General features: G+C 40.7%; 1 protein-coding gene across 1 annotated transcript; it reads right to left on the reverse strand.

Annotated features, from left to right (window-relative positions):
• Positions 1 to 27,986: 27,986 nt before the first annotated feature.
• mmp16a (matrix metallopeptidase 16a (membrane-inserted)) lies at positions 27,987 to 116,607 on the reverse strand. The gene is made up of 10 exons (XM_030079823.1): positions 116,482 to 116,607; positions 93,671 to 93,819; positions 90,642 to 90,764; positions 83,313 to 83,617; positions 61,019 to 61,180; positions 54,493 to 54,710; positions 41,921 to 42,059; positions 34,387 to 34,537; positions 32,782 to 32,897; positions 27,987 to 29,814 (listed from the first exon to the last, which is right to left on the reverse strand). The coding sequence occupies exons 1-10, from the start codon at positions 116,605 to 116,607 to the stop codon at positions 29,480 to 29,482; spliced, it is 1,824 nt and encodes a 607-aa protein (XP_029935683.1). The 3' UTR covers positions 27,987 to 29,479.
• Between the last annotated feature and the right edge of the window lie 27,572 nt (positions 116,608 to 144,179).

Consider the following 144,179-nt stretch of genomic DNA (forward strand, 5'->3'; position numbering starts at 1 on the left):
AATTGCCCCAAATGCTTTTTCCCAAGCAGCAGCTGAAACCTGAACCCTCAGACGGAGAGGCATCAACATTCATTTGGTCTCCTTCAGCGGCGTTTTCCACTTTAATTGAAATTTAGATTGTTGTTGACCCCCTGGGTGAGGTTTGGTGGACCGAGGAGAGAGAGGATAGCATGCAGCTCTAATGGGGTGGGTTGGCCTGAGAATGCCATCTATCTATCATCATGTGTGTGTGTGTGTGTGTGTGCTTGTGTGCATGTTTGTTTATGTTTTCATAGAGCGGGAAGTCAGCACCATCTATCTTCGCCTGCACCACAGCCATTTCTGTGTATTTGTGTGTGTTGGGGGATTAGAGGTGAACTGGAAGAAGTTTGCATAGTATCAATTAGCCTGCAGTGGACACTGAGCAGCTCATTGCACAGGAGGGATTAGATGCTTGCATTCACACACACACACACACACACACACACACACACGCACACAAGATGTGTTAAGTCCTAATTTTATGATGGTGTGTTCAATATGTTCTATAATTTTCCTAACCCAGTTTTACAGTAAGAATACACATGCTGCTGTGTGATACATGCACTAGTTTGTTAAGGGCATGTATGTGTGTGTGTGTGTGTGTGTGTGTGTGCGTGTGTGTGCGTGTGTGTTTCCCGCACTTGCTTAACAAGACCTCAGGGATATGAATGGTGTGGTGTGAACAAACACCAGTGGCCGTGATATATCTGCTCCCATTTCATTTTTTCTTCCTTCCGTTTTTTTTTTTTTTTTTTTTTTTTTGCTTCACTCGCGCTGTTCTGAATCTCTGCCTTGCGTGTAAACCAAATTACAACTCATCCATATGCCTTTAAGTAGCGGGTTTTAAGCAGCTTATAGATTTTCAAGTCGGTTGACACAGCAGAAGGCTAAAACTTTCATTGTCGCAGCAATAAAAGTGCTTGAGAGAGACTGAAATAGACTCTACAAGCTCTCTTAGACACCTGAGTTCAGATGCATACAACTCTGTGGACTCAAGACGGAAAATCTCTGTGCGCACAAAAGCTGAAATAATGTGGAATAATGTGAATGTGAAATTAAAACAGTGTCGGGGCGGTTGAGAAGAAATGGGCTATTTCGTTTGGAGGTCTTAACACTGGTATCACCAATAAAATAAACTCTGCAGAGTGGCAAAGAGTGACTGAAGCTGTAAATTAAGTTCATTCCGAGTTCGGGACCCAGGAGGAAGTCAAGAGGAAATGGTGTGTTGACAAGTGTGAGGCAAAGGCGTGCATCAGTGTGCACGGTGCAGGTGTGTGAGCTGCAGGTGGAGGAGAGGGGGCCCACCTTCCCCTTCATTGTATTTTCTGCCACTTCTCCATCAGCTTACAGCCCAAAAACTCAGTGTATTCCCGTCGCATGGTGTGACATGTGTGGAGGCCCCTGGCGTTTGCCTCTGTAAAGGCGCAGGATGTAATCAAAGCAAATAAACTCGAAACAAGCAGCCAATAGTGCAAAAAACCCAGCCAGTCCTGTTACATTGTTGAGCAGTTGCAGGAGATGGCGTGTGTGTGTGGGAATGGTGAACAAAGCTGTGTGCAAACTCCAGCGACTCCGGCCGGAGAGCGTGTGCACATCATGGTGATATGAGCCAATGCGGCACTTTGCTTTGGTTGTGAACCAGCCCTTTTGCTTCAGGGAACATGCACAATTTAGATTTCAACTACACTGCCAGCTCAAGAAAACTGAGCTAAAGCTGCTTCAGCTGTGGAAAGTGAGTGACTTGAGCTGCCTTAGACACCATGACAGATTCAACTTAACCAGTTGAGCTAATGGAGCCACTTATTAATTAATTAGCAAATATTCATGTGTCACTGTAATTGGATTCATGTAACATGGGCGTTACTAATATGAATCTGCATGTTGAAGCGTCGAGGAGTTCTGGTAGTTGGAGGAAAATCAGTTTTTCCTCATTAATATGCAAATATATGTCTTATTGAAACTACCATATCACATGAGTGCATCTTCTTTGTCTGTTAATGATGGAGGGGTACACCTTCATGTATTATGAATGTGTTCTTGATGTGTGTATACGTATGTGTGTGTCTGTCTTATGACTATGACTTAGTTCATTATATTGGTGCAATAAATAGGTTTTCATGGGATGCATTGTTGTCAAAGTGCTATGCTATATTATGCTTTTTTTTTTAATTGTGATGACAATACTAATAATAATATACAAATCATGTATATTTATTTGATATGCTGCCTGGAGGATGCCACCTTTCAAGCACCTTGACGGTTTTTAGGCGGTTCTCCCTCACATTTCCCTGCAAACCAAACCAAACTGAATATAGACCATCACATCTTACACTCTGTGGTGTGAGTATGTTTTCATCATAGTTATTGTGTTCACAAAATTGCGTCTATATATTGATTTATAAATGCCACCATGATCACATGATGTCCTGCATGCCGTGTGCACGACAGGAAACCTTTACTAGCACTTCTATGGTGTGATCAGTCTCTTTAAACAAAACTGAGCTGCTAGAAGTACTTTTTGTATAATAACTCTTATAATTATATTATTATTATAAATTATAGTTTAAGACCAGGTACTGCATGCACAGATATGGGTGATCTAATGGGTCCTGAAACATCAAGAAAGGATCCAAGGTGAAGATTCCTCAGAACTGGCCTTATTTGAACAACGTGTCCCATCTGGAAGCCACTCCAACAGTCTGTGATCGATCAGTAATACGAGAAGAAAACGTAAAAGATCTCTCTTTGTCTCACTCTGACATGAACACACACACACACTCACACACACACACATGCTTCACACATGCACTCAGCGTTCAGGTCCCACTCAGTCGGCCTGTGGTAGTGAAAGCCATAATCTGCTTCAGTGCCACATTGTCAGAAATAGGAGCCCATTTCTGTTGCCCAGGGTACAGTTCACACAAATGGCCCCCCTAGGGCTAATGAGTGGAGCTCAAGGTAATTATGTGAACTTTTTTCAGAGCCAAAAGGGTACATATATGTTCCCAAGCAGTAAAAGGTACACACACAGGCACTGTTTCCTCTAAATGTCAAGGTACAAAATCAGGAGACAGAATTTGTTAGGCCAAATACAACAAATTAATACATAAATAAATTAAGGAATAAATCAATATATAAACAAGTACCTAAATAAATAAATAATGAACTAATTTCAGGTAGATTTTACCTTCAAGGTTATGGTTGCCTTGAATTGAAACAAGTTTTGTAGATTTGTGGATATGAAAAATAGGAAATACAATTCTCCTGTCAATATTGTGGTGATAACATGGGAACAACTCTGCTCTCTATAAGGCACAAACCACAAGGAGACAAATAAGTTCCCAATGTCAGGGTGTGCATAGTGACTGCAAGTTCAAACAATTGATTGATTGATTGATTGATTGATTGATTGATTGATTGATTGATTGATTAAAGTAAAAGGCAAGCCAGTGTACCTGTGTTTGTGGGAATGTGCTCACAAGTATGAAAAAGTGAAATATCCTCATCTGTTGTTCTGTGCTTCCCTGACCTGCTTATCCAGAATAATAGCATGAGAGTACTGTCACAAATAACTGTAATTAATCCACTTTACTTGTTTATGTCTTATTGTAAGTGTTACTTTGGGAGTCAGTCTTTCTGGAGTAATCTTGTTTTTTATATGTTTCAGGTGAACAACCACACATTCATCCACTGCACGGTGATTTTTAGCTGTACATATTCTCCTTTCAGCTACCACTTCCTGTGGAAGAGGACCAACAAGAGCCTTGTAAATGAGAACAGCGTGTCTCATTTATATTGTATTTTGTCACCTAAACAAAACTGCTGAACCTGGACACATAACATTTAAGATTAGTTACCATTTAGCTACAGGGCGGCCACAAGTTCTCATTTTTATCACCATTAAGGGTAGCACTTTACAATAAGATATTACTTTACAATAATTAGGTTATTAATTAGAGAACAAATTCTTGCTGCACTGCATTTTTGCTGTTAAATCTCAGATCTTGCTAGTTGCTGGTGGTCGATATGATCTCAGGCTTTACAGTATAGATAAATGTGGGCTCAGTATTTGGCAAGCAACAGGTCATTAATGATTTATGAAGTATTTACAACCTAATTAATGAACTAATTATAAACCATTCATAAAACCTTTACAAGGGTGGTCTTATTGTAAAGTGATACCCTTTTAAGATAAGCCAGTGTACATGTTGGCATGGAGAGCTGGAGCCAGTGATCTACCAGAGACACGTGGATTATTTTAGTGTCTGTGTCCTCATCACTTATCAGGTGAGTTGGCCAGCAGAGTAATTCAAGAGAATCAGAAGAGAGCCATTAACAGGCACAGGGAGACACTGCAGTTCAAGTGCTGCTTTAAGGCAACTGATGTTCAAAAGCTGTCCAGGACACTACATGCACATGATGGACAGGTTTAATACTCGGACTTTCCCAGGGGACTGCCTTTATAGTGAGAATAAGGCTTCAACCGCAGCACCATTATGTGCTGAAGTGTTACAAAAGAGCCATTTGCAGCGCTTCAATGAGGGAACAAAGACAACTTTTCTCAGACTCAACAAAAATAGCCATCATTCTATGAGTTCTGCGCTGAATGGCATTTAGATCCTGGTTCCTGTGCTATTCATCACACTAATTAAACTGACTGGGGAACAAAAGCCAACTTAGCCCATCCAGTTTCCTTAATTGCTTTTGACGCAATTCACAGATCGGCAAAGATAAGATCCATAGTCAGTGTTAGAATTAGTACAAGTTTTAATTAGCCTCTTTTATAGAAGTAATTTTCACGACGGCATTAAGGGAGAGACAGAGACTTATTGTGACCGGGGAGAGTACATAGCTTCAGGGAACACTCATGTGAAGGAATGACCTAACCATGTTTCAGACAAAGGCAAAACAATATGCTTTCAGTAAAACAGGACATGGTGTGGCCAAAGCACAATATAGATATAGCTATACACCATCATAACAGTTCTGAGTGCTGCCCATGATGCAGGCTAAATCCTTTGCAGTGGCCTTAAAGAGGACCTTTGCAGAGCTCCTGGCACCGGTAGGTCTGACTGCATGGTCCAGCTCCTCTCAGCTTGTGACCTTGAAGATACAGAGGAGCCTCAGCATATTAATTAAGGTGAAAGCCAGATTAGTGATTATTATGTCTTTATCAGCTGTGAGTGCTTTGGCAAGTAATATAAGTATTTTCTATGATTAGTGTCAGGGAGACAGACACTAATCAATGTCCGCCTTTGAGCATCACCTTTGAAAGTGATGACAAATGATTTCAGACTCAGGACTCTACCCTTTCTTTCTACCATTCCTCATCAGCAAATGCTCTTAAAATCCTCAGAATATATATATATATATAATATATTAGACTATCTCAGCTACAACACCTGCTAGAAACAGACTAGTGCCAAGCTACAGTAAAAGAGCCTGCAGTAAGGGAATACACCAGCAGAATAACTGGAGAAATATTTTCTAACTTGTAACTTAACCAGAAACAACAGACAAGTAATGCATGACAGACAGCTGCACAAGCCAAGCATTAAATTGGATAATGACGATGAGGTTTTTGTTTACAAAGCAGGATTCCTTAAGCCCATTTCCTTTGCCTGTATTGATTACAATGATGACAGCAAGGCAGGGATTCAGTGAATGACTCATGGGAAAAATCATGGAAACATCATGTTAACGACAAATGGACTTGTGTTTATTTAGTGTTGTTTAACGATTTTCAGAAGTTTGGAAAAGAAAGCTTGAAGTGGGGAAGTGAGCAACTTTTTACTAAGAGGTGGCAGCTGGGGATGAATTATGTACACGCCAGACGTCCTCGGGGATCAGCAACTTTCTCGAAGGTGTTTCAAGAGTACATAAACTTCGGATGGTGGGAGAAGATCAGCGAGGGTTGATAGGGAAAAAGATGGATATGGACATTTCTGCTCTCTGCCGTGTTGCACTGTAATATTTATACTTTTGCCGTTCGTCATGAGAAACCTCATCCTTCATTCATTCATCATTCATGAGTTTTCATGGTCATTTTCGTGTTCCTCAGCTGAAGAATTAGACTTTTCTCTGGAAGTTGAGGAAATGTGGGATCCTTTTGGCTGCTGAAACTCTTTCAAAACACATTGGATGAGGTGAAAAATACATTGTGGTCATGCTAAAAATAAGAATGCTTTTCTTAGTTCTTAAAAAATTGACATTTTGGAGATTGACTGATGTTTTTCACTGTACTATGTTTAGGCCAAGGGTCAGATATCCCTCATACTCAAGGTGGACAGCACTGACCTGCTGATATCTGATTTTTAATAACAGGCCAATAGGTCCTTGATATATCAGCAAATCAATATGTTAAGCCTACCCTGCTCTATTTCTCAACACATTTAATGACATACAATGTAAAATGATCAGGCTGATACAAGACTCAACTACATGTTCTCACTTGAACCAAAGTCTATCGAGCGAGAAAGCCAAACCACGGCCATCGGCTGCTGTGAGACAGAAAAAAAGAGTGCAGTACAGTCTTTTGGCCACTGGGGGCAGTGCTGAGCTTTGCTAAACAGAGTAGGATATAAGGCAGTCTGTGGGGCTGAATGCTGTAAAATGATGACTAGATTTGATTCCAGATATTTACCAGTAACTGGGCTATTACTGTCACCGTTACATGGCCCAATATTCATAATGAAGACAGAATTATAAGGTTGTAAAATTATGGCAATTTCAAAAGATTTCCATGAGCATTGAGGCTATGTGCTGTTGACTGGTGATATAAGCAGAGTTAACAAAGCATTTTGGTCCTAAATGGTTCCAGAGAATGGTTCCAAAGTCACATGGCTGTTGTTCATTTGACTGGGTTTAGCCTAGTTTTGGAGCTCTTTGTCGCCCCCTGGAGGTTGAAAAAACATATCCTTGTTTGTGGAATATGTCCTTACGTACCGGGGGTGGACAACATGAGACTGTTCGGTCCAGCTCGCAAGACAGTTCATACAAAATAAAGCATACTAGCAACTAAATAAATTAAATAAATAAAAAAAAAATGCTCTAGACAGCAATAATCTTTTTTTCTCTGAGATAAAAGAAAAGAACTTAAAATAGGAAGTAGACTAAAACATCCCTCCACGTGGTCCCTACAGGCTGTAGGTTAAGGTCAGGTCAAACATGCACCTCTATTTACCCAGTTTCCCCTTAGGGATCAGTAAAGTATTTCTGATTCTGATTCTGTGTCATTGTGCACATGCATCATGGCAAACATCATGAAAATTAAAGTAGGTGGGAAAGCATGTTAATTTAACAGTTAAAATCTTATTATTATTATCAAAATATTAATACAATTCTGGTGATACCTTTTAGTTTAATAATTTGTATGGCCCTTGAAGGATGTTCTAAAAATGAAAACGGCCATTGATAGGAAAAAGGTTCCCCACTGCACTGTCTCTGCTCAAACCAACCCGTGTCAGTTTTGCATAATCTTTTTTAAATACGACGGTTGTAGTCCACTTTCTTTACATTATTAAAGTCAGGAGTCCCAGCTGACTGCATAATCATTTCATAAATGCAGAAGGCCAGTGTGTCTGTGTGCTGTGGGATAACGAAAGAGATTAAATCAGATCAGAACCTGAGATGCTGCAAATGGTCAAATCAAACATGGAATAAGGTCGGAGGACGTAGTTTATAGCCCCGGGCTAAGCAAGCTTGCAGAATGCGTCACTTTAAAAAATATATCTTATTTACTGATAAATGCAAGTCTGCGAGTTAAAAATTCAACCGTACAGAGCATTTCAGATTGAGTGCAAATTTATGTTTCATATTTGGAATAAGCTTTGCCCGAGTATTTTAATCCAAACGTTTCAGTCTACATTCCCGAGAGGTTTGGAAATGAGATTCTGCTGTCGTGTATAATCCACTTCCATAATGACTTCCCTGTAAAAAGGATAGATAGTCTGAGCCCACAGGGGTTTGCTAAGTAACTCTGTCAGAGAGACACGGCCACTCACCGCTAACACAGCCTATAAATACACACTGCCTGGCCTGGCTTCTGTCTGCATGTCCTCTCTGTATGGATTTCCCCTCGCATCAGAATAGCACCCTATGTATTTTACATGATGTGTACAGTGAAAGGAACAAGGAAGCTTGTGACTGCATATTCTGCTAAGTACTTCCTCCCAGCTGCTGTCAAACACTCAGTCTGGATGGGCACACTCCACTTTCCTCTGCAAAAACATGCAGGAAATCGTGCTCTTTGTTTGCCCCCCCTGCAGCTGAGTTTCAGCCAGCATGCAGCAGACGCTGTATGAGTCCAACTTTTGCGATACATAACTCCTTTGCAGTATGTAGATCGAGTTCGGATTGATTTGAAACCACATTTGTTAAAGTGCTGCCTGACTAGTTCAGTGTTCTTGGTGAAAGCATCATCATGTGCAATTATGCAGAGCTTTCACCTACATTCCACACCACAATCGGTGTGAAGTGGCCTCAGCGGGCACTGCAAAAGGTCAAAGTCATGATAATTTCTGCTTTGATGTTATAGTGGAGAGAGAAAATGGGGAAACATATGTGAATTGCTTTGATCTTCTCTCCCCCCCCCCAAAAAAATCAAGATTTGGAACAGATTTAGCCCTAATTAGGCCATCTCACACACTTGAACAACATCAGGGTCAGAGGCTCTCAGCAGGCGTTTCTTCCGATGCTCTCTCTGCCCTGATTGTGACGTTTTTTGGCATCGCCACTCAAATAAAGGCTAATCCACTATGAGGTCTTCTTCTGAAAAATAATGACTGACACAGAGGTAAAGAGCTCTGCGAAGGTCATTATTTTTTGATGGAAGCGTCGGTGGTAAAAGCAAAGAAATTACAATCACAACACAAAGCGAGTTCTTCATGCGGTTCAGTGAAAAGTGAAAGCAAACACGGCAATAGATGCAAATTTGCACCGGGCAATGCGAATGATCTGAATTTTCATGTCAGGAAAACACAAAATTCACATATTCACATGAGTTTTTTTCAAGTTGAGTGAAAAATTCACAGGCATTATCATGGGAGTCCTTGATGTGAAAATTCACTTTGCGTTTGCTCTGAGCACACTCAGAGCCCTGTAATTTAGCGGTTAATGTAACATTGTAACCAGGGGCGAAAATCCCATTTCATTATTGGGGGGGACAATAAACAGCAAAATTTCTGAGAGTAACTGTTGGGGGGGGGCATGAAATAATTGCTGTCTGGCATGACTGTACCTCCCTCTTTCTCTCTTACGCTCCTTTGAAACTTGCCATACAGCATTGAGCACTCAGCATGTTCGTATGTTTTAAATAATGCTAATAAAAGCAATAAAAAGCAATAATCTTTCTTTGCTCACTGTTCTATTTCCACTACAGTCCGTCAAGGTAGCTTTACAAGAACTATAAACTCAAAATAAGCTCTAAAACTAGAGGAAATACCTTGAATAATCCAACTACATCAAACTATTATTCAAAAAACATATTTATTGTAGTGTCAACAAAAAAACAAAGCAAGATATGGCATCAAATAGTGACATACAATATATGTTTGAGCTGTACACTGTCCCTTTGAGATCAAATAAGAAAATGAAATGAAACTATGCCACAAAATAATGCAACTTAAAATGCAAAAAAAAAAAAAAAAAAAAAAAACAACAACTCAAAATATCAGTAAAATATGAACTATTTCTATGATTGTAACATCGCTTTGACACCAGGAATCATTAGATAGCAAATACTGAACTGACTTCTCTGCATGTGTAGCTTTCTCTGGTGAAATGCATTGATTTGGTACTGTCATGGAAGTCTACAGCAAAAACGAACAGTCAGATGGTCTTCAGGCCTTTAATGCTGTGACAGCAGGAGAATCATACACACCAAAGCTTGGAGGTAGATTGTCAATGTGACAGAGGTGACAGGACACTTTTAAGGTCTTCTGATTTTACATATACTTTGCATGTATTACATAGTCAATCGGGTAATAAAGCAATAAAAACTTTCCAGAACCAGACCTAGCTAATGAACAGGTCTAGTCATAAATTCCAGAGAAGTAACTGATCACCTATAAATGAGATAAGCTGGTAGAGGGTCTGCTCCATGGCACAAACCACCAGTTTAACTCTGAGGTCATACAAAGGCTAACGCAATACATGATTTTAATGATAAATTCCTTCACAGTACCGTGTTCAGGGCCCAGCTCGACAACAGTCTTGGCAACAGCTGTTTGTTCACAAATACTGCAGGATTTCTTAATTGTCCAGTCAAGCACTCAAAATAGACAGGTAACAATGCCAAATTATTTCACACCTTCAGACCAAGAGCCATGTTTTTTTTTAGGTCTTTTTCAAAGGCTCTGCAGTCTGCACTCATCGGTAAAGGTAAACCCACTCACACTGCTGCGTTCATGGTTAAACGGTGTCTACACAGTTCTTCATGCTCCAGGTCTCCTAAAGCATGGAGGAGACCTGTGTGAGACTGGCTGATGTCTCTCATTGTCAGTGGAGATATGCCTAATCTCGATGTCCACCACCACCCACAGACTTTTGGTGCATGTTCCTCACAGGTCCGTAAGGGCTCAGGGCTGTCCAGCTGTGAAATTGGTGCATGCATGAGGGCTCGCTCATGGAGCCCTTTATGAACACTTGACTCAAGTCCACAGTCCCGCACACTTTGCTTAAGGGAGTTCCCCACAATCCAGCGTGTTCTGATAGTAATCCTGGACGACCGGGAATGGGAAATCCAACCCAGTGTAGGGTGAAATGGATTGAGAAATGTGTGGTATTTCAACCCTAAAATGTTGATGAGAAAACAGGTGGTGCAGCCGTGGTGGTGGTGGTGTGTGGTCTGCGCTCAGCTGCAGGGGAGAGGTGGGTGGGAGTGGCTCACAGGAGCAGCGCCGGGGTGGGTTTAATTGGCACAGGTGTTTCCTGTTGTTTAATTATGCTCTCTCCGTTAGTGCTTAGCACGCTGGAGCCGGGACACACACATGCTGGAGCCGGGACACACACACATGCTGGAGCTGGTGGAGGACGGCTACGCTCCTCATTATTCTGATATACAGGGTGACCCAAAAAAACGGGAATTTTTGAAGTGCGTATTGGCAGACATGAGCAAGTGGCAGGACAATTTTTAAAAAATGAAAATTCCATCATTGTTTCTTAAATGGCATGTTTTCAGGTTTCAATTACTATGAATGAAATATTTTTCTTCCATCACTCTTGGTTTTATTGGATTGTTAAAAAGTTCCCGTTTTTTTGGGTCACCCTGTATAAAACAAAACACTATTTGTATATAATGGCATCCTATTGTTAGCACAAATATAATATTAAAATGGACATTTAATCAGCTCTACACAGATTATTTTAGAAAAAAAAACATTGTTTGAATTTCAGTGCCTATAAAGTATGGAGGACTAAAAGGGACAGAATGAAATAAATAAATACATCTTTAAATAAATACTTAAAAGTGTCATTAATTAATTAAAATGGGAATTAAATAAATAAATGTGTCATTAAATAAATAAATATGTCATTAAATGTGTCATTAATTCATTAAAATACCAGTTCATTTAATGTAAAAACATATATATAATTATTTCATTATTTATTTAATTATTTCATGGACCGGTGTTGCAGTGCTTCATGAATTAATTTTATCTGTCAAACTCACCCATCAAAGTCAGTGGGCGGATCCTAACACCTGATTGGTTACCCGGCACAGCAAGCCAAGACAGATCGACTTCAGATAATCGATTGATGCAGAGCAAGTAAACATATTCTAGAGTGAAAGTTTTTAACTGTTTTGCTTAACCCAGACGCTCAGGTTGCATAACCTACAGCCGAGAGACTTTACTAAACATCAGGTAAAGCACGCTGCAAGAACTGAGGCTCTCTGCTTTGATGTGGACACACTACGCCAGCACGGGATTTTACCTGCGTCTACACCGGCTGTCACCAGGGAGAGGAGGGAGCGCAAGCGGTGCAAACGTAAACAAATGAGGGGGAAGAGAGCCGGGATCCACGCTAGGCTACAGGCTACAGGCTACAGGCTACAGGCTATAGGCTAAAGGCTACAGGCTAAAGGCTATAGGCTACAGGCTAAAGGCTACAGGCTAAAGGCTACAGGCTATAGGCTACAGGCTAGAGGCTACAGGCTAAAGGCTACAGGCTACAGGCTAAAGGCTACAGGCTATAGGCTACAGGCTACAGGCTACAGGCTAAAGGCTAAAGGCTACAGGCTAAAGGCTACAGGCTACAGGCTACAGGCTACAGGCTACAGGCTACAGGCTAAAGGCTAAAGGCTAACCCCTCCAGACCAGCAGGACCGTGGCTCTTGCTCTCTAATGTTCGCTCCCTCGACAACAAGCTGGACGAGCTACGCTTGCTAAGAGACACCCGCAGGAGAGAGACTGCTGTGTGCTGGCTTTTGCGGAGACATGGCTCCATGGAAACATCCCATCCCTGCAGGAGTAGAGCACTGAACGCTGTCAGAGACCCTTCTCACCCGCTCCACAAATACTTTGAGCTGCTGCCATCAGGCAAACGGTGAAAAGCAAAACCGCTAGAATGAGCAACAGCTTCCCCCAGAAAGCTGTTAGACTTTTAAACTGCTGACTTTACCATCAGTCGGGGATCCCAAGTGAAAAACTCAATCTCATTTTGTGTGCACTACTGCTGTATGTGTAGCTTAATGACAATAAAGCTTGATTTGATTTGATTTGATATTCTGACACACTTGGTGGCGCAACCTTTACTCGGTTCAAGCAAATGGGGGATTTGCAGGAGCAAATGTTACTGCGGTGCGCGATGCGTGCTAGATAGGTGCAGCCACAAAATGTCGAGAAGTTGCCCAGAACTACTCAGAGAAGCAGCAACTTTAACTGGAGAGGCTCTCAGCTAAACTCCTCCGGCTCCGGCAGACTTCCAGGCTTCAGACCTAAGCAATCGATTGGGCTAGATTCACGTTAGTCCTGCCCACTGACTTTGATGGGTGACTTTGACAGATAAAATTAATTCATGAAGCACTGCAACACCGGTCCATGAAATAATTAAATAAATAATGAAATAATTATATATATGTTTTTACATTAAATGAACTGGTATTTTAATGAATTAATGACACATTTAATGACACATTTATTTATTTAATGACACATTTATTTATTTAATGACATATTTATTTATTTAATTCCCATTTTAATTAATTAATGACACTTTTAAGTATTTATTTAAAGATGTATTTATTTATTTCATTCTGTCCCTTTTAGTCCTCCATAATAAAGGAGTATCTGGTTGTTTTGCATTTGAAAGACCAGTTTATTGTGACTTTATCAAGCAGATGATAAAGATGATAACCACTTAATCACAACATAATGTTGGTTAGAAGGAATAATTTCAAGGATTTTAACTCTGAAATGTATTTCTAGTAATTGTTTTTGGACCCAGGGTAGCAACAGTTGGTGTCATCGTCAAGGTGATGTGATGTCACAGTGTGCTGTCCCACTTTTGCCTCATTTTTATGCCCCTTTAAGCCCTGAGGCCTCGTTCAGACTGCAGGCAAATCAGATCTTTAAGACAGACTGTCCGCACTGTTATTTTGCAAGTACTCAGGTTGGATTTGTGTGTCTAGACATCACCGGCCTATCTGCATGGGTTGCTGTGGTAAAGTAACTACGTACGCCGGCACAGAAACATGAGAAGTGTTCAGTTTGTTTCAGCGTATGTTGTTCTCTGTGTTGATCTGCTTCTGCTCAGGTGCTCTGCAGAAATCGCATCCGTAGAAATCTGATTGGAATCGCATTTCAAACCACCTCCAAATGTGGCTACAATCTGGATAACAGACATGGGCTGGCAGTCTGAACAAGGCCTTCCACTCTCACACACGTTAAAGCTGATGATGCAGGTGATGTCAGTTACAGTGTGAGGGCTCCAGGCTTTTAACGGACATCAAAATTGGGCAAAAGTGTCTTTTGTTTGCAGTCTGATGAATGTCTTTTTGTAAATCTGGGCCAAAATGTCATGTCCTTTTAATATGTAGCTGATAAAAACCTCTATATTTTTCTAATGTGAGCAAGAGTAGCAGCTTTGTTATCGCTCTGGCTGTATTTTGCTCTTCAAAGTGCATCTTGAAGAAATACTTTGACATGGGGATCACTCACACTCCACATATACCTGGATACCTGGGGCTGGATTCTCCAAAGGTTCTTAAGATTTAATTTCTTCTTAAGTTCCACTTTTTTTCTTAAGTTTGGGTTTAAGAAGAATCTTAAGATATTTTCGAATTCACAAACAAAATATCTTAAGAATCCAAACAAAAGATCTTAAGAATGCAACTTTATTCTTAAGATTTTTCTTAAGAATAAATGGGATTCTTGAAAGAAATTATCTTACTATTTTTCTTAAATAGTATCGTAACTTTAAGACAGGTAAAGGTCGTCTTAAGTAACCACATGCTGTGTGAAGGTAAGCTATTTTTCAAACATCTTTGATTAATTTAGAGCCAAATTTGATTATATAACATAGATTAATGTAGTAGGCTAATACCTTAATAATTTTACATTGTATATGTTAACATAGTGATAATCGTTATCTAAACTGTAATTCAGCCTAATATCTAAACCAGTATTTAGACACATATAGGCACATATATTGTTTCTGAGTGTATATGAGGACATTTTGTTTAGCCACCAGTCACCACTCATGTGTCAATTATATTTAGATTCCATTAACTAATAGGTTAGTAATATCGTCGCTGTCCAATACAAAGTATGTTTCTCAATTTTTGAGAAAACACTTTTATAACATCAAATCAAAGTTGAGACTATAATGGATATTGTTTTGTTGTATTTTAGATGGAGCTGCTGTGGGTTGCAGCTCGAGGCTGTTTGTTTACATAAAGGCAGATAGTTGAGAAGTTCGTAAGTGGAAAAAATTAAGAAGTTCTTAAGATAATGTGTAGTGCTTAAGAAAATAATGGGGAATAGCACTTGAGAACATTCTTATGAACTTCTCATTTTTTCCTCTTATGAAACGTCTTAAGATTATTAGTAAGAACTTTTTGGAGAATCTGGCCCCTGGACTGCAACTGCATGCACATTATCTGCCCAAAATGTTCTCAGATGGACACATCTGAAGGGTCAGCCTGAAAAACATGTTTCCCATGGATATACAGGATATACATCATGTGACCCTCGTAAAGCTCTACAGCACAGTGTCGGACGGTGTCGCTGTTGGTAATATGAGTTGACCTGCTGTCTGTGGACTGACCTGGTTCAGGAGCTCCGGGTCATAAATCATACAGCCTAAAGGCCATGAGAAACCCGCTGTCTGTGCGATGAAATACTCAGTGGAACGCTACATGGAACAAACACACAACTCACACATCAGCGGCCCTCATGAGTCACACTGAATGCACACGCATGGGCAGACATAGGACACAGACATGCTTGTGCATATGCTGTACATGCATAAAACACACACATCTCAGGCTATTCAAGCCACAGGCCATACATCCTGTGAGTGCAGTAGCGTGCCACACTGCCAGGTCCTTTAGTGCCCTCAGCCAGTTCCTTTGTGATGTATATAGAACATGCACTTTGCGGTGCAGGGTCTCCATTTCCTCTGTGAAGAGCCGTTTCCATCAGGCTCGCTCTTTTCTATCATTCGCTGCACATAGCCCGCTGCAGCCCTCTCACTTCCTTTTCTTCTCACACCCCTGAGGGACTCTTCCCCCCGACAAAGTCCGTTCATGAGCTAAAATGTGTTTGTTTGATATTGAATGGTTTTAGATAATGCTGATTTGTCACCCGCTCTGATTGACTAAGAAGAATCAGCTCCCCTAGCTCAGAATTGCTTGAGATTTAATTAGAGCACTGCTTTTCACAGAAAACAAGATTGTCTCTGGGAACAATCATGTCGCAGTACCAAAATAAAGTCCAGGGCATTCCCGTCACGTTATCTTCACATCCAGGCTTGAGACAAAGCAAGGGAAAGTAAATAAGTCCCTGTGCCAGTGGGGAGCCATGCAGCCAGCCTCTCTGGACTTTTTGAAATGCGTAACATTTCCTGAGCCCGGGTTTCCACCGACTGAAAATAATCACTGAAAAGAAAAATGGGGAAAATGTCTGGGGCATGTTGATTTAGCACATTTGCTGCTGAGGTCCTCAAAAATGGCACTGAGTTCAACAAGCAGAGATGGTGTCCTATGTCTCAGTCTTAGAAAACTTTACCATTGTCAAAGTAAAACATGAAATCTAACCTATGATATCCTGGCAAAAATAAACCAGTGTTTTTCCTTTGCAGATGTCCTCACGCTGATAACCCCAATGTACATCTGCACTTCTGTAGAGGTCAGAATGCACAGCTCTGTCCCCGGTCTGACACTGGAGCAGCTGGGGGGGGCATGTCTCCCATCAGTGAGCTACTAGAATGATAGAAATGATCATAAATGACATGCACAAAAAACAAAAACGAATGTTCCAGCTGTGATATCCTCACTAACATTTGTCGTTTCACTGTTTTTGAAGAGAAAAAACAACCCCGATACGGCTTTTGTACAGCAGTTCTTTACGGTTTCATTTTAAAGTTAAGCGCCCCCTAGTGGTCCTGCGCATAACAACGATGTGGTGGAATATTAAGGGAGCAACAACGTCTGGGTGGAGGCTGGTGGGGGAGCAGGTGAGTCAACCAACATGACTTTCACACTGATCTGAGTTCAAATCCAAGCCAGAGCAACAACTCTTCCTTAACTGTGACCAAGTATTTTTAGTGGCAACGAACTGGAAGTACTGAGCATACCTCCACCCCTCTGCTCGGCTTTGTCCTCTCTCCTGCACCAACTCTATGCAACGTGAGGTGAGGACTGGCGAGAGGTCGGAGGTCAGTTGACTGCTGCTCAAGCATGAAGACACATTAGACTGTTTTTTCTATCTGCCCACTATGCAAGTAATTGAAGAGCTTATGTAACACAAGTACGGTGTGATTAATGGAGCTAATTTAGGAGCAGTAACATGTTACTGCGGTACAGATGATACATGATACATGATCTTGGTACATGATATTGGATACAGGTACACATGTCCTTATTTCCTCAGTTGTTCAGGGTTTTGTTTTGTCTTTTGTCTTTTTTCTTTTTCCAAAACCTGAATGATCAGTGACAGCTTTGGTTGTCGTTGTTGTTGTTGTTGATGGAAAGAAGGGCCATGTCGAGTTGACTTGAGATCAACTGGACTTCGCTGTAGATTGCTGAAGACGTTTCATCCAAGAAGCTTCTTCAGTTTGAGAAATGAAGAAACTTCTCGGATAGGAAGTGGAACCAAGAAGCTTCTTTGGTTCTCAAACTCAGGAAACTTCTTGTGAAACATCTTCAAGAATCTGTAAATAAGTCCAGTTGATCTCGATTCAACTGTGCATGACCTGGATGAATGACAACCTACACAGAGATAGAAAGAAGACTTCACCCACAGTGAAATCGTTTGGCTACAAAACACATTGAGGCGTCAGCTGTTTGGAGAAATGCGTATCAGAATGGCGGGGGAGAAACGCTCCAGGTCAGGTTTGATTTTATGTTCTGGAAAACTCTCCCACCTCAGATTCATCAGGCTCTCACTGTTTATTTAAGATAATAGCTGGGACCCATGTAGTGGTATTTGCTGCTCTGTACAAGTGAGACAGATCCTCCATGTTTGGCCCGGCAGCTCAGCCTCCTCCCTGTTGCAAGAGCAGGTTTTCTCCTCTAAAACGACTGAAGTGGATGTGGCCCAGCAAACAACCCAATTTTGAGTGGCGACCCAAAGCTAAACTTTTTTTTTTTTTTTTTTTTTCATCTGATGACTGGTTGAGTTTGATTCTGTTTACAACCACTTTGCAGTTTTCTGTATAGTGTTTCCAAAGCTGAGTAGGGTGTTAATAAAAAATATGACTGCGGTGTGAACACTCTCAGTGGTTTGACAGATAACAGCGGGGGTCTCTTCACTTTGCAGGTATTTGCTTTTGATGGTTGATGCATAGTAATCGCCTCTCCAGCCTCTCCATTTTCAAATCTCATACATTTCTGTGAAAGGTGAACATCAATCAAAGGGAACGCTGTCTCGCTCCCCCTCTGGAATCTGGCCGTTCCAAATGAAAGCAGCTCATAACGCCTGGGTCAAGACGCAGGTATAAACGCTACCTGGGGGAGGAAGGTGGCCCAAACAAAAGTGAGAGTCAAAAGTTTGAGGACAAATCACTGCTGGGGCTCGCTGGCTGGGACTACTTTGAATGAACCCGGGAGAAAGTTTTCAAGCCCAATTCTTCTTAATCTGAAAGGAGACAGGTATTGATTGTCCCTGCTAGAGATTGAAAAACACAAACACTGTGAGAAAAGGGCCTTCGGATAAACAAAGACGTCTCAACAAAGACTATTCCTCCCCGTTCAAAACATATCATTTATACTTAACCATGGAGCTGCGCCAGTCCCCGGCGTATTGAGTTCATATCTTGTGAATAAGCGAGAAAGAGAGCAGGGCAGGGAGGCCACCGAGGAGTGGCGCATTGCATTCTGGGACGGATGCAGCTGACCAATCAATGGCGTGATTAATGGAGCTAATTTTATCTGGACACTGTGGATCATTACTTCATGCTCTCCGTCTCCTCCCTGCTCCTGTCTATATGGAAGTCACCATGGATAATGTGTTTGCTTCACTAATGAGGGGCCCGGAGAGACCCAGAGGACGGTGGAGGGTAAAGCCACCGGCTGCAAGTCAGCTGGGACTGCAGCCCGCCTCGCAACACAGAGATGCTATCTGCCCGAGCCGCTGACAGCATTTCCACGGTTGCACAGTTGTGACCTTTTCCACTGCGTCCACCTCTGACAGAGCGGAGGCTTTAAACGCTGCGCTGCGCGGCTTTCTAAGAACATTATTAGGGTGCGGCAAACAAATGGATGGCGCTGACCCTGGATATCAGCCAGCCGCTGTCATCTACCTCTGAAATGATGGAGTTTTCTCCCTCATCACTGCAGTGGAAATTTTGTCATTAGTGTCTCAGATGTCAAAACCTTCGATGTAAAACCTGCAGTGAAACCCTGCCTTAAAGCCAAATTGAACTTTTGTAGAATGCCGGATTGTAAGGCCACTCGGGTGATGAATCCGAATGGTGGTGAAATCTCCTCATTAGTTGCTCCCCTGAGCTGATAAAGCACAATAGGTTTTTTCTATGGCTCCATTCAACTCTGTAGTGCAGCAAAACAGCTCCTAAAATAACACTATTGGTGCAGAAATGAACACAAATAAAGTGATATATAAATAAAGATTATGCCATACTAGAAGACAAATAGTCCCGGTACCCATTTTTTGATGAAAGTAAACAGCTCTTTTCTTGTTATTTTCCTATGTGAATTGGAAAGTAGATCCAACAGTAGAGTCTGCAGGAAGAAACAAATATGGAATATGGAAGAAACAATTTAATACTTTTACAAAAAATTGTAACTATATGAAAAAAAATGGGTACTGGGAGTTGCTGTTTTATATACTGGCATATTCTGCTTTCATAGTGCTGGTTTGCATTGGTTTGTGTCATTTTGGGAGCTGTTTTGTTTTGTTAAAGTGAATGGAGAGATAGAAATCCAGTATTCTGGATTAGCAGCCCAGGGAGCACAGAGCAACTAGTGAGGATGTTTCACCACCATGTGGACTCATATAACTCAGATAACTATAGGCTACATCCCAGCATTTCACAAGTCCTACTATGTTTTATATAATATACAATTACACCCAGGGCAGTATACAACTCAAAACTCTTGTTTAAAGCACTGCTTCTCTTTGGTTTAGGCTCATGAAACCCTCTCAAAATGCATGGGATGAATTCCAAAATGCATAGTGGTTACGGTAAATTCATCTTAGCTCCTTAAAAATTGATCAGAGATATCAGAGATGGATGGTTTTCAACTATATTGTGATACGCCAAATTCAGTTTGAGGGCGGCTGCTCACAGGGCAGGGGAGGCTCCTGTGTCACACCTCCCTGTGTGTGAACTGAGGTTTGACGGCTGCAGAGGCCACCGGAGACCAGAGGCTGGCCTGCGATAAAGAACAAGGAACCTCAGGAGGCTTGTTTTCTCAGGATGACCCCCACAAAATATGAACTCCTGACCCTCGCAGGGGAGCACAAAAACACGGCTTTCTGGGAACTTACAGCTTGTGCTGTGGATGTGCATGGGCGACAACATGAATAAGCTCTACAACGCCATTAATTATTGAGTTACTGGATTTCCATTTCAAGAGCCATAAAATGGCAGCACTGAATGGAATGTCCACCACACACCGAGAAAAGCCGTTCAGTTTACCGGCATCACATGAGGTGATCTCTGGGTATTTAAATCATCAAAATGTAAACAGTTACCACCCGCTGCTGTTTTCACTTTCTGATGAAGGGAGAGAATCTTCCCCCTGGATTCAGCTCGCAGTCATCACTTTAACTTTGAAACCCAAAGAGGTAAACTCTTCATTTATTTATTTAGATGTGGAAAGGTTTTATTTCACCCACTAAACAAAATTAAATTAATTTATTTTAATTAATTCTATTAAAAAATTTGGGGGGATTTTTTGAGGGGGATTTTCTTGGTAATTTTGTGGTAATTTAATGATAGCAGTCTTAAAATTTTAATTAGTAATTTTAAAATTTAATTGGTCTTTAAATTTTAATTTTTTAATTATAATTATAAATATAATTTTCTAGTATTTTTTGTTACTTTTCTGGCCTTTTTTAAACTTTTTTTTTTTTTTAATTTTCTGTCTTTGTTTTCTCTTTCAGTAATTTTGCGTCAGTTTCACAGCAATTTTACATTTATTTTGAATATTTAATGTTTTTGGAAGAAATCGAGCAAATTTGCTCATGTCTCTAAGGGTTGCGTTGCAATGAGGCAGCATGTGTTTCCAGTGCAATCAAGGTCTTACCAGGAGGGATACCACATAGCTGCAGGGTGCGAGTGAAAGAACAGCTTTATTTCTGTTTCTGCAGAATGTATTGAGGTGTTCTGTATCCCACCGCCACACCTTCCTCACTCCATTTAGCAGCCCCGCCGCCTAGCAGTGAAGCCAATGATCTGAACATAATCCACGCAACACAGACGGCTGCAGCTCCAGGAACTATAGCGAGATCTCAATCAACACATGGCGGGAAGGCTAAACAAACCGTCAGCAATTAGAAAAAGAAAAAAAAAAATAGACTACAATCACAACAGTGCAGAAATACTTTCAACAAAAGCATAATGTGTCTCATTTGCGTGTCTGGAATGTACAGTATGCCCCGGGTGTGTTTTCATATGCATGTAGGTGTTGTTTTAAGCACATTTCAGCGAGTAGGTGCACCCACTTGCTGAAAAAAACCCCATTTGGAACCAGTGATGGAAATGATAGAAATTGGAAACAGATTGGGAGCGCGTCTGCTCGCTCCGAGCCAGCAGACACAGGAGGGACAGGTATTCCTTTGTGGATGTGTGCTCCAACCAGAGTTTTCATTGATTCATTCATTCAATATCATCCCACACGGCTGCTGTGCTGGAAACTTTAGTGCCCCCCCCCATTCTTCTGTCCTCACAGGCCTGCTTTATGGCTGCAGAAATATAAAGATGGTCTATTCTGCGGAGCGGGGAGAATGGACCTGGGGGACACTGGAAGATGGCTTTCATCTGTCACACCGCGCACGGTGACACTAACGTTTCTATTTCTCCATCCTACAAAAAAAAAAAAAAAAAGTTTCAAAAACCATGGCGCAGCTGCCTTTTCATCTCTGTGTGGTGTTACAGAAGATCTCTGAATGAGTGTGGGAGGAATGACATGAAAGGCTGACCTGAGAATAGGGAAGATGAAGGGGAAAAGATGATATATGTAATATCCCAGGTATTGTATTATACCTATAGTGCAGTGGTGTAAAGTAACAAAGTATTTTTAGCCCTATAAAGCTTGAACTATGAAAGAATTGGCAGAAAATTCCAATTTTTTTAAATTAAACCCTTTATTTAGTCCTATAACAAAATATATATATAAAAATAAAACAATATGTTATTACACGACCTTTCTGGTGTATGAAATATGATATGTACTTGAAGTGCCAATGGTATGGTCCAGGGTGAACAGGGGAAGTGTTCAAAGGTATACTACAGTATTTTGGTCAAGTATTGATTAAACTGAAAACAAAAAATGGAATTGAAAATGTGTATCATATATGATATGAATGGCTTTACAGGGTTAAAGGAATTTGTACTTCACTTGATTATTTATATGTTTTCTACAGTGGTGTATTAGTGCCGCTGTAGGGAGAAAAGGGGGGTGACAAACACTCTGCAGACGCTGCTGCTCGCTGTGCATCAGGCCTGCAGCTGATCACCTCATCAGATTCTGGGATTCAGGAACAAGGAAACAAGGAAATCCTGCTGATTTGAGCCCAGAATCACAAGATTGTTTTCTTCTGAATCGCCCCAAGTCACAGCACATGCTGATGATTCTGGGCTAAAATCAGCAGGATTTCCTTCTTACTGAGTCCTGGAGTAGAAAAAAAAAAACAAAAAAAAAAAAAAAAAACTAGTTTTCTGATTTTTTTCTTGTCAATTTGTGATTTTATAATCAGAATTTTAGAGGTTTTTTTTCTTGTAAAACTTTAACCTCAAACTGTTTCTAGTTTTCTTTGTTAGTTTTTTTTTTTTTCCCGCTGTCATAGACTCTGCTTTCACTTCTACCTCACTACATTTTGCTACATTTTGTGGCTCATTACAAAATATATCAAGAAAATAAATGATATGCTTTGTGACCTATCAGATGATTTTACCTAAAATGCTCCAGCCACGCCCCCAAGTGCCACCATAACAAAAGTGAGCAGCTGACATAAGCCACCAAGGCTTTTGTTTTTTCAGTTTTGTCAGCTGATCTTCAGTTTATTGTATATTAATACTGATATTGATTTTATTGTATATTTTCTACAGAGGCTGGTTTTCAACAAGTTTCAATAAATATCTGAAAACAGGCCTTTTATAGTGCAATACAATATACTTCAGGACTAGTAATGGATGACTTTCATTTTTACTTTTGTAGTTTTTGAATATGGTGTACTTTTACTGAAGTATGAAATGTGATGACTTTTTACACCACGGCTACAGAGATATGAATAAGTCCAATGTCCCTTTACTGTCACTTTTCACTTTTCCTTTTGTCAGCCTGTCATGCCGTGACTTGAGTGTGGGTTAGCTGCATGCACGAACAAGACAGGATGCATGGGAGACATCTTTTCAAATGTATTTATTGATCAATCAACAAGAGTGGATCTTCCACAGACAACAGAAGAACAACGCTGAGACACATTCAGTGGATAAAAATGGTATAATAAAAGAAAAAGAAGAATCAAAGCAGTTTACATGACTTTTTTTTTTTCCTGGGTCTCGTCAGTTTAGCTACCGAGAGACCCCCTTTCCAAAATGACATGACTGAACAAAACTGAAAAGGTGTAGAGATGGGACAAACACACACACACATTCACACACACACGGATCGCTCATTAGACACTGGCGATTGGACAAATATGGAACAGAAAATGATGAAAAGTTTGAAGGCAGTGAATCTCTATGTTTACACTTTTTTGTGCGTTCACTTCAGGGTTCCCACTTTGTTAAGGAAATCATTTTCTGGGATTTTTCAAAGACATTATCAGCGACTTATAAAAGTTAGCTGCTGCTCTCGGAGTCCCAGAATGATTCAAAGTGAACAAAGCACTTCAACCAAATAGCTTGAAAACTGCAGAGCACATTTGTGCATTGTACATGATGTTGAAATGTAAAGACAAAAAAAAAAAAAAAAAAAAAAAAAAAAAAAATAATAATAATAATAATAATAACATGTTAACAACACATTAACAATGTACAAATGTGTGAGCAAAGCTGTGTCTTTTTGTTCAACCTGGCTAAAAATATGCAGTACACTGAGGAAAACATTTGAATATGTAATCTCAGCTGGACTTCATATTCTGCCAGGATCTTAATATTTCCAGGACATTTTATGCATTTTTTTTTTTTTTTTTTTAAATTTTCCAGGTGTTTTCCATGATTGGAAAACCAGTCAAATGACATTATCAGGTTCTCCAGGATGCATGGGAAGCCTGCTCTTCCCTTGCCGCCGCAGAATACAAGTAAACAATTATATTCATCTCTTCATCCGGGTCAAGGCGACAGCTTGACCCCCGCTGACCTTCAAGCAAGCCCCTCTCAATTGCCTCGCCGCGCCGCGCTAATAACTGCTGCGGAGACATACGGCCCCTGCCCTCGGAGGGGCCATTAAGCAACGCGCTGTAAGGACTCGGGGTCAAATGAAAATACATCACTCCCGTTCCCGCTGTAATCACTCAGGTTTTAGGCCATCGACAGGAGGAGGCAGGAGGAAGCCGGAGGAGGGAGGCGGAGAAGGGCTGACCGAAATAGCACCATAAAAAAAAAAAAAAAAAAAAAAAAAAAAAAAAAAAGCCTTGCCAGTGTAGGTCAGTTTAGCACCAATGTTTTTTTCGCCTGGTAGTTGGGAGCGTCCACTGGGCCCATGGGGGTTAGTTCAGGCTCTGTTTTTGAGGTTGACACACACACACACACACACACACACACACACACACACACGGCTACAGGCAGACAAAGCAACAGGGAGAGTGTAGGCTGACTCTTTGTACATTAGCTCAATTGTAGTTTCACTCTTGTACATGCATACATCCCTGGGACTTGTGAAGGACAACACAAGTACACACACAGCACACAGGACAAGCCAGCATTGTCACACACACACACACACACACAGTCTGTATTTAACAGGATAGCAAGAAGGGGTAGATGGATCAATAACAAAAGTACTGATACAGCCGATACTGAGTCTTTCAAAATAAAAGACCCTGGTCTCCTGGGTTTCTGAGGGTTAACGTGCATCTGCTTAAGTCGTTAATTGAGAGAAGTAAGCAAAAAAAACTGTTGAATTTTTGTGAATTAATGTGCTGCTAAATGAAGTTGTGTTCAGTGGCCTATTAATGCGTTCACCTCATCAATCATGACACCTTCCTCTCAGCGCTGGTGACTGTGGCCCTGGCTTTGCTCGGTGTGGGAACCCAGACTTTGTGGCATGGCCCACCCCGGGTGGAAGGAGCAGTCGACGAAGAAAAAAGACTTTGGGAAAAAGCAGTGATCTAAACATAGTTGTTCCTCTAATGCCTTTGTCTAAAAGCAGAGAGGCAATTTCACCACTGAACAGTCCTGTGACCGCGACCGATGAAGTGTTATCGCTGAGAATGTCATTTCATCACACACATATGCGCGCACACACACACACACACTTGGTGCCCGCAGTCAGTAAACTGTCTTGACCTCGCCCGCTTTGTTTGTCAGTAACTGTATGTCAAGTGTGTGCCAGCACAGCTAGAATAAACACGCGCTGGCTGTAGACGGCTCATGTTTCACATTCAAGCTGCAATAAATGCCAGCACTGCTCCGCTGGGATCATACATCTAAAACTCTGATTTTTATCAAGCCACCCAAAAATACAGGCGACACACAATACCAGCAGACTGCTGAGCTCTCGGTCCTGGTATTTCCCCCGAATCAACACGTATACACTTTTCTCTGAATCAGATGTTACTTTTTGTTTTTCTTTCCTGGCACTGAACCTCTGGAGTTCAGAGTTCAGTGTCATTTGAGTTGATTTCCTTATTTATGTTGGCCCCCTGTCTGCAAACTGTTTGCTCTAGATGCTAGGGGTACATTTGTTGGGAGCACTGACCGCTGGTTCAAACCTATATCGGGCAAATTTAACCCTTAGTTTGTCATGTAACACTCATGAATTGTAAAATGCACCTCTCTTATTAGGAAAGAAGCTGTAAAGTTGGGCTGCAGCAGAGCGTCCTGTCCTCACTGATTGAATCAAAGTGGATTTGCTCTATTTGCAAAAATTGATTTCTGGTGTCAGGTAAGGTTATTGACTTAAGGTTACTACTGAATGAAGAGCAAAGAACAAAGAGTCTCCGAAAACAGCAGTGAGCAGCTGGACTCACCAGCGTTAGATCTTTGGCTAACCCTAACCCTAACCCTTTTCCCTTTGCTATCCTTCAGTATGAAACATCACACACTGACCGGGTTGGTGGTGCTGTTGGGGCTGTCCATTGAATTCAGAGCTGGAATAAATCTGACTTCCTACATGGAGAAGTGTAAGGGAATGCAGATCAAGTCGGAATTTTGAAGATCTGAAACTTCCAATGTTTCCCAAAATCTGACCTCTCAGCAATAAAAGTCAATGATTCTCTGACTTTTCATTTTATTAGAAATTATGGGATTTTTATTAGAAAACATGTTCAACTTCATAGTCCAGTCATTTTATGAAAAAAAACCTAAGACAAATTGCAAGAGAAGCAAACTCAACTGATTTTGTATCCTCAGTTTGTCCTGAGTGAGGGAAAAAAAGTCCCAAGAAATCCCATTGGTGGAAAGTTTTGAAAATCACCCATTTATGACCACATATTACCAAAAAACACTGTTTTTAACACACAGGGGAAAGGGGTTCAAAATTTTACCTTCAGATATCACTATAAAAATTCACAAGATGATTACACACACAAAGACAAGAAAAAAAGTCAATTCAACCTTGAATTAAAAGGTTACTATATATGTAGTGACCTTGTAATTCACTGTTTAAATGTCTCTTCTGGCATTTATTCCTTATATTCCTTAGCGCATATCAAATCAGATAATGTGTGATATGCATGTGTAAACAGAATAATTCAAAGAACTTGTAATTGACAAACTGAGGATACAAAATCAGTTGAGTTTGCTTCTCTTGCAATTTGTCCTAGGTTGACCCCAATTTTGGCCTAAAATTACTGGACTATCAGTCTAAAAGTTTTTCTGTCTTCTTGCGGGCGTCTATGCAGTGGAATGCATTCAACGCCAACAGAAAGCTCCATGTGTGCAGTTTACTGATGTCTCCCTACAGGATTTTTGAGTGTTGAAGTCCTTAAATTTCAAACAGTTACCATTTGCTGCCGTTTGGGGACAACATGAAAAGCGTCTAATGTAGCTTTTTTGTTCTAACTATGAGACAGTTATAGCAACGGTTGCAGGGTGCACGAAAATGGAAAGCTAGTGACTGTGAAAGGCCAAAAGCTCGCAGATATATATAAACGAAGCAAAGAGCAAAGCAGATGGCAGCTGACACGTTGAGTACCAAAGGCAAAGACCTGGACTGAACACACATTATAAATACGAGTTTGAAGGCAAGACTTCATCATATACTGATCAATTTATTCATTCTGTCAGGACGTTTCTCCGTTGTCCCAAAGTCTTACACAAAGAAGTCATTGTGAGATGTCCAATTTGTTTTTTTTTTTTACCAGAAAACAGGAAAGAAAGAAAAGAACAGTATGCGATCGATGAAAACAGACACACATTCAATGACTGCTCACCTTGAAAGCGAAGACACTACATGTTCGCTAGCAGTTGAAACTGGTGACCAAAATTGCTTTGAGTTTTTCAGGCCAATCTGAATTACTAAAAAAAAAAAAACAATACGATATAATTACAATTTAAATTCCAGCTCAGCTTGAAGCAGCTAAGGTATCCCAAATGTACCACTTGTATCTTTTAAGACTGCAGAATTTTTTTTTTTTTCTTCTTTTTAGGTTTCATTGTACCTGGAGGTCAGGGGGATACAATGGATTGTACAAAAATAAATGCAAACATGGTATTTCCCAGAGTTTGAGAATCTTCCTCCTCAGGTTTTGAAGGGACCAAAGCCACATTTGAGCAGAACCAGTTGGATATAAATGCTTGCATGCACTTTGACACAGGCACTGATCTTGACTTGGTGTCTCGCTTTATTGGTCCTTGGCCAGGAGACAAAAGCATTCTGGGAATCGTAGGCGTCTGTGACTTCAATGGGCTCTCTCAAACAAGGCAGTCAAGATTTTTTTTTTTTTCTTCTTAAATGGGCTGTCCATTCACATATACCATACAGAATGACCATTTTGGATGCACACTTTAACTATTGTTCAAACTAGGGGGGTTATGGGCCAAGGACAAGTAAATAACAATGAACAAATCCACTTAACAAGACTCTCAAGCTCGTTACAAGCCTGACCTCCGTCCTATGGAAGTGATAAAAGCAAGTTAGACAGTAACAAATATCTTAACACACAAAAATAGTGGCTTTTCTCCAGAACCTTCTACCCACTCTGACTGAGCATCTTTTACAATACAATACATTACTCTCAATACAGGCTGACTCTCTTTTGTGTCCTGATTGGCTCAGCAAACCAGTGCCGAGAATTCTGGATAATGTAGGAAATCCAGAAACACCAATCACGAGAAGCTTGTTAGCTTCGTTAATAAACAAAACAAACAAAAACAAAAGTAGTATACAAATTAAAAAATAAACAACAGCAACAACAGCAAAAACCAAGCACAAGCAGAATATGATTTATAATTAAGGCGAGTTAAAATATTGCAGAATAATTTGGCCCCTGTGTCTCAGACAGACTGCCACAACAGTCAGAGAGCTCCCCAACTCTTAATCACTGGAAAAGGATCCAGAGAAGGGAAGGAAAAAAAAGACAAAAAAAAAAAAGTGAGCAAAAAGAAAGAAAGAAAGAAAGAAAGAAAGAAAAAAACTGTGATCCTCTTTGGAGAGAAAGTCATTTTATTTGGTTTGGGTTGTTCTCTTCTTCAGGAGCATGTTAAAGGGAACGATCAGGACCTCCTTTCTCCAAGAAAAAAATAAAATAAATTAGAACAAAAATCAAAAATGAAAAACAAGCAGAGAAAGGAGGAGGAGATTGGTCAGATGTTTAACGTGTTTATCTGGGACTGTTTATCTTTTGAGCGCGATGTAAAGGGGACGCCGAGATCAGAAAATACAAAAGAACAAACTGACTTTGTTGTTTTTCTACAACCTGATATGACGGATGACAACGCAGTGCACCGAGGGAAGAGTCTGTGTTCCCCTGAAAAGTTTTTTTTCTCCGATTAAGAGCAAGTTGGGCAAAGAGAAAGCGAGGGAGGGGATAGGACCCGAAGTGTCTGAGATACAAAGTGACGTTGACCCTCCTCGTTTGGACTGGGACTAAAGGTCATTTAGGCAAAGATCCCCCTCAAAGTGTCTGCTCCCTCTGCTCCTCTGCTCCCCTTAGATAAAAAGGCTGGGGGTTAGCAAAGTCAACTTAAAAGTCCTGGGAATCATGTCTTAAGTGTGAGGGGCCACTGGCAGACCGTCTGGCTGTTTCCCTGGGTCTCAATGAAGGGATCAGATCACCCGAGATGGGGAGGCATGGCCATATGTTTTCCCGACAGACGTCCGAAGTCCACCGAGCCACTTCCACCTCCTCGAAAGTGGGGGCTGACATTCCGTTTTTGCCAAGCCCTAACATACATCATCCCTCCTCCCGTGCCATGTCCCGCCTTCCCATCTCTTTCCCGTCTCTCAGACCCATTCCTGCATGGACCGTTTGCAGTACAGTATGTGGCGTGGCGTCCCCTTCCTCTTGAACTGCACCACCGTGTAGACCAGCACCAGCAGGCACAGGGCCAGCACGCAGGGGATGACGATGGCGATGGCCTTCACCGTGTTGGCCTCGTTGTCGAGCTCGATCACCACGTCCGTGTTGCCGTCCTCGGCCGGCGGACGCTCAGGGTCCACGGGCGTCAAATCGCAGCCCATGAAGTCCTTGAGGATGGATCTCGGGTAGCCCGGCTCCACGCGGAGGAACTGGTTGTTGAACTTCCAGTACTCCTTCCCCTTGTAGAAGTAGGTGAAACCTAAGGTGAGAAAAAAAGAGGAAAGGAGTGTAAGTTCATGTTTTTCCGTTGTTCTTGTCTCCACCTCCTGATTGCAACGGGAAAGATTAAAACAAAGCAGTGTAAAATGAATGTGAGCTTAAGTATATAGTTTGGCGACACTTTATTTGGATGGTCCAGTGTTCTAGAACAACTAAAACCCACATCCAAAGCTCTATGAAACCTGACCTATGAAGCCTGGGCTTTGGTGGCAGGTGACGTCACCACCCATCGAGTAAAACAGGTGGTGACATCACCTGCCACCAAAAACCAGGCACCCTGCTTTTCAACATTAGTGGTCAAGCTTCACAAGGATCTGGGTCTAGAATTTAATTACTCTTTAAAATGACCATCAACTTTGTGTCACCACTGCATCAATGCAGATACTTGACTGGGCTTTAAAACACTTTATTTATCATTTAGATAGATAGATAGATTGATAGATTGATACTTTATTCATTCCGAAGGAAATTCACATTTTCCAGCAGTATCCACAGATTTTAAAAAATGACATCAGAGGACTAAGTATACAACATCAGAGGACTAAGTATACAACTTGAGTTGATTAAGGAGAATGTTAGCTGCAGAATGTTAGCTGCAGGGAAGTCCACTTCAATGGCAGGAGGCAAAGAGTTAGAATTTGAAGCATCCAGCCAGTATCCAGTAACTGGGACAAACACTGATTGATTTGAAAGTGCAGTGATCGTACCCTTCTGGTAAGGTGAATCAAGTTCAAATATTTGAAACTGAATGAAAACTCTTTCCTTCAGATTTGGCCATTGTTTCAGCTTCAGCTCTGCTGTTCAACTGAAGTGTTTTTGACTGTCCCTCAGGACTAATTATAGCTGTTCATAGAGAGAAAACACACACATCCAGACGCCAAACCCCACGGCTCGTATCACACCACAGAACAACATATGTCACATTGAAACAAAAAGGTGTTGAGGTGCTTTTCAACTCACAATGGTGTGATTAGGTTTTTATAGGAGTGTGTGTGAGAGCCAGGGAAGGCAACTCTCTTGGTGTCACACTAATTAAGTTTATAAGTTTATGTAGCTGTTCATTTCAATGCCTCCCCCTGGAAAAAATCATCGATTTCACCCCACTTGGGAACACTTTTCCCGGGGTATTTGATTGTAAATGGAGGAAACTGGTACATAGAGGAAGCCTTTCTTTTCTTCTCTCTCAAGCACATACGACCAACTCAGATATTTTATTTTATTTTTGATAGCTGACTAAAATTGGAGGGTTTTGTCAATGATTTTCACCAAAACGTCTAAGCTAATGTTAGGTGTGTGTCTGGTAACAGTGTGTCTAGTAAGTTGGTTCCATTTACCTCGACATAATCTGGAGGATAGATTATGCAAGTTTCACACCCTGTAGTCTAAGTAATGTCTTGTCTTGATTTGAAAGGTTGCATTACAACAGAGGGAGGGAATTTTATGAACTTATTAGACTATTTTGGTTGTCTCTACCTGCTTGGTCATTGTATTCGCATTACTAATGACTATTTTTAAATATCTAGTCAAAGCACCAACAGTCATCCCTACAACGCTGCCATAATATCCATATTGAGGTAATTTGTTTAAGATACCACAATGTTTGATTTTGTCCATATCACCGGCCCTGTATGGAACACCTTTGCTGCGAGCTCAGCTCAGTATTGTGCTTATGCTCTCTGGAATTTTTTCCTTTCCAACTCAGCAACAGCTTCAGCCAGACTTTTTTTCTCTCCTGCGCTGAAACAAAGTGAAATGAAGTGGGGTAAAAAAAAAAAAAAAAAAAAAAAAAAGTGTCTGGCTACGGGACACTTGGTGACAGACAGACCCAGACAAAGCAACAAATAGATGGCGATGCAGAACAGACATGAAGTATTGTGATGAGCATGAATAATAAGCAACAGAAAGAGGGAGAGGAGGGAGGATGGGAGGTGAGATAGGCTGAGTTATTGTGGGTTAGAGCCAGGTCAACATCGCCCCGGGGTCCCTGCTCTGAAACGTGTTGCCTCACACACACTATCATCAGCAGCAGCAGCATACTCAATTATGCCTGGTTATCTGGGTCAATGTTATGGGCGCGCCGCTTGACACACTGTCTCTGCACACAGCCAGTCAGCCAAATAAACGCCAGCTAACACACACTCACACTTGTGAGCATGTGCTCAAACGTAGATGCGCGCACATGCAGTGACACATACACACACGCATAACTGTTCCCTGGGATATCGATCCACCCTTCATGCTCCGATTGATGCCCGGTCCACCTGGCATCACCGGCAGACAAGCCCGGCTACAGAGCTGGCAGAGGATCCGTGGCGCAGATGGTGTGAGCATTCATCACCACCTGCCCTGCTTTTTCCAACCCAGGAGCTGCCAAGACCAGACCTGAACCCACCTGGCATAATGCATCCAATAGGGAAAGAGTTTTTTTTCTCTTCACAACATCTGATTGGCCAATGGGTTGAGCCATTTGAGTCATGACAGGGGCATTCAGCCCGCCTCCCCACCCTCGGCGAGGGCCAGCTGGCTCAAACCGGAATGAGTGCCCAGCGGTGGTCTTGTCCTTTCTGCTTTCCACAACCCTGCTCCAACTGGGTCTTATGGCACATGGAGCTGGACGGACTGGAACATTTTGCTTGTGAAACAGTTCAAAAACAAACAAAAAAAAAAAACAAAAAAACAAAAAACAAAATAAAAAGACTAACGGTCCTTTTACTTGAGTTGACCTCTTTTGAGCTGGCATTGGCAATATGCAAACAGCTAAGCCCCTTCCTGTCAGTCTAATTCTTATTATGTTTCATATATCACCTAAACAAGCAGTGCAAGAATAGGGGCAAATGTCAATCAATATTAGCCTGTAATATATACCCAACAGTGTGTGCCAGTGACCAGCTGACATCAATACTGCCTGGCAAGTGTTACTGGCTGTATTGGGCGGGAGTAATCGTACCATTGGCTTTGTCGACGAAGGCCCCCTGCGGTGACTCAGGCACACCCCTCCATACTGTGATGGGTTTAGGATAGCCAGGGTCCATGGTTCTCATGTCCTCATTGTACCGCCAATACCTACACAGGGACAGAACACAAACCATAGCTGATATGATAAAACATATCTGGTTGTAATGCTTTCCGCATACTTAATGTACACATGGAGAAAGTCTGTAAAGTTGGTATGTAAAACTATGTCAAATAAATACATCAAAATAGATGAAAGACAACGTTTTATGCCGACCATTTTCATTCATGTATTTATCTGTGCACGCTTTTCATAAACTTTTACACATGAGTTGGCTGACTGAAATTCATTATATGCATTATTTATTCATTATAGTTACAGTAAACAACCACAGTTTTGCGTGCTGCCTGCTGGCCTCTTACTAAATATTTCAGGACTAGAGACTTCAGATCAATAAATTGTTTTCATATGTCTACTCTAGCTCTTAAATGTAAATGAAATATGAAAAAAAGCTTTGATAGACAAAAAAGACGTTTGGTTTTTACATGTAAAGACATAATTTTATTGATTTTTTTTTTTTTTTTTTTTTTTTTACATGCAATCACTCCAAATGCATGATATCTATCATTTTAAAGGAAAGGGGCAAGACTATTGCCAATATCTGTCCTTTTTCTATACTGGTTTATTCCTAAAATTGGTTGTGACTGGGGTTAGAGTCTATTAGAAACACCCTGGACAGGTTGCCAGTCCATCACAGGCCTAACACACACTCAGAAAGGCATACACACTCACACATAGGGGCACTTTAGAGTCTTCGGTGCACCTGACCTGGATTGTGTCCTGATCAGAAACCCACACAGACATGTGGAGAACATGCAAACTCCACATATAAAGGACGAGGGCTGGGACTCAAACCTACCCTTTGAGATGACAAAACCATCCACTGAGCAACCATGCCCTGTTCTATTGTACATAGAACTTTGGACTCTGAAAACCACCGTGTAATTTTTTTCTCTACAAATTTTTGGGGAAATTTTCTTGTAATTTAATTTGAAATATACATTGAGAGTGATTGTAAATAGCTGTCTTGTAATTCTTTTTACTAACTTTTCGCTAGTTTTCCCACTTATTTTTTACTAATTCTCTGGTCAGTTTCTTTTTTTTTTTTTACTAATCTCTTGTGAATTTTCAGGTCATACCTTGCAGATTGACTCATTACATCCATATTTTTTAAATAAGTCAAGTGAATTTGGTTTCAAAGGGGTTAATCTTGGTGATTCAGTAGATAAAAATGTTTTTTTTTTTTTTTTTTTTTTTCTTCCAAAAAATGTTTGGAGCAACATCTATGATGTTGACAACAAAATTTTGGATCAACAGAAATAAATATATAAGATGATAGTCCAGCAATTAAAGGATGATGAAGGAATTATACTTGTGTACGACCTGGTGTCTATGTCAGCCCCACAAAATGCAAGATCATACATGCAATAAAGAAAAGGTCTCAGCTTTTAAGAATCTGGAACTTTTGAAAGTTAGAGGAGGCAAACACTGACTTGAAAGAAAGTTATTTTTTCTGTTGCTGACACTTTGCTCACTCACCTGTCCCCTTTAAAGAAGTAGGTCTTGGCCACGTCCTCCCACCACACGGCAGTCTCGATGCTCTGGGCCGGCATACCGTGGCCGAACTTGGAGATGTCCTGGGGGTATCCTGACTGCAGCACAGTGTCCTTAAACACCCAGAACTGCTTTCCTAGACGTGAAGAAAGACCGGGAAAAAATATTAGAAGAGAGAGGACAAGTAACATCAGGGGTTTACCTCCAGGAGACACATGGAGAAAGAGGACAGATATACAAGCTACAGGTATACAAGCTTTGTAACAAATGGCAAGCAATAACCTGTTGCCTTGTATCGCAGTATTTGGTGTTGATGTTGCTTTAATTTAAAGTAGGACACAGACGTGATGATAAGTCGCTCTTGCTCTAAGGAGCTCTCTACTTTGGGAACTTTCAGCACTGAACCAGCACCAGCTGAGATTCAGCTAAGATAAGTTGAAACTGGGTACCAAAAATGTCAAGAGTTAAGTATTTTTCTTGATTTTTCTAGGTCTTGGATACAGTGCCACAGACCCCGAGGGAAGAATTTGTTGGTATAAACTGCATGTTTGGGAGGGGTGTGACATGGATGTGTCTTTGCTTTTACACATGGGACCAATAATTTATTTTGTGAGAAATTGCTCGTTGAAGCATTACAAAAATGAGTCTGTAGTGTGCGATTCGTGACAGATTTTTTTTCACAAGTTTCCTGTGCCTCTCCCTCTCTCCACCTTATTTCTACACTACTTATTCCCATTTTCCTGTGGAATAATTAGTTTAAACAGCACGTTTTTAACCCCCGCCGACCCCAGGAAGTGGTTTTCTTCCTCGCTGGTGTAGGTCTGGGGAGGGTCAGCAGGAAGGAGCGTGGGGGATGTGGGGGGGGGTACATATTAACAAAGCAAAGAAGGACAAGGAAACAGGAGGGGAGTCACCCTGGGAAGAGGAGGAGGGGATAAAGATAAGACAGTGACTTAGAAAGAAGGGGAATGAAAGACGAAAAGAGGGAGATATCCAATATTTCAGCTTATTAAATATCTCGGGATGCTGACTCACGTCATGCACACAGACACAAACTGATATTTTATTTCCCCTCCCCAGGTAATATCATTTGATTAATCATTACAATATATTTCATGTGGTAAAAAACATTCATCACAAGGATTATGAATATATGATAGTATTTGTAAATCAGAAATACTATTTATACTCCCTTTCAGCAATGTCAGATTCCACAAAAATTATTTTGACTCATTATGATCCGAAACCTTCAAGGTGAAAACTACTCAGGGGCTGGAGATGAAAGCTAAGAGTGAGAACATGAGAAGAAACAACAGGGATCGTGTGTGACTTTTGCAAGAAGAAAAGGTGCATGGAGACAGTCAAGGACAGGACTGCATTAGTCCACCTCTGTCCAACATGCCACGCTGATGCATATCTGAGCGGCTTTTGATCAAACCAGGCTGGATATTTGGCTTTTCTGTTTTATGTTGCAAAAGTCAATGTAATACTCGGAAAATCAACTCCCACACAGAATGCACAAATGCTGCTCTCATGTTCTTTGACAGATCAATCGATATTCCTAAACATGAACAACTTTTTCCCAAGGCCAAACCCAGAAAATATAGTTTCTGATGTGAGTGGTGTTTTGAGGAATAGCTGAATTTGTACTGCTTGCTGATTAAAATCATCACTGTCTTGCTGGCATTAAACAGCCTTTAAGATCAAACTGCGGGACATATATATATATATATATGTATATATATATATATATATATATATATATATATATATATATATATATATGCAAGGTTATTTGAACAGATCTGAAATTTGTCTTTACCAGTGGTTTTGAATGTTTGGCCCATTTATTACTTTACTAAAAAAAAACTCGAAAAAAGAAAAAGAAAAAGAAAAAAACAGCCACCTTATGATGTTCTGCTTCTGTGGCTAACAAAGCTGTAAACATTCATAAACCACAGAACTGATAATTGGCTGTGGAAAGCAAATGTTTCCCTGGGGACTATTTTCAGGGCGAGGGAGCGTTTCACTCAATTTCAACTTCTTCACTGGTGTAGAGAAAGTCTGATGTCTCTCAAAGTTCTTTTTCATATCCTAGTGGGATGGATGGAAAATGATACTGGAGTTCTAAAATATGACTGCTTGCTTTGGGAGAAGATTAGCAGAAACATGAAGTATATACATTTTTGTAGATATTATGCTTACCATACAGAATCACTGGTATGGTCCTTTAAGAAAAGTAGGATATGTGACTAAGAAGTGTTTGTGAATAAATCTTAAAGAGGGAGTTTTAACCAGTATAGAGTGCTAGATAGATGAGATTTGCAATATCATGAGAAATCAGGAGTAAGACAAGTCAGATCATTGACTTTCAAATACTTTTCTTTGGTTTTCTACACTTTCTTGCACTGACTGCATTATGTGGTCAGGATCTCACTCGGCAAATTCCACCCATCTGGCACTTTGGAAGCTAAAACAAACCTTACAGAAGTGTATATTCTATTTGGCTGTGGTGAATGGAAGTCGATGGATGGATGGATGGATGGATAGAGGGAGTAAGGAAGTGGAGGTGTGGGTGGGTGGAAGCGCAGGAGGATAGGGTGTTGGTTGACTGTAACTGGGAAGGAGAGGCCTGCAGTGGCCTCTTCTTGGAAAGGAAATTCCTGTCATTTTACCTTGGTCTTTCTCTTACAGCACTCCAGTCAGCAGGGTCACACTTCCCCTGGCCCTGACACACACACACACACACACACACACACACACACACACACACACACACACACACACACACATACACACACTCACACATACACACCACCCAGGCCTTATCTGAGCCTCCCTCCCACAAAAATGAATTAGTTAGGCTCAATTCAGCAAAAAGAGAGCTCTGAAAGTACCACTCTCTCTATCCTGGGATTCTCCTTTCATTCTTTCTTCTTCTTCTTTTTTTTTTTTTTTATAAAAAAAATCTGAATCTAGTTGCATAACCCTCAAAATACAAAGTCTGGCAAAGTCTAGCCTCATCTTCAGAGCTCTGAGGGCTCCTTTGATGTCATGGAGGCGCCGGCATCTGCTGCAGTATAAGGACTAATCCCCTGCTTGCTCTGAACAACGTATGACGAGTGTTATATAGGAGGGACACGGCTCCCAACAGAGACCCCTCCCTCCTCCTCCTCCTCAGATGGGCCACACACACAGCCATGTGGACAAATGACGCACACATGGATATGTACACAAACCTGGACGATCATACACAGCAGAGTTCCATGACCCCGAAGTATACTGCCATGACCTGTCCATGACTTTCCATAACTGTGATGAATTGGTACTATCCTACAGCTATTATTCTTTCCTAGTTAGTTTTTTTGATTTTGCTAAAGAGGTTATCAATCTGGTGTCCATTATAATTGGGCTGAAAGCCATTTAATGAAATAAACATGTGAAACAAGTTGTACAACACATGCTAGTCAAGTGAACAATCAGGAAAGTCTGACATTCCCTGTTCTTCCCTTTTTGTACTACACCGGAAAAAAATTCCATCATATTCTAGAAATTCCTTGACCACACACACACACACGCACGCACACACACACACACACACACACACACACACACACACACACACACACACACACACACACACACACACACACGATCAAAGATAACACACTCCAAGACAGGTTTGCAGGTAACAGTGAGGTGAATGAAGTGAACAGCTCTGTCTGTCCTGTGACAAAGAATCCAACCAATCAAGGAGAAACAGAATCCAGCACTGATTGGCTCTCCCTCCCTGAAGGAAAGACCAGCCTGATACACAGAACAGATCTTGCTACAAATGTGGTATCACTGTGTGACTGTGTGGGTTGGGCTGGTGTACGCGTGTGTGTGTGTGTGTGTGTGTGAATCAGAGGGAGCGGTTTGTGTGAGGGATTTGTGTCTCAACAGATTTGGGTGGGATGGGGTGAGATTGAGGTTGAAGTGGAGAGCATACACAAAACATACTGGGGCAAACTGAATGCTAGTAAACACACAAATGAGTGAGGTGTATTTTTTTAAAATTGTCTATGCCTGTGCAAGATTTGTTTCTCTATGGGGGTTATGATCAACTGGCCTAATTATAGCTGCGCAAGACAATTTCACACTGTGGCAGACCAAAGTGGCAGCAAGAATAAAGCCATTTTGACACTAAGCAGGGTACATTTGAAAATTATCTGATGTTTTGGTGTTCCATCCACATTACAGCACACTACCAAAAGCCTGCTGTCCACACTGAAATGCCCCAAAAATGTAAAGTCCCCATACAGCCTAGACTACAAGACTAGACTATACAAGACTACAGCCTAGGTCAGGGGTGTCCAATCATGTGTCATGGAGGGCCGAGAGGCTGCAGGTTTTCATTCCAATCAAGACCTCCACCAGGTGACTTCACTGATTAGTTCCTCCTTTCTGATTCAAGGTGAGGTGATCAGTGAAGTCACCTGGTGGAGGTCTTGGTTGGAATGAGAACCTGCAGCCTCTTGGCCCTCCATGGCACATGATTGGACACCTCTGGCCTAGGTCATGTGACAATCCTATGTCAGCATTTTCAAAAAGCACTGTTTTACCCCTCCATACTACAGCATCAGTGTGGACGGAAGACTAAAACAGAGACATTTTCAAATTTACCCAGCTTACTGTGGACATGGCCTAAGATTTGGTTGTTCTCAATCAACTCATCATGGACCCCTGTCCTTTAAGTTTTTTGTTCCAGCTCTACTCTTGTACACCTGATTCAATCAAGGGCTTAATGCTGATTGGTTGAAATACCTGAACAGGCCCAGATTTGACCAGGTGTGCAAGAGTAAAGCTGGAACAAAAACTTGCGGGACGAGTGGTCCTTAAAGACTGATTTGAAAACCACTGGCCAAGGTCTGAAGGACTTTGTTACCCACAACTCAGTAAACTACAGCCAATTCCACACATCTAGAGAACTCTAAAAATGCTGTGTGAGTGTGATAGTGTTTTTCATCCACACAAGCATGTTCACAAAGTTTTTGAAAAGTTGGCCATCCACAAAACACCAAAAAAACAAAAAAAAAAAACAAAAAAAAAAACCTTAACGCACACCTGCAGCTCAACACTTGTATTAGTTCATTCAACAAGTTGATTCCAGCCAGGATCACATAACAATCAAACAAATTATATGCCATAAACCATGAAATGCTCTGTATTTCTCATTTTCACTAAACCAATGCTTTCAAAAGCAGTTTTTGGTGGACAGAAATGCTGGAAGGGCAAAATGGAGAAATACAGGTGCACTTTCAGATTTCTCCAGATTAGTGAAGCCTGAAATGTCTTATTTTGAATGTGCAGAGGAGGTGGTGAAAAGTTGTTGAGAGCAGGTTTCCCTGGACAGATTGCTTACTCACTGCTGTTCAAAAGACAATTTGAAAATTTGCCCTTCACTGTTTTTGACTGTACACCTCCTGTGGAAGACAAACTGCCTGACCAGACATGATATCAAAATTTAATTTGGGTAAACAGGGTGAATCTACAGTGTCTCATTTAGAAGTGAAGCAAAAAACTGTTATTTAGGCTGGTGTATTTTCGATAAAATCTTGCCTGGTGTAGCCTTAAATGTTAGACTTCATCAGGCAGCAGCAGGTCTCCAGAACGCAGTCATCATGGACCCTACCAGCTGAGCCGGGATTGACACTTGTGACACTTGTGTTAGCACATTAATTCTGATTAGCGGGGCTGACTACAGGCTTTTATTCAATTGCTACATATTTCCCCGAATGGTGGAGTGACTACACTCTCTTGACTTGCATATCCAATGTGTCAGTGGAATAGAAAAACAGAAACACTACGACTTGGAAGTAGTGCCAAAATTTGGCACCAGGTAGCAGTATAGGAATGAACTGAATCTACTTCTATTGTATAGTGGTGACATCTTCCTCTTGGCATGGTATGACATGTGATTACAGCACTAAGCTAATCAGTGTCTCGGCCTCGACTGTTGCCCACTCTAGAGTGTGAGGCCTGCATGTGTGCATTGATTTTATATAGCAAGAATGCTTTGCTTGTTCCTATGTCTGTCATCACACGGTGTAGGACAGGAGAACTCATTGTCAGACAAGGAGCTGTTTGAGGATATTCAAAAAGGCTGAAGAGACAAGGACCTAGAATACTGCTCTTCATTTTATGACCGAGTTTCCTACTAATTTCTCATTCCAAATGGAGACAAACAAAGTAAGGCCTTCTGGGAAATCAGCTATGCGTATTCAGATGAAAAATGACATTCTGTTAGTATGAATTTTCTAAATTGGTGTGCAATGCCATTGCTAAAATCTACCCAGCCCTGGAAAAGAAAAAAAAGGGGGAAAAAAAGCACAGAAATCAAACTTCCAGAGCTTGTGGTGCACATGGGACCAGTAGTCTGCATTTCCAGGAACTGTTTGGTGTCGAAAATAGAAATGGATTTGAGTGAGTCTGAAAGATTTGTAGTTTTTATCCCAGCAGACTTAGGGCTTCATGGCTTACCTATCCTTTCATCAACACCCCCTCTCTGTCTGTCTGTCTCTCTTCCTCACTGAAGTGTATGCAAATATGAGTTTACAAGACTGCTATGTTTATTTGCCTTTCCATTTATGTGGTTTGTGAGCTTTAAACATAATTAGCTTTAAATCGCTATAATCTTGGCTTGCTAACTCTAGATTTGGGTACACAGACAAATCTCTTAAAAAACAAGTGGAATGGGAGTCTTGACTGAAATCAATCAACACTTTCTGCTCTATTGACAGTGAAATGAGAAACAGCTTGAAGGACACAGTGGCAGTGATTTTGTCATGGGTGCATATTCTGCTGCTGAACTGTTCAGTGTTGGTGTCTCCGGGGATAGTAGCCGGGAGGAAGTCCCCCTCAATGGTTAACATGTGGAGCATCCAGCCAGTATCCAGCACTCAGTAACAATGAGAGGAAGATAGCACCACTGCTGTCCTACATAGCAGCTTCTGAGTGTGAGTGAAATATTATCTATTTTAATAGTGAACAATCGCTTTAAAGGTGCAGTTTTAAAAAAATGCATTTTCATGTTCAGCATCTTCTATACAGCTGCTCAAGTGAGAGCCCTTTAGACTCAACTGACAAAAAGTTAGAATAAGTACGTAATTTGATAGCTGAGGTATGTGATTCCCCCATGCTTATTCCGAGTTTTTGTCAGTTCAATCTCACTTCAGTCAACCAACTTAGTTTTTCATAGTGCAACTTAAATGGATATGCAGCACCTAGATAAGCTCTAGGAATACTGCAGTTGAGCATAGTTACAACAAATGCACCACTTATTACTGATAAAAATACACTATATATGTTCCCGAGTATTGAAACATGTATTAGACAGTACAGAGTATTTTGAAAGAGACATAATCATACAGTATACACATATACACTAATTTTACAATGTGGCTCTTGATGCCGAAGTGAAAAAGTGCCTTAGACAGTGAAATAATGATGATAATGGTGTGCTGGAGTGTGTGTCTACCTTTGAAGAAGACGAACTTGCCCTCGCTGTTCTCATAGACGGCGTCTATCTTGGGTGGCAGGCCCCTCCAGAAAACGTTGATGAGCATGGGGTAGCCCGGCATCACCGAATTATCTCTCACTCGCCAAAACCAGTGGTCCTGCGGGAGAGGAGATCAGAGGAGATCTTGATGAAACTGAATGAAATCAGATCACAAACTTGTCTGTTTATATGTTGTTATAGGTGTGGGTATCTCTGTGGCTCTGTGTAGCTCGATGTACAACACAGAATCTACTATCCTTTTAATATGTAATACAGCCTTTATAAGAAGACAACTTAATACACAGACATAGGCTTTCTCTGTTCTGTGCATTGAAGTGGTACTGCAGTGCTGCTGGGAAGGCTGCACCCTTCGAAGTTTCCCTACAGGGATCATTAAAGTAGGATTTTGTTACATTTTTTTCCTGGCAACATTTCTGGTGTTAAGTGGTCATTGCTATGTTTTTGCACTGCACTTTCCCATGAGATGGAGTACTGGCAAGTGAGACAGTGCTGTATTTCACAGTACAGTGGCCCACCATTTCTCCTTTGAATTTTCTGCTGATAAAGTTTCAGTTTATGTATTTCCGGCTCATGCTAACTCTCCAGTTCATCTTCCGTTTATTCTAAACAAACGGGGAAATGTAAATCGCATCACTTGCTGGGTGCCAGAGGATTTTTCCCAAGAAAGACCGACCAGACAGAACAGCAAATGTATTTTTTTTAATGAATTAGATATATCGGTTAAATCAATATGATGTTATATCAATCGGCAATAACCAGACGTATGTTTATATGAAAGTTTCACAGATTATTACTTTAAAGTTTCATCTTACATCAAACCACATACAGCCGTGATTCAAGTTCTGCAAAACACAGTGGGTGGTAAATTGTAATATACTAGAGTGTGCTGTGATCCGGGTCAGGCTGGGCCAAGTGCTTGCTTTGCTGCTCGTACAACAAAGCCTGACGAATGCTGGCGAAGATGAATTCCGCCTGCCAGTTTGACAGCTGTGAAGCCTCGGAGATCCACATATACTCCCTGCGATTGCCTGAAAAGCCACTGCGACCGGCGCTACGCACGCAGAACTTCAAGAACCCACTGCAAAAACCATCAGGTGCCGGGGTCAAAGTGCTAGCGAGGGGCTTTGTGAGAAGCCAAGAGTTTCTGATTTCCTCCGGGGAAACGTGAGCGCAGCCAAGTGGAAGGTGTGTCTTTTTGATGTTGGATGAAACCTGACGACGGAGGGAGCAGAGGGGAGACCCAGCTGTGAAAGCCATTAGAACTAGCGAGACGTCCCACCCTTTGGCAATGAATGGCCAATTTCTCCCGCTGAACACACTGAGCGTTTGGGCCAAAAACCCTGACCTGTGAGGGAGAGAGAGCGGGACAGAGAGCGCAAGTAGACAACACATCATCACACCCTGCCTCATTCACAGTGAAAGCTAAATACACACCCCATTTATCAAACACTCTCTTCCTCTCTATATCGCTGTCTTTCTCTCTCTGTCTAATCCAATTGTTTCTTTGGGAGTCCCCACTCTCCCCAGACTCTTCTTTCTCTTTTTCTTCATTTCCCCTTGTTTCTCCTTCCAATTCATCCTCTCTTCCGCTCACTCTCTGTCTCTCCCTGCTGCCCTGATTGATTTCAATTGTTCAGCGTTTTCTTCTGTACGCGGCCCGGCCCAGTAATTGAAAACAGATCAAACTGTGAAATCGAAACCATTTGAATCTTTTTGACTCTATGAAAGAGAAAATGTTCTTTCTCTGGCCCTACCTTCCTGCTCCCATTCGGAAAATAAGGCCTAGGCGAGCGGACCTGAGCTGTAGAAAATTTCAGCTGGCACTTTGCAATTACAGGACTGTCTGTAATAATCAAAACAAGCTCAGCTCTCGGCGAAGTGTTTGAAAATGACGCCCTAAAATTTTCATGTTCTCCGTTTTGAGAAAGAAAAGGCTATGCAGGTCTTGTCACACACACACACTGTCTCACGGTGCGTGATAATGCATTCAGAGCAACTAGCCTGAATTATCATACACTCTCTATAGGAATATGAATTCTGAATGCTCGACATCGTTTAAAAACTGTCGCTGCCGATGAGTTTTTGCCAGTGTGAAGGAAAGTTAGTGAAGTGAAAAAACAAACTGCACCAACTGCAGAAATTGCCCTGCCAACAAATGCACTGAGGGGTTTGTGAGCAAAACCATGTATTGCTCACAATACATGGCGTCACAATAACGCCTATACTTTGCTAGTCTGCTGAGTCGACATAGCAACAACTTTCAATTTCTCTTGAATAAACGAATGAATGATGAGGAATATATGAGGAAAGAAATGTAAAAGGACAGGGAAAGAAATGAGACTGTTGGCATTTTACAAACACTTAAAGGACCATAGCAGTGATTTTGAATGTGTGGCCCGTTTACGACAATTTACCCACATTTTACATTACAATGAACTAGTTTGCAAATCATGTGGGGGTACTAAAGATATAATCAATAATCAATCAATCAATGTAACAAATGTGAAAATCCCTCGACTTTCAAATTTGAAGTTTTGGTTGAAACAGCCACCTTATAAAGTCATTGCCATTCAACGACAGAAATGGTAATTGGCTGTGTGAAGCAAACGTTTCCCTGGAGACTATTTTCCCTGGAGGAAGGAATGTTTTGCTCAGTCCAATTTCAAGTCATCAGAACACAACAGTGCTGCTACTTTTAGGAAATCCAATGCAGACGACTTTGTTACAGTGATGGAATGCCGGTGTGAAGAAGGTCTGAAGTCTCTGAAAGTTCATTTTCATATCATAGTGGAATGAATGGAAACCAACGGCTGGATAAAAGGCAGGAAAAATGAAATTGTTCTGAAACACAACCTTAGGGTTTAGATTAGCAGAAATATGAAGTATATTCATTTTTTTGTAGATATCACGCTCAACATGCAGAACTACTGGCATGTTCCTTTTAAGTTATTTGTTTTCTTGTATTACCTATAGACTTAATACAATAAATAAATAAATAAATAACTACAATTTAAAAATCAAATATGATTATCTCAATAAAACTGATGGAGCCAGGTTTATTTTTTGGAACTATTTCAGGTGAGCAATGATGTATTTATCTACCAAACAGTGATTTTAGCTGCACACAGTCCCTTCACTTCTTATGGAAACGACATTAGTCCCTGCTTGACAGTCCAGAGTTGTTTTCTGCCACATAAATCCTGCCCATCTCCTTCATAAAACTAAAAGAAAGGCATGTTTTGAAAATCACTTATCATGTTTTTTCACTTTTGAGATGATGCTACAATTGCCAGCTATTTGATATGACAAGTATATGACCGAGGAGGCAGTCTCCCAAACACTTGTTTTGCTCAGCAGGGCGAGGCCCATCTGTAACACTAAGGTTTACTAAAGCCTCAGCATCACTGGCATCCGGGTCAATCCTGGGTAAACATCTGCTGCTGTGCCGTGCGTGCTTGTGTGCTTGTGTGAGCCTGTGTGTGTGTGTGTGTGTGTGTGTGTGTGTGTGTGTGTGTGTGTGTGTGTGTGTGCATGTCCAGAGATGAGAATATGACAGACAGTGGTGTTAACATGACAGTGTTTTGACCTCTCACTCAGTGGATGTGACACACACACACACACACACATACACACACATATGCACACACGCAAAGACAAACACACTGGCTTGAGTGAGAGCAGAGTGCTGGGGTAAATAGTTCAGAGGGATGGGAATGGCAAGGAGAGAGGAGATGAAAGCTCTGTCCACAGAGAAGAGATACCCCACCACCACCACCACCACCACAAACTCCCTTATTTCACACTCACAGAAGCAGGTGTGTGTGTGTGTGTGTGTGTGTGTGCGCGCGCACGTGACAGTACAGACACCCCTCTCCAGGTCCCATTTTCTAGTGCACTGTGTGAAGTGTGACTAGTCACTGGCGCACTGGTATTTCAGTGAGGCACAGTGGGCACGTCTGTTATTTTGGTGAGACACTGTGCCGAGGTGGGAGGAAAGGCACAGTAGTGTGTGTGTTGTTTCAAAAAGTGGTGCACTGCAATGTTTGTGCTATGTATGACCATGATTTGCACCCACCAGTGCCTGCTCGCACCGACCAGCTCAATGGTGCAGCACATGGTTAGATTGTGTTATTTTCAGCTTCACTTTCCACAATAAGAAATGTAGATATCACTATGGACCAGGATCTAATTCTGGGCCAACATGTTTTTTTCCAACTGAGAATTATTGCAAAGCTCAGGTCTACTATGTCTAAAGTGGACATAGATAAGTTAACCCATGCTTTTATGTCACCCCATCTTGACTAATGTAACCTGTCTCAGCAAAACAGCCCTGAGTCATTTACAAGTGGTTCAAAATGCTGCCGCTTAACTCCTAACCAGATCCTCCAAAAGGTCAATGGCCCTGCATTGGCTCCCCATCCATTTCAGAATCTGATTCAAAATTTTTGTGACCACTAAGGTCATCTGATGAGGGCTTGCTGGTTGTAGACTTAAACTGAAAAGAAACTGCCTTTGAGGTTCTGGCTCCTAAACTTTGGAACTCTCTCCCAATGAGTTAAGATTCGTGGAAACTGTGAACGCTTTTAAAAAGTAGCTTAAGACCCATTTGTTTAGACTTGCCTTGAGTAATTTATATTTATTTCTGTTTTATCATGTTTTAATTCTGTTTTTAATTCTGTTTATTACCTTTCATGTCTGTATGCATGTTGTTAATGCATTCTAATGCACATGTGGCGGTGGTTAAATGACCATATGAACAGAACTGCTGTGCGTCATGGCATACCGCCGATTATCAAATCATAGACACAAATTTGTCCTTACTAAGGAGCTCAGAGATGGGCGGACTACACCATGTACATCATGGCGAATAAATTTAATTTGGAATTGTTGGAGAAATGCATAGGACGAAGAAATTCTGAATGCATTTCCTGCAATTCTACAGGTCTTGAACAAAATAACGGTAAATAGCCTAATTAATATTATAACTGGGGTTGACAGAAACAGAAACATCACTGATCTATGATATAGTTTATGTCATGACTATTTTAAAGCAAAGTCATGGCCTGGAAATCAGTAATTAGCAAATATGTTGTTTATTCTAATTAGATGAGAGGGAAAACTGAGCACAATGGGCATAATGAGGATGATGGAATTCATTTGTTATATTCATTTACAGAGGAAATGGAAAAGAAACGGAGGTGAATATGTTTGCAAAATTACTTTATGTATGCATTGTTACCTTATACCAAAAGCACACCATCACACCCCTTGCACCCTGCACTCTGGGCATTTAACCATGCTTTGCACTGTGGACTATGGCACATGAAATATAGGGGCCTCAGTGTGTTATGTTCATCCCCAGGTTTTCAGTCTCTGATGTGCCTGACACATAATCAAACATTCATCTCATTCAAACATTGATCTTAAAAAATAAAAGTCTGAAAAAATCTTAATTACCAGTTCTAAATTTATGGTCTTCATGCAGTAATTAGAGGTTGTTAATTTTTCACCATGTTATGCATTTTATTTTCAGCTTCATTTTGATGTGACTGTAAAACAAGACAAATTAATCAGTGGTGGCAGAGTTGGAATGTAAAGCAAACAGAATAAGGCAAATGCCATGAATTATGTAATTTCAGCCAGAGACGAGAGTGGGACCAGCGCTAATGTCACTTTTATTTTGTCACACTGCATTACAGCACTTTCACTTTGAGTGGTGACCAGTCGCATGCATGTCCACTCTTAGAATACTGGTGAACAGGATTAATACAATGTGTCAAATTGTTAGCTTTCTGTTCACATCACATCTGCTCTAATACACACAGATGTGCATCATGTCCCCAGACAATTAGGGATGTCATTGTTTATTGTGGCATAGCATAAAACTATTTAGTATGTAATATGTAAATCCCAGAAAATGTTTAGATTCAGATTGACTCTTTCTGATGATTTGGTTCATATAAAATAAATGATATGTCTATCCATATTAATACCAAGCACAATATACATCTAATGTTTTCAGTTTACTAAGTAACAAAACGTTAAATAGCCTGTGGCCCCAGATTGTGATGATTTACATTACATGCATTAAAACAATATTACTTGGGCATAATGAGCCATGAATAGCCAATGACATCAGGGCAATGAATAATCAGAACACTATGAAGTTGGCCGCTGTATGTGTATCATAACGTCACAGCAACACTGTAGAGTAGCTTCCCCAATTATACTGCTTACTTACATTTTCAGAAATTTTATCAGCTATATTCAATCAGAAATAGACTGATTTTGCCAGCTAATTTTGGTTTAAATTGGTCTTAAATTGGTATTACAAAGTGAGCACTTTTTATGAGCATACTTTTACGAGCACTCCAGTATTGAGAGTAAATGAACGCCATACAAACATCACAAGCCAAGAGGCTGAACCACAGGGGACCCTCTGGCATCCCCAAATCCCATGCTCTAAATCTGCCCACATCAAGGAATGAAGCATCTCTCAGTAAGTCAAGAGTCCCTTGTGAATGAAAGTGGAGAGGAGGAGGAAGGACCATGAAGAAAGGAGAAGGGACTGCGGAGGGTGGCAGTTTCCTTTTTATATAGACTGTCTTAGGATAAGAGCTGGTGGGGAGATTTGACTTAAAAAAGAGAAAACCAAGCAGTTTGTCCTCATATGGAAAGAGTCCTCAGAGGAAATCTCAATTCACAATAGTGTCAGTCTTTAATTTACAGGGTGTTCACCCTGCAAGCAATTTCACTGATGAGCCACTATAGTGGCAGACAAGGACAAAAAGTGGCCCTGGACTTTGACCCAGACAAGCTCACAGCTCATGCTCCACAGCCCCCAACCTGACCACTGTCACACAAACATGTACACCGAAGCCAATGATACACGCTGTCTGCATCACAGCAAATGTACAAACATGCTGAATCATGCTGACTCAGACAGTGGGGCCTACTATTTTTTAAAGTAAAACAGAAGATGCAAATGAACACATCATTTTCCCTACTGAACAGTGCTGCATCTGCATATGCATTCATATGAACAGCCCAGTCTGTGATCCAAAGCAAAGAAATGGGTAGCCTGACTAACACTAACAACAATCATGAATTTAGACATATTTTAATTATTCATTTTCATAGTTGATTGACTCCAAGGGATAAGTTACCAGCATATGAAAAGAAAAACTTAAACTGTATTTGCTGTATTTTAGGGCAGGGTTGTCATTTCTGTAAACACCAGAGTAAAACAGACCTATGTTTCCATTTATGATTTATATGGGAAAAAACATCACACTAAAACTCACACATTATTGATTTTGCATTGAAAACCCCTCTTGTTAGTGTTTTATTAGATTTTCACAATTTTTAGAAGTGTTTCAAGACAAATTGCAAATGAACAATTTCAAGACAAAAGCTGTGGTGTTGTAGCTAATTCCAAATCCAAAGAATCAATGGACTTCTGTGGACTTGTTTCTGTTGCTGGCAGTCTAAGTGAAGGCTTGCTGTTACAGTTCAGTGCATTTTCAGTACAGCAGGGGAGAAGTGACTGCTAGTTGCATTCATTCCTTAGAAAACCACCATTCATTTTCCCCATTTGGAAATGCACAATAGTATGTGTGTGCATGTCTGTGTGTGCCCCAATGGAATACCAGATGGTTTGTGGTTCAAGGTAGCTTGAGGTGACTAGAGTCATGGAAAGGCTAGATTTGTAATTTTAGTGGACATGTACTGGTGAAACTGCACATGGCTGTATACAGGTATCTGTGAAACCTGAATGACCCCCTCACCTCACTGGAACAAAAAATTATCATCTGTCAGCCTCAAGAAGCATGACTCCTAATCTGCCTTTGTAGTAATTGTTATCATGAACAGTGTTGGGCGATTGTGTCCTCTCTTAACTTCAAAAGTCATAAGAACTCAGTTCCTTCTTCTCTGAATGGTCCAACCAAAATTATTTATGTCTAATGGTCTTTTTTGCTTTGCATGTAAGCTATTGAGAGGATGATGAAAAATTATGAGAATAATGAAAAGGCTCTTGGGGGGATAAAGTTTGTGGATAATTCAACTTCAATCTGATGCATAGAGAAGCCGATAACAAGAGCAATTACTTGTTCTTTTCGCAGAAACTAATGTTATCACTGAAACTGAAACAGTAATTTGTTACACCACTTGTAGCTGTGAAGCAAATATACCACCCAACACTAATCGTAAAGCACTTCTACATACTGCTGCAGTTTCAGACAAATCTCTCTTGCTTGTTTCCTAGGCGAGTTCAATTGTATATGAATTTATATGCTTTCCTAGTATTTCTTTGAGGAAGTATTTTGATGATTTTGAAAGCAGAAACAATAACCTCTGTCTCTATGGGGCAGCGTGACATGCCTTGTTACACCATGTTCCGGCTGCTGAAAAGCAGTGCAGAGCACAGGGAAATCCCTATGGATGAAGCCGACTGTTCTAGTTTGCATCATTAACATTACCACCAACAATCGAGAAAAGGCACCGCAGTTGTAGAGAGTCCAATTTCCTCCGGTTATCCGGCAAAACCCCCATTCAGCCAACATGCGTTATTTACATGTAAATGGTTGCAGGACAATCTACAAACCCGTAGGCTCCAATACATTTCCAAGAAGCAAACAAGCAAGGATAATCACATACAAAGTTTTGACAAGCGTAGTCTTCATGAATGTGCCCTGAATGAATGTTGGTTGTCCTCTCAGCTGTCTCCTCAATAAACATTCAACTGTAATTGAGCATAATAACCATCACTCTGCATGATTTTTTTTTCCTTTTGGAGCCCAATTGGTTCCATTCAAATGGAGGCCAAAGCTTTTGAATTGTGTAGAAATGCTGACAGTGTGGATCTACATTCTTCCTGTTCTTGTATTATACAAGTTGTCAGTAAGCTAAATAAGACTTGTACAGGATTTCACAGGTCAGATGAAAGTGGATACATACTTGGTTGTTGTGAATAAGAGTTTTTAAAAAAAAAAAAAAAAAAAAAAAAAAGAACATCAAGAATGCATTTGAGTGTATGAGTACTGATTTCCATGGTATGCATGCAGCTTTTGCTATATCCAAAACCTCAAAGATTCCACTGAGTGGAACCACTCATTGACTCCAGTATATTTCACCAGCTAGTGAAGTCTCCTGTCCAAAGCCCACTATTTTACATTACTGGACCACCTGTGGACTTTGGGGGCTGAGAGACTGCTGAGATCTCAGTTGTAATGGCTTGGCATGCACCCGACTCAGCCGTTCCAAAACAATCAAGTGGGAACGTTGAGTAGAGCCAAACCATGCAGGCCAAATGGACCAACAGCACGAAATAACTGAGCGGACAATCAGTCGAATGATCAAGCAAACAATGAAGAATTCACCGTTATAAATGACAGTAACAAGTGAACAAATTCACTTGAAACTTAGAAATAATATACAAAGAACTATGGATCTCGAGTGTAAGCACCTCATTCGTGAACTTTCTTTCTGTCAGCTATCAATCTAACCAGTTTTCAGTCTTCCACCTTGACTTTGGCATGCTCTAAAGGCAAATACATCAAGCTGTGGAGGAATACAAACATCACTAATTATGATCCCAGATCGACTGTGTTATAGTTGGGCTGGTTCACCGACTTAGGGAAATGATGAATAAAAGAAAACGTTAACACGATATCTCAGTTACTGAAATGAAAATCAGCACAACATACACTAAGCATCAAGAAATATTAGGACCACCTGCTCCTCCCTTGAAACAGACTTACAGAGTGAATCCAAAAGAAGTCTGTGATCCCTTATTAAACACACTTCACCCATGAAAGATGTTGATTGAAAGGCGACATGTAGAGAGAGTTGTTTAAGCCTTGAGACATCAGAGACATGGGGTGCAGTTCATCATTAGTTCCAATATTCTTGGTGGTCCTGATGTTTTGAACATAGTGGATTTAAAACTCCACTTACTGTATATGCATTCTGCTTCTGAAAATGCAACCTCTTACTTACCTTTTGCTTTAACCCTCTCTCCTACACCCTAAGGAAAGAAATATTATCTGGTACTACTTCTTAAGGCTGACAATTTGAGAAAAACATTCATCAGGGGTTTCAAAATGATGAAAGAAGCAAGTGTGCCTTTCACATCAGTGGTGGTGCCAACTTTAGTCGAGAAATTACAGATATTGAATCATCATTGCGCTGTAACAACAGCAAATGGATTATTTAGTTTATTGTCCTGCACTTTTGTGTCCATGAGGGGTTTTGTTTGTTTTAAAACTGTACAAAAATTACACAGTCAAGTCCTGGTAGAACATGTTTCCTTGTTCTAAGGAAGAACAGGGAAACCCACTGGTATAATGTAACAAAAAAGACCTCTTCAAACAATAATTAATGAAAAAAGGAAACTGCATGAATCAACTGATGAATAAAATAGGTCACAGCTATGTCCAAATCACTACAGTTGGCATTTTGTTGTTAAGAGTTAAAAATGAAATTTATGTTTACAGTTTTACCCTTAACTTCTAAACATCAAATATTTCTCAAAGTATTGTCAGGTCATTTCTTAATGGCGCAAGGATACTGATACTATCCAAAACTTTCCTCCAACCAGTATCTGATGGTTCTACTTCCCAATTCATATAGGATGATAACAAGAAAAAAAAGCTTTTTAATTTCCTCAAAAAAGAAAAGAAAAAATGGTACTGGAAGTTGTTTTTTGCATTGGCATAATTTGCATTGTTGCGTTTGATTATGTGCTGAAAGTGTAAATTTGGGAGCTGTTTTGCCACACGATGGAAGTGAATGGAGAGGTAGATATGCAGTATTGCAGATTAGTAGCCCAGGGGAACACAGAGCAACTAATGAGCTGAAGTAACTACACAACTCTGTACTTGACCAAAGCCGAATTTTGTTTTAAGAAAGGGGTTTGATTTTAGTAAATTAAAAAACAACTTGGAGGTAAACAACATCAAACTGATGTTTGATTTGCTAGAGCAGAATAGATAAGAAGAGAGGGGTCGCTAAGCTCACTACAGAAATTACTTAAAAAAAAAAAAAAAAAAAAAAGTTGTACCAAAATAATTATTTGAGGGCACAACAGTCCACCCAAATTTAATTTCCAGGTCTCACAATTCCAGTGGTTGCATTTTATAGCCCCAATTCCCATGTCTACCTCACTTCATAATAATCACCAAAAAGCTTTAGTGATTTTTGAACTTCCTTTGTGTCCCAACGACAGCACTGAACTTTGCAGAAATCTCATGATCCTCATTACTTCATCCAGATCAGACTGTTGCCCTGAGGACAATGAATGGCAATGGGAGGAAGAGACCATGTGAAAGAGAGACAGTTGTTATATTTACAATATTGCAAAAAGTGGGTATTGTATTATCCTTAGTGGAAGACAGAGACAGCATAGACTTTGAATCTTATTTGGTTCATAACCTCCCCAGGTGGCTGATCTGGTTAGAGGCCAGATCTATTAGCACTCCTATAAGTATCTCTCTTCACCTAGAGCTCTCTTCCTATGTGAAGAAAAATACTTTTTTTTCCATGGTAAAAACCCATAGGAAAAAGGGACAGACAGACAGAAAGGGTTTTCCCCCCGGATTTACAAGCCTCTTATTTAACCAATGAATACTACCTATTTATATCCCTAGCAAAATAGTCACACACACATAAAGCAGCACAGGCACTCTTTCTTAGCTCAGAGAACACAGGACAGCTTTGTGTTGCCCCAAGGTTTTCCTCTGTCCCTGACTGCATGTTGCCAAGGTCTTGTGCTTGTACGCTTAGACCAAGGATAAAGATGCATTAACAGGCACGTGTATTTTCCCTCTTGAATTGAAATGAAAACCACGCTGAGTTTGTTGTGAGAGAGGAGAATGGTATTCATCTTTCTGTTTTGGTTTAACAAGCTTTTTCACTGAAGCACTGGTCACAGTCTTGGCAAACAAATTTGAGCAAATTCCACTTGCTCAACAGACCCCACATAAAGAGTCTCCCTAGAATCTGGAAGCAGTACCTTTTAGATGTAATATACATTTTAATTATGCAATAAAACATAAATGTAGCAGTATTTTTGACAATACAGTAGAGAGCACTATATTTCAGCAAGCTATAACCAGAGGATAATATTATCTGCTTTAAGGTCTTTCTTAAAAAATTGCAATGGTAATGCACCCAGTGACCTTTTGTACTTGTAGCTGAGCACTGCAGACAAATAATCAATTCTCCCTAGATGCGCCAATTGGTGCACACTTAACATAAGAAAGAAAACCACTCAGTTTTGTATGTCTAGGGAAACCTCAAGTAAACAGCCAAGCAATCCACACCATCCACATCATTTCCAGCTCTCTCCACATTTTCAAACCCATAGTCTATTTGCTATGATCCAAGCGACTGCTGTGTGCTCACATGTGCTCACACCAAACAAGCCAGGCTATTGGGGAAACCTCTCCAGGGTTTAAAATAACCATTGTAGACAAACTAGGTGAGCAAATGCCATGGATTCCCTTTGGTACCATCGACCTCCTGCTTACCTTGAAGACGAACATCTCTCGCCTTAGTATGGCCAGGGTGTTGAAGCCTCCATCACAAATGTTTGGTTTGGCGTTGGGGTGCGATGGCCTGTCCCCTGGGGGCAGCCTCGGGGGTCTTGTCTGCCTGTCTGGCTTACGGGGGTCTGACGGAGGGTGAGAGCGAGGTGGGGGTGCTGTTGGCAAAGGCTTGGTGGGCTGGGGAATCTTGTCTGGCGGCCCTGGAGAAGGACACAGGTGATGGTCAAAACTGCATCAAAGTACTATTATTTGTCTATTTGAAGCGGTCAAATGAAGAAATACAAGTCTTAAAGTATAAGTCTTAAAGTTGAAACTCTGGAAAAGTTGCTGCATGTAATACCGACTGGTGCTAGAACTTTCAAACTTCCACCTGATAACCAATGACCGATAAGATTTCATTATTTGGACATATGTCCCTTTTCAGCTACTGAGTGTAACCTGGGCATTCCGTAACAAGGGACTTGCCAGAATCTGTGAAGTTAAGGGACTTCAGGGACTTGTTTCCACTGTATGAAGAACCAACCATGAAGGGTAGGACATGCCCCATAAAAAAATAGTTTTAATCTTTTTGTAGTCTTGCTTCAATTTCTCCCCACTGTTTGGCCGTGCAACACCCAGTCCTCTTGAACTCTGAGAAATTGTACAATACACGTTTTCATTTTACCAGCTGAGTCAATCTCCTACTGAATTTTTTTAATCCCCTACTTTTTGACAGAATATCAGCCTCCGACATTTTTTACAGGAGTGCTGTAAAACACTTGGGTCACCAATGCTTAACACATGATGTTATGTTAAGATGAAGAAGGAAAGTGGGAAGAAGCACAAGAATAAGAGCAACAGATGCATGATCGGCTTAGCAGGATTATGTTATAAAAAAAAAAAAAAAAAAAAAAAAAAGCATTTCTGAATCACAGAGAGGGTGCAAGAGCATTGTGTGAATGAATAACTGAGCACACAATGATGCCTGAATAACGTACTGCATAACTGTGAAAATGAGGATATAAGTTGCCATGTGTTGACTGAGGCCAGCAGATGCAGGAATAGATGATTAAAATCTGAAAGACGCAAATGTGACAAGCAATAACACAGCCATATAGAGTACCAAAGCATAATGGCCGCTTTCATAAATAATGATCTAGCAAGCAATTGACTAAATAAATGATTTTAATAATTAGACAATGAAACGAGGTTTTAAGAATTAAATGAAGAAATGAATGAGAAACCTACCCTCTAACAATTTACTGACTGAAAGAATGATGGGCTGTATGAACAATAAAACTATTAAATCAACAAATGAGTAATCAAACATAAAATGAAAGTTAAAGAATCAAACAGCTGACCGACAAACTGATCACAGAGGGATAGTTAGTCGGATAGTCATGCCTCCCCACCCACAAAACTGATCAGCAGTCTACAGCGAAAGATACACAGACTGAATTAAATCTCCTCAAATACACACAGATTAGCAGAGCCAAAGCGCTCTGTAGTTACATAATCATGGGAAGACTCACAGACAGGACGCACAGACAAACATGAAAATGCATAACCATTAACACTCACAACAATTAGGTAACCCAAACTATAAAACCATGGGATTAGACAGATTTTAGGCCCCAATGTAATACACTCGTAGTGTGTATGTCATTTTTATCCTCCACAGATTTAGATGCCATCCATGGAATTGATAAAAAAAAAAAATGAGTAGGGTCTGGGCTGAAAACATCCATATTCTTGGATCTCCATGGAACATAGACACAGAATGCCAGTAAGGCCTGCCCAACATTCCATCTCTAGCCATTAATTGTGCAAAAGTGTCTCCTTGTGACTTTGGTTTCTTAACAAGCTAGAAAAAAATACTCAAAGGTGGTGTTCGGTAGAATGCACTAAAAACAAGGTCAATTTTCCAGAGACAAGTTTTTATAAGACTCCAAACAGAAAAACCCAGCCTTTAGGAAAAGAAAAGTGGCTACAGACAATGAGATATGAAATGCCGGGGGAAATCGTCAATATGTTTGTGAGGGTGGCAAGTACTCTGTCACTGGTAAGATAGGCTCTGTTCCCACATGCTGTTAAAATATGTCTTTGGCAATCCAAATACAAGTGGACAGCTGTCAGTCCGTCCGTACACACCTGGCATTGACAGGTATCTCAACATGTGTCACACCCGCCCATTTGTGACTGGACCTCACTTTACCGCTCTATATGCAAATAAAGACATATTTCAGAGAGAGAGGGAGAGATAGAGAGAGTGTAAAATGAAATTCTTACTTTGCTAGTCCTCCTTCCATGCAAAAAATTAAACGGCATTTAACAGGCAACAGTTATTTAACAAAAGGAGACATCCTGGCTCACTCCAGCCTCATTCAAATGCGCTGTCAATCACTGAAGATGCATTTCACAGGTGTTACATGCACAGCCGGGTCTGAGAGGGTTCTCTGCACAGGTGGATGAATCAACCTGTAATATTTATGTGGTATTCCTGTAGTGACTGCAACATGCATATAAGCACAGCCGCCTATAATATTTCTGTAGTTTTCCTATGGTAACTCTATCACGTCTAGGGTTAGAGAGAATGTGTTTAATTGTGCCACAGCACAAAATTTAAGGGCGGCCGCCACCTCCAAATTTTACATGGAAGAAAAAACCCTGCATACTTTCAATACATATTTTAGAGAAATTTCTCAAATCATGTTTTTAGAGGTGCTCATGTCTTATTAAGGGGAGCTGAGCTCCTCCTGGCTCACCTGTATAGTTCCCATCCTGCAGGTAGGCAGTTTGTATTTTTATTCATTAACCAGCTGCTTTATAGTTGACCTGCACTTCAGTTTGCATTTGGTCCATCAGCTGACAGTTCAGCTGCTGGCCAGAGTGAGGGAAGATATTTTCTCTGGTGGAAAAGTGATGGTCTGGCCAGTGTTGGGCTGGGCAAGGCAGATGACATCAGGTTAGTAGGTGGTCCATCGATATATCCTGAGACATGTGTGTTTACACCTCTACGGTGATGTGGACACAAGCGTCCCAGGCCACCTCTGAATACGTCCTGAGATCCGATCACTCAGGAGGCATTGCTGCTGGTTAGACCTGTACTTAGAGGTGCCAGCTTGGATTTGGATTTCTCCGGACGGATGTTAATACCACGTGGGAACAAGGCCTATGATACCCAATTGTCAGATTTAGCTACGATAGCACTGCTGTAAACGACATATTTTTTAGAATATAAAACCTGTGCTGTAATAAATCTATTTTAACAAGTTAGCTTGCATACACACTGCACAGTGTTAGCTTGTAACACCTAGCTAACTCGCTCCAAGTTGTCAGCTAATTAACATTGGTGGCAGCACACTGACTGTACGTAACTCTGTCTCTCTGTGCTCTGTCTGCAACCCTGGAGAAGTTTGTAAAAAAGTGGAATTTAAACTTTAAGCTTTAATTAGCTTTAACCTTAATTTAAGCTTTATCATTTCAGTTAAGGTTTCCTTTCTTTCATTTGGCATGGGACCAAAAATCTCTTCCTCTTTGGTGGAGATAGAATGCCAAAATAATCCACATGCTGAAACAACCTAGCCACAGGTATTTTGCTAGCTGTTTCACATTTGGTTAGTCTGTCTTGACACAAAACTAAAAGTGATTTTTCTATTACAGCTCCAATAATGTGCTCTCTGAGGTACGTTGGCTACCTAATTCGAGAACACAGTGATACACTGTGTTCTTAAAACACATTTTAGACTAGCTTTTATGTAACCTATGTCTGTTATGTTTTTTTTTCCCTTGGACTTTCAGTGTAATCATGGCTTGTAATCTAAATACCTGCAGCTTTAGGTGGCAACACTGTCATGTAAAGTGGCTGTCGCACTCTGAATGGACAGGAATGCACACCATTAATCTCTATACAAGGTGGCCTGGAAATTCTTGTCACTAAAATAGAGTAAAGTAAAGTAAAGCTACTTATTAGCTGCTAATTTAAGTCCTTGTAAAAGGGAAAATAAATGGAAATAAATGGAAAATAAAATGCTGCAGAGGATCAATGCTATCCTCAACATCGAGCTCATCCTGCCACTGTCAGACCTCTTCTTCCCACAATTCTCTGTGTGATTTGAGCCTGGCCAGGTCAACAGTTCCAGCAGAATGAAAATCAAAGACGTCAGTTAAGATATCTAAATTCTACATCTCCCCCACTCCCATTTCCACTTTTGACCCCTCCTCCACCTTTCCGCTTATCTAAATCTCTTACTTTTTGGCTTGGCTGACTTTTACACTCCAGCCACCATTCTCTCTACAATTAAACAAAGCTTTCTACTTTATGTAAACTCATCCACACCTCTTGCTATTCAACCAGAACTCCCACACCTTCTAATTGATCTAAACTCTGCACCTCCCACCTTTGTTCTTATCCTGCTTCTTTTTCTAACATCACTGTTGCCAAGAGGAGGAAAAGGAGGGGGAGAAAGAGGCTGAAAGAGGAATTACCATCAGTTGTTGTACCCTTGAACTCTTCATAGCACAGAGCATGAAGGGGGAACAGTAGTGAGGAGTAAAACAAGACAGGGATGAGGTGAGATTTGATCGCCTGCTCAGGTCTGTCACTCCCAGAGGGACATGCCCTGACCGAGTAGGCAGATGGCAGCTTCTTGTGTGTGTGTGTGTGTGTGTGTGTGTGTGTGCCTGCACACATCTCTTCACCTAACAGACCAGAGTCATTTCAGCAAAATGTGACAGGTTTATAGGCTCAACAGCTGATCCTCAGAGTGTGCTGTCACTTCCCGAAAAGTAGGCCCTAACTTACACATCAAACTGAGGTTGAGAAGGCTGCAACTTGCAGATTCAACTAATGAATCACAACATTATGGATCTTTCAGTGTCTGCTACCCACAAACCCAAATGTGATGTCTTTTTCTATCACCCTAAAACTGAGGCTCTTTACAGTAAAACATATTCATACTCTTTGTTTCTGATTCAGACATTTGTTGTTAAATTGTACATATGTACGCTGCTTTGACAAAACCATGCGGACTGCCTGCTGATTTGGGAGGTAACTAGCTTGCATAGAACCTTTCTAACCCCATTTTACAAACTGTTTCCAAATGAGAACAAAGAAAGACACAAGCAAAAAAAAATGGTTATACAAGAAAAGAGGATGTCAGTGCCACAAAACAAAGACACAGCCACAGGGGTGAGCTGAGACATAAACCTTGCTTCGAGTACGGGGCGGTAGGGTAGGCATGAGGTTATATAAAAACTAGAAATACTGCTTCACAGTTGTATGCCTCCACCAAACAGTCAAGTTGCAGTTTGTATCCATGTCTGTCCAGACTCATATAATATTTGTAGTGAAGGAATTTGAAGGAATTTAATAAAAGGTATTAAATGTATTTTTTGGTGAATGAAAGTTATCCCTATATTGATACAATATCAGCAAAACCAAAGAGCTTGTGGTGGGCTACCAGAGGAAACATGACACCCCTGTCCGGATTGCCATCCAGGAAGCGGAAGTCAAGTGAAAAAGCTGAGTTATGGGGTAGAATAATAGCCAGGAACAGATATTTTTGTGGAACATTATGATGTCAAAATGATGTTGACCTTTGTCATAATTTGTGTATGAATTGTATGGCCAAAAACATGTTTTGTGAGCTTGCAGTCACCTTGAACTTTCATCACCAAATTCAAATAAATTCATTGTTGAGTCCAAGTGGACCTTTGTGCCAGATGTAGAGAAAGTCTCTCCAGGCATTCCCGAGATTTTTTGCTCCCAAGAGTGGGATGGACATGAGGTCACAGTGACCTTGACCTTTTTCTTTTGACCACTAAAATCTAATCAGTCCGTCCTTGAGTCCAAGTGGACGTTTGTACCAAATTTAAAGATATCTCTTCAAGGTGTTCTTCAAGGTGTTCCTGAGATGTCCATCCCATTCCCACGGAATGGGATGGACATACGGGCAGACATACGAACATACAGACAGACAACCCCAGACAACCCAACCCTCCGTGACAGAAATATCAACACAGTGGAACTACAGCACAAAGAGAAACATCATCATCATATCTAATATAAAAGAACATCTGGAGAAATAAGGCCTAAGAAGTAATTACTGAGAAAACACTGATTTAGACTGTCTGCTTTGCTCAGTAAGGGCCTTCAAAAGGATATATTGCAAAATTGTCTGCAAAACTCAACTATGCCAGTGTTAACTAAGTCCATACCAATCAGTGTTAACGCTTTTGATAGTTTTGAACACCGACCCTAGAGCCATATCACATCTCTGGTTGGACAAACAGCTTTCTAATCAACAGATGTCAATCAAAATAATGGTCAGTGAAAAATCAACACTTAATCAACATGGGAAAATTTTACGCATGCTCTGATGATGATGGTAATCTTGTTTTGGGCTGAAGCATATTAGCACCATAGATTGAGAGTATCCCATTACACCACTCACTACTTTGTAGCGAGTGGTGTGAGAGAAGCTCGTTCATAGACATTAGAGAGAAGCTACCAAAGAGAAGACCTTACCATAAATCTTCTGGATGCCCAGGAGGTCGTCCAGGGGCAGTTTAAAGTTGTCAGTGTCCATGTACTGGTAGAAAGGAGCCATGATGGCTGTGGGGTCATTGGAGTGTTCAAGGCCCAGTGCATGGCCAAGCTCATGGACTGCTACCAGGAACAAATCATTACCTAGAAATAGAAAGAGGGAGGAGGGAGAGAGGGAAAGTAAGAGAAAAGAGAGACAAAGAAATGTTGTCAACTCTACGGTAAAAAATGGATGTGAGCTACACATTGCATTTTGTGTGTCTCAAAATGAAAACCATAGTTAAAGCAGAATAACCGCTACAGTTACTACAACTGTAACCTATATCATGTTAAGATGCTAACCTTTTCATAGTTTGTTTGACACAAACTACCCTCAGTGAGGTGTGATGGACTATCCTGCTTACTTTAGAGTTTTATTTTTATCCACCTCAGACTGGTCAGACATCACATTTCCAAAATTGCGACTGTTAATGGTGGGACTAGCACGCAGAGCAGGTCGGAGTAAGGAAGCAAACAAGTGTGTGAGTGTGCTCCTCCGACACTGCATAAACCGTGTGTTTTTCTCATTACAATGTGGCTAGCTACAAAAGTAGGCTTCATGGAAGATTTTAGTGAATGGAATAGAAGTCCGAGTAGCCCAGAAGGAAAATAGCCTCTTGGTAACATTCCAGGTATGGTAACATTACATTAAAGCTATGCAGCTACTATGAAAGTTATGCATAGTAGCTATGCAGCTATGCAGTTAACAATAAAGAATATTTCTTGGCAAATCCAACCAAGTGGCTGATAGTGAAGACTAGGGTAGTGAAGGCTGCCAATCCTCTTGTCAATAGTCTTGACTGTTGTGGTAATTACGCTAATGTCTCAAATTTAATATAGTAATGATTTATTGATGTTAAAATGCAGTGTTTCCCCTATCATTCTATTGGCGGGGTGCAGTGCCTCGCCAACGGAGCCTCCCACCTTGCCTGAAAGTCATGCTAAATTAATTTAATTTAATTAATTTTCAAATTAAAAAATAAATAAAATCACAACAGAAATTATTTAATGTCACGTTTCTATAGAATATGTCTAGACCGCATTTTTATCAAATACTAAATTACATTCTAAATACGTTCAGGTTGGTTATTAATCAAATTTATATAATTTCAGTATAGGGTCTATCTGGTCAGAATGCGCTCTGCTGTCTTGTGACAAGGCAGGGCGGGACTCCGCTCTAACCTGCGCACCCATCCACAAGCAGACAGAGAGAGGAGGAGAACAGAGGACAATCAAACCCGTACCCCCGTAAGTGAAATAAATAATTCATGTCATGTCGGCTCCAGCCGCCTGAAAAACAGGCGAAAATATCAGTGTTTTTTAAACGCACGGTATGACAGCCTGAGTCGAGCACCAGTGGCGTGGATGAGTGCGTTTGCCCTCTTCCAGTCCCCGGTCCAAGTCAAATGGACACCCACACAGGTGTTTCAAGCACTGCAGCTGTGGGTCGACTCCTTAGTTTGTTAAATTTTCTATTAATATAGTTGAGTCAGCATGTACAAATCTGAAGAATATTGAGCAACTTATTAATATTGTCCCCACCCTCCAAAATGTTTGCATACCCCCAAAATTTTTTGGCCGTGCGCTAGCGAAGCACGCATCCCCCCTCACCAAAGCCAGAATCCTAGGGGAAACACTGAAATGCATCACATAGCACCTTTCAGTAAATGTTCTAACAAGCATAGAAAGATAAGGAAAATCCTCTGTGAGCCCTCATGTTATTCTGCTGCTCCTCATTTCTGCAAGGGGACAAATTCTAGGGTTACAACTTGGGTTTGTGATTGAAATATAAGTACAGATTAGGTTTTAGTTAGGCTAAATTTAAGGTTAGCTTAGGGTCAGAGAACGAATGAACTCAACAGACAGTCCTCAAAAGTGTACTTATCCAAATGTGTGTCTTTGTGGTTTGTGAGTATGTGTGTGTGTGTGTGTGTGAGCATGGGTAATCCACCACTTATACACCTAATGAGTGGATTATCTAGCAAGACCACAGCAACTGATGGGACCCATTACGCAGACACACATGCACATAATGCCCCCATACACATACAAACACACACACACACACACTCCCCTTCAGAGAGCACAGAAAACCCTGTGCTCTGTAATTAGTCTCTAGCCGTGGTAAGCCGATGACTACACTGAGCTGACCTTTTGACTCAGAAACCCTGTGTGGCTGACGGCCAAACCCCAACCATTGCCCAACAGTATCCTAACCCTATTCAGTGTACATATTTGGGGTTTAAACCTGCCATTGCTAACCATGTCCCATCTAAGCATCTCAATCTACGTCATACGTCACATCTTCAAAAAAAAACAAAAACAAAAAAACATCCCATATCCCACAGTCTAAACTCATCTCATTTGCTTCCCAACATGCTGAGTCCAACCCATAAATAAACTCCCAGCCACAAGAAACTCACAGGGATATAATTAGGGTTAGACTGATACATCAGACCGATATTGGCTTTTTATTAAAAACACATCATCTAGTCAGTGCTGTCCATGTCAGACATGATGGATATGATTCACTGTGTTACATTACATTTTTGTATAATTTAGCAATGCTACAGTGGTTATCTATGGGAAGCTCTTAATCTGAAATGATTCGATGGGGACATTTTGATCGGATTATACAAAAGTATGCTTCAGTATGATAAATACTATCCTGGGTTTAGAGGGATTTGGTGTCAAAGGCTTTTCTACCCTACCAAGAGTAGAAATATGTAAGAAACTGAATGTTTTTAATGTTATGGTGTATGAAAACGGTCACGTTTGAAGACACACTGAATACCAACACAAATTATGACCTGGTGGCACATTTATGCAAAATTGCAGAGGGTCGATTTATATGAGGATGTTTAGACCCAACTGATGAAAAAACATGGAATAAGCATGCAATCTGATGGTTCTTTACATTATTCTCATCTTTGGCCCATTTCGCTCATAAATTACATGCTCATTCCAAGTTTTTTTTGCCAGTTGAACCAAAACAATGTTCACTTCAATCAAACCTTGGCAATTTTATATAGTGCACCTTTAATAAAAAAATGATCAGAATTAGTATCAGCTGAGTCCTAGATGTAATAGGATTTCAGGAACCACAATACACTTCCAGTACAACAGAAAGCTACATTCAGTGACAAAAATTACAATTTAGTCTTTTTTTCATTAGTCCTCTGCTCTGCACTCTTGAGGCTGTCCCTCCAACCCTCTGCTACCTCCAATTCGTTTTACCTCTCTATTGCTTTCTTATCACATCAAGTGTCTCAACAGGAATAAAAAAAAGTCCATCACTTATTCATTGCGGTCCCCACTAAATTGAGGCACTTATCTGCTGCAAATCCGTCACATGAATAACGCAATGGCTGATACAGATGTTGATTCTGAGTGCTGTTAAACAGGTACAGTGCACTACTAGTGAATTTAGGGACCAGACAACCACCAAGAAATAGCTTAATTGGAACTTAGCGAGGAATATTTGACTGCATAAATGTCAGTGAGACACTTTATAGGGCTGATATAAAAGCTTCCGCCGCACAGTATGAAGAGGCATGTAGATTGCATTATAATCCCAGGGTTTCAATGAAAATGCTCTACATTTCAGCCAAAGTCTTCGAATGAAAATAGATGGCTTGTAAAAGCAAGGGAAATAGTGGAAATTGAAGAGAAATTTACACAAGCTTGTAAAATGGAACAAGTGGCTGGAGATACAGATTATAATGAATAAAGAGCAAGGCAGAGGGAGAGATGAGAAAGGAGATGGAGAGAAAAGAGAGAGCAAGTTCAGTGATTTAGGAATCCCTTATGGAAGAAAATTGGGGCACCCTGCAAAGCAAATAAAACTCCTCTCAGTTTTATTTCCCATGATGGCACTGAAGCAGGGGAGGACAGATTAAAGATTTTACTGTGTATGTAGCATTACCATTAAAAGATCATTATCATGGTAATCATGATACCTTGTGTGATTACCATAAACAAATATGGCAATGGTTGAGACAACTGGTAGCTTGTATCTCATGCCAGTGTGGTCATTTAAGCCTACGTTTCTCAAGAAGAGTCCAACAGCAGAGAATACCTCAAACATCTCAGGGAACACCCTGGCCTCATGGAACATCCCCTACTCCTGACCCTAACCTTAAGCACACCAAACTGTTCTAACCTTAATGATTTCTAATCTGTGCCAAACTCAATGCCTAAACTTGTCCATTCTGAGGAGATTGAGGTGGGAGTTCCATGAGATGGAAGTTTTCCTATTTACATTTTTCAATCTCTCATACACTTTGCTGCTTCCTGTCACAGCACTGCCATCTACAATTAAGGCAATCAATGAAAGGTTTGGCAATTAGCTCCATTTGTGATGGAAAAACAGTTCCTTTCTATTGTTTTGTGCTGTGAAGCAATGTCCTCGTGCTGAAAAAAACAACCCATCAGATGTGTCAACACAATACAAAGCATCTTTGAAGGAGGGAAAGTGAGAAGAGAAGACAGGTCCCATCCACCTTTCTTCTCCCCATTGGACCTCTGTGACTGACCTCCAAAATGAAAGAGTGGCATTTGTCTTGACAATCCCTCAAGGTTTCTCTTTTAGAGAAGAGCTCCTATGAGAATGCACTTGGTGCTTATCTTGATTCTCCAGATGGTATTGATAAGCCTCGAGTCAAGCCAAATGTATGGGTAAAGCAAGGGCAGGACTGTGTCTGTCCTCTTCTGTCTGTCTTTCTTGGATACCTCCATCTTGAGTCAGCCTTTCTACATGGTGGGACCATTTGAGGACAGTGTCATCACTTTGTTTTGGTTGCTTACGTAAGGATAGCCATGGAAGGCAGAGGCGTCCTGTAGGTCCCGGGGCCACAGACAAAGCCAAAGCAGTTTCTACTGCTTGGCTAATTATCAGCTGGAAGGTACAGAGGCTACACAAGAAATGGCAGAGCATGGAAAAAGATAGAGAAAGTAAGGCAGAGAGAGCAAAGCAGCTGCAAAGAACAGCATCAAAGAGGCAAAGATGTATCGCAAAGGATGGTGCACTAGAGGAGAAGAAGTAAAAATGAAGGGACAGAAAAGTGAAGGGAGGCAGGAAAAGCAGGAAACAAACAAGCAAAAGGGGAGATAAATAAAAATAAGAAAAAGGGAGAGATAAACTGAGGAAGATAAAAAAAAAAAAAAAAACTTGAAATGATAGCCGCACAATCAAAAGGCATAAAACACAGGATGATGAAGAGAAAGGGAAAAACTGAGAGGAAAAATATGAGAAAAGACCACAACCCCACCCACACAGAGAGAGAGAGAGAGAGGGGAGGGGATTACGAGACAATTGCAACCCATTCAGGTAATGGAATGCATTACAATGTTCTACAGGTCTGTATGCCCACTGAGGGTAACAATTTATTATTTGAAAAAAGTAAGCCACAGATCTGTTATACTTCATCAGATGACAAATATATCAAACCACTGCACAGACACACAAGCTGACCACTAGGTCAGGCAAGAATTCTCTGTGAAAATGACCTGTCTGAAACAACTATTTCAAAGGTAAAAGCAACACTTGAGGTAAAACAAAATTTCAGCTCTCTTAAATGACTGAGAGGACAGTTTTTCCATACTAAGTGTGCAGTGATCACAACATCAGTCTGCGGTGGCAGGCTGCCTGCTGGCCGACAGTCTCCTCAGGATAGGTCAAGGTTGCAGCTAATGAGATAGTGTGGCCGAGGAGAGAAAACGAGAAAGAATGAAGGGAAGACAGAGAGGGAAAGGTGGAGGAGGAGAAGTTGCTGGAGATTTATGATCAGGTGTATCTCTCTCTCTCCCCACAGGGTTGCAATAAAGTAAACAGGGGTTGTGATTAGAAACCAGAGTCTCTACGTTATACCTGCTCTTTCTCAATAATTTACTGGCTCCCTGCACATGCCACTGCTGCTCACAGTCCATCTGCTATGTAGGGGCACACGTGACATAGACTCTGGGTTTCATGCACACACACACACGTTGGCCCACAAATCAGATATGGGGCCCTGGACTCCACTGTTCAATTGCGGTAATAGCTCAGGTTGTCACCACTGGCCTCCAGGGGCCTGTAACCCTCGCTGCTCCATGCTGTTTAACTAAGCACCTGTGGTTCACCCAATACACGACATTTGATGGAAGCTACAAGCACGGGTGAATGGTAGAGCGCTCACATTTTGGCTTTCCTATTCTTCATCTCCTACATAGGAAGGAGTGCAACCTTGAATTTCCTTCAGCTTTCGGATGTTCATTTCCTCCGCCAACAGAGCTGGATGGAGGTTACGTTTTCATGCTATTATGCCCGTTTCCTTGTTAGCAGGATATCATAAAGTTAGAAATGGATTACCACAAAATTGTGTGGAAAGGTTAGTCATGGGCCAAGGGATAATTATGCTGACTGGCCAAAATGGGGCATGGCAGTGGGCATGGCCTATCATAACAAGGTGCATAACTTCAAAATGGATTCAAGTAACATTGAAAGATTCTGTGGAAAGGTTGGTCATGAGCAACAGAAGAGCAGATTAACTTCTCACGACGACTGGGCAAAATGGGGCGTGGCAGCAGGTGTGACCTATCATGAAAAGGTGCATATCTTCCACGATTCACGAAACATGGCAAAACTTTGTAGAAAGTTTAGTGATGGGGCAAAGGGGGACTGATAAACTCCAGCAACAGAAATGCTCCCTAAATCAAACACATACACACCTAACTCTTTAATGTATTGTGAAGCAAAAACATTACCTTCAGTTAAAAGAACAAAAAGTAAAAATTGACAAAAGCATAATTTGGTTACCTATGTGACATGGAAATGGCAGATCTGGAGAACTGTACAGCATTTCCACAGGTATGCACTCTACTAAGTGCCATCTCTCTAGTTACCACTGCTGCCTCTTTTTGGCAACTCTTCTTTTTTCTCCTCTGTCACCACTATCAAACGACCTGTTTTGTCTATACAGTCAGGAAAGAACTCTGAAGCACTACATCCCCTGCCACGTTAACATCATATCAACAACTTGAACTGGCAACAGCCATGAACAATACTATTATCACCCTCACTCCTCCCACTCTGCCAAAGGAGATGCCCAGCGGAGAGCTCAACAATTTCTAGCTCTTGCACCCTTTCTTTGGAGACTAAAACTTCTTTCAGCGAACACAGCTGTGATTGTTCCTGCTGTTATCTCATCGTTGTTTTGCAGTCTTGAGTCTCAGCAAGCGTAAGCACTCTCTTTGTCCCAAAGGACCTCAAAATGTTTCCCATTGTTCAGATCCTAGAATTCCCAGAGCGGCTGACTTTGCAGTTTCAGCAGCAAGGGTCTTGTAAGAAACTTCAGCTGCACGGTTAACTCACCCTAAAGAGGTGTTCATTGTGATTTCATGAATATTTCTGGGGGTTCAGAGCATGTAGGTCTCCCCTCAAATGTCCTCCCTGACCACACTGGCTGTAGGCTATTGCTAGCCTATATGCACAGGGAAGTCCAGGATTCTCTGTGGTACACAGAATAAAGACCTTATTTTACAGTGCTTCATAGCACTTTCCAATAAGGTGTTTCATCTTTCATGTCTCCCAAAGTAGCATCTAGGAGATGCTAAGATGTGGAGTGATCCAGGTATGAAAGACTTGAGGCAGCGTCCTAAGGTGTTTTTTTTCTCCCTTGACATTAGCTGAGCACATAACTCCTGCAAGGACAAATGGACAAACAGCAAAGCAAGAAAAAGAAAAAGGCAGGAAATTGACTGCAAGACCAACCAAGGCAAAATTCACAACACTGACACCAGTTGTTGTTTCTCTGAACCGATATGTCATCAGAACAACTTTGACCCTGAAGGTGTACAAGCTGCAGACAGATGAAATGAGAGGGAAGAGCAAAGTCCAGAGAGAGAACAAAGTGTGAAATAGAGTGTGAGTAAACGAGAGCACTGGTTGTCCAGGAGTGCTGTGCTGCTGCTGACAAGTTGCCAGAGGATCTCAGCCCAGTGCTTCAGTGCCTGGCTCAGTGGGCTCTGGGCACAGAGAACTTTGCTGGCTATCAAACCATGACTTTGTGCCTGGCTTGACAGGGTGGCCATTGTGAAGACTACAGCCAATCTTCAATGAATGCCTTCTTCTTGGTATGCATTCACAATGTCTGCTTCCAAAATCTCTGAACAGGGCATGGCACTAACACACAGAATGGCATTTGTTGTATAATTTTGCCACAAGTGCATACATCACCTCCATCAGTGTTCTCAAAGTGGGCCTCATAAAAATTCAATGACTTTTGTATGACTTCCTATAATCAAGTAAGAGCAATTCCTTGACTTTAAAATGTTATTATTTCCTGGTTTGTTAAAGCTGCACTAAGCAATTTTCTTAACACTTGAGGGTGTTGAGAGCACAAACTCCATTTGTAGACACACAAATCCTTTTCCGTCCTGGTTGGTAGAAACCGAAAGTAAGGAAAACATTTTTGTTTTTCTTTTACTGAAATAACGGACATGTTTTACTGTCAGCTACATGGTAAGCTACCAATAAACTTTTTTCTGTCACTACATTGCTGATTTATGAGGCACTTGGCAACTGATCTGAAATTTGCACAATATGCAAGTTTCACTGACTCTTTGAATGAAGTTAAAGTGGCAAGCAGGTGAAGAGGAGAGCAGGGCAGGAGCTTATTATTGGACTGATACAGAAATTTAGAAAATTCTAACCAGGATATAACAACAGGCTGGCTATGAATTGTATGGTGGAAAGAGACCTACACAGTGCAAGGGGGTAATTTTACTGCAAAAAAGCATGTGATATTGCTTAATGTAACTTTAAAGTTGTTTTTCTAAAGGAATAGCCCATCTGTACTCTGCTCTAGTTGGACAGGAAACCACCAACTAATGCTATGAATGTGTGAAACAAGTTGTAAAGTACATTATACAGTTTTCCTACATGGTGATCCATTTGTAAAATTCCAGGATTTTTAGGACTTCTCCAGAGGGGGTATTTAATTCCCTGTCTTTCCTTGTATGGAATACTCCTTGACATTTCAGATATAGCCTGACCAGTGGGATACACTTTTGGCATGCCCCCCTTGGGGATCAAACCCCTAACCTTGGCAGCGTTAGTGCCATGTAGTGCCTTTACACTACCCAAGCCTTATACAGGGGAACAAAGTCTGTAGTTCACTTGCTCTCATTCCTCACCTCTTCACTGTGTCTCTACTCCATCTCTCTCTCTCTCTCTCCACTTCTCTCTCTCATTCTTGCTCTGTTCCTCTTGCTCTGGGCTGTTGACATTGGTTGAGGAAGACTGGTGCTGTTGAATCTATTACACTTAATTCTCATAAGCTTGTCACAGAACAAAACCCAGACTGCTGGGAGTAACATATGTACACTGGAGTAATTATTTATTTACAGAAACTGCTACAGACTGAAATTTTGTGTGGAACATTGCCAGGGATCCAAATATTGTCCGTTCCTGTGGACTGGAGGTAAATAAACCAGTAAAAAACAGGAGGAAAAAATACTGCCAAGGAAAGGACATCCTTAATTCCTGTCACGTTTATCTCTGTGCAGCACCTGGGAGCAGGAGGAGAATGTGTATACCTTTTCATTGTAATCATTAATCATTAATAATGCAGTCGCAAGCAATGGTGCATGTGTGTAAGTGCGTGTGTGTGTGTTTGCAAGTACAGTACCTGCACAGTTCTGCGGCTGTGTCTACAGACACTCAGCAGACTTCACTACACAAAGCTGGATAAAAACCTCTGAACACAACCTGCACCAGCAACCTTTAGATAACGGTAAAACAATTTTGAAGTAAACTACAAAACCCAAAATGCTGGACACATGCACAGTCAAGTTGATATGCAGCCTTTCCCCAATAAACCTGATCTAAGACGCTAAAGCATCACGTGAGACCTTTCCTGACTTTCCTTAAATCATTCGGATCCACTACAAAGTTCATATGATAAGAACCAATTCAACAATTCACCATACCTCTCACCATCTAATATCAAAGGTAAATCAAACATGCACATATTAAGTGTAACCATTTCATAGATACCTGAATTTCAAATCATGAAATCATCCTTATGTGTAATGTACTGTTTTAGACTGTAAACTCTTAATAGCCTTTTATGTATTGTATATTATGTAAATGTTATCTGTGTATATTGCACATTCTGTCACCGGCCCACGGACCGGGGAGGAAAATTAGCTCTGTCGAGCTATTGTATCATGCAAAATGCATCATACTTCTTGAAAGTTTATTTTTAATTATATGTGGTCTCTGATAAATAAATTAAATAAATCTAAAATACTTCAGTGCATTCTCAACTTTTGTAAATATGAGGCCTCTTATTTTTCTATCTTTAAACTGAAAGAAAAAGTCACTTTAACCCCTTATTTCGGTCAACAAGGTAGTAAGGTGAAATTTTCTTCAAATATTTAATTTGTAACTTTAAGCAAAAGTCACCTGACAAATGCTGTGTTTGTGGATCTGTTTCTCAAAGAGGCCTCCGCGATTTAACTGGCCTTGATGTGGGCGGTTTACTCATGGCCACGTGGGTTTTCAAGAGAGCATACAGCCATAATAGTCGAGATTTTATTGAAATACAAGCAGCTTGGCTTTCACTTACAAATGGAAATATAAAGCTCTGGAGTGATGCTCCAAAAAATATGTGATATTTGCTGGTAAAAACAGACCACATTTCAAGAGAACTAGTATGGTATGTTAGTGTCGTGGTTTGTGTGGTAGCTTAATACTAGAGAAATCATCACAGGACACGGCTAAATCCAGCTTTAAATACAACAAATTAATACATATTAAACATGGCAAAAGGCAAGAGTTAGGCCTATACATTTTTGAATGCACTAATGTATGGATCTATGGATATGGACGTGTTTGTTCTCAGACAGAGTAGTACATTGTACAAGGTTGTTTACAGTCTTTGTTTGCTCAGAATTATGGGTAAGAGGTTATGAGAGCATCTGACTGACCAACAGGAGGGCAAGCCTCCCTGAGTGCTTGATTGGTGTGTGTGTGTGTGTGAGTGTGCATGTGTGTGGGGGGTGGTGGGGGTACGCAAGTGTGTGGGCGGAAGAGCCTACTGCTTCCCACATGGAAGTTGATGTTCCTGTCTATGGGTGGCCGTCTATTTCTAGTGTCAGCCTGGTTGGCAGAAACAATGATAGTTCTCCTTTCTTTTTCTTGCCTCTCTACTCTCTTTTTCCCTTGTGTTATGATAAATTGTGATGTAGATCCCCTATCCTTCTCACGACTGCTATAATTAGGAATTCAAGAGATAAGTTGATTGTTGTCTGATCACAAACAATATTTCCACGTAAAAGTGCACAATAAAAACTTGATGGTGTTATGAGTAGTATTATCAACTGTCACTATGTCACTGTAAAATTAACACTGATGCTTTGGCAATATTACTGTTAACAAATGAAGTGATGTTAAAAGAGTATCTTATGCAGTGGTACTGTCAAAGCTTATGTCTATCAAAATTAATCTCTTCAACTCGGCCACCACTATGGTAGGGGGTTCACCAATGCTGCATGGCCACACTTTGTTCAAACCCACAGAACTTTTATTGAAAATTAAAGTGGACATCCCAAGGTTTCCAAAGATACCAAATATGTCCCACTGAATTACAGGGAAATGTTTGTAATGAAGGCAAGAAAAGACATCCAGATGTTTTCTATTTGATGTGATGTTGCAGCCATTAAACAATAGTTTCTTGGGTTAGAGTATTTCACTCATTGTAAGTGTGATGTAGCTTCAATGCAACCAGCAGATACATTATGTTCACAATATGTTCTAGAGACACTCAAATAGAAATTTAAAACAAAATCAGAGTTCAAGGAGTTGGGACCACATTTCCTATGAATCCTGTTGCTTCCTGTGATAAGAGGAAGCTGCTGCCAGCCCCCTTCCACCTCCTTGCTCTCTTGAAGAGGGCATACATGTTAGAAGTGAAGTGTCTATCAGCCTTTCACAACTTGCCACTGCCTGCTCTAAAACGTTTGCACCCTCTTGTACCTTCTTTTGTACCCTCTTATGTACCCCCTTGCCATGTTGTAGCATAAAGCAATGTCCCTTTATGCTGCAAAGCAATCCAGCAGTTTTCCCATCAAATAAAGCAGTGTGCCACACAAGGTGAAATGCAGTGTAGAGGCTGGTGCAAGATGCTTAAGTGGCATCATTTGTTTATGGTACTAATGTCTCACATAAATGTGGTAATGATTGATTAAAATGAAAATGCTACTCTTTTACATTTAAACAGTATGATTTTCACTGTTGTATGTGTTGTGGCAAGCTGTATTGCATCATAAGGCAATCATATCATGTTCCACTGGATTGGATAATTTGATTTATTATATCACACCCTGTAGTGATGTATTATGTCACCATGCCTTCTAGTGTTGCATCATATAATGTAAAATGAACACACGGTGTCACTGAGGAGAAGCATCACTCTGTATTTACATCTGCATTGAGGTGCAACATTTCCATTTTAATTACAGCAAGTGAATGCTCCAGGGACCACCAACCTCTGATGCTGGCATCTGCAGGACATGCAGTGTAAGGCAGATTATGGAGCACTAAGTCCCACTGGAAGTTCCAGTGCATTTTCTGCATAACAAAAACATGAAAACCAAAATAAAATGCAGTCTTTCTGTTTTTTTATGGCAAATTGAGGCACACCTCCAGTAAGCACTGACTAGTGATGTTGGCATCTGTAGAGATTCATGCACTAGGTAGCAGACTGACAAGCACGAAGCTCCACTGGAAGTTCCAGTGTGGCACAATTCACAATTAAAATGTTGTCAACCAAATGAGCAGGGACATTAATAAGTAACTGATTTATGCGTGTGTGCATGTGTATATTTCTCTGTTGTTCTTCCATTATATTATTTTACTGCCCATGTCCATCCATAAAATATTCTGCTTACAGTAACCCAACCATTAATACAGTTGCTGTCTGCCTAAATGTAGCCATGCTGGACATCCTCACTCACACACACACAAACACACACTCTTCAAGTAAAAGATAGGGATCTGCCTGAGTGCAAAGAAAAGGCTTGTGAATTGCCTCCATTCATTTTCGTTCGAATGCCGGGCGATGGAGAAACAGGGAAAGAGAGATAGAGGAAGTAAGGGACACAGCGAGAGAGGGAGAGACACAGATAAAAAGAGAGAGCAAGTCTGCCACTTCCTCTTCATCACCCAGTAGGAACAGCAACCTAAAAATAAACCTGCAAGGACACCATATGTTCTTCTCCTCCACAACTTCTCTCCTCTTTTCTCCTCACCTCCTTGTTTTCCCTCTCTTCTATTCTTCCTTCGTCTTTTCTCCTCTCCTTACTCTCCTTTAGCTGTGCTCCAAGTGCAATGCCCTCACTCTCCAAAGGCTGCTCCGTATGACAATGACCGTATTGCCCATTGTTAAGAAGCCGTCAATTGATCTCCTTGGTTTGTCCGTGGGAGAGGAAAAAATACAGAAAATGATGGCCGCTTTGAATGTACAAGTTACAAGATTGAACGGCGATGATAAACTGGCCTGCCAATCGATGCCACAGACCCAAGCCTTCTGCTTTTCAGAGCCGCGATCATCAATCCATCCACTGATCAATGTCTAGCCCCTCCTTACATTGCCTCTCTAAGGCAATCATTACCCTGTCATTAAACACATCACCTACCCAGCCACAATCTAAGGCCCATACCTGGAAACATAAATTCTTGGCATATTTTCCCTCCCGGCAGTGGTGTGTTTTTCCTTACGTCTTTCATTCGCTTGGGGGCAAGGGTGCAGAAAATAATAAGGCCCTGGAATCTCTCATTTCCTGTGTGTAGGTCTAGCTTACATGCTGTGTTATGTTACATAGTTTTCACTGAAGCCAGCTGATACTACTGAAAGCTAGGCATACCAGGCCTTATAAGTCACCCCGGCCAAGAATGTGTGTGTATGTGTGTGTGTGTGTGTGTGTGTGTGTGCAAATCTGCTCTGAATGGATTTAAGGTATATGGCAGCTGTGTTGAAAGGTTTTCGTGAGTCTGGTGCCAAGATGTAAAATCCAATCAGCCTCCATGTGACTGTGAGTCAAAATGGAATCTGTCTTATCTATTCCTACATACATCCTTTTGATTTTCACAGAGAAAACACAGTGGCCTCAGCCCACAAAGATGACCTTGTGATAAAGCAGAGATGAGCATCCTTTGTTGTGCAGACACAGAAAATTGTCAAACACCGCGCCTTTGATATTTCTGCAAATGCGCTCCCTTTTCAAAGTGGTTGTGGCATATTGAGATATGATGAAAAGACAATCAAATCATCTCCATCTACCAGTTTCATTTTTTTTCCTCCTTCAGTGTTCACTCTAAATCCCTTCCCATTCCTCTCCATTGTGCCCTCCAGCACTCTGCCTCCGCCTCTGAATTCCCATTTTCCTTTGTTGGAACATTTCTATGTTGTTTTATCTAATCTTATTTCATCTTCTTTCTCTCCCTGCATGTGCTTCCTTTCCAGACTCAACCCTCCCCCTCTCTGCCTACTGTCTCCTTTATGTACAACCACCCATGCATCTCTCTGTCCCTCCATACACTGATCTATCAATGCACCCCCACAACCATTCATCCATCCATCACTTTCTTAAGCCTTGTCCAATCCACCAGTAGTAGTAGTGTAGACCTCCAGGGGTCCAGGCTCGGCACCATGCCCAGATCTACCTCCATGCATGTCCCACTCTCACTGATCTGGGCTGATCACTTGGTTTGTAGCTGGGCCACTGGGCTTAGTCCATGTCGACTGATGTGTGCAAATGTGTTTCAACAGCTTAGTTTTTGGCTACGGTGTTGACTAATTACAAACCATCAACAGCATGAGTCCTTGTTATCTGTTGTCAGGCTGGATATAGCCACCTCTTCAAAGTCAAGTGCAACCTCACAATTTGCAACTACCAGGATGTAGGTTATATATTAGGGCTGGGAAATATGGACAAAATCAAATGTCATCTTTTACTGAGTACCTCTCTTAATATTGTGATAATATTGAGACAAATAAGTTCAGAAAACTGCCTTTAGTGTAGAACTGAAACAAAAAGTCAATTCAAATTTCAGGTGTAAGTTTATTTAGACCCCAAACTCACTGGTCATGCTCTCATGGCCTCATGACTTTACAGACCCATAATCTTGCAGACAAAACAGGACACCCTGACTTGAGCTGTCACTGTGGACAAGAAAAAAAACAAAGTTCAGATTTAAAAAAATCCAACAGATTAAATGGATTAATAGAATAAATCCACAGAAAATTAACCTGTTATCATTTTGACAATCGATTAATTGTACTTATGCCATATCACAATGTTACAATGTCCAGTAGGCTATCCCAAATGATATCCTTCAGCCCTTGTATATGCTACTGATCTTTGGTGTCTTATGTGAATTCTCACTAAAATGAAATGACCCCATTGACAAGGGCTGAGCAAAAAATTGATTAAATTGATTAATTTGAGTTTTTGTTGAGATTGAGATTTTGTCTGTAAAACAAGCCCCAATTCACTCATCAGCAGAACCTGCATGCCCAAAATGCATGTGCAAGTCACATGATCATGCCCACCAAGACTGTCATCAGCTAGTAGTAGTAAGTGAAAAACAAGAAAAATCTAGAATAAAATCGTACATTGTAAAAAGTTTGAAAAAAAGAGATTTTGTTTTTTGGCCATGTTGCCCAGCCCTACTCTTGACATGAATGAAATTTATACTTATAACAATTACAATACAACACCGAATGGTTTCACCTGCAACCCATAAACACCCTTTATGAGACAGACATGATGTTCTAATCCACAGATACCAATGAAAGCACTGCTTAAACCTAACTTCACTACCCTTATGTCACCCCATTCTTTGAAAATGTCACACAAGACTGATCCACGTTATATGAGGACAAAGACTGAGGGACAGAAACCAAGGTGGGAGAAGAGTGGTAAGCCCCTATCTTATTGGCCATAATGGAGGATTTAAGCTTTCTCCAAATCTCAGTGTCAAACACACTTCACTCAGTGATGCTCTGACCCACTTTCAGACATGATGTACTCTTCATACAAGGCTGCAGGGCAAAACATATTCATGTAGCTGAGTTGGTTGCTACAACGTTCAGAAAGACCTTCCCAGTACACATTTCTCAGCACCTCAAATGTTTTGTCCTTTTTTGTTGTTGTTGTTGTTGTTGTTGTTGTTGTTTTTGGCAGATGTGAGATAAACAGGTGATGGAAAGTGGATGGGTGTCGGTCCAATTCAAAAGTTTTGCCTACAACAGCCAGCTGCAGAATGGGTAAATTTACATGTTCACAGTAGTCTGTTTACGAAAAATAATCACACTGCAGCAATAGTTGGATGAAAGACTTTAGAATTAATGCAGTTACCCTGGGTTTACATGGATTTATTTGTTTACTTGGAGAAGGATGAGAGATTGAAAGACTGGCCAAAGACTAAGGAGAGATCTACGTGCGTTAGCTGGGTTATGCTTATATTGATTCTGACCATATTCTGATTAAGATAATCAGACTAAGGCATTTATGGGGGATTATTAGCTGTTTAAGTATTGCTTTGATGCATGTGATTAAGCGGTAAGCTGTGAGAAGCTGCACTTTGCAGCTCAAAGAGGAGCAAAGCAAAAAGGAAAAAGGAAAATAGCAGGGAATGGCAACAGCATATTGTAATAAAAAGAAAACAAAATGTTTTTTGAGAGAATCAATATATAATTCTAAATTAGAAAATACTGTGAACTACTTCTTCTCTTAATATTGTTCAGATCCATTTTCCTCAGTTTTGTTCTTTTCCTCACATTACTGGCTTTACAAATAATGAACAGCATAATACTGGAATAGTAGTAACCAATGAACACAAATTACAAATGACTACTTTTGGAAAATTAAACTGAAGCAAAATCTATCTATCTATCTATCTAGATAGATAGATAGATAGATAGATAGATGGATAGATTATGCCAATATCAGGTTCTTTCTTCTTGGCAAAAGGTTAAGATGCACAAGTTTCCTGCAGATGCTGCTGGATCTACTTTCCAATTCAGATAGGAAAATAACAAGAAAACAGCTGTTCAATTTCCTCAAAAAATGGGTACCGGGACTTGTTGTTTTTTGTATGGGCATGTTTGTGTTCATTTACGCACTAAAATGGTTATTTTGAGACCTGTTTTTCTGCGCCATGGAAGTGATTGGAAAGAGAGAAATTGAATATTGTGGATTAGCAGCCAAGGGGAGCACAGAGCATCTAATGAGGATATTTCACCACCATGTGGACTCATGTAACTACCAAGTTTGGTTTTGCTTTAAAATCTTGTATCTCTCAAAAGAAAAGAAAAATGTCTGCCAGCTGATTTACATTGTTTGCAATGTAAATCAGCTTGTTGGAATTTCCTTGAGTCAAATGCCAATTTCTTAATACTAGTGGGACACTCCTAAATCCCTGGAACAAGTGGAAATGCAGTGGAATCAAGTGGAAGTATCTCACTGAATTTGAATCTGAGATTATTAGAATGACTTAGTAAGTTGGCCATTATTTTGCAGTTGTTGTGTGTTGTGATTGATTTTGCAGGCATCACAGTGTCTTGTACATGATAACAGTATCAAATCATATTTAGACAACAGCTGCCATATAACCCAACTACTATAAGCGGATCCTCAAAAGCACAATATTCTGCTGTGTGTGCTAAAAATGGCTATTCCTGTGAATGTCTATGTAACTTCTGAGTAATCCTCTATCCTCAAATGCCTGAGTTGCAGTGTGAGCAAAGATGCAGACAAACTAGTGTATGGGCATGTGTGTGTGTGTGTGTGGTAAAGTGTGTGTGTGAGTTCTTATGCTTGTGTATGCAAGTGTTTATCTCCATGCAGACAGGGATTAATCCTTCAGAGTGCATCAGTGACGTCAGCATCCGAAAACAACAATAACAACTATGGTGCGATGGTGGCAAGGATGCTGGCAACAGTCGCCGTGACTACTGATCGTCCCCGGCAACAGTGTAAAGGATTAGGTATGACAGGCACGGGCAGCTTACTGGACAGGAGCTCATCTCCTATTTCGATGTGTGTGTGTGTGTGTGTGTAGATGGGTAACAGCCAAAACAGAATAATAGGAGAGAAAGGAGAATAAAATGAGAGAGAGAGAGAAAGTGAGAAAGATAAGAGAGAGAGATTATTGAGGGAATGGAAGAGAAAGATGGGAGGAAGGGAACTAAAACCTTATGAGACAGATAGAGAGACAGAAAGAGAGAAAAAACAAGCCAGACACACACACACACACACACACACACACACACACACACACACACACACACACACACACACACACACATCATGCACTGTTCTGAGCTAAATTTGCATCATTCCCAGCTGTTCTCTGCAAAGCACAGACACAGGCAGATAAACAGACAGACAGATGGATGCGTCCATGTCTTCCCTCTCTCATATGAAAAAAAGTTATTCTGTAGCGCTTTTTTAAAATATGGTTTGACAATATGTCTTTTTATTTAGCATTTGCAATATTGTCCTTTTTCATTTTGTCTGTTCTAACATTATATTAAAATAGCTTTACTCTAGTGAGTTTTCTTGTTTTGTTTTGTTTTTTTTGCATCGTAATTTTCAAATTTAACTGCAGCTCCAGTTAAATGCAGAATGAGGATTTTCCTAAAAATCAATGCATAGACTCATAAGAAATAATCCCTCTCAGTCATCAGACACTAGAAGTGTGTGTTGGTGTGTGTTTACAGAGACTCTGCCTGGATTTTCTTGTTTTGCTGAGATCAGGACTCTTCTGGGCATCTGCCTTTGGCCAGTGGGTGTGGAGCTCCAAGCCAATAACAGTGTGCAGTGCCAGATTGATGGCATGACATCTAATAAGAAGGTACAAAAATTGTGAAAGTTGAAAGAAAGAAAAATGCAGTGAAGTGAAACACCAAGTGGGCAAAGCTCGTTCCACAAGGAGAGTGAATCTGGAGTAGGTTTTTACCCACTGGCGAGCACTGAAGGAGAAGATGAGAATGAAGAGCAATGTGGTACTGGCCTGCTCTCTGTTGGACAGGTAGGTGCTGGCAGGCCAATTTTTTTCTAAGACTGCAACGGAAAACATTCTGCCATCGTCCTAAGAAACTGCTCCCTGCAGTTAGCTTAGTCAGGAAGGAGCGGTAAACTCTGAATGTTGTGTAACTGACAAATCCCACTCATTCTGCCTTTAACCATCTAAAACCTAAAAGAATTGTGGGTGTGCAATATTCCCCTTATTTCTTTGAAAAAATATTTCGAAAATGGATACTATGGCTTTGGAAAATGCATTTGTTGTTGAAAAGCACTGATTCATATTTTAAAATGTTGAAAATATTTGAAAAATTGTAACTGAAAGACTTATTTACAATGCAAAGATAGATAAAGTCAAAGAAAACTGTAAAATATGTAAAACATATAATACATTTTAAAAAATGAAAAAAATAATTTTTACTTACAAAATAGAAAAACACTTAAAACAAACAAAAGCAAAACAAAATAAAGCATCTTCACAGGCCAAAGTAATGGTTTTTAAATATTCTTGAAAGAGGTAAAGGGAAATTTATTTGGGCTTCAGGGGGTTAAAAAAAATCGAAATCAGTGGCTGTCTTAAAACACCCATATTGGTCAAACCATAATGCATAGACTAATGCTTGGCCTTTTTGTAATTCATTGGAATAGAAATGCTCAAATTTAAAAATATTCAATATCAGGACAAAATATCAGGTATTAGCAAGCTCTGCGTCGGTCTTCGAAAACTAAGTAGAGTCTAGTCATCATGCAGGAATGAGAGCACCCCCTGCGATGGCTCACCATCTGGATTCAGCCATTGCATGTTCGTATTCAGCTAGAAAATCAGCTGGAGAGTGCGTAATAGCACTGCATGCATAATGGGATGTTTTCATAGCTGTAGCAGGGCTATATTAATATTGCATTGGGGGGTAGAGAGAGAGAGTTTCTGTGTATGTGTGTATTTGTGTGTGAGTGTGTGTGTGTGTGTGTGTGTGTGTTGAAGGAGGGTGAATCATTGCCTTCAATGACAGCTGCTTCTCCTTCCTCTTAGCCTTGACAGCAAGGCAGAAGACATATGTGTGGACAGGTTCATTCAGAAATGTATCGTCTGCATATACGCGCATTTGTTTGTGTAAGTACGTTTGTGCATGAGTGTATATATGGGCGCCAGGCCCCAAATGTGTGTGCTAATGTGTCATGTGCTTTAGCTCTCGAAAAAGTAGCAGAAACAGTTCAGTTAAGGTTATTGTTATTACTACATCGTGCAATTCACCCTGCAGAAGTGACTCTTGTCAGTTTGATCAGACAGTGCTCCCTCAAAAGCCTTAAATATAGGCGTTCATAACGTACGAGTTATCTAAGCCTCCAAAAGCCCCTTCACTCCTACTTTAAATTCAGTCTTCGACAGCACAGTTCCTCACTTCTATTTCTGAAGCATAGTGCTCAACAGTTCTGTTCTCTCCCACTCATCTCCTCTGCTCTCCTCTCTCTCTCTCCTCTCCTCTTCAAATGTTTTCTTTACTTCTCGGTATGCTGCTTTTTCAGTCTTTCCCTCTCCCTCTGTCTCTCTTGTGAGCTCTTGAACCTCCAATATTTGTCTAGAGATACTCTGCCATTCTCTCTTATCCTCTCTCGCTGTGTTCACTCCCTGTTATCTCTGTTGCCTTACTGCCAGTAACTCCGCTCTTTCACTACCCCCTTTCCTCTCATTTGTGCCCTTATTTCTGAAGAGTCGCCTCTTGATCAGTCATCTCTGTCATCGTTCCTCTTTATCATGACTCAGTTGCTGTCTTTATCGTGACTCTTCTTCTTCTTCAGTCATCTCCACAGACCTTAGGGCAAGCTTGCCCCCTTAGCTTCAACAAGGAAATCAGTGGGGACTGACTGATTTCAATGACAAGGAAAGAGGAAGAATGGATGTGAGAAAGGGACAAGACAAGAGGTAAAAAAAGACAAATTAAGATAGCGGGGTTACTAATATCATCTGTGTGTGCTGGCCGCTAGCTCTGCCCTTTGATTTCAGCAAGAAATGTTAACAACACTTTGGAGAAGCTTTAAAGAAACTGAATTCAAACGTTTTGCCTTTCTGTGACAAGTGGCGGGTCAAGAAAGTGAACCAAGTATCCATTTAACTGACACCCTCTTCTCTCTTTTTCCATCTTTGAATGAGCCTTTCATTCTCTGAATGTCTCTTTCTGCCTGACTCTTTTTCTCCCTCTCCTTTTCTGTCTCTTTCTCATCTCCTCTCTCTCTCTCTCTCTCTCTCTCTCTCTGTTGTTACCAGGCTGTTTCATCACAGATGACAACGTCGAAGGCAGCAGAGTTCACAGGTCGACCTGGGAGCTTAGCCGACTGGCTGCTGGCTGCCAGTGACTCACACGCAGAGACACATACATACACAGACAGAAAACACACAAGCAAATAGAGATCTCTTGGCTACCCCACAACACTAAACACCAACACAGCTGCTTAACATGCAACACGCACAATAGGATGACATACGACCCCTGCTAAAGGCTTACATACAACCTGACAAGCTGTCAAGCCCAGAGGGCAATTGCGCAGCAAGGTTACGGGGTTAGGGATGTTGAAGTGATTACGATAGTTCATCAGGACTGCATGCCTGGATGTTTTCCAAGGGAGGGACTTGCAACACCACACAAGACCAGAAATGTACCATAAGCAACATAGCCATATGCAGCAAGCATCAAAATCTGTTTTGAATTGTTTTGCGTCTTCTACCATTTCCTGATAGAAGTTTCTCTACTAAAGCTTGTTCAGTTAGTGAGAAGATGTGGCAGGCAGGGGCCCTAGTTCCTTCAGTTCTGCTAAAATGTGCTACTTGCAGGTTCCAACTGTGGAAAACTATAAAATGCAAATGTAAAAACTGACTTCTCCATTACTTTCTGTAATGCTTCCATAATCTAAAAATGTATTCCTTCCTGGTTTGTTTGTGCTGTTTTTCTTAAGCAATAAACAATCTGGTTTCCACTGTAGCCGGCCTTGATGCGGATAAATAAAACCACCATCTAATAAAAGTGTGACATAAATTGTGAAATATATTTGCAGTGTTCCTGTTAAGTGACCAGTTTATGTCCCCTGACTTCAGAAAAAGAATCAAATCTCCTGACTTTTTCCTTGTCTGGAGGACACCTCTAAAACAAATGTATTGGGCCATACTTACCATCATGATTGGGGTTGCCCAGCGTCCATGGTTCATCTGAGTCAAAGTGTGTGTCACCTCCAATCCCTGGACCTGGGAAATAGGCATGGGCCAAGAAGCCACCTTCACCATCGAAGGGCGAGCTGTCACCATGGAAACCTGAGGCGAAGATGATGGTGATGTCCACGTCCTTCTTGGTTCTCTCCAGCTCGCTGTAGGGCACAGCCTCAAAGCGCAGTGGCGTCACATTTTGCCAGACGTCAAAGGCCCGCCGGATGGCATCATGAGTCTCCTCGGCGCCCACCTTGGGCGTCACGTTCTTTATGCTGTAGATGTCAGAGAAAAGGAGAAGAGTTAGGCTACGTGGGGACACAACAGCTTTTAAAACAATGTGCGTCACGTAAACTTTCACAGATCTTTTTTTCCCTCTCAGTCATAAAGATGCTCACATTCGGTGATTATGTAAGGACAAGGTATCACATACTTTGCTTAAGTTGTCCTGCAGACTTCTGATTAGAGTCCAACCCATCTGCTGGCTGGCTGTTATTACCAGCCGATATCATCACAAATGGTGATGTGCAGAGGACATTATTAATAAATACTTTGTCCCGCACTTTCCATTGTTCACAATACTTAGTACAGTATGTGAGTTGGCAGAGCAGTATCACAGTTGGGTAAATGGTGGTGTGGGCTGCGCTATTACGTTTATTCTTCAACTTTAAAATATCAAGTTTCTAGGACCTATCTTTCAGGATTCCTTGCTACAAGAACATCTTTTAATGTATAAAAAGCATTAAAATTCAGTATCTGTCAGGTAATGCTTCTGCAGTGTTTCTGATATGTATTCTATGTAGTCTATATTTTAACAAATGTATGGTATCATTTTCTTGACAAAATTTATTTATGTGTTATGACAGAAACAGCACGCCTTTTTCCAGTTGGCTGTGATGTGTGGACATTTGTAAAAAAATTCAAATTCTGCCAAAGGCCGAGCAAAATCTCTTTAACTCTAATTTCTTCATCATACAACTACGGAAAGTGGGTTGCAATTGTGAAATTCATTTGCAACAGAATAAACACAACTTAAATTTCCTAACTTAACGTGCAGTTTTCCTCAGTTTTGAGCGCTTATGCTTAGAAATGCTTAAAAATTCCTACAGTGCCTTCAACTGCTCATAGCTCATCTTTGTACATTTTTATGCAAAGCAGGGAAATGGTTACATAGACAACCAGTTTACTATTAGTAGCACAGAACTGAAAACACCAGATTATAGCAGTTCAGATGCAATATTAAACTGACAGAGTGCCTACCAACTCCACTGGAGTGTATCTCAGACCTGTGAAAAATATTTGCTCTCCAGACCCTTAACAATGCAGACCCTTCAGCCAAACACCAATTGAATTAACAGACTGCACCTAATATAACCTCAGTGTAAACTTTTCCTCATTTCTCTCATTGGCTATTGGTGGTGCACACCCATGGAATGTATCTGCCATCCTGAGACAACACAGGACTTGTTCAGGACCCTGTAGATGCTGGGGCAAGAAATATAGCACAGTCTAAATCACCCTGATAATCCTGTAATGTGCCCCCAGCCATGGGTAAAACGAAGGCACCTAAGAGTAGCACTATTCTGATGGATGTCCACAAGGAGGGAAAGTGAAAGCGGAGATTCCAATCAGGCAAAGTAAGTGGCCTTTATCTGCTCTGAAGCAACATATGAAGGCATAGCAAACCACACAGCCAAAAAGACACAGCTTAGTATGACTCCTGTCAACACAAGAGCACGAAAGAATGTTGAAAGAGAACACTGCAGCACTTCAATCGGGTGATCATCGCGCTATGCCAAAAAAATTCCTCACTATCATTGTATTCCCTGAACGCTGCCATTTCACGCTTATCCTGTTCACCAACAGAGAGCTAAATGGAGCAATTTGTGAAAGAAAACAGCTGAGTCCTCCCCTGCCGGCTTTGAGTTGCTGCAGGTGTGGAGAGGATGGGACAAATTTCCTGCCTCTAGAATTTATTTTCTAATTAAGGATTATCAACAGCCCACTGCTTGCCGAGAACCCCGGTCTGGCTTGGGCAATCAGGAAAAATCTCTGAGCTTTATTCACTCAGAAAATATCTGTGCTGCACTCCAACAAAATTTGGTTACCCTTCCGGGATTGACTGATAAGTATAGTTTGCATCATCTAACTCGGATGCTTGAATATTGTACATGTTGTGATGCTAGCAGTGTCTCAGCGGGACAGAGAGCTGCTTGTCTGATGCTCTATGAGCACAGTATGTAAATGAAGCACACAACAAAAATGCACCTAAATGCAGTTTCGCTTATCATCTTTCACAGTTGATGCTTTCACCTTTGAATAACTCCAGCATGTGGGAGTTCATCTTCCTCAGGTGCGTTTAAAGTTGTCATTTTTCTCTCCTCAGCTACCCTGATTCTTTTGCCCACTTTCTCTTTTACCTACTTTCCTTTGTTCACTCATTCACTTTTGTAACTTCAGAGTCGCCACCCCCTCACACCCCCCCACCCAGCCCCCCTCTCTCTCTCTCTCACTGTCAGTCTGTCATCCCCCATAATGGGAAAAACTATCATCACAGTGTCTTTTGTCTTAGACTATTGCTAATTTCCCTCTTCTTCCACATGGAGTATAGGGCTCAACACATATACAGTATATACTGCATTTTTGTGGATGGAGGGTCAGATTCTTTCACTGTTGAACGTAAGTCACTGAGGGGGGCAACTTTACTGTTAAAGGCTAGCAATAAAACACAATAAAGTGCTCATGGTTTTTCTGAACAGCCGATTACCATTATAACAGAGGGGTGGATTTGTTTTGATTGAGCTCCCACTGTCTCCCATCCAATAATCCTCTCTCACTGAAACCTTCATTACAGGGACCAGAAACACTAAACAGTACAGTATTTTGAGATGTTAACTGATACTTGGGTGTTGTTCGAGACAGAAGACATTAATACTAGGCGTTACCTCCACCATCTTTTAGGCCCTAAATCAACAGCTCTCCAGGGTTAAAAATCAAATGTAATGGTTTGGAGTGCACATCAGTCAGAATAATTTAAAAGCAGCTCTTCCCAAACACCCAGAATGTCTGATTTTGAATAACATATTGCTTTAAATTCTGTATTGTTTTTCTAGGGAGTCATCCAGCCTGGCTGTATGAAATGTCATGAAACTTTCATGAAGATTTTCCTAAGAGAATAGTACATAGAGGTGAAAGGGTGGATGTATCTTCCTTGAACCCAGAAACCCTGGTTCCCTGGGTCAGTTCATGCAAATTTTATCTATTAATGAACTTCTATTTTTCAGTGCAAGATGTTTTTTTTTTTGTTTTTGTTTTTGTTTTTTTTTTGTTTTTTGTTTTTTTTGTATTAACCATTACCAACACCTTACATTAAGCTTAATAAAAGTTGTGGTAATTGCCTAACCTTAACCCTAGCCTTAACTTAAGCTGTTAACTGTTAACCTTCTAACCTGATGCACACTTGAATGGTGTTTCAAATTAGAGAATTTCCTCTTTCCACAAAACTTTTTGGGACTGTGTTGTGTTATCAGCAGAATATTTGAACCATTTTCCTTAGTTTAGATCCTGTTGTAGTTAGTAGACCATCAGCTTGCTAATAAGTCTTTTATCCCGCTATCTCTAAGTGTGAGATGGGCACAAAGTTTATAAGGCTGGCAATAATATTCGACCCCCTTTGCAAAGCCAAAATCATCTAATCATAGCTTGCCCAAAATAAAACGTCACACCAGGGAATTTTTATTTATTTATTTATTTATTTTTTGGAATCCTATCATACTTGAGTTGGGGACAATGACAAGCACATTTTGAAGGCTTGTTGTTGTGTATGATTAGATTGTTGTAAGTGCAATGAATTTTGATGAATAACAACTCAAAGACTCTCAGTGTCCTCAACTGTCATGAGTGCAAGTAAAAAATGTTAGCAACATCTCCAAAACTGTCAGTACCCTTAAATTACAGCCACAATCTTGAATATCAATTCAAGTGGTGTTGGTGTGAGTAAGATGGCTGGCTGTTAAATAAGTGAACTCTCTTTCTGTCTGAGGCCACTTACAGAGACGACACAACATAACGCTTTTGTTTCTTGGAGTGCTTATACAGAGCACATACAGATGCACAAAGACCAAGTGTGACAAACACAAGCAAGTGCAGTTAATAATACTTATTTTAAATCAATATCAGCTGACCTAGAGAGGGTCTGTGAAAGTACATTTTCTCTGAGATTAAAAAGGTGCAGAAAAACCGTAGCACCTCCAATGTTATCCTTGAATACGTGTCCTTGTTCTCCCCTTTCTGAGGTTACAATGAATAGCCTTACCAACAGCTGTGACCACTTGAGGAATAAGAGGAACAAACAAGATAGCTTGGTTTGAAAGGTGCTCTCTCTTTATTCCTTTACCCAAGTCATTTTGTGTGTCCTATTTTAAGAACAAGACAGATTTAGAGAGAAACATATGCAGGGAGGAGATGCAAAGAGACAAATGAATAAATCGCAGATTTCTCCAAGGCCATTTTGGATATTAAACTGCATGTTGTGCGGTGATAATGATTCCGGATGCAACTCATGCTATAATATTACCTCCATGTAGAGAGAACAGTAGGGACAACCAAACTAATTAGTGCCTCCCTACAGCTAGCATGAGGCTACATGGAAACTAGTATATGCCTAGGGGGGTATACGTTTGTTTTACATTCCAAATGCCAACATCCTTTCTTAAAAGATTTTTTGGCCACGGTCTCCATTATTAGATAATTGAAGGCAGACTGACAAAAAAGCTTTTGGGGGAGAGAGACAAAGACCCTAAGCTGGATGCAAATTCCCTTGTGCATTAGTTTGCCTTGAAGAGAAAGAAACAGTATAAGAGCCAATAACAGCCATAATGCACTTGACACGGTTAGGCAATGTCAAATTGGGAAAACAGAACTAGAATTGAGTAGTTCAGCATTTACAAAGTAAAATGGTTTCTATTTTGTGCTGTAAAACAATCTCTCTTTGTGCTGTAAAGCAATGCAGCAGATATTCTGCTAGGTCCAAACCAGCGGCACAAAATATAAAATGTGGCGCAAACAGACACAGAAAGAGGCTGTCAATCCTCCTGGCGATGGCCTCATTTGATTTTCTGTAATTATAATAATGTCTCAAAACTAATATGGTAATGATGTACTGATGTGAAAATGCTACACATATAACCTTTAAGAAGATTATGAATGTCTTTAGACTACAGTATAAGTATTATTTTTCAAACTGCCTCCACTGCACTGATCTGTGATAAAAGGAGCAGCTGCAGGCACATCTGACTACTGACTACAGGCCTGGCACCCATGCACATATGAACACAAACACACACACACACACTCATATGCACACTCTCAAAATGCTCCCATCCTATTACATAACCTTAATCTGTCAGAGAGTACCCTCTGCTTTCCACTGGGGTTTCCTCCTCTCCTCCCCTCTCATCTCTTTCTCTCCGCAGCTGCTTCTCCTCCACCACCTTCTCTCTGCTCCCCACTTCCCTCCCGCCTCCTTTTCACCCATCCACTTCTCCTCGCCTCTCTTCATCAAGCCTGCTCATTTTCGTCTTTTCGCATTCATTGTGCCCGTGGAAGCGCCTGATACAAGTACTGCATTTTTACTCAGCATGAAGGTTTGCACAGGTCGTTGTCGGTTTGCCAAGTTTCATGAAACTCATGAAACAGACCTGGGATGCTATTTTAAAAAGAAAAATACATGAGTGTGAATCTGAACAGCCTACTGGTCCTAATTTCTGAACTTTCTGGAGATGAGGTTTTTCAGCTGGCATTGGTAATATACAGCTCCAGTTCAGCGTTCGGTCACTGATCCACCAGATTATATTCAGCTCCTCTGTAATACCGCTTATACATTTATCCTCAAGGCAGAATAAAAAAAAAAACACAAGCCCTGTTCTTAAGGATTATCCCATGAAACATGGGACTGGGGGCAAGCGACAGTATAGCATGTATAAAATATTATAGAATCTGGGCCAGTAACCTCACTTAATCAACAGAGAAATATTGTGTAACCGCAGCACTATATATTATTACTTATGTAGCTGCATGTCAGAGGAAGCACTTGTGAATTATGAAGTTGTGGATGGGATCTCTGGTGTATAAGGAGCTTGTACACTCGTTCCCCATTTTTGTGGCATGTTCCATTGGGATAAAGCTGTTGCCCCTCACCCCGTCTGTTCGGGGTTAGAAGAACATTATGTCTCTGGATCTTTTTTAATTTATTTTATTCCTTTTTTTAGCTATGCATTGTGTGGCTTGGTTGTTACTTGACTTAAACTTATTTCCATGGACTAAGGACAGACAGATTCAAACTGGTGGACACATGAAGGGAAGATGATGGAAAATGTGATAAAGAAATGGAGAGAAGGAGCACAAGAAAAAAAAATGCGAGATGTAGCTAGAGAAGATGATGTCAGGCTTTTCTTTCTATTTCTGTCTGTGAAGAATCCTCAATGAATTAATCACTGCATGTGTGTGTGTGTGTGTGTGTGTGTGTGTGTGCAGATGTCAGATATATTTCGTACTGGGCAGCAGAAGACGTTCTCATTCAGATGCATGTGCTGGGATTCAGTGTACAACAAGTTAATCTGGCTCACATGATGTTTTTGCAACTTGACAAAAGCCCCTTTGATGGCGATGGTCAGTGTTTGCAGCTGGCATTTTCTATGTATGTAAGTAAGGATGAATGTGCATTGTGGAATAGTAGTAAAAAGATGCATTATTACAAAACGATATGCAAAATTAAAGCTGCATTAGGTGATATTACGTGCACTGTTTGCAGTAAAATGACCCCTTACAATGTGAGAGTCATCAGTGTAGGTGTCTTTCCACTGTACAGTTTACAGCCAGCCCAACAGTAAGCTCCTCCTCTGCCCTCCTCTTCCCCCCCTCGCCGTTTCAACTTCATTCAAACCTTTTCTTAAACACATTCTACAGAGATAAACATATTCAAGTTTCAGATGCCTCAAGTGCCTCATAAATCAGCAGTGCAGCAACAGAAAAAGTTTACTCAAAGTTTACCTTGTTGCTAAATTGTGCAGTTTCATCACATTTTCATCATGGTTAGAGACAAGGTTAGAGATAATCAAAGTAGTAAAAAAAAACATTTTTTCTTTACTTTCAGTTTCTACAAGCTTTGAACACCCTCTGAACACCCTCTAGTGATCAGAAACCACTTAGTGCAGCTTTAACAAAACTGACAGAAAACTAGGATATAGGTCAACCTAGTGGGAAAAATGTATTCAGACACTCTTTTACCATGCCACCCACCTGTATGTGATATGTTTGTGTTGCCACTTCTGTCCCGTGAGGGCGTACCGCCGCTTCCTGACGCTGAATCTGGATGCCCCCCCTAACTGGTCAGGAACCCCACATCTGGGCTTCTTCATCCAGCTAAAGGACAGAGGGGAGAAAGGTACTGGTCAACACACTGAACAGGACACGCACACAGTGATGACATCATTGTCTTTGCAGAACAGCTGATCTGTGATGGAATGGTTTCTACGATATTGATTTTGCTTGCTTTGCAGTCATAAGAAAGTTCACGGTACTGTCTGACTATCATTTACCAAGAAGACATTTTGTTGACATTTATATCTGAATTTAGAGCAGCTATATAGGTCAAAATGTGAAGAATAAAATGCTTGTGGCTGAATGCAATGCAGTGACAATGCAGGATAGATGCAGTATTGTGTATTCTTTGTGTAATCTTAATGGCTAAGCCAGGCCATTGGTTCGAGGTTAAATGTATTAGATTTAGAGCCAGGAGGATAAGTAAAGTAAACTTTCCACTCTGCCTGATTAAGCCCACTTGCAGGGTTGTTTGATACTAGAATGCAGCCAGGGAACATCCATTATTCTGCTACAGCTATCATCAGTAGCATATTATTCATAAAGTGATGTACACTGATAGCATGATGAATATAAACCAGTTCTGATATGCAGTGTAGCTCTTCCCTTTTATCAATGGTAGCAAACTTCACCGGTGTGTGCAGAATAATTCAGATCAGGCATTTTTTATTTATTAGCTACTCTTATGGGGGAGAAAAGGGGCAAGAGATGGCAAAGACACAAAGACAACACAACACAGTACAAGTGTAGGCATGAGGCTAATTCAGGCACTCATAACTTCCACATACACACGATCCACAAACAAGACACACTGTATAAGACGTAACCTCACCTTATTGTGTTATCGCTACATCAACAACAGAAGCAGAGGAAAGAAATAGAGAGAAAAGGCACACTGTTAGCTGATCACATTTCTTTCTGCCTCAGCATTTGGTTAGTCAACTGTTACTGTGTTCACACTGCTGGCCACCACGCTGCCATGTTATAGTCTGATGGCCAATTTGCGCTGTTTGCTCACTGTTCCTCTGAAGGTGTTGCAGTGTTACTGGGAACACGTCGTGTTGCAGGCATGTGACAGGCAAGTTCAACTACAGCCACAGTTTTTACACCGACAAGTGGGAAACCAAAGCAGCCGTGGTCCACATAGGCAGATTTTCCGTAGTTGTGCATTGTGTGTGAAAAATAAATAGATTTGGTGACTATTTGAAAGCAGGGTTAGCATGCACAGTGATATCATGGCAAATAAATGAATTCTCAAATCTGACATCTAGACAATGATCATCATGAGAAAAATAATCTGAAAAAAAAATCAGTTATATTTTCAGAATGGTTTTGATCACCCTATGTTAAAGGACCATACTAGTAATTTTGAATGTTTGGCCCGTTTACTAAAATGTGGCCACATTTTACATTTCAACAACTCAAGGCACTCCTGAAATATTACATTTATGAGAATTGGACAGACGTAAGTCCCCAGTGACCTTGACCTTTGACCACAAAAATCTAATCAGCTCCCTCTTGAATCCAAGTGTACGTTTGTGCCAAATTTGAAGAAATTACCTCAAGGTGTTCCAGGCTCTCGCATTTACAAGAATGGGACAGATCATGGGACCCAAAAACCCCAAAACATAATGCATCGGCCATGGCTGTCACCAGCGCCGAGGCATACACAGGTAGGAGAAATGATATTGGAGTTCTAAAATAAAACTGCTTGCTGTGAGAAAAGATTAGCAGAAATGTAATGTATATACATTTTATAGCTATTGGGCTAAACATGCAGAATCACTGGTATAGTCCTTTCACATAATCTACATCCCTTTGATATAATTTACTATGATGTACACTATGAATTTACCCCATAAAGCCTGATTGGTTTACCTTTATCCTCCACTACATCCCTGACAAAATGTTATTTTACATCAGAAGAAAAGTATTATCCTCATACCAACTAAATCCACAAGGTATCCTGGTGCCCTAAATTTTGAGTGATTGAAGGAGCAGACAAACGATGTCCCTGTTCTTCCCTCTCCTCTGCCGATAACTGAATACTGTGGCATTTTCCAGCCTTTGATCTGACAACGGAGGTGTACTGTCTGTAAAAGGCCCCTTTGATCAAATTAAAATGCTCCACTTAATCCATGTCAGGGCAACTTTGTGTCTGGCAAAATTACTCAGCTCACCTGCAGAATGCCAAACAGGGAACAAATGGGAGAGACTCGTCCACACTTTGTCATCTATTTTGTAAGTGTCTCCACCTTTTTCTCAGCCCTCACAAAGGAGAACAATGAAACGCTGGGTTCAAAACAATACCACCTATTTTCTCCTTTCTTTCCCTGTTAACTGCATATTTTACCTCTGTGGTTTTGTTCATTCTTCCTGTAAATGGCCAGGGAAAGGTAGCTTACTCAAAATGCATCTGAGGTGTAGCCTGACATATTTTTCTCTTAGGGACATCAGTTGGATATGGCACGCACTTAGCCCACATAAGGTTTTTTTTGTTTTTGTTTTTTGTTTTTTCTGTTTTGCTGTTTTGATTACATCAGGGCAGTTTCACCTCTAAACTAATATTTTGGTGATTTATCTTCAACAATTTATGACTCTGACCAATTAATAATAGCCTATTTTATGATTCACTGGTCTTTGCTCCAAACCACATAGCCTATATTGAATCAATATGATAGAGCTGGGTATAGATAGAGATAGAGATGACCTAGCTCCCTAAGCATTTAGCACACAAGCAAACATACCAAAAATTATATTTATTCCAGTCAGTTAAAACATGCGTGCTAAAAACATCTGGTTGACTACAATGATATTTCAGCACTGCTCCTTTGCACTTCTAGCACAGTTCCCTCCTGCTGCTGATATATCCTCATTATGTAAAGAAACTTATGAACTGAGGTCATATTCCCATATCATGGTTTCTTTAATGAAAAAGTGTGACTCACTCTATAGTGTTGCGGTCCAGGGTGCCGGTGACATTGAGGCCATAGCGGCGCTGCATAGCAGCGATAGCGGACTGCATGACCCGGGTTGAACGCAGCACCGACATTCTGGGGTCTGTAGGAGGGAGGTAGCCATACCTCTGGAGCCATGCCTGCAGACACAGACAAGGAGAGAGAGAGTCAAGTGTTAGACATCAAATGAAATGAGTCAAACAGTGAAAGAAAGCTCTGTCCTCCCCCAGCACCTACTGCTGTTTTGCCCTAGAGCAAGACACTTAAAGGATTGGTTGGGTATTTTTCTACTCAGGCATATTCAAATGCTGATAGTTATTTGGCTGCACTGTGAGTAACCCATTTTCAAAAAGAATTTTTAAATTGTTTTTTGATGCTGTCACAAAGTGGCAAATTGCTCGTCACCAAAGCTAGGGCTGTGCTATGGACAATTATAAATGACGGGTATCAAGTTTTAATACAGCCTGGGCTGAAAAATACTGAACCTGTCCTTTAATCCACATCTGCTCCAGGTGTGGGTTAAAGAAAGTTCTCTCTGCTATATGAGTTCAGACTGCATTTTTACACCTGATTCCAAACAAACCACAGCCATGTTAAGTACTACTGCTCAAAGAAATAAGGAACTCGCTCTGTTTTTGTCCAATTGCAAAGTGGATTTTAAGCAAGCTGCTGTAATGTCCCTAAAAACAGTTTGCTAATTAGATATGTTCCATCAGCTGAATGGATATGTTTCCTGTCCATAGAATGTAGAAAACACATCCACATGAAAAATGCTGTTATATGGTACATTAATTTATTCAACATGAGTTTGTTATTAACTGCATATTTTGACAAAAAAAAAAAAAAAAAAAAAAGCATAAAGGCAAGACTAGGAGGAATTTCATCAGAATGTGCTGTTTCTATTCAGCCTTTGAGATTCAATACAGGCTGTCACAATTTGCATATAAACACCTAGAATCAAGGTTAGGGCTATTATATGATATATTGTTTCAGCGTCGACATTACAATGTGCGTACATGCAGAAGTCGCAGTGCACACGTCAGGTTAGGCAAATTAACCCTAAAAGGTCATGCTACAACTTTTTGTGCTGCTTGATACAAAGAAAAATTTGCAAGCATCTCATTTTCCATGACTAACCTGCAAGAAAACTCCATCTGATAGAACATAATTTAGTCTGGTTTAAGGGAACGTGGTTACACAGCCCCACTAGCTGCCGACCACAACCTGAAAATGTGTGCTGCCTGTTTTGGTTGTTTGATAATATGGTGCCGCCCTAATCCAGCTACTGGGGAGGAAACCGTGCTGCTTGAGAGTGTGAGCAGTATCGATACTACAGGAAAAAGAGGTACTTTGATTATATAAAAAGGTAAGAAAAAATGCTTCTTGCACATTCCAAGCCTCCTTTTAGCTGTGGAAAGAGAGAACTCTCTACACTATTTTATATAACACAGAATGTCATCTGTTATCATGTCATTTGGCTTGTCAGGGAAGCACTCTGGTGTAATAGAGCTTTCAACGTCCCTATAAAATCCTGCCAGAGGGAATCACGGCTCAGATCTTTGGACCAGACAGGAGAGGGGGATCGGTTGGGCTTTCCCGGAGAGGAGGCTTTAGGGATTTGGAATGTCCCTGTCGCTCTATATTCTCTCAATCCTCATCATAAAAATGGTAAAAAGAGATGCCAACCGCTGTGTTCACCGATTTAACCAACCACTAAAAAGAGCTAAAAAGAGACCTAGACTGTATTGTTTGAACTCAAGAGAAAATCAAACCATTGCACAGAAAACTACTAGCATAGAGTCTTAAAGAACCAATGAACTGATTTGTTGGGCTGTGTGTTCCCTACCTCACACCTTTTTACATTCCATTCAGCAGTGCTGTGCTGGGAGACCTAAATGTTATTCTAGTATGAAATACCGTGAGCTGTTACAATCATTATGAGGGCCTGCTGTTCAGGCTAGCATACACACTGAGAATTAAGTTCACTTAACAGGAAGGGGAAGGATGATGGGACCACCTGAAAATGGAACCAATGTGAACGTAGCCTATTGCTTGCGTTACAATGAGTGAGCCTTGTGTCACGCATCAAGCAGCTGCATAGAGCTGTTTAGAAACACTTTAATGTAGCCTTTTCTAGACATATAAAAAGTGTTAGAAAGTGGGACAAAACAGTGTGTAAAAGAAGAGAAGGCTGTTGACTCAGAGTGGTGGTAAGTTAAAAGTTAAATTAAGCGTCGGGCTTTTAAGATCACCCTTTTGACTCCCCTGACCACATGAGTGAGGAAAATGAATGCTTGACGCTCTCTCCTCCCTTGAAGACAATCACAGAGATGCCCTTAAGTAAGGCACAACTCCCCACCCCCCCCACCCCCGCCACCACCACCTCTTAACCAATGGTTACGCTAGGAAGCTCACATGTGTAAATGGAGGGAACTATGAAAATGTCAGGCATGGTGGTGCTGAAAAAGAGCATGTGACGAACAGAAAGAATCCAAAATACACACTCATATGTAGGTCAAAAGTCTCACAGGATACGATGTGAAGAGATAAACCCAGGGGAACCTATCCAAGCACTGTATTGTGTGCACAACCACAGCTTTCTCTCTGGGCTTTATCAGTGCAGTGATTGGCAGAGAAAGCTACTCAGACTGACAAATCCCTGATACTCTGCCTGCCTACTTCCTGTTCCCAGAGGACTATAGGTAACAAACACACTCTGCAGCGACAATTTGTCACTTCCAACTATCTTCAACATGGCAGATGTCAAAATGTTATGCGTGTTATAATTTGCATCTCACCCTTGTCTATACCCAGGATTCCTCCTCTTCTTTCCCCCTGCCTAACCCTCGCTCTTTTCTCCGCATCTTGCTCCTCTGGGTTCTGTTGGACTATTTCAGGGTTTATGCAGGTTTTAGCACTTTCAGTTTGAAGACATTTTATTAGCTTTTTCAATTCCACTTCAAGTGAATTTTTAGATCATTTTCACAATAAAACAAATCACAAAAAGTCACTAGGGTTGGGCAATGTCTACTGAATTGGCATTTGATGATATCGACAGCAAAACATTGCAATATAAGATGGTATCATCCTAATCAAATGATTAGGAAATAAATGATTGTATTTTAATTTAAGTATCTGCTTTGATTAAAAACAATTCTCGGTGTTAGTACTTTTTCATTACATATTATGAGCTATTGGTTAAAATTACTGTCTGGCACAGTGCCTCCGTTACTCTTACTTACGTTACTCTCTCTTAAATACTGCAACAGGTATTATTGGAGGTGTGACCTGGGCAATGGTCACAGAGTCATTGTATTTTTTCAAGGTGTCATACCTCATTCAATTAAAGGGACAGCCAGTGACTACTAACAGTAACAGCAAAAGAAGAGATGCTTGGTTGTAGCAAACCACTGTAGTGAAAACAGTGGTTGTAGCAGCTATAGGTACACAGTCGATCCAGTTTTCCTGCATAGAGAACTCAGAGGCGGCCACATGATTAAACACAGGGTGCCTTTTGTTGAAAATTGTGATTATACACAAGTGGAACCGAGATTTGACTACTGAAATTTTAGACTTGGAAATATTTTTTAAAGCAAAACGGAACATTGGTAGAGTGTTGGGTTGTACAGTTATCTGGGTCTTTTATGAGTCCTCATATTATAATGAGTTAATCTGTGCTGCCCAGGACTGCTAATCCACAATACTTTATTTGGATCTCACTATTTACCTCCACATAAAACGTTTAGCTGATAAACCAATGTGAACAAAGTGGATTAAACAAACTACAGTTATTACAATTACTTGTTTAAGTACTACCAGTTTGTTCCTTCTTGGCATTGGGACATTAGATTTATTCAGAAAATGGGTACTACGACTTAGATAAAATTAAAAAGTAAAAAGAAAAATTGGCATGATCTGCTTTGTTTGTGTTTGTTTATGTGCTACGTGTTATTGTGGGAGTTGTTTTGCTGCATATGGAAGTGAATGGGGAAACACAGTTACAGAATTCTGGATTATATATTAACCCTGGGAAGCACAGTGCAGGTAATGAGGATATTTCACCACCATCTGGACTCAGATACTGCCCAAGAAACAATACAGCCCAACACTGTTAAAGTTAGATTTTGATTTAAGGCTGTCATTTTGGCAAAATTGCTGACACTTTTTAGGGACCCATGGAAACCCTGTCATTGTTTTCCTAGGGCATCCCTATTTCCATCAAGAATTCTGTAAAATATATATAATTCCATGTAATCTAATTCTGTAATCCAGAATTCTGTAAGTGTTTCCCCAGGTGCATGGCTGTGGTTTCCATTTCAACAAGTCATGTACTGAAACTAGAGCTCCACAATCACACACAAACACATGCACAAGGTTTGACACACACGCTGAGATAAATAAACGAGTGCACATGTACATGTACATTCACTGCCATGTTTAGAGGCATGTGCTCACATCAATACTAAGAAACTCACACACACACACATTATAAGTCCACCGTCAGAGAGCTCAGCCATGTTTGCATCTAACATGAAAAAAATCGGGCAGATGACAGGTCATACTGGCCCAGGCTTTTAACTGGAGAAATCACAAGAGAATACTACACAAGCCACACAGTCTCACTCAATATCCTCTTTCTCCCTCCCCCACTAACACACATACACACACACATACAACATAATCAACAAGCCACAGCCAAGAAGACACTCATATGTTCCATTTTAATCGGGCATGGTTTAGGACAGCCGCAACATTCAGATTATATATTAAGAGTATTCTATAGGCATAGTACGAGACATGACCTCCCCAGAAAACATGTTTTGAATTATTATTATTTTTTTGGGACAGTGGGTGGGGTCTTTTTGGAGGTTTTTCCTCTATATAGGAAGTTTTCTTATTTGACTGCACTAACGGCAGAGTCCACTGTGGTACTATACTGCAAACAACACAATGTGCCCAGAAAGGCGCTACCAAAGGAGAAAAAGAGCTCTGGGTATGTGTATACTAACTAGGCTAACTCAGACAGGCCAAAAGTGCATGACATTAGTCGTCTCATTTCGCCTCGTTAACTTCCTCTCAGCCCTTGGTAACACGTAACGACAGAGAGGCCACTTGGAGATCAGAGGGGAGGTGAGCAGGAGAAGAGCGCACACACCCTTGTATGCAGTCAGCAGCCTTTTGTTGTTTTTAGTGGTAGAAACACCTGCTGACTTAAGGAGGCCACATCGTTACATTTTCTACGGATGACTATGATGCATATGTAATAGGACTGCATGTTTGAATTTCCATAGGATTACTATAATTATTTGGATATTGGTTTTCTTTACTTACACTTGTATTATTTGACGCTGCACTAGGAAACAGTAGATAACTGCAATGCATTGTGGTTAATATAGAACTCTGGAGTGACCGTGGTTCACTTGCACCCTCAGCCCAGCCTCAGGGTCGACCTCACCAAGTTCACTTGAGTTTCTCAGACAAATGGAAGGACATTTATGATGATGACGGGGATTCCCCCAAGGGCGAGTGCTGAGGGGAAGTCAACGAGGGCGAGTTCAACCACTAATGAAACACAGCGTGAGTGCCTGCACGCTGCAGTCAAACAACCAGTCAGTGGTTGGAGGACTGTTCATCATTCAGTAGAATTGCTTTTTTTTTTTTTGCACCAAAGCAACTTAATAACTTTGTTGCCTAAATTACATGACACCATCAAGTTCCCAATCTTATACCCACTCAGTTTCCAAGTCACATTGAAGGCTGTTTCAGCTTTGCAAATACTGATTTCTTGCAAGAGAGTTGGTGAGAAAGAAGAGGACAGATGAAACACGGCAGAACATGTTGTAGGCTACTAACTGAAATGTCAGCTCCCACTCCTGATTCACAGTTCATATTATAATGTAAGGTAGTAAGCTGCAAACCCCTTGTTTGTTCTGCCTGTGTTGAACTCTTCATCCCTCCGTTTCCCACATCTTTCTTCTGCCATGCCAATCTCCACTGCCATTTTTTCCTTCTAATGTCTACTTTCCCTTTTCTAGTCCTATAATCATGTCTATCCCTTCTGAATCCTTCCATCACATCTTCTGTCTGACGTGGGAGGATATTATTGCGGCTGGGTTTGGCTCAGTCCTAACCACTGCCCCGGTGAATTCCCTGGTGCCTTTGTGGATGAGGGAAAAAACAGAGATACTGATGAAAAAGTACACAGTTTAGACGTGGCATTGCCTATTTACCAAACAATGTCAAGCAATGTGAAGTTGTTTTTCCCCTGCAGTGTTTAAGGAACAGGTTTGTACTGGGCTGGGCCACACTACATCTGAGTATGGGCTTTCCAAAAAAGAATCACCAGATTTTCCTGAGATGTGTAGACTACTTTATTCTGTCCCACTCCACCATGTGGAAAAAAAAGAATACATTCCATGTATAGAGCTAAAACCAAAAAAGTCCTTTCATTCTTTATAAGATTTATCACATTTATAATGGATATTAATTTACAGTGTCCAAAATATAGTTTGAATGAATGCCATTTTTGCATGCATTTACCATACCTTGCTGTAAATATATGCTTAATTCCAGTATATGTGAAATGCAGCCTTCTTTTTTGTAGTACGACCTGGAAGAGTATTATGCAAATGAAAAAGCAGCAGGAAAAGCATTTTGTTGTTGTTGTTGTTTTTTGTTAAGGTGGGGGCGGCAGTAATAAGTGAAGCAGTGTGATGTTTTTGTGCTTTAAGACAATGCTGTGATGAACTTCTCAGCCAGCAATTGTCCACAGCACAAACAGTATTATAAAAGAGGAGAGGAACAAGTAGAAAAGTTGAGACTGCTGGTGGATATTTGCAGGATCTCTGTGACTCAAACATTCATGGAGACTTGGATTGTGTGTGTGACCAGACACAGAGGCTGTGACTGTCAGCCAGTCAAGTAAATGGCAGCCAGTAGTTTCAATGAAGCTGTTTGTGCACTGACAGCAAACGCAGTGAGCCGAGCCATATTCTAGCCTCAAAAATTAGCTGCCTTGTCCCTATTTCAGTGGTGTTCTGCAGATGAACGCTGTCTCAAAACTGTGGCTGCTGGTATTTGCACTGTGGCTGCTGGATTTGAACTTCCTATGTTTTGTTAAAACAGGTAGAAATGTTTTGAGAAAGCCAGATTTTTAATTTACATATGTAGATCTTATCAATCAAATGATGCATCATGTAATATCGCACTGAAGTGAGGACATACACAAAAAGACACAAAAAATGTGGAATAAGCACGAAATTTGATGGGTGACCTTACATGGTTCTCATCGGCCTGACTCACTAAAAACATGCATGTTTATTCAACGTTTTTTGTCAGCTGAGTTGAAATGGTTCTTACCTCAATCAACTATAAATTTTGCATACTGCACCTTTAAGCTGTTAAAGCTACAGTTAATTTAGCTATACCTAATTTTGAGAAAGCAGCTAAGTGCTGTGACAGCATAGTTCATAAACATTATCAGTTACAATGAAAGCTAACTGGCTCCCACTTGTGTTTCCCAGGGCAACAGTATTCAAATGATGTCAAGATGTCTTCCACATAGCAGTGCATTGTGAATCAATGTCAGTCGGTTCTGTAGTATAGTTCATGGACATTACAGCTAACGATTCACCAGTGTCACATGAAAAACCTACGAAAAAAGCACACCCAATCTTTATTTAAATGTTTCTTGTCTGATGAAAAATCACAAACGTAATAGTTGACATTCAGCTGCTCCGTGGAGTTAATTTAGTAACCTGTAAGATTCCAAAGAAAGCCAGTCGCACAAGGAGCATCTACATCAATATTACAGTGACTTCAGGTAATCAAAAGTCTTTCATCTTTGATTCAATCTTGCAAGTTTGCTCTCCCATGTTCTACAGTGCAAGAAGTTTACAGATTATGTTGTAGGACTGCCTAGGCTCATGCATTATTAGAATTCCACAGCTTCTTTTAGAAGGAGACACAAAAAGAGAACAAGAGGGAAATAGAGCGAGAAGATGTGAAAGAATATGCGCGCTTTGCTGAATCAGGACCGAGGTGCTCGCTTCTTCTCCCTCCGCTCTACTCTCACTCTGTCCTTATCACTTTATCTTTTTTTCCCCCTGCGCTCCCCTGGCTGCCCTCTTCTCCTTCTCATTGATTCTCTCTTTCTACTCATGATCTATGATTCCCACTGTTCTGCCGATGTCAGGATTACTGAGTGCACGAGGTTCTGGCAAGAGAGCCTCCCTATTCAATAAGACAGAATTGCCTCCCTGTCCTCTCACTGCAAATGGATAATGAGGGAGCTTGTAAGCGTAGATGCTGCAGTTCAATAGAGATGCAATTTGGACTCCTTGTTGGTGTAATAACAGTGACATAGAATGGTAACTATGCATCGTAATAACACTCCGCTACAAGCATGCTGGTGGTACTGTGCAAAATATTTACAGGATTGACAATCATGTGGGGAAACTGTATTGTTACTGACAAAACTAAACTTTGATATTGGGTTAGTGATCTGATAAGAAAGCAGACTAGGCCAATATTAAAAACAAATCCCAGTACCCATATTTTGAAGAAGTTCTTTTCTTGTTTGTTTTTCCATATTTGAATGGCTAAGTACATCAGGCAGTTGGTGTCTACAGGTAAAAGTAGGCTTGTTTAGGAGGCGGGGAGATAAACATGAAAAAGGTGGGGAAAAAAGCCACCATTTTTGATCGCGAGGCTGGGCTTTCCCAGAAATCAAGGAGTTCTAGCAGGAAAAAGGAAGGATGAAGTGTCCACTGGCATACCCTGATGAACACCAAGACATGTGAAATGCATGGGTGGCTCCAGTATTTTCATTCCTCCACATTCAGTGTTACTCTCTTTTACAGACACCTCTCATCCTCTCCATACAAGAGATGATTGATTGATTTCTGGGAGAGCAAAGCAGCTTTAATTTCAACCTCTGTGATACTTAAAAAGAACTTCACTCTATTTATTTACTCAGAGCAACTTCAGAAATAAATAAGTGGGGATTCTCTGCTTTGTTCAACAGTTAAGCAGGACCAATGGTTGTTCCTGGGATGGAACCTCTCTGTTACGCTAAAGACAAGAAACAAACTGAGCATGGGCATCTCGGATGAATTCTGCCCATAATTCCACAATGCAGTCACTCCACGCTGTTCCCAGCAGGACAATAAGACAAGAGTCACACAGAGAGAGAAAGGACAAAGGTCTGGAGTGACTCAGGGGCCTTGTCCTCATCACATTCCCTCACATGAGCAGTGAACTGATGTGAACCTCAAGTTCCTGGTGCATGAATGTCCTCGGACTACCTCTCCACCCCACTGGCTTGGCCCACTACCTGATGAGCAGAAGGAGGGCTAATTAGCCAATGGGTGACATCAAAAGGCCAACCTCTAAGGCAATGGAATTACTTTATTATAGATGAGTCCTGCCTTGAGAAGCCTTGTTGGTATGGCAACCCGCTGACAGCATGCGGTGGTTGCTGGTGCGGGCGTCGGTGATTGAACAGCTGATAGGAGCTTCACCCCTCAGGTTACACCGACAAACTGGTGCAGATCATGGGGGCATCCACTAGGTATGGTAAGGCATGGCACCAATATTTGCTTTAGCCCCAGTTTGTGTAGTTCTGGTCCTTGTAATGACAAAACCACAAGCAAAAACTGATGAGAAGCTGAGATTTTAAAAAAGATACATCTATGTCCCCTCATAGTTAAGTGACCCATGTCTAAAAAAAAACTGCATTGTCCCATATATGTATCAGTCGTTGCAGATCTTGCCCTGACAATTTTTGATGATGATCACTTTGTCAAAACTTTTTGGTGGCAAATGATATTACAAACAGGGATTTTACAATACTTTTAAGCAAAATTTATTTGGTTGTAATTTGGGTTGCGGTTGGGCATTATTCGAGTCCACATGGTGGTGAAATATCCTCACAAACTTTTCTGTGCTCCCCTGGGCTGACTTGATTTGCATCCTTCTTTTTACTTTCATAGCACAGCAAAACAGCTCCAAAAATAACAGTTTAAACACATAAAACCTATGTGAACCAAGCAGATTATGCCAATACAAAAAGTCCTAGTACCCATTTTTTGAGGAAATTATACAGCTCTTTTCTTGGTGGATCTACTTTCCAATTAAAATTGGAAAGTAGATCCAGCTGGTAGGGTCTGCAGGAAAATTCCACATAGTAACCTTTCTCAAATAACAGTATTACATGAAAAAGAAATTGCATACGAGGACTAATTGTTTTTATATTGGCATAATTTGCTTTGCTCACATTTGTTTCTGTGCTAACAGTGTTATTTTGGGAGCTGTTTTGCTGTAGAGGTGAATGAAGAGATAGAAATACAGAATTCTGAATAAGCAGCCCAGGGGAGCACAGAGCAACTAATGAGAATATTTCACCACCATGTGGACTCAAAACACCCAGGGAACTATACAACCCAACACTCTACCAGAGTTCAATTTTGCTTTTAAGTTTAGTGAAATGATGCCCCTTCAGGATCATACTGTTTTTATTCATTCCTATTGTATGTTCACACAGCAATTTCACTGGCACAACCACACAGCACTGACATTTTTCTTTGCACAATATTTTCCTGCCAATCACATTCACCAACAACACAACAATTTGGTTTCTCCATTTGTACATGAATCACAGCAGGTTGCTGTGCTGCATTGCAACAATGGGAGCAATGACACAAAGAATTAGGCTTAGAGTGTTTTTGCAAAACCTGGGAATGCTTGTGATCACAGCTGCTTTGTCATAAAGTGTTAAGAAAAGAGCAGAATTTGTCTATACTCTGAAGGGGCTGCAATGTACCCTGCGTAATTGAGGGTGTGGTTATAGCCTTATGTATGTCCATATGTACATACACATATGCATCGGCAACTTTAGCACCTACTTTAGCATCTAGCCTGAATTAGCAGTACAGCAGGTGTTGTGGCCCTTTCATGAATGTTGTCAAGGATTGTATAAACCTACTGATACTAATATTGGGCCTGTTACACAAAAACTATGTGATACATTACACATTATTTGTTATTCTGATATAATTTTATTATTTATCACTTTCCTCTTGCTGAATTATCCTCTAAAATTGTGTAGCAGTATGTTCTTCCTTACTTGGTGTTATCGGTGCTCCAACATTTGTTAAAACAATCATAGTTCAACTATCAGCTTATACTGTTATCTGTGATTTCTTGTATAGTTCAGAGGAAAGGTCTTGAGTGATAAGTGAAAATGCAGGATAATGTTTCACATTGATTTATAGAGCATATGGTGTTTAAATTATGAGCCATCTGCCATCCTTTGTCCTTTCAGAGAGTGATATACGAGTGTCATGATGATATATGCTGGAAGGACACATGTTTCAAAAACCATAATGTAAAACAGCTTGTAGACTACAGAAGACCGACAGATTCCCCTGCTCTAGGCCAGTTGTTTTTTGTTTTTTTTCGTCCTGATCATCAGGAATCTACTACACTCCTGGTTTCAATTCTAGCCCTGTAATCAGGTACCGATTTACACTTCAGGATGCCAAGTGAATGCAATTAACTCCCTGCTAGGATAGAAAACCAGCAGCACCTTCTTGTGTGCAACATATAATGGACTTACCAATTATGACACACTCAGTGGAAGTGTATTGAGATCAAATGATATATTGTTTGGATGACTCAAATTCTAGTATTTGTGAGGAATGATAAAAATTCAGTAATAATGTTGCAGGGTAACTGTTCTGATTCTCACATTTAAGATGTTGTCTCCGCTTGCAATATTGATGGCTGCTGTAAAAAATGGCTTTATGTATCAAGTTCCACAGAACTGAGAAAAGCATACAGGCACCTGGAAGTAGCCAGGCCCTACTGTACAGGTGACCTGTGGGAACATGACTCTGGCCTCTTGGGACATCCTGACACCTCTGACTGGTATGAATTATTCACCAGGAGCCAGAGCCACCAGCAAGTGTGCCAGGGTCGTCAAGGCAACCACAGCCTTCCCGCCCACAGCAGCTACCATAAACCCACACACACACACATTTTAATTGCATTTACTAAAAAAAAAAAAAAAAAAACAATAAAATTTCCATTGACATGAGATTCAAATGTTATGGAGGTTCGACATAAGAAAAATATTGACTGTGCCACTTAGCCTGGCTGAACAGAATGTTGCTATTTGTTTGGACCACACACACACACACACACAGGCTTCATGTGCATTGTGTTCAGCATCTCAGTGGCCCCATTAGGAAAAAATGTCAGACAAATGTCACCAAAAAATGTCACAGTCTGATCATACATACTGATCACAACAGCACCTTATGGGTAAGGAATGTTTGGGGACTGGTTTAGAGGAGGAATTACTTTGGAATTTGGACAAAAGAGGAAAAATGTGTAAGGAGCATGACAGCTATAATGAACTGATGCTTTATATTCACATTTTGTTATCTTAAAAGATAAAAAAAAAAAAAAAAAAAAAAAAACTCCATAAAGTTGTCACATATTCAGGCTCACAGTTATTACAATGTTTTGGATGCATAACAGTCACATACTGGAACATGTTGGTGTGTGGGCGTGTTATTGTGCAAGGTATCAGACTGCAACAGTTGCCTTCACTTGGAAACAAGATCCCTTCTGTCCATGGTTCTGTCCATGGATTAAAAAAAATAAATAATAAATAATATTTTTTTTGAAAAGCAAAGAATGACAAGGAAATGACCAGAAATCCACCATAAAATCACCAAAAATGACACATTTCTAAATGAGAGGAAAACCTTATATTTATTAAAATTATACATTGTTTATCATATCAGTGATGCTGGATCGACATTAAATTTATTGTGTTAAAATGACATCTGAATGCAGCCTCGGACTCCTTTCACAGCCAAAAATTTAGTTCACAGAAAATGACTAGAAAAAAAAATAGAAAATTAGCAGAGTACCAAAAGATTTGAAAAACATTATCAGAAAATGTGTAAAATTAATAGCAAAAACAGGAGAAACCACAAGACAATAACCCCCCCCCCATATAATTTTATTTTTATTTTTAAAAACTAAAAAAATTAATTAATGATGATGATAATTATTATCAGCAGCAGCAGCAGCATCCAGCAGTTTTTAAGATGTCAACAGCTGAAAAGTTAAGGGAAGTTGTGCATAAATTTAGATATTGTGAGGTGCATTGTCTAATTTCTATTTAATTTTCAAAAGAACAGACTTTTTTCACAGCAGTCACTTTGACATAAAGATAGCAGAGTAATACAGGTGTTACTAATGTTATTCATTAAGGTTCTGTTCCATTTGAGTGCAGCAGTGTTTCCAGAGAGCCAGCATGAACGACAGCAGGACCCTGACTCTGGTAGACCTAACTGGAACACAACCTTTATTAATGTCATTAGTAACACCTGTGTTTACCTCGAAATGGCTGTGAAAAAAGTCTGTTAAGGGGTTCAATCTTGAGCTCATCGAGGAATGTGGTGTGTGTTCAGGGAAAATGTAAGGTAACACTGAGCACATGTTAGGGTTTTGTGTCTCACAAAAAGGTTTTCATGTCTCACAAAGACGCACAATGTAGAAATACACAAATATGGACACATGCAGCACCACGCACACACACACACACACACGCACACACACAACTCACACATGCATACACACACACACACACACACACGGCAAAGCGTTCCTGTCAACAACTTAATTGACAGCCCTACATGTGATGCCCCACTGGCATATTCTTATTTTGCACTTGTCAGTCACATTAAAGATTTAACAGCTCACTAAGCTGTGACCAAAGATGCTTCCAGAGACAGGCAGGGAGAGAAAGAAGAACAGTAAAGACGGGGAAAATGACTATTGACATATAAAAAAAAAAAAAAAGAAGATGTGGAACAACACCTGACAATAGCAACAAGTGGTGTGTTAAAGGCTGGTGGAGAGAATGAGGCATGTGTGTTTGTGCACACACGTGTTTGATTATGAATCATTTAGGCTGGTACAGGTGTTGTGTATTTTTCTAGGATTGGGTAAACAGACTGACACAGACACCCTGGTGGCTCAGAAATCTGTTCTCTCGCTGAAGCCAAATGACGTCAAGAGTGCTGCAAGTGTGTGTGTGCGTGCACAATTATGCGTTGTGTGTGTGAGCAATCCATAATTGCACAGTGAAAAATTATGAAGCCCACAAATACAAATACACCCACGAATGTGCTTGGATGCACATACACTACATCCACTCAGCTCATTCATATATACAGAAATAAGCCGTTCCATTTCAACACGTTAGCATCGATTCGACATCTACTTTGCTACTGACCTACATATTTTACACACTTGGAAAAAGACATATGAGGAATATTTGATTTTCTTATCTTGCAAGTGGTGTATATATTACTAAGCTTGTTTTAGTGCCTGGGAAAGAATAATCTACACCCCCCGCAGTTCAAAATATTGGACTGTCATTGCTTCTCTCTTCCATCTTTCCTCTCTCTCTCTCTCCACTGTGCCCTGTTTAACAACACAGAGTAATAATCCATGACATTTTTATTCAAATAAATGTCCATTTTGCTAGTCTCGCTTGCTATAACACAACAATGATTCATCCTATATTCAATTCACAGCCTTGTTTTTAATTTGCAGTTCAAAACACCTGATGTCTGGTAGCTCTTCCCTGGGAAAAATCCTCCACTGCACAGGAAGTGATGGGTGTTGTGCTTCTAGTTTGCTGGGAATAAACAGAGGAAGAAGAACTGTGTAGTTAGCATGAGCAGTGATGGCCACCATGTCTGAACAAAGAAAAGAGATACTCAAACTCCAACAGAAACTCCAAGGAGACAGACATCACAGTACTGCCCATACTTTTGGACTGACAGGTGATCTGTGGGACGAGCAACACAGATACCCCACAACAATGGAGATCATTTCAAAACTCCACTAAGACAGAGACAACAACAACATAAAGATTATCACTGATTACCACTGCAGTGAAGCCACTGCCGCCTGTAAACAAGACTATGAGGAAAGACACAAAACACACACACGCATACACATGCTCCCCTCAGGCCCAGTGAACCCTCATGGCCAGGTGAGCACAAACATGCACGTGTCTGACTGCAAATCAACACAGGCACAGACACACAGAAATGAGAGCACATTACACCTGGGCACGCACACATACAGAGCACTGACTTTCTATTATTCAGATGCCACCCGGAGGCCAGGCGTGCCAACTGGTAACATGATCTGCGAGTGGAATGAAGCTCTACCGTTACACACGGTGACAACAGCACTGAGGAGTGAGTGCTGGACAATGTTGTGCTTGTCATGAGCACACTGTTGAAGACACTGTAGTTACACTGGCAAACCAAGAATAGACACTGTTTCTTTCCTGCACCAGTGATCCAATGAACATCTCAAGTGTTTGGTTCCACATATCCATCATCTGAGAAATGACAATGAAACTTTACAAAATAACATAAATTATGGGTATACAATGTAACTTTAAAGTGACAGTTCACATTCATGTCCATATTGTGGTATTTGCTACTCCATATGAATGTAATACATTTGCCAATTTTGTCCCGCCAGCTCTTTCCCTGTTCCAAGAACAAGTGCTGTTCTTCTCCAAGATGAATGAAGTGTAACTGGCAAAGCAAATAACACAATTTTGGGTGATGACCCAAAGTTGAAAAAAAGTTGTGAATGATGCAGTGCTGATGGGAGCTGTTGCGTAGTGATACAGAAACAAAGTCCACCAGTTAGCAGGGAAAAGAGCAAACAAAAAATGAACAAAAAGCTGTAAACATTTTTTCAGCTTTGGATCACCACTCAAAATCATGTTGTTTTCTGAGCAAGATCCACATCATTGAAACACTGATGGAAGCGCTGGTGAATTGCTCATTTTTACAACAAGGAAAGAGTTCACAGGTCAAACTCGGAGCCCAATATGAAGCCCCAAATACCACTATTTAGGTAAAAGCCCAACTATGTGTTCAAGTACTGTGATTAACAAAAAAAATAATTAAGATTTAAAGAACCTCAATCACTCTCTCAATCTCCTGGTCCTCTCTATATTTTACAGATATGAATAATTACTTCAGGTAATGATGTGGTGCCAAAATGGTTTTGTACCTTTTCCAATTCCTCTTAGGGGTGGATCATCACTGGGAGCGAGCATGTGACAGTGTGTCTTCTATCAAATCTACATCTGTAATTATAGTAATTGTTCTGTCAAACTGCCTGTGAGCTGCCTCCCTCCCTCCTGCTAACGAGGGGAAAGACCAGGTACAACCACAGGTGAGACCAATCTCCCAATTAACATCCAGCCTGACTCAGTCTAAGCTGAGCAGTCCAGTCAGTGTGGAGAGACAACAGTAGTGTTCGTTCACCTCACAGCTTCAACACAAAGGAAAGTTTTCCTCTCAACTGACTGACTGAACTGTAGTGGGGCTCTTTGCAACACTGGATGGACATCTAGTAAGCACCTAACACACACAGCTTTGCTGTTTGCTGGATGTATTCAAGAGCGCCTGGGAGATTTGAACTGTAACATGAAGATTAAGTTTAATGTACTTTTCCTTTGTAAATGAGTTGCAAAGTTTGTTTATTGTTTAAACCAGTTAAGAAGTAGATAGTGATTTATTTATTTTGATGGATGTATTTAATTTAAAGGTTTGCTAAAAATGGGTTTTTCAACAAACACTGTTAACTAGTTAAAACGAATTGTTTGGTATGAAATATAAATTAGTTAAAATATAAACAATTAAGGTGCAATGGTTAAATTAATTCATGTACTGGATATTGTTTAAAAATACCTTAGTTTAAAATGTACTTACTAGTGAAGTGTGTACTCATTAAAAACTGATCTGTTAGTTAAAAAACATTTGATTGGTTAAAAAATTAACAAGATAAATGCAACTCTGATTAATTTCTAGGAAAAGTCATTTGTTACATTTAAAATGTACATATCTCTTGTAAAAGGTTTAAAAGGCTGTTTAGAGAAATGTTTATTTGGTTGACTGATTGTCTTTATTTTTTTTCTTTCTTCTGTGAGGTTTTTCACCTAGAGAGACTAAAGACAGTAAAGATTGCTAAAGATGTGAAATCCACCTGCAATTTCAATAAAAAGCAAAAGGACTATTAAAATTACTGGTTCTTTGAGTGAAGTCCAGGAGAAAACATCCAGTAAAGAGCAGTTCTTTTCAAGTCGAGAACACCACAAAATTAGAAAAGACTTGACAGTAATTAACAATAATGCATCCCTGACTGGTGTCTGACTGACTATCTTTGTTGGTGATGCTCCAATCCTTAAATTTGCATTGTTAATTTGCTGGCTGGTCCATAGGAAATGAGCACAAATGCTACTTTTCTATCTATACCACTAAAATACAACAATAGTAACCAAAACTCCAAAGCTGAACAATTTTCCAACTTGCTGATGTATTCAAAGACATCATTCTTGTCACTTAAACTGAATTTGATTCCTTGACCCCGCCAAAGGATTCAGAATGACGTCTTTAACTCTACTGGTTTCATAGTTGGGGATAAGAACAATAACTGTCTAATGGCAGAAATCCCAAGTCCACATCACCACCAAAATATAATAAGTGGTTCCTTGGCCCATGACCTATATGAACATCAAATTTCATGGAAATCAGTTCAAACATTTTTGAGATATCCCACTTACAGTCAGACAAACAAAGAAACTAACAGGGACAAAAGCATAACCTGCTTGGCGGACATAATAACTGCAACTGACAAGTAGCAGACTCGAGCCAAACTGGCTGTTATTAATTCATTCATCCATCTGAGGCAGGATGTTTAAACAGATGGGAGTACACCGGTGCAACTTTGTGCTCTCTTTGTTGTACGGCAGATTACCTCTGACTAAGCAACATCACTTTGTCTCTGGTGAGCGTAGTGGCTTGATTCAAACATTTAATGTGACTCACTGTGAAACACTGCACCTGATGCTCCTCTGTGAAAAAAAGAGTGTTACCAAGGTAATTACAACGCTCACAGGGCTTTTGCACTTCCACAATGTGGTTCTGTTCCCAGACAAAGCTACTGTTGTGAGAAAAATCACCCATCAGTCAATACACTGCATATTTCATCTGCGTCTTTGAGTACTTAGAAAAGCACTATATACATTTGATTCAATATCATTATTATTATTATTATTATTATTATTATTATTATTTCAACAGAGTGAATAGCAAGAAGGTACAGTACACAACACCGAATAGCTGTTAAAGCTACAAGAGTCTGATTTGTAGAGGGAAAATAAGCATTTTAGATAAACACAGCTGAAATTTACAAATGATTCAAATGTGCCTTTTACAGCCTTAAACGCCTGTAAGACTCCTGTCAAACACAGCACTTCCATCAAAAGGAAAGCCCTTTCAAAGGTAGTTTCAATCCAATAAATCATTAAAAGATATAAATATTGTACATGAGTGTCACATCCATATTGTGTATCTGCTGACTGCAATGTCTTTTTTTCCCCTTAATTCAAGCAGCAAATATTTGGGATCTTTGGAAGCCTTGGGATCTCAACTAGAATTACAAATAAAGCTCTGTGGGTTTGAACAAAGCCCGGCAGCACAACAATGACGAAGCCACCAATGGGACTGGCAAAGTTGAAGAGATTAAAACCCTGGCTCGACCAGAAAAACTAAATAAACCAAAAGAGCTTAAAAAATCAAAAGGCAATTAAAACAAGAAGTAGAAAGAATTATTCTGTTCTTGATCTTCTTGTCATCGACCAAAAATACCTTCAACAGAATGAAAAGTTGTATGACATTTGCTGAAAAATAGTCAGGATGCCTGCACGTTTGCAAAGTGCCGTGGCATTGAAATAACTGTAATGCACTGTTGAGTAAAAATTCCTCCCAATTGTCTGACAGAGTCGGACACAGACAGGACAGAGAGATTACAAATCCATTATCTCTCTTTTAATTACTTTGTGTTATATAAGAAAAAAATAAGGATAAAAATAATACATGATCGCTCTACTTCCCAGCATAGCCCACGTGTCTGGCCTTACTGGCAAAGCATTCACAATGAATTCTTTAGTCTGTCGCACTGAATCATTATTTTTCACACCAAAAAAAAAAAAAAAAATCAGTACAAAGTTACACAGAAAAACCTCACAAGGACATAAATGAAATTAACTCATGGCTGTGCTGTTGTGAATGACTTGGACTAATTGGCAGAGAATATTACTTCTTCGGGGAAAACAATGGGATAAACAAAAGCTGAAAAGTTTTCAGAAATGATCTATTCACCGCAGCACGAAGAAGTGTCACATGTCAGCAGCAAAAGTTGGTCCCTGGTAATTACTGTTTTATCACTCAATGGCAGGGTGCACTTTCAGAAGAAGATGATCCAAAGTAAAGAAACAATTCATTAAGCAAAAGCAAAACTAGATGTTTCGGTAACAATGGCAGTCCAGTAAATTCAACCATGAAGTCAAATCCAGGAAATGAGCACAACAACATTAAAGCAGCCATCCAACAGGGGGTAAGCCTTTCTGCTGACCACAGACTGACCACCAATTACAGGGCAGGTTTAGGATGACCTCCCGCCTCAAACCACACCTGGTATTTAGCAAAGATACTCACTCATCTCTCTTTTCTTTATTGCCCTGGATAACCTGTGGTGTGTGTGCGTGTGTGCGAGAGAGAGAGGGAGAGAGGGAGATAGAGAGAGAGAGTGAGAGAGAGACATACACACCAACACATAACGACTACAGTAAGTGGCTGCTGCAATCTCCGCGGTGAGCAAGCCAGCCAGTTCGGTCTCTACAGGCTTTCCAAACCAGCAGCCGTTTATAGCATCCCAGACATACAGAGGGACATCAATCACTCTTCCTATTGGCTGTCCAGCTGCGGCACAACTCCACTGGACTGGGAATTTTAGAAGCCGGACAAACACATGGCTGGTCATACAGCACTCACTGACATATGTGAGTAAAAGTGAGTTACATTTTTAAGTGTCGTAATGGTTGTGCACAGCTTCAAATGCCACACAAAATTGTAATATTTGACATTATTTGACTTCCTCTCTAGCTGTTGAGACCCTTGGTTTTAAGACTGTGAGCTGGTGGGAAGTCTACCTCAATGGCAGAGGCTAACAATTAGCATTTGGAGCATCCAGCCAGAATCCAGCACTCAGTAACAATCTACTGTGCTACAGAACAGCTACAGGGAAAGTCAAATAATATTGTTGTTTTTCAAAATGGGTTAACTATCCCTTTAATTCCTCTTTATCCAGGTTAAGTCCACAAATTATGCACGCTGTGCCCTGTGTGGAGACTTTCCACTGAGGCAAGAGATACTGATGTCAAACTAGGAGGCTCATCATTATCCGCTTGGTATTGGACTCATAATACCATCTCGGCATGTGCTTGCTAAGGAAAGTGTGTGGTCAAGTCTCAAGTTGCTATGAATACAAAATGAAAGCAAAGTTCTTGTGATTCCCATGTTTTCCCTTTAGCTCTAAGAAAATGTCATACTTACGCGTGAAAGGGTTGAAAACTGCTAATTACATGAAACACAAACTCTCCCTGTTGTTTCAACAGGCAAAAGCTTGAATGTTTTGCGCTCACTTTGGAAGACTTAGCAGACAGCTGTTGATGGTGCTGTGGCCACTATGGACAAAAATGTCCTGTGTATCAAACAGAGGTAATGCAATAACTCTCCCATGCTCAGGAATAATGATAAAAGGAATAATGAAACACAATTGCAGTCCTGTAGGAGATGACATGACAAAGTTATTTAGTTTAAGAATACATTTCACTCTTATTAGGTCTTAAGAGTGACACCCTTATCCATAAAGGTCAGTCACAGTCAAGCTCACACTGTTCATGTGACCTTAATCATATATGATACAGAAAAGCTAGGGAAAGAAACAAAAAAGAGCTGAAGACAGAACGGGGGAGGAGATGTGAAGTAAACTTAGGGATCTGAAAGGAAGTTCCACAGTAAAAACTAAATAAATACATAAATAAATGAGACATTCCTGAGAAAATTACAGAAAAGTGAGGAATTGCTTTTATTTTATCATCCTAGTAAGATTGTTAAAGTGCTATTAATCTGTCACAGTGACCCACAAGTCCAACAAATCCTAAGCAGCACTCGGCTCAAAGAGCCACCTGTTATATCCCAGCTATCATCTCTCATATTTACATTATAGATTTTCTTCTGCAACAGAAACCAAGGACAGGCATTACTGATTCCTATCATATAATGTGAAACGGGCGAGAGAGAATCGTCCCGGTGTCTGGAGTGGGATGAAAAGTTCATTCCCCTCAGCTGATGAGGAAAAAAGTGGGGAGAACAGGCAATCATGTCATCCCATCAAGCATCACACCGAAAGTTTATGCGGCTTTATCTGTTTAGTCTGCATCCCTCTCCAAATCTGTGTCAAATTCAAACTTTGCCACTGAATGAAAGCAAAAAAAAAAAAAAAAAAAGCTGAATATGCTATTCGCCTAACAACTGAGTGTAACAGGCTCATGACATCTGTACATGTCTGCATGTTATTCCACTCTCTGTCTCTGTCATGTGAGCTTGGACATTTTAAGTGAATAACCTGCGGTAGCCGGACTGAATCTGTTGTCTGGCTCTCCATAGGGGACCGTGTGACATGCCAAAGCTCACAAATCATGTGGGATATGTGCATGTAGAGCTTGAATTACTGTCAATGACCATGCCAGGATGTGTGTGTGTGTGTGTGTGTGTGTGTGTGTGTGTGTGTGTGTGTGTGTGTGTGTGAGAGAGAGAGAGAGAGAGAGAGAGAGAGAGAGAGAGAGATAGAGGGGGACAGAGAGAGAAAGCCAGGGTAGTGGGGTTTGGTGTAATGCATTAGAGTGGCTAAATACAAGTGATTTGCTCAGAAAGTCAATGAGGCATTTGAGATAAACTAATGCGCCCTTAATAAAACCTGAATTTCACTTCTTTCCTATGGGAGGGAAGCCTGTTTCAACTCTTTGAAACAAACAAAGACAGAAATCAGAGTCGTTTAAAAGGCTGTTATGCTTTATTGCTGTAACACCTTGCAGCCTAAAGGTTTGTGACAGACCATTAAGTTTGGATATGAGATCAGAATAAAGGCTCTGATTGGTTAAAACTTCTTCTACCAGCCCAGAATCCTGCCTGTGGCCCCACAGATGGGGTCCATTTTTTGCACAAATTAGCCTCTCAGCATGTAGTGCCTTCATTACTGTGTCATAATGACATTAACGACACCACTTCAGTGCTCCAAGGCAGGGATTCTCATAGGGTCATATCTCCTGATTTCACAGTCCTCAAATAGAAACGCATTACACCACGCAGCCCTCATTTCATAAGATTTTGTCCCACTGACCTCTTTGGGCGAGATTCTGCTTGTTTTTGATGATGAAGTGTTGAATAGTATGAGTGTCTACTGTTTGCCTGAGGAGATAACTGTGGCGAGAGACCTAGTGTTAGTCATACATTCTCTAATTGGTGTACTTTCTAATTAATTGGAATGCAACTTTTGAGAAAATATTATAGGTCCTTTTCTATGGAGGTCCAAAGCTTTGAGAGAGAAGAAACTAATAGATTGGGTGCAAAAAAAAAACCTTACAAAGAGCCTCTTGTGGTCGAAAAATCAACACAAACACATGGGCAAACAATAGTTAAATATGCCATTAATAGGCTAGCCCTCGCATTCCTATTCAAATTACGCATGAAAAACGGTGGAAACTGAGAGAGGAGCGCTGTTCTTCTTTGTTTATCCAAACCTTTCTCACGTCAACACAGAGCAGTCCCACTTCTTACCTCTACGTTGAACGGCTGCTCCTCTCCGTTCACGGCACATAAAATCCACAGCAACAACTGCAAGCATAACGTCCCTATCCAGCAGCTATCAAGACATCTCCTGGTGCGGAACGCCAATAAAACCATAGTGAAGCCCGCTGTTGGTGGTTATCGTCTCTGCTTAGTCTTATTTACAGTCAATAAAATCAAAAAAAGAACAACGGGGATAAATCCTAGACGTTCGGCAGGAACATTGCTGGTGTCTCGGTGTCTCTCTTGCGATGCCCGGAGGAGAGGAAAAGGGAAAGGGAGAAGGAGAGGATTCGTCGAGCGCTTTCGCTGCCGCGTTCGCCGTGCTCTCAGGAGGAAGTTATCCCGGAGAAACAATCACTCGTCGCGGCTGTCAGTCGGCTCCCGGTCCCGCAGTCCCCGGGTCAGTCCTCCGGTACACCGACCGTTCTTCCTAACGGACACGTTCAGCTCGATTCCTGCGCCGCGCGGCATAGCTGCCCGTTTTCAACCGTATTTCCCAGCGATTGCGCATGTGCGGATAGGCTCGAGCGCCCCCCCCCCCGCCCTCCTCCATCCCTCCTCCGCCCCCCCTCCCGCTCCTCATCCCCATCCATCGCCGCCGCTGGAAGGAAAAACCTCTTATCTCCAAATATGTCAACTTATCAGTGATAATAATGGCAGATAATAAATACAAAAATACATATTTCAGCGCTGCTACCTTGAATACCACTGCATTTTGTAACTGTGCTAATGCGTACTGAAAAGGGTTTCATAACCTTAACTGTTCAACTTTTTAACCCATAATCCTTTATCGAAGTTAAAGCAACAACATAACCAAAACCGGAGTAATGAGGTTCCCAGATGACGACGGCGAAATGATATCACTATCGTTGGAGGCATGTCAAAATTACCAGATTGATAATAAAGCACTACTTCCGGTAGCCATTTCAAAATAAAACCCAAATGATACGTTCTATTATTTAAAAAAAAAAAAAAAAAAAACACTGTTGGCGCTTTTTTACTTTTATCATTGGTAATTCAGCAGAAGACATTTTGGAAAGGTGTTGAAACTAGCTTCTTTATGGACAGAGTTGAGGAACCTAACTTTTTTTTTTTTTTTTAACCTGGGCTCAAAAATGTAGAAATCATCAGCAGGAAAAGTTTGTATCCTTGTTACTCTATGTTCAACATGGAGAAAGCAGCAGTGGTTAAGATAGTAGTTTTAAGCTCATCCATTGTCAGTAGTAGGGCTACAGATGATAGTGTTTCTACTTTTCTTATGCAGAATCACCCCGGCAGCTGGCTGTTATTACTTGAGTGCTGCACACAGTAATGTTTACTCATAATCAACTTCTGTATTAAAATTTGTTAATGATTGATGTCCCTCTTGAAAAATAATGTGGACAGACCGCCACCCGAATTTATCTGCACAAACAGGGGCAGTGGCTTTTATATAAACAAGCGTCTCTATCAACTAACCTTCAGCGATTTTTTATGAGACTTTCATTTTGAAGATTAAAAGACTTCCGCTATCAACCTGGCTCTATGTGGTTAACTTGACACACCTAAAGCGTTAGTCTCCCTCAGTATTGTCATTGTTTCATGAATGAACATGTTACATATCGTCAGCACTGTCGGAAAACCATATAAGCCGCATCCTTCTGTGACAGAGGAGAGTACAGTTTACCATTCTGATTAGGCTGACATAAGTCCTAATGACACAAAGTTATAGAATATATAAAGTAATGTAAATTAAAGTGGAATTACAATTGGTTTTCTGAAAGGACGATGGACTGTTGTTAACACTTAATTAGTTCTTTTTTGCGTCATATAATGACAATTATGGCACATGCAGTTTAACATGGAGCATATGATAGCCTAAATACACTTAATTTTTCAACACACACTATATGTTACATTCCATCTAAAAACATCTTATTAACTTCATTAGAATCTGATGCTTTATGCGCCTTTACACACACGCGCGCACGCACGCACGCACGCACACGCACACGCACACACACACACACACACACACACACACACACACACACACACACACACACACACACACACACACACACATACCCTTGTAGACCACAAGGGGGCGATGACAGGGCTCAGAGTGGGTGACTAACACTTGGTACCCAGAAGTCTCAGCATTGTTTCCCTGCAGATCATAGTGATGATGCCATCACGCTGTCATTATTGTTACCGTAGGTTCACTGACTGATGTTTTCAAGACCCTACAGCTGCAGGAAAGTGTCCATCAAGGGCACATTATCTTCAAAGTCAATTCAAAGAAAGTTCATACTGTTTAAATTTTATGGCTCTAATATTGACAATATGTCACAGTTAAAGAAACACAATATTACATATGCTGTTGCGTGGAAAAGGGAATATAAAATGAATCACGCCTCCTCTGTAATACTCAAACAAAACCAGGTCTAATGAAAAAGCCTTTTCTTTAATAATCTCCTCAGATAAGGGTCAGATGTAATGAGCCAGATCAATGATTTTCCACTTAGACTAACACCAAGGGACAAGGACTGTGTGCATGCGGATGTGTGTGTGTGTGTGTGTGTGTGTGTGTGTGTGTGTGTGTGTGTGTGTGTGTGTGTGTGTGTGTGTGCTTAGACACACATACACATCAGGGCCAAGGTAGGCCAGCTGCATCATTAGCCCACTGATGAGGTTTCATTTTGCACCCCAGCCCCTCTGAGGAATTCTTACTAACACATTAAATGGAAAACCCCATTTAAAGTTCAGAGAGACACTAGAAACAATACTTGGAGCCCTTATGACAATTGTCTTTTTGTCCCCAGTGTGACCCACAATGACAATAAAGTCGAGTTTAGACATTGAATTATTGTGATTAACACTTTCACTCACAGTAGGCCACACATTTTAAAGGGATAGTTCACACATTTTGAAAATAAATGGCATTATTTCACCTACGCACTAGCTGTTATTTAGGACAGTAGTGCTGCTTTCTCCTCATTATTGAGTGCTAGATACTCTCTGGATGCACCAGAATCTTAAAAAATAAACACCTTTAAGTTTGTGTAGGTGACTTTTTAGAGTGGGTGAACTTTCATCGCAAATTTGAGCTCAAATAGCACCCACATGAGATTCACTGTCTTGTCAAAGTAGCTCCGACCCACATCCAGTCTTGTGTGCATGGCCACGATGCCAATACATTGAGGAAGATGGAATAACAAGTCACATCTACAGTAAACTAAGCTAAATTACAGTATGGTAGGCTAGGCAGAGTTTTCTTGGGAGGGGAAACGAGCATGCATGGCAGCAACGCACATGCATGTGCACAAGATGTGATTGGATTGAGACGGCAACAGTTCCTTTTAACAAATGAGATTACAGCTCCAGGAGCAGCCTGGAACACCAGACTTTTTTCCTAGTGCAGCAGGCTAGGATTGGACTGCCTGAGTATAATGGTGATTTGTCAAAATTATGAAGTAAAAATGTACCTTCACATGCTTTTACTCAAAGAAGGTTTAACATCATTTTCAGAACTATTAAATGCACATATGGCTACCGGGTGCATATGAAATGACTGTTTATTACTGTCTTTCTTGTCGTTATCAACATCCAGAAAGATGCAGTAACTTCTGAACTTCCTGTATCACTTCACACCAGAGGAGCAGTAGCCACCACAGAGACAGAAGTAGACTGCCTGAGTTTGCTCTCATTTGTTTTCCTCATTGTGTTCATTTGGCCATTATTTCTGACATTTAACCTCCATTAACATGAACTTGGACTTGGAAATGTACAGGGTATAAATAGATTAATTGTGGGAGTTTTTATGACCACTCGCTGCTGAAGTAGAAGTACTGTTACCCTGTTGGTATTTGACTACAGCAGAAGTAGAATTTGTGCTGTAAAAATCTACTGCAGTGAAAGTCACAAGTGTAACAGTAACCGTGTTAGCTGTGAGAACATGCTGCAAACTACATGCTTTTAAAGGGGCATTACACTAAACTGAAGTGAGGACCCTGTAGACTCAACCGACAGATGTGGAATAAACCTAATTATGATGGTCGAGTCTACATGGTTCTCATTGCCCGGACAACTCACTCAGCTTTTTTTTTTTTTCACATTTATTCCACATTTGTCACCAGCTGAGTCTAAACGGTCCTCACTGCAATTTTTCATGGTGCGGCTTTTATTGTGAAATTTGGAAATGGGAAAAAAGTAGAACTAACAACATAGAATCAGGTTCCTCTTCTCATCTTTGCTGACTGAGATTTTATTATGAAAGTTTCCACAATCTGTTACTGATCATTTGTTCTCTGTAATGGATGTGATTTAAAATGTCGTGAAGTACAACACTCAAGGACAGTAAAAGTAAAATCGCTTTAAAATTTACTCAAAATAATACAAATTCACCAAAAAGCAACTCCATTACACTAACATGAGTAAAGGTAATTAGTTACTTCCACCTCTGTCATTTAGGGGCAAAAATGGGAGTGGATACATGCACATTCTGATTTCTCCATCATGCAGTGATTCCTGATGAGGAACAGGTGTGCCATACATTTCTTTTCACACATCTGACGGTTTCCATCCCGTCTTCTGGGCACCTGCACCTCAACACAATCCCTGCTCTCTCTATCACTCCTCACTCAGTTCATTTCACTGGGCTTAACTGGGATAGATGCTGACAACTATATTGCTAAACCACAAAAAAGAGAAAGTTTGTTTCCCCTCCTCGCTCCATCTTCATTCAGGCGTTTGTCAGCTGGTTTGGCCTTCTTCCTGCCCTGCACTACCTCTCTCCCGCTTTCTCAGCCCTTAATGTCTCTTCCTGTCCTCTTCTTAATGATTTCCTCTTCCACTCTATAGTCCTAAACACTCTTTTTCAAAAGTTCAGAGCCTCTCCTCCTTTCCAACTGGTCCTCCCACTAGCGCAGAGCTTTGCCAGTATCCTCCGAGCCTCGCTTTCTAAACATGACTCTGTCTCATAACTGCTGCATCTGCTTTCAGTCAGACCTCCTGGATCTCCTGGCAGCATGAATCCAAAGCCTCCCGTCTGTCTCCTCTTCTCTCCTGGCCGAGGTATCAAGTAAGAGGGAAGGATGAAGGGAGGCCAGCGATCTGTGCAGTTCAGCCTTAACTGGAGCGCTGGTTGGTAATTTAAAAGAAGAGAGAGCCCATTTTGGGGGGTTTCAAAGCCATAGTCCACTTGGTTTGTTGAAAATCAGCATTTTAGCATTGCTTCAGTTTCTTTTTTTGCACACAAAATGTCAAACAAAAGTTGCAGAGGAGCAGAAATTCTCTTCTTTGGTCAGAAATTTGATATAAGCACCAACTTTGTTTTGGGTAAAACTCGCCTTTAACCCACAATTTACAACATGTTTAACCCATAACGCACAGTGCTTCCTGTAGTTGGGTGGGATCATGGTCAGATCATGTTTTCACTGGTTTGGAAACAGCAAAAAAGCAGCCGTTCAACAAAGTCTTGGTCTGATTGCTGTGTCAGATGAACCCAACTGAAGGAAAAATCATTCTGGGGATAGAAAGAACTCCTTTAATCCAACTGTACATTTTCCTCTATGTGATTCAACCTGGATCAGTTAACAGAACAGCCATCTTCTTTTTCACATTCATCCCGTTCTTTATAAAAATGGAAGTTGCCCATTGCAACCAATGTCTTGTCCTCTGGGTTACTTGAATTTGTAACACTCCGGTCACAAACCTTATCTAAGATTTTAGGCATATATCGTTGCTACCATCATCTTCTCTAATCTTCATTTGAAGCAGCACATCATACAAAATAATTGCTTAAGTGAATAATAAACATAAAATAGAATATGATCCTTTTTCTTCTCCATATTGTTTTAAAAATATGTGAAAAGTGCAATGAGTAGAAGCAACAATTTTATTCCAAAACAAATAGCTAACATCCAAAAATATACGATAGCCAGTGTGTTCCACTTTTACATCAATTTTTTATCTATCTTTAGGACACCATTTTTTTTATGTCTTTCATTTATTCATAAAACTCATGTTTTGGTCACAAGCCTTCAGCAGACATGGGTGAAGTGCTAAATATTTAAGGTTAAATGTCAGATAAAAGAATGCATTTTTATTAAAAAGTGAAGAGTGCCTTGTTTTTTGGGGATTCCAGTGAAAACCTTAATATTAAACAGTATTTTCCACTTCCTGCTTGGACATTGGATGTTTTATTTCACATGCCTGTCAGTAGCATTTTGGAATGAAAGTCTCCCTGTGCACATTTTGAAATAACCGAGAGCCAAGTTTAGGCTCAGACAACTGCTATTTTTTCCCCACTTTGCACCGACCCCTTTCACATTTCAAAGAGAAATGTTATGCAGGGCTACCTGAATGTAGCTCTTTTATTTGTAAAAGTCCCACTGCTGCTTTCATATGCACGTATCCTTTTAAGTGTGAAGTCATTAAACCAAACAGAATATGGCACTGAGCATGTATGCTGATGTTAAAAAAAAAAAAAAAAAGGACCTTGCCAGGAACACTGTTTGGAATCTGAATGGGTGACTTGGCTCAGCTCCCTGCACCTGATGACACAGGAAATCGACACATCTGGCTTTCTGGCTGGGATTACAGCCCATTCATCACTGATATGATTGCTTCTCATTCTAAAGAGTTTTGACACAAGACAGAGAGCTCATCTCCATTAACCCAACCACGACACCGCAGTCCGTGCTGTGTGGCTCTGCCAGAGCTGGCCGCCGGCTTGTTTAAACTTTGGACATACAGACAAACTGCAGAAATGGGTCGCGCAAATGGCTTGGTGTAAAAATAACCCGATTACAGCCCACACGTTGCCATCGATGTGAACAGACTGGATATTTACATAATAAGCCTAGCCGTGCAGTCAGCTTTACACCAGCCCTCCAAGAAACTGGCTCCACTTTGCGGAAGCAATAGGGTCCCTGCCATCTGTGTTGAGAGTCAGGAGAGAGTTATGCAGGAAATGTGTGCGCGCGTGTGTGTGTGTGCGCGCGTGCATGTGTGCACTTGTACGAGCACTCCGTGTTTGTTTCCACTTGCCTCTATGCATGAGTTTGTTACCACATACAGTGTGTGCATATATCTTGTGTGTGTTCTGTATCCCTCAGTCCATCTTTATATGTTTGTGCTTGTGCCCCTGCGTGACAGTTTGCATTGGAGTCTTTATGCTGTATGTACAGTAGGATTTGGGATTAAAACAAAATTGAGCTTTGACAGAGTGTTGACTTATAGTTACCTGGATGTGCTATGAGTCCACATGGCAGTGCAATATGGTGGCTCTCCTGGGCTGCTTATCCAGAATACTCTATTTCTATCTCTCCATTCACTTCCATAGTGCAGCAAAACAGCTCCCAAACAAACTAAACAGTGTCAGTATGATTAAAAAAAAAAAAAAAAAAAAAAAAAAAAAATAGGGTTAAGGTATATAGTGTCACCTTTGTAAAAAAAAAAAAAAAAAAAAAAAAAAAAAAAACCATTATGCACACCACTGGTGGAACTACTTTGTTTCTGTATCACTACACAACAGTTCCCCTCAACACCGTATTTTCATCTCCACACTTGGTAAGTGAAGCTGTCGCATAACAATGTAATTCCACCAGTTAACAAGAATGAGTGCTGTAAAAGAATCTCAAAAAACGTGTGTTGTTTTACATCCTTCAAAACATTTTTTCGGCTTTGACTGTGTCCAACCTGGAAGATGTATTACACTTGTGTGGTGTAGCAAATACCACTTTATTACTTATATATGTATTTACTTTATTACTTACATACTTTACTTAATATTTGTCCATCCCCAGATGCTGATCAGTTGCCAAATTTCACTCTCATTCAAAATCGCTTTTCACATTTTAGCTATTTTATTTGGTCAGCTGATAACATTATTATATCCTGGAAGAATATTACCAGTTTATCTGTTGTTATGGCAACATCAAGCGGTTGAGAGCCGCTCCTCCTTATGCTGCGAACACGGGGTGAATTCAGCCCTGTTTTTTTTTTTTTTTTTTTTTTTTTTCACATTACATCTTAAGCCCTGGGGACATCGTCTCTCCCTGGGGTGAAAAATTGCATCCCTGCTCCCAAGCGGGCTTGAATTTCACCCCGAGTTGGAAGTTTGTGGCCTAAAAATGCATGTGAAACTGCTTGTGTGCTTACCCTGGGGTCGCCCTGGGTTAAAAATATGAGTGTCAAAGTGCCTCTGGCTGCCTTATTAGCCGCCACTACTGGAGTGTTCCTACATATACAGTATACATACTGTACACCCTCAGTTTCACAGTACGTCCCCATGGGTCTGATGGGAGATGTATGCATAAGCTTCCAGGCAGGAATGACAAAAACATATTCACCGCCCCCCCAGGATGGTTTTCGGGAGGTTTTCCTTAGTGGCTGGCCATAGTTATTAGTTAGTGGCTGTGCAATACAAAGCCTCTGTGCAGCACCAATAATGCCTCCACTCTTCCTGTCTGTGGTAAATATTTGTACCATCCCACCACCCATTGGCCAAAGCTGATCCGTGCCGCAGAATCGGAAGTAGGTCGATTTGTGCTGTTGGCATACTCTCTGTCTCTCTGACACTAACACACACGCTAACACACACTCTCTCTGACTCAGTGTGGCCAACAGTTTCTTTTTCAAAACTTATGCTCATGGGGATAAGGCAGACTTGCGCCATAACAGATCTGTTAATAACATCAGTGGGAGAAACTGATTGTGGAGGTACCACACTACAAAAGGTAATCGCCATCTTCCATTTCCAACCCATCTAACCCAACAGATGCTATCTGTTAACCTCTTACCGGGCCCAGCCGACTCACTGTCTCTCAGAGGGTGTAACAGGCACAATATTAAAGCTAGAGTGGAGATACTGGTATCATGAGAAACTTGACAACCCGACGAATCAATTGACATCAAGAATATGCTAGGTTATCACTATCCCTTGACCTGTGACCTCAACATATCTGATATCTGAATGAAAATGGGTGCTCTGGATACCCACGGGTACCACAAATCTCCAGGGTCCCAGCTTCCAGATGAAGTTGACCTCTTCTGTGCAGCATCTTCTGTTGGCCTTTCATTTCCCTTTGGAGATCCGCTGTTCCTCACTAAAATTGGTCTAAGGGCCATAATGATGAGGGGCTGCAGTTTATGTAGTTATTCATTTTTTTTTTATTTTTGAGGCAAATGTGTCAGGAAGAGAATGTCCTCCTACAAAATAGATCATCTGTGCAGTGGCTTATTACGACTTATAGTTACGTGTTAAGGTTAAGCGACCTCTACTGGTCGTGCGAGGTGATGTGCCGTGGTATTACATCCCACAAAAATATTAGGTTGGTGGATGGGTCACCTTTACACAGGATGTTCAACCCAGTGACCAGAGTTTGATCCACATGTAAAATGGGTCCAGTGTTCATTTCGGGATGTTATTTCATGTGTTTCTGGGTGTTTATTTTTGTCAACATGACGACAAAGGTTCTCTAACTTTAACCTCAGCCTTAGCCTAACCTTAACCAAGTACTTTCGGTGCCTAACCTTAACCAAACTGTGATCGTTTTGGGGCATGCACACCAGGCTTGTGGCATACCTCCTGCTGCCAGTAGTGAGCAGCAGGAGATATGCCATATGTCGTTTGTTCCTGCCCTCTAATATTAGCGGGCAGGAACAAACCTCATACGACCTATGTGGTCGTATGAGTTGGAGGACTTGTTGGTCAGAAATAGCTACAAAGTAGGAGACACATTCATTTTAACTGCATCTCTCATATTGATAATTGCTGTGTAAACAACTCTAAATGATCCAGTAATATTAGCAGCAGCACCAGTGTATGCATTTCCTGCAGAGAAAAGAAACATGAAGAGTATAATTTACTGCTGCCAATACATTATTCATTGTTAGTGTAATTTTTCTTGAAATGTTGCGGTGGAAGGGGAAGAAAGATCCTTAGCAGAGGGGGAGAGAGAGAGGGAGAGAGAGAAGGAAAGAGAGAAGAGAGGGAGAGAGAGAGAGGGGGAGACAGTGGGAGAGGAAAGCGCTGAGCGGCGTGTTTGCCGACTGATCTATAATTTACCAGTCAGGGTCTAATGATATCTGCACCATTCTTCTTCAGGTGTCTGTGTGTGTATGAGAGACAGCATATGATCAGGAAAAGAAAGAGAGCACTTATGTGTTTGTGTGTGTGCAATACAGGAATAATAAGTTGGTTATGACCTACAATCCCGGTTGAGACGTATAGGCTGAGTGTGACTGAGGTGCCATGCGACCTCTATGTTGTATCATGTTGTATGTACAGCTTGGCTCACGCTGAGGTGCAAAACCTGATGATGCATCAACCACCTCCAGTGCTGTGGTGCACAGCGCTGAGTGAGTGCTGAACGATGCATATTCAGCAATGAGGGGAATGCTTCAGTAGAAAGATGAGGAGTGCACTTACCACCCTACTTTGAGCAATTATGATTGATTGTAGCTCTCAGAGGCGTTTCTTACAGCAGACTCATGCTAGGGCAAAATGGGCTCCTAGCTTTGGGCAAATAAAAATTTCAAATATACCTGTCATGCTTTGCAACGGAGTTCATGCTAGGTCCAACGAGGTGATTTTTACTCTAACTGAAAGCTCGAATGGAACATGACCCATGTGGGCCCCCAACACTGAGTATGCTCATGGGTACAGGAGGCAATTTGCTACTGGTAAGTCAAATGTCTAGTTGTCAGTTTTAGCTAAGATAATACTACCTATATTGCTGTGAACTAAATTATCATTAAAGCGTAACACTTGCGTGAACTTTATTTGTTCATTTATTTTGAATAATAATTAATCTGTTTTTTAAACCATCCACACAGGAGATTTTTTTTTTTAAATATCCCTGTACACCAGATGATGCAAAAGCACAGCATCTTCAACACGTCTTCGCAAAATGAGCATGAGAAAAGTTAGTTAGCCACAAATGCAAAAGCAAATACGATTAAAAATGGCATTTTCATAAATTTGGTGAACAAAAACGCTGTTTTCGTGAGGACAGAAGGTCAAAATGTACAGTAAAAGAAGTCTTCATGTGGACTAAGCCTCAGGGCAACAACACTGAGCTAAATCCCTCAGGGTGCCAGGATAATCCTTGATAACACTAGCTAGCTGCAGGTATTTGGATCTATTTTCTCACCTGTTTGCACTGACCAGCAAAGACTGCTCTCCTCTTTAGTCGGCATGGCTTTTCACTTATGAAAACAACTGAAAGGCAAGCAGACCAGTTGTTTAGTCTTCAGTTTTGTAGTCCGACTTCAGTTTTCCAGAGCTTAGTTCTGGGGCATCAGTTGTAGCCTCCACCTTAAGTCAGCTCTGATATTTCCCCTTGCACTGGTCTAACACTTCTTGCCTTATGTGATCATTCCAGGGCCACAAGAATACTCTGACTCTGACGCTTGATTGGTCTCATGTAAAAGAGTTGGGCGTGGATTTGAATCATGACTCTGATATTCATTTATTTGGCTGTTTCATTAAGATTCCAAACTTTTCAGATGGCCTGTAATGATTGAAGGTAATGTTGATGATCAAGGAATTGATGCTTATTCCATTGTTCATTGTAAATTGCTTCAGCCAAATGCGGAAAATGCAAATGTAAAATGTAATGGGCTAAAAGCACCTTGGGCCAAGAATAATCCTGAGCTGAAAATATACCATGAGAAAGACCATTACTCTGCCGATACGTCTCAGATATTGAAGGGTCAAATTAAAACAAAGGTGTTATGAAATTTGAGGACTTTAGAAATATTAATTATAGGTCATTGGAAGAAAATTGCCCTGGGCTTTCAAAAGCAATATATCTCCAGCAGTTAAGGAACATTTTTTTCAGATCCATTCTTGACGAGATGCTGCACACTGAATTATCTGACTCGTCTCATCAGAGGTGTAGCAGTCTTTTTTTTTTTACACAGCTTTGTTGAATACCAAGTTCTCACTGGGCACTGAAGCTATTTTGTGGGCTGTAATTTTGCTTCACATCAAGTCATACCGCTCCGCAGGCTCTGTTCACCATCACCATTATCTTACAACAACATACCAGGGCACTTATATATCACATCATGTGGTACACATCCAGTAAAAACCTTGTATCTCCAAATCGTCAGTGACTCACCAACAAAGAAAAGTGGCCGTGTTTTTAACTTGTCATTTTTTGGGAGGTGATCCAGTGGAATGAGAGGTTTCATAGGCGCAAGGTTCATTGAATTTTCTCATTCCATAGAACAGCATGTAATCCTTCAAGTAAAGCGAAAACAGGAAGATAGCCAAAATTGGTGTTGCAAGGTCTTCATATGACAACAGCAATATGTTACATTCCCGCTTGTTGGAAGTTGGAAGCTTATGGAGGCTTCACAGATAGATACATCTATCATGCATGTGTACATAAGGGCGAGGTGGCATTTATGTGTTTTTTGGTGAATATGTGCCTGCTTGCTCATCTGTGCGTTCCGGTTCACCCATGCATGCCGATAAGTATACGTGTGTGTATGTGCGTGCGCGTGTTGTCAGAGGGTGACCTGGCAGCATCAGCTCCCAGTAAAGAGCTCCAACATGTGTCATTTCCTGGCAACTCCCCCACATGTGACACTATCACAGGAAGTTCACCCTCTGCTTCTTGACCCTGACTCACCAACAAAACTGCCAGATTGGCCTGAGTGTAATGTGGTGTGAAAAGAGGGTGTGTGTGTATGTGTGTGTTTGTGTATTCATTACTTAAAAATATACTGCAACTAATGTTACACCATGCGGTTACAAAACTAATATGTACATTACCATTTAGATCTGGTCTGTTCAGTGTTGTCCACCTCTGGTATGATGGATATGATATTTTTAGATTGATTACAAATTACTGTGGAACTGATTCAGGCTATACTGGTTGTCTAACCTGAACTGATTCTAATGGGACATTTTCATGATATTCCAAGCCAGTAAAGATGAATATGTTTAGTAATTTTATTATTATGCTGCCTTTTAATTATTGGAATAATTACATGAAAATGGTTACATTTAAAGATATTGTTTGTTGTTGAACATTATACATTCCACAGTAAAGCTTCCTGTGTTTTTATTCATCTATTTCTGGCACTTTCCTTGTTTTTATTTGTTCTTGAAAATGTGGTTTTGTCATAGTTTCTGTTGTAGTTTTTGTCTAGTTTTTGTTCTGGAAAAATTGTTGTTAACAAATAAGCCTTGCAGAGTATGTATAACAGCGCAGTCTCGATCCACCTTCTTCCTGACACCCTGTCGAAGGCCACAATCATTCTCAAAAAGGTCAAAGACCCCCTTATCTGAAGTTCTCACCTTCCTTCTGCAGTGGGCAATGCCTGTTATCATTTCACTTCATCAGACAGGCTTCATGTGAGGGAGACAGTCATTTCACAATACCAGAAGGCTCTTTAACATTCTTAATATGGCTAGCTCAAATATTCTAGAGATGGTGGTGTCACTTGAGCCAGAAAAAGCCCTCGACAGGGTGGAATGGCGGTATCTCTTTGACGCTATGGAGAGATTTTGCCTTGGTGAGAACTTTATTTCTTGGGTTAAGCAACTGTATTCTGCCCTGGTGGCATCTGTACAAACAAACAACATGCAGTCACCCTTTTGTTTTCTTCAATGGCACAAGGCAGGGCTTCCTCTGTCACCGTTATTGTTTGTTACTGCAATAGAACCTATAGCAACCTGGCTGCATGTAGAAGCCTTTGAGGACATTAAGTGATTTGATGCTGCACACAAATTATCATTTTACGCTGATGACCTGCTACTCTACATCTCAAACCCAGTCAAATCACTTCCTGCTGATCTCCATGTCTTAAAGCATTTTAGTAAATATTCCAGATATAAACTTAAATACCAAAACAGTGAACTCTTACCAGTTAATTCATTGGCAAGACAGCTTCCACACTCCCTGGTTCCATTTAAATTGGCAGTGTATGGGTTCAAATATTTAGGAGTCTTCATAACATCATCTGTGTCCAATGTTTTATGGAAAGAACTTTACTCCTTTGGTTAAAAAAGTGGAAATGTTCTGTTTTGTTTCATACTGTTTATATTGTAATTACTCTACAATATTTTCTATTTGATGTAATGCTGCACCCATAACACAATGGCATCTTGGTGTGGAATATTTCTTACAGTTTGACAGTGATGTAGTTTCAATGAAGTGTTGCAACTACTTTGAAGTTGGAGGAAATTTAAGGGGAAATCATTGGGGCACAAATACTGGCTCTGGGCAATTTAACTCAAAAACGTTTGAGTTAAAAAAGTCTTCAGAAACCCATTTAGGTTGAAGCTTGGTGAGAACGTACCACAGTGATTACACTGTACCCTCACTTTGTTTTTCATTTCAGATGTCTTCTTTGGTCGCGACCTACAGTATCTGACATTATTTTCTTCACTGGAAAAAATGGTGTGAAGTGGGTGGTGGTTGATTTCAAACAGGGGTGTGGAGGAGGTGAGCGCCATCATACTGACTGCTGGTCTTGGAATGTCCCATGCATTTGAAGATGACAAGACCGAGAGGAGTCAATTACTGACAATAGATTTATCATCATTCAAGTCCAAGCAGGTTGCTGGATTAAGTGAGGATTGCTGGGAGAGCAGTCTTTTATCCTCTATTTGGGCTGTTTGGGTTCCCCTGAATGCAGAGCACAGGTCAGCAATCTCCTCTTGAGGGATGATGAGTTGGCCTTGATGAACAGCTCACGGCGTGGAGCGGGGCGCATCGAAATGCCACAGCAAATAAATTCTGCTGTGGACGGACTGCTGCTGTTGGTATTCCTCGTTGCAACAGCGCAGGTTCAAACAAATCTGTCAAAACTGTAGTCATGATAAGGGGATATAGGCATCTGGAAGGTCAGGCATGTTTAAAACAGACAGCTGAAGATATTTTCAGATTTTCCAACAGCTATACATTATTCTGAGTGCTGAGAAAATAGTGTCCACAAAACAAGCAACCCATCCAATGTTAGCACTGGCTCTTTATCTCCCACGTCTTTATTTATTTTCTTTCTCTCTGCTAATCTTGTTACATGCAAAGGGAGTGAGGCACGGCAAGCCTAACTGAATTGTCCTTTGTGTGGAGATGTAAAGGGAAGGCTGCACAATATAGACAGACCCACTGCTGATAACATTAATCAATGTTTGGGAAAGGGCGATGATGCACCCAGGGGGTTTTGTGTTTCTCCAGTGGGACCTCAAGCTGGTTTTCCACCCTGTGCCACGATTTTTCTTTTTGCTTTCTCATTGTCTGCTGTGGGTGGGAATTAGTCTAATTTTATCAATACACAGCCCCTTATCCACCAGTCTGTGTGTGTATGTTTGCATGTTTGTGTGTGCTGTCGTGTGTGTGTGTGTGTGTGTGTGTGTGTGTGTGTGTGTGTGTGTGTGTGTGTGTGTGTTTCTGCAGGCATGGTTGTCTGTGTGCATTAATTTCATGGACTTGATGAGCGTTCTGTGTTCTTCACCATCGCTCCCTATTATACAAGCAAAACAGTAATACTTTAGGCTCATAATGTTAAATTGCTCTCATTCTGTTTTGTCATGAATCCAATGGGCATCGTCCTCCACTGGTGGCCTGCTGCCAAGCCAAAACTACAGCCATCAGCTTGCTGTCTCACTATCAGTGCCTCACATGATATCAGCTTTATTATTCATTCTACCTGAGCTGCAGCGCATGGGTGGTTAAGCTTTATCTAAAGCTATGATAGCCGATCTATGGAGTGCTGTAATCAAAGGCTAATAACCGTACAGGAGCACAGCCAGTCGATGGACAGCCAAGTGGAATTGAATTATCTGATGTGGGCGTTTATGATTTCTCTAGATGGCTATTGAGCGGTGCAGAGTTGGCGCTTCATGGGGAATGGCATATTCACTCTGCAGGTGCTGGTGGGTGAGGAGGGTCAAACACCCACACACACACACACTGAAAAACACATGTATTAACAGCCTAGGGCTTGACTAATATGGGTTTTGAAAGCCAGTACAAATGCCAGAATTTTTTGGTAGAAGCAGCTAATGGCCAAACTCATGTGATGATTTTCAAAATATTTAAATTTGATAATTCATGGGGAGACAATCCACATATTCAAATATTCAGTATTTCCACAAGAACTTCATGCTTGTCAGTTTGCAATCTCTGAAACTGCATTGTGCAGGGCCAATGGCACTAAAACACTCCATTGAAACCTAGCTCACCAACAATATTGATAAAACATAATGATTCATATATACTTATCAGGTTAAAGCAAAACTGAACAAGTGGATTATGCCAATATATATTAAAAAAAAAACAATCCCAGTACACTATTTTGTTTTCTTGTGAAATCACTTAATCACTTTTTTTTTTTTTTTTTTTTTTTTTTAACGTTCTATCAGGTCATTTCTTCCTGGTGCAAGGTTACTATGTGGAGGTTTGCTGCAGATGCTACTTGCTGAATCTACTTTCCAGTTCAAATTGGAAAATAACAAGAAAAGAGCTATTTTGTTTCCTGAAAAAATGGGTACCAGGTTCTTTTGTATATTGGCATAATCCACTTTGCGTTTATGCACTACAAGTGTTATTTTGGGAACTGTTCTGCTTCGCTATGAACGTGAATGGAGAGCCACAAATCCAGTATTGTGGATTAGCAGCCCAGTGGAGCACAGAGCAACTAATGAGGACATTTCACCACCATGTGGACTCATATAACACCCAGGTTAGTGTACAACCCAACACTCTACCTAATTTTGTTTTATGGACTTCCCAGAGAAAATGAATGTAGTAGTGGTCTATTATACAATAAATATCAGACTAATATCAGCCTGGTATTTTAGCAAATCCATAAATGCTGTTCAAGGGCCATATGTTACACTTTATTTAGACACTGGTCCTCCACTATTAAGTTCTTTGGATTATTCTTTGGATTATTATTGCAAAAAAACAACGTGGATGATTTATAAAGCGAGAGGAAAGGCAGCGTGTGTGCCCCACTTATGAAAAGTCTTTGCATTTGTGATTTGTGTGTATAATGTTATGGTCGCTCTCAATCTCTCTCTCTCTCTCTCTCTCTCTCTGTCCATCCCAGACAGCCTTTTTGATTGAGATCATGCTGTCATCTGTTCTCCGTGTTACTCACACTCAGAAATGGGACACGTCCCTCCCACTGCAATCTGTCTGTGTTAGAGAGCTGACTTTGAGGAGGGACTCTGGTCACTTTGAACCTCTCTCTCTCTTTCTCTCTCTCTCTCTCTCTCCCTCCCTCTCGCTCTCTCTTTCTCCACCCACTCATCATTTGGTGCCCAGATGGAGCCGTTGCAGGCGAGGGAAGGTTTAGCTGTGCACCCTACTTTTTGCAGAGAACTTTGCTGCAGGGCAGAGAGAAAATATCAATGAACACCTTCAGCGGTAATCTGCGGCGCCGTGTCCGGTAGAGCAAACACATTAGCACAAACCCCATCGTGTTACAAAGTTTTATTTTGATTGAGTAAGACAAAAAAAAAAAAAAAAAGCAGTTACTCACCTAAGTCATATGAGTGACACACATATTACAGTTTCGTAGATGGCTTGTTCACTCTAAACACACCGTGACACCATTGCTTGGCAAGATTTTATGTCAGAATTCTGCCTTTTAGCCTGAATCACAGTGGAATATTTATTTCATTTAATTTTCTTTGCGAGTACACAGTTTTGTTTTGTTTTAGCCCTTTTATTGCATATTACTGTGTAATAATGTGTGGATAAATTTCAGAAGAATTCACAATTGGTGGAAAAAAATTTTTACATTACATGAAAAATTACCATTAACGACAGCATTTTCCATTGCTTCCTTTGTTGAATAGCACATGTTAAAGCAAAATTGAACTTTGGTAGCCCACATGGTGGTGAAATATCCTCATTAGTTGCTCTGTGCTTTTCCGGACTGTTAATCCACAATTCTATATTTGTGTCTCTGCATTCACTTCCATAGTGCAGCAAAACAGCTCCCAAAATAACACTTTTAGTGCATAAACCAACACAACCATATGTAAATATAGCCATTTATGAAAGTACTATCAGGTCATTTCTTCCTGGCATAAGGTTACTATGCAGAAGTTTCTGCAGACACTACCGGATTTACTTTGTAATTCAAATAGGAAAATAAGAAAAGAGCTGTTTAATCAAAAAGTGGGTACTGGGACTTGATTTTTTATATTGGCAAAATCCTCAATGTTCATGTTCGTTTATGCATTAAAGGTGACGGGACCTGTTTTGCTGTGCTATAGAATTGAATGCAGAGACACAAATACAGATTCTGGATATCTCACCACCATGTGGACTCATGTAACACCCAGTTAACACCACAAAACAACTCTGTACCAAAGTTCAATTTTGCTTTAAAATTCACACCTTCTGTATGTTGAATCGTATCATTTTCTAGAGTGGGTGTAATGACTAAAATGTGTTACTGCTGGTTTAAACAAGCATTAAAATCCGCCAAGGGTGAGTCTGTGAAGACTGGATGCATGACTGAAATATTTGTAATTCATGTTCAGCATTTCCATTCATGAACACAATGAAGTGCGGTTGCTTAATGCATGTTATAGCACGGTGCCACTTGCTTCACATTCATAAACCTTGCAAATGTGTTCAGGGCTTTTATGTGCCTTTCTTTGTACAGCACTTGAAAGTACGCTCAGAGCAATACAAGTACCTGACTAGGAACAGTTTGGTCCTTTGCAGCTCAGCTGGTAAAGCCTGTTATCATGAATGCCTGTGGTTTACCCTCTACAGGAGATAGCCCCACTGAAAATGCATGTTGTTCTTTGGATGAAGGCACCTGGCGCAGTGACTGCAGCATCACATGTGATGGATGATATGCAGGAGAAGGTGACTGCAGAGATTAAATTTGGTTCTGCATGCTGTAAATGACAACAGCAGAGGCCGGATTGGAGGGAGCTCCATCAGGGAGGAATCAGGAGGTTGGATTGGATTACAAGTCATTTCCATAACACATCATCGCTCACATTCTTTACAGGCATCACCTCACATTCCCAGGACTCCAGACTTAAACAGTAGGTGTAAATTACACCGCCGAGCAGCGCAGTTTATGTTCTCAGGGCAAAACAGTGTGGTACAGCATATGTTCTTCTCACTCGCCAGCGTGCAAGCATGATTACAGCCAAACATCTGGCTCCCAAGGAATGGTACACTCTCAACTCTTGGATGGATAAACAGGGTCACCTGAGGACTTCCTGACTATTTGTCTTGCAATATGGTTTCTTAAAATGAAAATACTTTACTTGAAGAGGTGCTGCAAAGGCCAGAAAACAATCAGCTTTAATTGTATGGCATTTAGTCAAAGATGTTTATTCAAAGTTTAAGTCTTAAGTTTACAAAGCACTCTGGAGCGTTACATCATAACAAAATATTACATGAAAAATGAGGCAGTGATAAATTAGCCTGCAATAACTTAGTCAGTAATCAATAAAAAATAATTAGGAATTTAAGAAAAACATCAGATGCATTATAGCACATTATGAGTGTTAGGGTTAGGGTTATATAATACAGTGTGCAACAACTGTTGAAGAGGTTAATGGTTTGATACTATTGATAATAACATTTGATAATGTTTGATAATATTTAAATGAGAGTAGTTTTCTAATGTTTGTCTGAATCTATCTATCTACAATCTAACCACAAAATTGTGCACATACATTAGGATTTTGTGGCCTGGACTGAGTATGTAATAGGCACAATTCAGTACATTGGATGCTCACATGAATGTCTCTCCATACTTCTGTGCTAATGGGCCTCCAATCTGCTTATAATTATATTATAATTAATTTCCAGCAAAATTCCAGGCATCTAAATTCCAAGAAGTGGACAAAAGTCACGTCCAACTTGTATTTTAAAAGGAAAAGAAGGGTTTGATTTTTATTAGAGCAGTATGTAGGGGGGTTAAGGCGCTCAGATTTTCACTCCACCATTGTCATGGCCAAAAGAATTTATGGCAACAATATTATTGCAACATCTATAGAAAATTTGAAAAAAAAGGGGGCCAAACACCTCTTTAACTTTGTTTATTGTGCATTTTGTCTCTTTTTGGAAATTACATTTGAATTACATTGAAAATATGAGTGTAGGAGGGTGGAGAGAGTCTGTAACCACATTGTGTGTGTGTGTGTGTGTGTGTGTGTGTGTGTGTGTGTGTGTGTGTGTGTGTGTGTGTGTGTGTGTGTGTGTGTGTGTGTGTGTGTGTGGTTTTGGGGAGGGAGACAAAGTGAGAATGGAAAGAAATGGAAATGATTTAACAGGCGCTTGATTAGCAACACAATTATCATATGCGTATTATTATCGTGATATCAGTATTTCATTTTTAAATATCACAGTTAGCGTTAATACCTGTACATCGCAACACCTCTAATGAGCATATTGCATGTGCAGTGACTTCTGTGAAAGCAGAGGGATAAAAAAGAGCCTTCAAGCAACGAACTTTTCTGTGTATTTTTTCTATGCAAGGACAATGCTTCACAATGCAGCTTCAAGGGCACATGATCATTTTCATCTCAGCGTCTATTTTGAAGGCAGTTACAAGCAGTTTTTCAGCAAACACACTGGCAGCCTGAGATGAAGGGAACAAGCAAACCCCTTGCAAACACTCTGCAGTATTTGTTATGTAAAGTCCAACTTAACTTGCCGTGCAAAATAGGTATCGGCAAAAGCTGTAACTCAGCAAAAGTTTTCTTCTGACAAATATGGAAGGGATCATAAAACAACAGGTTTTCTGTTGACTTGCTCTTCATTTATTTTTATCTCTCCTCTGGGCAAAATATTTGATGTACACTCCGAACTTGCTGAAAAGCTAATATTCCAGCCACTGCTGCTGCTGCTTGTGCATCACTGAATTGGAGAATATTGGAAACTTTTAAGATGACAGTGAGCCTGCGAGAGCAATAATAATAAACCTAATCTCAATACGCAGAAAAAAACTTAGAAAGCCAACGCTATAAAAGACATTAACCCCCTATGGGTTGCATCACTCACTCAAGGCAACTGACATGAGTGGCCAGAGGGATAAAAAAGTCATCATCATCAATAAAAAAAAAAACTAATACGCAGGCAGTTGTGTTGAAATGCCAATTATAAGGGGACATGAAGATTTTTATGGAGTCTGAGTATAGTGTGGCATAAAACTCAAACTGATGTGATTGCCCTGAGGAAGTGTTTTTATGTCCAAACCCGGTGAAACCTTGAAAAATTGGACACACTGGGGCGGGGGGTTATAGGTGTTATCAACCCCAGACACTCTGCTGGAGGTTGTCAGAATGAGTCCCATCTTCCTCCATTTCTGCGCGTCCCGGAGAGTATTTTCACAGGGGGATACGGTGCACTTACAGCACAAAGTTAACTGAGTTGAATTTGATTCAAGAGGCATGGCACTGGCTAAGAAATGTTACTGTATGTCTCAGAGGGAGGTCAGCCAAGGCAGTTTATAATTTAGCTCGGTATGCACAAGTGCAATGCAGCTCAAACCAAAGAAGGAAAGTGAAACGAGGGAAACTGTTCTTTAAAGCAACAGTTTGATCGTTCTTGCAATGTATGCTGTGAGATTTAGTTTGAAGATTTATGCCAGTGTATGCAGGGTATGTTGTTCTCCAAGTAATTTGAGTAAAGATGTTTGATTACTGCACTTGTGCTGATGAGAGCACTAATGATTACTTCCTCCATACTCTTAATTTTTTAATTGGCTGAGATGGTGAATTGTTTTTATCTTTTCCTAGCCTTGTTTTTTAGGGATAGCCCATCCATAAATATATATATGTATATATATATATATATATATATATATATATATATATATATATATATATATATGGTGGACAGTAGTGGTGCTATCTTCCTCTCATTGTTATTGAGTGCCGGATACTGGCTGGATGTTCCAAATGCTAACTGTTAGCCTCCTGCCATTGAGCTGGACCTCCTCCCAGCTAACTTAAAAAAAAAAAAAATAAAATAAAAATAAATAACCATCTCAATGCGCTCAAATTTGTAAATAAAGTATGAGTTCTTCCTCAATTTCGGCATGCCCTGGAGAGTATTTTCTCCAGGGGATATGATGCACTTACAGCACAAAGTTAACTGAGTTGAATTTGATTCAAGAGGCATGGAACTGTTACTGTATGTCTCAGAGGGAGGTCGGCTGAGGCAGTTTACAATTTGTGCAGTGCAATGCAACTGAACCGAAAGTAGAAAAGTGAAACTGTGGGAAACTGTTCTCTAAATGGGTTTCTTTGAGAGAGATGGCCACTTTGATGTTACAGTATAAACTCAAGCTCAGCTGCTTGCCCTCCCCTGGTGCTCCAAGGGCAAGCGAGCTGTAAATCTAAGTGGGAGGGTTGGATAGCAGCGGTATGACACTCAGTCCTGTCAACAGCCCCGTCCCGCCTTTGACTTATAGCCGACATACCCCTGATGAGGTTTCCATTGACCTGTCGTCACCATCTCATCTCACCCCTTGCTCGTGTTCACTTCCATTCTCTCTGTCTGCCCCGTCAACGCCTTCTCGTTAGTGGCATTTCTACGATCCAGTCGCCACATAAACGCCACCTTTAACCCTCATGCCGTCATTGTAAACACAGCGTGAGCGCTCCTCTCACCGTCCCCACGTCTCAGTAAGAGGTTCCATCATCTTGACGGTCTCTGGTGATCGATGAGGGCTCTATCGTGCCGGAAGACATTCTCGTCACATTGCCGGAGTGCGTCCACATATGTATCCTCGTTCACAGCTGCACACCTGCTAGGTTAATTGTGCCACTCAAGGGTATCAACACCATCAAGCTGCTTATTCCTCATACGACTGATGGGTCCAACGAGACAGTGAAGGATGCCGATCCGTTTCGAGGCCCGCTGGGGTGAACAGGAGGACACGGTGAGGATATCAGGCTATAGATCCACTGAAAAGTCACATAAGAGCGCCACATTTGCCGCAACGTGGCCATGGCTGCATGTAGAAACAACCTTGGAGCAGGATAATACTGGAACTACATGTTGGCCAAGGTTATATGGTGTTGTTTACAGGCGGAAAAGAACCTTTGTGGCCTCGGGCCCCATCGACTCACTCACTGCTTGTTATCACTCTGTAGTAACCTCGTCCTTGACTTTCATGACCTCAAACAGGCTTTTGATGTTTGATGTTTTTTGAGCCCTTCCATGAGAGATAGTCTGAAAATCGAAATGGTACATCAAAACACAAAAGAGAGACAAAGTGGAGGGCTCCAAAAGGTGCGTAAAAGATTTAAGCTTATACTGTAATCGCCGGTGTTATGACACTATCTACTATCTACCCGCCAATGGCTCATAACAAAACCAAAGCTAGAAAACACACTGGTCCCATTTATTTGCCTTCCTGTTCATTCTCTACCCTGACATGAAGTTTTGATATCTAGCACATTGCTGTTATCATTGTGCTTTTAATTCTGCACACAAGTTCTTCATGATTAATTCATTATATTACTCAATAAATAACCCAACAAATTATAACCACCCTTCAAGCCCCTTCCATAGAGAGGGAAGCTTGACCTTTGTCATTGAAGTACCATACCTCTTCGACTAATCACATGAATAAACATTTTTTTTGGTCAATGAGTATGTGTATGAATGTTAATTTGAAAAGAGAAGTAGCTGGTGTGTCAAAATATCCTCTGTGTCATCTTACTGACCATAAAGTGTTCTCCCTCCTTTGGCGTATTAAAGGTGCTCTGTTTATCCATCTGATAGATAGATAGATAGATAGATAGATAGATAGATAGATAGATAGATAGATACTTATTATTGATCCCATTGGGAAATTCAGGTATCTCGCAGCTCACAGTCCATACATACATTCACGCATTCATAGATACACATAGATACATACACCAAAAAAACAAACAGATAATAAGCAACAACTAAGTTAAAAATCTTAAAATAGTAAAGAAGAGGTAAAAATGTGAGCACTAATGTTGTTAAAAAGCGTGTGTAGTGCAGAATAATAAATATTAAAGTCCATGTTAAAGTGCCCAGTGCCTTTGTGGGGATAAAGGGGTGAGGGATGGAATGGGCCCTAGTCAGGAGCCCCTGCCCTCAGTTGAGGCATTATACAGTCTTGTAGCTGTTGGGATGAAGGACCTCCTGAATCGTTAAGTCCATGAGCATAGTGACATGAGCCACCCACTGTGCCTGGTGCTCTGTCCCACAAGGATGTAATGGACGGGGTGGTTGGCATTGTCCATGATGGCCAGCAGCTTGTTCCGCATCTTCCTGTCCACCACAGTCTCCAGGCAGTCAAGGCTCCTCTCCAGCACTGAGCCAGCCTTCTTGACTAGCTTGTCCAGCCGCCTGGTGTCCCTCTCCGTGATGTTTCCACCTCAGCAGACCGCAGCATTGAACAGCACGATTGCCACCACAGACCGGTAGAACATGAGCAGCATCTCCCCACAGACATCAAAAGACCTGAGCCTCCACAGGAAGACGAGCCTGCTCTGGCCCTTAGGGTTAGGGTTAGGTTAGGGTTAATGCATCAGTGTTAGCGGACCTCTCTAACTTATGATCCAGGTGCACACCCAGGTACTTGCAGGTCTGCACCACCTCGATGTCCTGACCCTGGATGTTGACTGGCAGCAGAGGTGGCCTAAACCTGCGAAAGTCCATGACCATCTTCTTTGTCTTGGTGGTATTTAGGAGTAGGCCATTCTTCTCACACCAGTCATGGAAGGCTCTCTCTACTTTTGAATGTGGCAGGACTCTATGTTGTAGTGAAAGTCCGCAGCCTAGACCCAACTAGCTGACTCCTGGACATCCAGACATACAGAGACAAAGACAGTTGAAAACTCACACACAGTGACGCAGCAGTAACTTAAGAGGTGGGTAAATTATAACGTCCAGTCAGTGACAACCATAAGGCACCACAAGCACCTACGAATATAATCAAAAACATCATACATTCAGAAAAACATTTGCTTTGCTCCTTTACCTTAAAAAAACTCATCTTTATACAACTTACATCAGTGTGATCGTTCTAACAATGTAGGCTTTGAATTTAGGTTTGAAGAGTTATGTCAGTCTTTGCAATCATTTCAATAAAGATATTTGATTACTCCACCTGTGCTGTTTAGTGTTAATGATTACTTCTTCCATACTATTAACAGTTTTTAGTTTCAGAGTTATAAAAATTCTGAGATGGTTTGTGAATTGCTTTTTAAAGGGATAGTTTACTTATTTTAAAAAAACAAAACAAAAACAAAGATAGTATTTCATTTTTCTTATCCTGTGTAGGACAGTAGTTAACTTCCTGCCATTGAGGTGGACTTCCCCCCAGCAGGTTTTTCGATAAAGTTTAATGATGTGCAGCCTGAAATGGTATTTAAAAAGTTGACTGTTTATGACTGAAAGGTACATGAAATGTGTGATCGAGAGAGCGGGAAAGAAGAAGAAGAAGGTAGCTACAACTTTACTTGCCAGCTGTCTTTTAGAACTCTGGAAATACTCGGTAATCAGAGCAAAACTATAATCAGATTAATCAGATTATAATTTGATTGTACTGTTGGGTAGGTGTTTTCCTTACACTGTATGTGATAAAGTCGCTAATTTAATGAACGATCAAAAACTCAATAATTTTGTTGCTTATATAACAAAACTTATGGGGCTGAATAAAAAAAAAACAAAACAGTTTTACTCAGGTGGTGGTTGCAGACACTGAGACTGTGTGAATATTTCTACAAATTTACAAATAGATTCTATATTCTGGGCTTCAGTATTTGCAGAGCATTTGGCTTGTGTGTCTTGAAACTCTGAATGAAACCGTTACAAAACAACTGGGTACCATGACAACACCGTGACAGATTCTTTGCATAGTTCATTAAAGGAGTGACTGCCCACGCCTCAGTAGTTAACATTAACCAGTGAGCAGTTCAGATGTGTTTACAACCACACAGTGACAGCTCAGGCTTGATGTTCTGATTTCCCTTTTGTGGTGGTTTGTTACAAGTAAAACGTCTGGTTTAGGATTTAGGTGGATACCTGCTAATGAGGATGGGCTGCCCACTTTGGTTTTCACTACAGTTTGAGAGCTTTCGGTCCATCCACTGCTCAGAGTCACAGCACAAGGCATGCTGCCGTACCTGTATATACACAGCACATGTGTATAGTTATGTGAGTAACAACTCACCTCATCAGGAAATGTCCTCCGACTTTTGTTTCTCTGTGTGTATACAACTATTTAATGTGATCTCATCTGATTTTCTGTATCGCTTTTCCACAAAAATGCATCCTGTATGTTAGGTCCCCCAGCTTGATAGCAGATTGTTTCAGCCAACATGTGAAATTAACACAATATGTTTCAACTTTTGTACTTAAGGGAATGGTAAGCTCAGTTAAAACCACCAATCCACCAAGATTTGAGAGTTCCTAAAAGTCAGGTTTTGGGGGCTGTGTGCTCTGCAGTAATCTGTTCCAGCAGGGCTGGCTGGGCTTTAGCTCTCCTCGCTGGCTAGTGTTGTGACTATGACAACAATACAGTATTAAAATGATCCCATTTGTTGGAAGTGAAACGGGTCGGCAAAGTTACAGGTCTTACTAGCACTGCAGCAACACGTTAGTGCACATTAGTTAACATTGCTGTAGAACAGTGGTTCTCGAACTTGGGGCTGAGACCCTGCAGGGGGTCATGAGATAATTATTGGGGGTCGCAAGGTGATGAAGACATAAACAAACGAAAATAACATTTTTAATATGCAAAATTATTGTTATTATTTTTTCATATGTTTCTCTTTCTGTTTTCTTGTGAAATACTGAGTAGCTTTATTTAATACGCGCTGCCTTCCCTGATATTTAAGCACTCTGCACATGCAACCTGTGACAGGGGGTCACCAGTAGGCATTAGTTTCACCCCACTCTTACGTGTGCAACTTTTAATCCTCAGCAAAGCCCTCTGACTCAGTAGAAAGTCAGCTGACTTCTCTGCATAGAAAGGACTTCAGATGCATGTTTTCCACACCCAGTGATGACAATAAAAACATTTGAATGAAAAATGGCTTATTTCAGTTTACCATTATTCTTTGAACACACAGGTGTTACTAATGACATTAATGATGGTTCCAGAGCTTCTCCAGTGGAAAACAGCAGGGCCTTGGCTCTGTTGGACTGAAATGCAACAGAACCATAACTGTCATCAGTAACACGTGTGTTTACCTTGCTGTTCGTGTCAAAATGGCTGCTGTGAAAAAGGTCTGTTGTCCAGAGTTTGCTGGAATACACTCAGTGGAATAAAACTCAGAAGACTACACTGACTTTTTTGGCAGATGGCTCATTGTTCAACTTAATTTTTAGGTGGATATCATTAAACTCATCTCTCATGTCTCTATTACATTTCTCTAGTGAGCAGCTAGCATTGTCTGGCATAAGAAGACATACTGTTAAGTGATCCAGAGCTGCTGCTGTTTTTGTCATGTAAAGGGCACGCTGACCAGTGGGCCTGTTTCCCAAAACTTTAGTGGACTCTGTTTAGATAAAAGTATTTTAAGCCTAGATCTGAATTTGAAGATGTGCAGATCTTATTTTGGTGTAGTGGTAGGTGCATGAATATTCTTTTGCAAATTAAAGATGCACTAAAATTGCATGTAAGTGAGGACCCTGTAGACTCAACATACATGAATCGTGGAATTAGCAAAGCTGATTGATGGTTCTCATCAGTGG

This window comes from Myripristis murdjan, chromosome 20, assembly GCF_902150065.1.
Source record: "Myripristis murdjan chromosome 20, fMyrMur1.1, whole genome shotgun sequence".
Lineage (NCBI taxonomy): Eukaryota > Metazoa > Chordata > Actinopteri > Holocentriformes > Holocentridae > Myripristis > Myripristis murdjan.

Excerpts from the sequence above, each read along its gene's own strand:
- mmp16a (XM_030079823.1), bottom strand. The coding sequence starts at position 116,607 with ATGGTTTTATTGGCGTTCCGCACCAGGAGATGTCTTGATAGCTGCTGG. Across the intron at positions 83,618-90,641 it reads CACAAACATATCACATACAG|CATAAAGAACGTGACGCCCA; the intron begins GTGGGTGGCATG and ends TGACATCTACAG. Across the intron at positions 29,815-32,781 it reads CTTCGTCGACAAAGCCAATG|GTTTCACCTACTTCTACAAG; the intron begins GTACGATTACTC and ends TTCTCACCTTAG.